This window comes from Schistocerca nitens, chromosome 1, assembly GCF_023898315.1.
Source record: "Schistocerca nitens isolate TAMUIC-IGC-003100 chromosome 1, iqSchNite1.1, whole genome shotgun sequence".
Lineage (NCBI taxonomy): Eukaryota > Metazoa > Arthropoda > Insecta > Orthoptera > Acrididae > Schistocerca > Schistocerca nitens.
In genome coordinates, this window is record NC_064614.1 from 1,131,861,851 (window position 1) to 1,131,996,053 (window position 134,203).

The 134,203-nt window shown below is 42.7% G+C and overlaps 1 protein-coding gene and 1 pseudogene across 1 annotated transcript; one reads left to right on the forward strand and one right to left on the reverse strand.

Annotated features, from left to right (window-relative positions):
* Nucleotides 1-8,228: 8,228 nt before the first annotated feature.
* Nucleotides 8,229-118,348, reverse strand: LOC126232198 (ensconsin). Its single transcript, XM_049942528.1, has 8 exons — nt 118,292-118,348; nt 103,137-103,298; nt 93,699-93,902; nt 93,420-93,518; nt 54,374-54,808; nt 38,075-38,267; nt 8,759-8,892; nt 8,229-8,661 (listed from the first exon to the last, which is right to left on the reverse strand). The coding sequence occupies exons 1-8, from the start codon at nt 118,346-118,348 to the stop codon at nt 8,359-8,361; spliced, it is 1,587 nt and encodes a 528-aa protein (XP_049798485.1). The 3' UTR covers nt 8,229-8,358.
* On the forward strand, nt 51,451-51,568 carry LOC126205799 (5S ribosomal RNA; annotated as a pseudogene).
* Nucleotides 118,349-134,203: the final 15,855 nt, after the last annotated feature.

Consider the following 134,203-nt stretch of genomic DNA (forward strand, 5'->3'; position numbering starts at 1 on the left):
CCATTCCTGTCAATTGTTCCCTTATGCTCTCCCTGAAACTCTCTACAACCTCTGGTTCTTTCAGTTTATCCAGGTCCCATCTCCTTAAATTCCTACCTTTTTGCAGTTTCTTCAGTTTCAATCTGCAGTTCATAACCAATAGATTGTGGTCAGAATCCCCATCTGCCCCTGGAAATGTCTTACAAGTACATCCTGGTTCCTAAATCTCTGTCTTACCATTATATAATCTATCTGATACCTTTTAGTATCTCCAGGATTCTTCCAGGTATACAACCTTCTTTTATGATTCTTGAACCAAGTGTTAGCTATGATTGAGTTATGCTCTGTGCAAAATTCTACAAGGCGGCTTCCTCTTTCATTTCTTCCCCCCAATCCATATTCACCTACTATGTTTCCTTCTCTCCCTTTTCCTACTGACGAATTCCAGTCACCCATGACTATTAAATTTTCGTCTCCCTTCACTACCTGAATAATTTCTTTTATCTTGTCATACATTTCATCAATTTCTTCATCATCTGCACAGCTAGTTGGCATATAAACCTGTACTACTGTAGTAGGCATGGCCTTTGTGTCTAGCTTGGCCACAATAATGCGTTCACTATGCTGTTTGTAGTAGCTAACCCGCACTCCTATTTTTTTATTCATTATTAAACCTACTCCTGCATTACCCCTATTTGATTTTGTATTTATAACCCTGTAACCACCTGACCAAAAGTCTTGTTCCTCCTGCCACCGAACTTCACTAATTCCCACTATATCTAACTTTAACCTATCCATTTCCCTTTTTAAATTTTCTAACCTACCTGCCCGATTAAGGGATCTGACATTCCACGCTCCGATCCGTAGAACGCCAGTTTTCTTTCTCCTGATAACGACGTCCTCTAGAGTAGTCCCCACCCGGAGATTCGAATGGGGGACTATTTTACCTCCAGAATATTTTACCCAAGAGGACGCCATCATCATTTAATCATACAGTAAAGCTGCATGTCCTCGGGAAAAATTACGGCTGTAGTTTCCCCTTGCTTTCAGCCGTTCGCAGTACCAGCACAGCAAGGCCGTTTTGGTTAATGTTACAAGGCCAGATCAGTCAATCATCCAGACTGTTGCCCCTGCAACTACTGAAAAGGCTGCTGCCCCTCTTCAGGAACCACATGTTTGTCTGGCCTCTCAACAGATACCCCTCCGTTGTGGTTGCACCTACGGTACGGCCTTCTGTATCGCTGGGCACGCAAGCCTCCCCACCAACGGCAAGGTCCATGGTTCATGGGGGAAGTTCACAATGTGCACCATCATAAATGAAGGTGACCGTACTGTAATTATCGTCTTTGAATAAAAGAGTCATTTCTGTTCATCTCATTCTGTATTTCCTTCTGTTATCTTCTGCGAGACATGGACACTGAACTCATTTACAAAAGAGAAACTTAGGATAGCACAGAGATCTATGGAGAAATCAATGCTGGGCTGTACAAGAAAGGATAGGCAAAGGGCAGATGACATCCGGTCTGTGACGAGGGTTAATGACATCTTAGAGACAGTAGGTTCCTTGAAATAGCAGTGGGCTGGCCATGTCGCAAGAAGAAAAGACAACAGATGGACGAGGCTAGTACTGGAGTGGAGTCCGAGAGAGCACTGGAGGCCTAGAGGAAGACCACCAGACAGATGGGACAAAGACATGAAGAAGATCGCTATTAGCACCTGGCAGAGAACTGCCCAAGACTGTCCCACTTGGAGAAGACAGTTGAAAGCCTACCTGAATCTACGACTCGAAGAGGCCACATCATTTAATGATTGAATTGGCTGATGGTGATGATGATGATCTTCTGTACTCTGCTGCAACAACTCATTCTACATATGATTCAAGTTTCGCCAAGCTGTGGTAGTGACACATAAAGCAAAGGTTTCTTTTGTGCTTAAATTTTGGACACCAGTGTATAAGTAGCTTAACGTAGATATCAGTTAAATGTCACTGTAATTTTATAACATCATTTTATGTCGAGAGACTTAGGTACTGAGTATTGACTCCAAACGTATTAAAAATTGTCGAAAATTTTGCACCTACTTATAATAAAACACAAAGTGTACAATGATAATACCTTTATTTATGAACAATTTGTTTAATGTGTATTAGTGTTTTACATGAAACTAGCTTAGCACCTGCTGCTTCACTTGTTTCATTATCTGCTTCAGTAAATTTACACAGTTTAAACTTGCAAGTACTGTTTTAAATGTATTTATTTCAGTTTACTAGTAAAAAAATGTCTCTTTAATGTAATGAAACGATTGGCTTTCTGAAGTGATTTCATAAATATTGAAGTCTCCACTATTTACATAACCATCAGTTGGAATCATTCTTTATACTCAAACTTATATTTGAAAGTATATGAACTTCCTCATCACCTGTTATAAAGGTAAACTGAACACTTTGCTTATTATATCTGAGTACTGCTTTCCCAAAAGCTGGCTATTGAGTTATATGGAGTGTCAAAACTTCTTTGGCTAAATGATCTGAGGAAACTCTCTAAACCTCTTAAACAGAATAACAATCGATAAATTTTGTCACTAGATCTGTCTATTTTACATGAGATTCTTCTAGTTTTATTTGTTGATATCAGTTATCACCTTCACCCACATAATCAATCACGCTAAAACCTTACAATAAATTATTTTGTGAAATATCGTTAGTAGTGAGAAATGATAACAGAATCCAATATATGAAAGCTGTTTTAGTTAATCTCCAATGTAACATTCAGCAGTTTTTGCATAACTGAGAAGGAAAGGTATTACTGCAAGTGTTTTTGGATAATATGAGCACTCAATTAAATGAAAAATTATTTGTAACGACATTCATAGGACTCTCGTATTTTAATTAATTCATAAAAATTTTAATTCAGTTGATTATATGTTTGATAAAATGACGAGTATTTCCAGAAATCTAGAGTTTTGTTCATATTATTCGTGAACCAAAACATCCTTCATTTGTAGCAATACATGATTAACTCCAATATTCAATATTTAGTAATAGCAGTAACTGATCATAAAAATTAGCTTATCAATCTTAGTAAAATTGGTGTAAAACTCAGAAATAATATAGAATTTACAAAGTAAGAAAACTCAGTTAAGTAAATAACTTAAACAGATTGGAGAGTAAAGCTGAGGTTGACAGAAAAAAAACCACAAATATAGAAAGTTATTGAGTAGGTCCAAGTGGATGTGAAGCAGCCTCTAATTATTGGTAATGATAGTTTACCTCCAGAATGACTGAAGTAGGAGAAACTCAATCAATCATATGTCTATTCCAAACAATACTAAACATCAAGAGTTTATAAAGAAAAGTAATAAAACTGAAGATAAACAGGATATTACATTAATTATTTTTACTAAATATTATAAAAATTCTGTAACATTAAATGAATATGAAAATGAGTTGGTTGATATATTTCATGTTAATTATAAACATTAAAAGATAATCACATCGTTAATCATAGTTTTTTGTAATAGAAATATGGTGTACAGAGATTGTTAAAAAAAGAGAAAGAGTATTAGAAACATGGAGGTTTTAAAGAAGCTTTTCTCACTTATAAGATAGGGCTTAGAATGGATTATGAGAAATGTGAACACATATATCACTGTTTAATTGATACAGTTAAAAATATCAAAGAAGAAAATAAATGGGGTAAACATATGTTAAAATTATATACACATGCTTGTATTACTAGTTAATCAGTTATAATGATTATACACTAAGTGGACCAGAGATACAGATGTAGAGAGTAATTTTGAAGACATTAGACACAGGAATAAAAGAGATTATGTATCAATATACTGATTAATTGCTCAAAGTCTTGACTCAGAAACATACTACTACAAGGACTGATTATAAAATTTGAGACTTTTGATTTATTAAGTTACATTTATGAGAATGTTAGAGCATTCAGATGGAGTATCATCTTGTAAGAAACAAAGTATATGTTGTAATGGTGATAAACACAATTACTTGATAAAGATGTTGTAAGACATGACTTCCCAAAGCAGACAGATTAAAGTCAGTATCTGATAATTCATTAACTACACCTCAGGAAGCTACAAGGCTATAAAACCCTTTGCTGGAAACTAACTAGATGTTGGGTCAGTGATTTTACAAATTTTGTTGATAGACTTATCATTATTCATGGAGAAGAAATAGCTTGAAATAAATATGATAATGATAAAATGGGATATAGTGAAAGGTAAAGTAAATTATAAATAATTTTATAGGTGCTCAATATAAAGAATTGCTTTAATTCAAAGGATATGACAACCCTTACTTCATAAATTTAGTTTTTGAAACTGAGAGCATTTTGGAAAACAAGGAAAACTGAGAAAAAACTTCACTATTTGACCATGTTAAGTGCCAGACTATGTATCGAAAGAATGAATGGAAAGAAGCATTTCGTTAAGAAATGTGGAATTTCCATCTGTCAAATAACTTCTTGAAAGTGTGTGACACATTTCATGTTTCTAAACATGGTACAAAACAAGGAGATGCAACATGTAACTTACTAATGTCCGTATATTTGATTTCATTAGGAAACATCGTATTTATGTTATAAATATGACACAGAAAATAACTATGAAACTGTGTGCTGTTTTCAGTGATTAGATACCTGTTAATACACAGGGTTATATAATGAGTATGGGACACAAATCTTTACTTATAAGTAACAGCAGGAATGATTTCTAAAAACTGCAGAGAGAAAAACAGAGTTTCCATCTAGTGTTTCCTTCAGATGGTGCCTAAGATACTGCAGTTTTGAACAGCTATTTTACTTTTTTCCCTGTATATACAGAATTAAAATGAATAAGCAAGTCCTCAAAAAATTAAATAACTGATGTAGTAAAGGTAGACAACATGAACATGAGCTGAATAAAAAGTTTATTTTTGCAGATATCAATTACAGTAGGAAAGTTAATCCATTTTGGATTATAAGTTTCCATTACCTGACAGACTCATAAAGTGTTTTAATAGAAGTACTTTGAAGGTGGTTATGTTCAACAAGACGTCTACTGAGCATACAGAATTTTGTCAGAAATAAAATGTGGGTATTCAAAACCTGACATTTTATTACCTAATGAATGACTCATCTAATTAATACGTTTAGGAACTTATAAGTTAGTGGATTTTGGTTTGATATCATTCATTAATTCCTGAGAAAATAGGTGGTTTGTACATGTTTCAGTTCTTTATATTCAGAATTGTTGCTGAAAAAGTGTATGCAGTGTAGCATGTTTCATCTTTTACCAGTTTTAGATATTTCATTTCTGCTAATTTTGGAAATTCTAGAAATATACTGAATTCATTTACTTTTGTATATATTTTGATGTCTTTTTCCCAATTATTTCAATAAGTTTCACTTTTGAAAATCAGTCAGCATTTTGAGGTATTTGTTGAAAGCAGATTGAAAATGGTGCCATGAGCATTTTGTGAAAGAAATGAATGGAAATTCAGAAGTGCACCAGAAATTCCATATCATATCTGCAGATGTTGTTGAATGTCTATCCCACCTTTCTTTCCTTCACCCACAGTAAAAATTTAGTTTGCGTAACATAAAGTGCATAATCATTGAATTGAGTTCAAGAAATTTATTCCTTTACAGTTCTTTGCATGTGCATTTATTTACAATTGATACAAAAAATATGTCTGACAATACATTTCAAGTTCTTTTGGGTCATAGACGATGTAGTGTTGAATGTATTGCATTCAAGTTCTGAGGTCTTCAATTTTTTTTCTCAGGACTGAGGACATCTGGAAACATGTGGTCACCTTAAATTTGTGGGCACCATGGCAGCACCATGGTTGGCACACAGAACCCTATTGGTTGCAGTAAGACTGAGGAGTGGTTTTGATATCAGAATTAACGACATTGTAGTTGAAAGAACAGGGAGCAGTCATATATTTTTCCTCATTTTCTTCGTGTGACACCTACTGAAATACATCTAAGTTGAGTGCAATACACAACGACCATATCATGAATGTTACGAATGTGTGTTTCTGGGTGCAACAGTTCCAATAGGCCACAAGTCTGACAACAAACCAAAATACTTTCGGCCTCGTATCAGCTGTTCTGACTGCACTGTCATGCGAGTGGACAAATTTATTTCAGATTACTGCAGATTTAGTGTGACAGCTATTGCCTGGTTAGGTGGCATTTCTGAGGGATCTATGCTCAGAATCGTACATGATGAATTGAGATTTGGAAAAAGTCCTTGAGGTAGACACCAGGAATTCTGACAGATAACCTCAAGGACGTGCACATTGTGATTTACCATATGATGTTAATACTCGATGACAGCACGAATACGACTTTATTTTCGGCAGCTGAGGCAACAAATGTACTATGATGTTGATTTCAAGCCGGCCTCTGGTGGCCAAGCCGTTCTGGCGCTACAGTCTGGAACTGCGCGACTGCTACGGTCGCAGGTTCGAATCCTGCCTCGGCCTTGGATGTGTGTGTTGTCCTTAGGTTGGTTAGGTTTAAGTAGTTCTAAGTTCTAGGGGACTTATGACCTCAGCAGTTGAGTCCCATAGTGCTCAGAGCCATTTGAACCATTTTTTTGTTGATTTCAATACGAAATAATTTGCTCAGCTTAGTGGAAGCACACAGACTAGTTGGAAAAAAAGACTCAGAAGTGATAATGCTGAAAACATGATGACTGCTATGTTTTGTAACGCTTATTTATATGTTCCAGGACTATGGTGAAAGGTGTGAGCCACAAACAAGGTTTGAAGAACAGATTTCGTTCATCAATACGTGAAAAACAACCATAAAATGGTTGCTTGTGCTCTTGCACTAGATAGTGTACCAGTGCATTAGGTCTGCATGGCACAGCAACTTTGAATTGCTTTCCATGCTCCTTATTCACCTAATCTGGTTCCTAGGACTTTTTTTTACAACAATAAAAGATTCTCTCAGTAGTTTCATGATCTCCAGGCATGCTGCTGTTACATCAGGGATTTCCAGTCTCAAAACAGAATCCTAAGGAAATGCCTCTTGTGGCCATGGAAACATGGATTCGATTTGTGTGAAAATTTTGTAAAAAAGAAAATCAGAGATATTAGAACTTCAACATAACCCACATAAACTTGAACATAAATTTCAGTCACCACTGAAGGGTATGCTGTACTACGATAATGCATACATATAATTGCATTACCTTATTAGTGTCACATGCCCTGATGATGGCTTGTTGCTATAACAGCTGAAACACTGGTTCCACATTTTACAATATCATGCAGTCTATGACCCAAAGAACCTTATGCGATTTTACTTCAGCCACAAAAGCCCATAAATGTACATTTGCACAATGTTGATTGCATATCACTGACTGACCGAGCGACGTGGCGCAGTAGTTAGCACACTGGACTCGTATTTGGGAGAACAATGGTTCAAACCTGCATCTGGCCATCCTGATTTAAGTTTTCCACGATTTCCCTAAATCGCTTCAGGCAAATTCTGGGATGGTTCCTCTGAAAGAGCACGCCCAACTTCCTTCCTCATCCTTCCCTAATCCAATGGGACCAATGATGTCACTGTTTGGTTCTCTCCCCCAAATCAACTGGCTAACCAACCAGATTACTGACAGATTACTCAGTCCCTTACACTATACCTGACCAAGGACCATATCCTAGCAGTGTACTGTTGACAAAATATTGAATGGGATATAATGATTTATTGAACACAGACCTCTTGAAAGACCTATTGACATATCAATTCTGGTAACTTGACATGGAAGTGGGCCCTGTTCCTCCCAAATATGACTTCAACATCAACTTCATTCAGTGTTGTTCAGTGGATCTAACATTTCAAAAACAGTATTTAAGGAAACAATATGGAGGTGACAAAAGCTAACAATGGGTTTTAGTAAAGTCAGTTTATTTCATACCTTTAAGACAACGAGGGATATTCTTAGCGTTTTGATACTAACTAAACTGGTTTTTATCAAACACTTCGACTTGAAGAGTTGTTTAGGATCAGTATGATGTTGAGGAATGGAAGGCCATCAAAGTCAGTAATTCTTATTTACATGTTATGATTCAAGTATGTTAAGATAAATTAAATCAGATTTTGTATGAGAAAGCAAAAATAATTTAATGTTCATAAAATTCTATTGGTTAATGTGTCAGCATCTGTAAATAACACATCTTCATTTTAAATCTTTCTATGTTATAAATGTAGGAAAATTCAGTACATATTTAACTTTATTTCTTACAATTATAAAGACTGCTACTGATACAGAGAATGTAGTTGAAGATTTCACCTAGTCTACCCAATTCTAATGTTACAGGTAAAACAAGTGACAACTATTTTGTCATTTATTACATTACATTTCACGAATGCCATTTAAAATAGTGAGCAGTCGTGGATCTGGGGCGAGACCTTGCAGTTTGCGTGGCAATGTCTCAAAGTCAGCTTTTTCCACTTCATGGCAGGGATCATCTTCCTTAGAAGCCACCTGCGATGAAAACTGTGGACCCAGCAGACGTTCACAAGCAGCGCATATACCACACCACGTGCGGAAATCCAGCTTGTCAGAATCTTGCCAGCCGACAAGCGACCTGAAATTTTCAATCTGTGCATCTGACAGAGGAGCGCCCATTACTTCTTCAAGACCAATAACGACATTCTGAAGAAAAATATGACACGATATGAATATATTTTTACTATGTTTGCAATCATCGATTACCACAAATCAGCGGTTCTTTGAGTTAATGCAGCCTCACCTCTCCCTTCATTCTTCTGTCAGTATCTTCATCATCTAACTCTTCTCTGTGTCTATTGAAAACCATATTGTACAGAAGTTTCCTTCCACTTGAAACGTCTACATGAGACTGAAGGTACTGTAGAGGAGACATTTCTGCAACAGTGACACATATGTTAACTGAAACTATCGAATTACACAAATATAACGACGACTGCATACAATGAACTTAAGGATACAACTAACATGCTCAAAGAGAATGTGACAGGCATCAAGACAACACTGAAAATCGTAGGAGAGATATCTGACATATTCACTATTAGGACAAATATCAAGCTAGCAAGTTTTCTTTAATTCTGTCCTGAAGAATGGAATAGTATCTGGAAAAAAAACTCCAATAAAGAGGACTATATGATGAGGTCACCTCATGGGAATTTTAACTGACAGACTTCTGCTGGCCTTTGCTGATCATATTGCTATATTTCCTGAAAATTTAATGACAGTATTAGAATAAGTATACCTCCTGAAAAAAGTCTGTGTGAAAATTGGACTACAAAAACTTTGAGGCAATCAAATAAAATGTGGCAAACTCTCTTAAACAGTTACAAACAGACTATGAAGAAACAGACATCGTTGGTAATACAAATAGAAAGTTGGTAATACAAACAGTCAGGCAACACAAGAAAGGCGAATTTGGGGATCGCACACCAACTGATTAAAGACACACACACACAAAAAAAGAATTCATCACTCAGCATTAAATCTGACATTACAGTACCAAGGAGACTTTATGCTATAGAATGTACATTCTCGATGACACATGAAGAAAATAGAAGACAAAGAAGAAAGAAAGTAATAAGAATTTTAAGAAACGTGGCCATCAAGAACAAAGTAACGCGAATAATGATACAAAAGTGATGAAGACCTCTGCTAGAATAGAGAAACTGAATAAATGTCTAATCCGATTAGAGAAACGTGATTTAGGTTCTTTGGTTGTACAGTGTGGCTTGACTGCAGTAGATCCACTGAATGATTTCTGAACTGTGCTCACACGAATAAAGGGTGACCAGAGAATCCAAGAAATAAAGAAAGATGTGACAGAAACTGCTATAACAGAACCCATGATGATAACATACTTTTATAAATTTAGTGCATAACATTTCAGGAGGAAGAAATGGATGTAAAGCGGCAGCTCATGTCCCAACAGCACCACAGGCGAAAATAGCGTTCGTCTGTGAATTATTTTTATAGACTTTAAACAGAAAGTACTTATTTTCATGTACCTGTGTGCTGAGTTATTTAATTCGTAAATTTCTGCCATATTTGTGTGCTTATTAGAGAATCTCATGTGGAGTTCCCTCACTTTTACTATGGATATGGACTGTGATTGTTGTGCTTGGATGCAACCTAAGTTGATGACCGTTCACTCATGGCTCCAGGTAATGCTGTCTTTGGTCATGTAGTTAGATGCTGCTGCCAGTGGGCATCACCGTTGGATGTGGGGATTGGTGTGACATGCAGCACACCACACATGTACCCCAATCAGTCCACTAGTATGGCTGCCCTAATCAATGGCCACACTGAGGTTGACCCCTCAACCCCTAAACGAGTGGGAAGTCTTTTCAAGGTGTGATAAGCAGGGAAACAATTTCCGGGTTACCAATCGAAAGGCCTCCCCAATTAGTTTGAGAAACTGGTTTCAGGTGCCGTCTTCAGCTCCAGATGCAGTCGCTTGTCCCCAATTAGTTTGAGAAACTGGTTTCAGGTGCCATCTTCAGCTCCAGATGCAGTCGCTTGCCCTGTTTCAGAGGAAGGCTCTGCAAAATCTGGGCAGTCACAGAGGGTGGTATTACTGGTAGCTGGGAACTGCAATGCTAAGCACGTAATGGTTTCCCACAGACATATGGCTTCCAAGGAGGGCAAGAAGTCCAGTATATTACCTGCTGTGTGCATACTGGGAGGAGTCATTTCTGACGTGGAACAAATCCTTCTCGATTCCATGAAGAGCACAGGGGGCAGCCAATTGCAGGTAGTCGCTCATGCCAGTACAAATAATGAGTGTTGTTTCGGATCAGAAGAGATTCTGTCTAGTTTTGGGTGACTATTTGAAGTGATGAAGACTGACAGTCTTGCTTGCAAGATGAAGGCAGAGTTCACAATCTGTACCACCCTCGAAGGGCTCATTGTGGATCTTTGGTACAGAGTTCAGTAGTGGGCCTGAATCAGAGGCTTAGAAAGTTCTGCAACTGCCTATTCATTGAAATGCACCATAGGCTCCCGCCTAGTAGGTCAAGGGCCCATTACATGCAAGATGTAGCTACCTGTGTAGCGGGGCCTGCGTGGAGTGGAATGGGGGGATTTTTAGGTTAGAGAACCTCGGGAAAGACCGAAAAGGTCGTCTGTCTGGGTCAAACACAGGATGAGGGTAGGCCTAGGAACCACTGGTATTACAGTAGTAAAATGTTGGAGCTGTGTTAGAAAGAACCAAAGTACCAGGCGCTCAAATCATTATAAGCACCAAAAGCTACCTAAAGCCAAAGAATAGAACAGCCAAAGTTTTTACAGAGGACCTAACCATGTTCAGAAAGGATGGATTAAACATGGTTGGTGGTGCCATGTTTGTCGATGTTAGAAGTAATTTATCTTGTGGCGAAATTGACATAGATTGCTCTTATGAGGGCATTCAATAAGTAACACAACACGGTGTTTTTGATCATTGCCTGGTCTCCATAGACATTTTGCAAGTGCCTATGAATATCTTAGATGCTCCGGTTTTCCTCCAAAAGAAACTTTATGACAGCTCTTTGCCTGGATCGCATCTCTGATACAGAAGTCATTTTGTAGGCTACATATAGTGCTGCCACCTATTGGAACCTCATGAAACTATAGGGGCTGAAGTGGAAATATTCACGTTGCCCCATGACAAATTCCGCATTTTTTAAACTAAACAGTCCGAAAAAATGTTCTGCATTTCTTATTCAATACCGCTCATAGTGTGGGTGGTAGTTACACTTGACAATCGGATTAATTAACAATTAGATCCTTTTACCTCCCTCGCTCTCAAATGATACAGCTGCTGAGAGGTTCAAACAGGTTACCCTGCTCAGTCAGGTTTAGTCGGTGTGACTCCAATCTACCCTCGATATGTTGGCGAAAATACATTTTCAAAGCTTGTGCAAGGTATAAAAATCGTCCTAAATTGTACTGAATACCTTCCCTGAAAATTTTTTGAGCATTTAGTTCAGGAGTCCGCTCAAAGTGTAAATGGTTGCGAAAACATATTTAACCTATTAGTAACAAATAATCTAGAAGAAATACGGGCATCATGACGAATACAGGGATTATTTACCAGAGGATGATTGTAATGACACTGAATACTGTAACACCCAAACCCTCCAAAAATTAATGCAAAATATATCAGTTTATTAAAAAATATCTGATCTCTGTATCAAAAGGCCATGGATGCCCAACGGTACCAACTGCCCGCCGAGTCATCCTCAGCTCATAGGCGTCACTAGATGTGGATATGGAGGGGCATGTGGCCAGCACACCGCTATCCCGGCTGTATGTCAGTTTACGAGACCGGAGTCACTACTTCTCGATCAAGTAGCTCCTCAATTTGCCTCACAAGGGCTGAGTACACTCCTCTTGACAAGTCGCTTGGCAGATGGGATGGTCACCCATCCAAGTGCTAGTCCAGCTCGACAGCGCTTAACTTCCGTGATCTGACGGGAACTGATGTTACCACTGCGGCAAGGCCGTTCGCTTGACGGCATCCTTAGAGATATTGTCCGTTCATTTCAAACTAACTATGTAAGAGTGGACAAGATGTGGCCTAAGTTTAAAGAAATTATATGGACATAAACTGAGAGATTCATTCAAAATAAATTAATATGAGATGGAACGAATTCCCCACTGTACACAAAAAAGGCAGAACACTGTTTCAGAAGCAACAAAAAAGAGAAAACGACCTACCGACACAGTCAGAAAAACGATCTATTGGCAAGTAATAGAAAATCAATATATTGACACATAAACAGAAAAATACTCCATTGACACAAAATCAGCACTGATTCGGAAAGTTCTTGTGTAACACAACTAGCTCTTTATACTCATGAAGTTATGAGAGCTATCGACAAACTGATTACATATTTTTGGATTTCCAGAAGGCTGTCAATACCGTTTCTCAATAGTGGGTTATAATCTAACTATTTTGAAATTGTACTTTGAAGACGCTCATATCTTCAGGAACTATTGATGATGTCTCACATTTTGTTAACTGCAAAATAATTAAAACTTTTGTATATGTAAATGAATAGTTTAATTCACCTGAACTCAGCCAAAATTTTATACAGACGTTTTACAAGGAAAAACGCCAATAATGAAAGGAAATTGTTTGGAGAACAACTGTGAAGCTATGTTGTCCAATTGTTCAACAATGGCTCAAATGGCTCTGAGCACTATGGGACTTAACATCTGTGGTCATCAGTCCCCTATAACTTAGAACTACTTAAACGTAACTAACCTAAGGACATCACACACATCCATGCCCGAGGCAGGATTCGAACCTGCGACTGTAGCGGTCACACGGTTCCAGACTGAAGTGCCTAGAACTGCATGGCCACACCGGCCGGCTGTCCAGTTGTTAAAAGGTATAGTGTGTGACTCAGTTACGTTAAACCATGAGAGAGGATGCCAGGGTAGCATCACAACACAACACAAGCAGAATGCCAAGACGCCAGAGTGATGGATGTAAGAGTGAATAACATTGAAAGATATGGGTGTGCTGTGGAAATATTGAGATAATTTACCATTTTTAGATAATATACTGACAGCATAGGATTGACATGACTACTAAACAAGAAAATTATCGAACAAGTTTTATTTGAACAAATTGGTGAATACACCGAACTTATAGAGCACAGTTAATGGTAATGTTGTATGACAACAGTTGCTGCCATAAAACAAAATTGAAGTAATAGGTGAAAACCCGAAAGGATTGATTATAGACCTATTATTTCATTTAATCATTTATCTTCATTTGAAAATAAATTGAATTACATCATGTACTTAGATTTAAACAACTTACATGGATATGTCAGGCAACAATCTTTACCTGTTGGAGAGTTTTGATGGCTATCAGATATGGAAATCGCCATATTGACAAGATAATGGTCAGCTCCACCTGAGTAAGTTGTCATTTTCTTGAAGTTCATTTGAAGAAAATGACAACTTACTCAGGTGGAGCTGACCATTATCTTGAAGGTAATACAGGAAAGATTATACACATGTACAGCAGAATACTTCTTCAAAGCAGAATATACATCACAACACTGTTTCCAAAGAAATACTTGGGGAAAAATGATGAAGATTAAAGTTTGCATGTTGAAAATTCTGCCACAAACATTTCTGTGTTATCAGTTGTTCTGAAAATATGCCCTACTAATAGACTTCACAGGTAGCTTTTTTGTGGTACATTGCTTGTCGATTATAACCTCAGTATTTAAAAAAAAATTATGTATGCTCATCAACAACACAAATGGAATCACTATGGACAAAATGGCAAAAATACGAACTATTTGGTAATAGAATAAGTAAAACTATTCCAGGGCGTGACATCAGCCTAAGGAATAGGAAATGCAAGATATCCAACATTCACTCTGTATGTCTATGCCTCATGAACTGGGATTGCTTACTTGACTGATTGTAAGACAGCTCTCAAGAACACCTGCTGGTTATGAGACAGTTTATGGACCTCACTTAACTCGGAATACTAGTGACAGCTATTGGATACCGACACATATGAGGCACAGAGAGTATAAAACTCTTGAGAATTCGTTTATAAGCTACCATTCAGACTTAAGTTTTTAATTTCAAATAACTAAAAATGAAATTCTATTATACTTACAGGTTTCTCGCTAGTATCTCTTAGTTTCATCTTTTGCAATTTTAAATTACAGTTTTGTAGCTTTTGGAATGCTCAGTAATGCCATAGAATTGGCTATGGTAAGTGATGGACTCTTGTGATCAAGGAGAAAGTAGTATAGGTAAGTAGATATGAGCACAGGCGTAATTTAAATAGGCAAACCCACACTACAGTTAAAGGGGCAGCTGTAGTGTAGGAGCAAACACCACATATAGAATGGAGGGAAATTAAAACAGTAGAGTAACTGTACCATTCTGGCTGCTCTGATTTTTGACCCTTACATAAACAAATTGGATATTTGACCTAGGACCCTTATGCAAACAAACCATGTTAAGTTTATGTTATATTTATGTAGCTCTAATTTATGATCCTTATGTAATCAAAGTGTTCACTTGTGCTCTTATCCGGTGACTCACTACGATAACATCCTGAGCATTTAGCCTTTTCTTAATTAGCATAAATTATCACCCAAAATGGCCATCTCTATATGTACTTCGCATTTACTTCAATTACTATACAAGTATGATGTGTCTGAAAATGTAGTTATGTTAAAATGAGGAAACAATGGACGCTCAATCACTGAGTAGTTTTAGACCTTCACACTGAAGCCATAACAGACGTAGCCCTCTGAATTCCAAGCAAGAGATTCTGGGAAATCTCTTATTAGAGTCCTGTATTTGGACGTTGAGTTGCCAGTATTTGGCCCAGTACTTGGTGGCGGGGAGGGGAGGGGGGGGGCGACCTCCTATATTCCTCCTTTAGCGGCTACAGATAGAAATTGGGGGGGGGGGGTTTACGAAAGAAATTAGAAGATAAATACACAATGTACCAAGTAGGAGATAACTTTGATGGGTGTCATAACTTAGGAGGAAGGAAGGAAGATTGGGTTTAACATGCCATCAACATCGAGGTATTAGGTATGAAGTGTAAGCTGAGATTGTGTCAAGAATGGGGAAGGAAATCGCCCGTGCCCTTTCAAAGGAAATATTCCGGCGTTTGCCTGAAGCGATTTAGGGAAATCACAGAAAACCTAAATCTGGATGGCTGGGCGCGAGTTTGAACTGTCGACCTCTCAAATGTGAATCCAATGTACTAACCACTGCGCCGCCTCGCTCAGTATTATAACTTTAATGGAATCAATTTACCCAGCAAATCAGATGATGGTGTTGTTACACGTAAAGTTATTGGACCCCTTAGCTTTTCCAAACTCGCTTTTCGGTATGCAATGCATGCAGATTTATTGTTAATCGCCTAGTGTGAGAAACAACTACTGCTGGTCAAGAACATGTCCCACATTCTTTCCGCTCAGTTGTCAAAATATAAAGGTGCACACCGTATAGTCCCAGGTGCTTGAATTCGTTTACTACAAGCGACCAATGAACGCAGCATCTGCTGGATTGCCTCCCCATAGGCCAGTATGTATATAAATGAAAATGAGGTAAATAAGTTCTTAAAATTTAAAAATTTCTACCACCAGGAGTGTGTTCCATTTATTGCATATTACGACTTTGAATGCCTTCTCGTTCCTGTGGTGGGCTGTGGAGGGTCATCTCACTGCCTCACATACTAATTTTGTTGCACAGCGTGAGCCTTTTGCGTAGACTTGTAAAACTGCAGTAGGCTACTGTAGACTGTCATAAGAAAGTGTAGAGTACTGTAGTTTTCCTAATAGACTTGGTCGGGCAAGATCATAACTGTGTCACCTGTATGTTATGTGTGTTGCATACGCATCTGGTAATACCTCCTTTCCATCACTTTGTTTATGTATGTGATCAGTATCTTACTAGAGTCCCCTACAAACAGGAGGCGATGAACCATTTAGAAACTGAATGAGGATATATAAAGGGTTGTATAACCCACGAAACATTTTGTTCCATACAGTTATCCTCCTATCTCTTCGTTAAAAAGAAACAGCATTTAAAGCAAAAACTGAAATTGTCAGTGTATAATTCAGGTTTTATTGGACAATTGCTGTTGTATAACCTGTAACAGAGGACTGCTGTAGCAAAAGTAAAAAAAAAGCTATAAAAATTTATCATATAGCGCTAAAAAACACAATTTCCGAAAAAAAAGAATCAAACGTCCCTTCAATACTTCGTCAACTTGTGTAATAGTTGTGTCTGTCATTCATCAACAACCTTTGCACTTAACGCTAACGACAGGAAATTCTTGTCTTTGATCATGATGAGGAACGTTCCACAGAGTACAAAATAACAACAATAATTACATAGAGTTCTTAATGTCTGTGTAAGTAGTCACTACTTTCATCGAAAGTGACTGCTTTTATTGTAAAAAAGTGCAGACATTTTCATTTCTCATAAAATGCAGTTATATTTTGTAATGGACTAGCACTGAACGATGTGTGGTTCCAAGTATACACAAAACAAACAAACAAAGAGACGTCTTCGGCTCTCATACATTCTTTTTTTGTGGTTCTTTCCCTACCACAGTTACCAATACTAATGGTAACCTTTGCATTTAATACATCAATTATTTACTGTACCAATATTACCAAACCATTGTTTTGGTAGCGTGCACCTCTACTTCTGTGCTGATACATTGGTTTGTATATGCATTCGCTCCCATACTTAATCATTTTGATTCACACATTGGTGATGATCCTACGAAATGGTTGCTCTCTGAGCTTGAAGACCTTGCAAGGAGAGTTGATTTGATTTACTGCAACAAAATTCCTCTGACCAATGATGGAAACGTTGGCAGATAAAATTCTGTCCAAGAATGCAGTTGACTGTCATACTTGTAGGCAGCCACTAGCCATTGCAAATGTGAAATGCTGGTATATTAATAACCGGTGGTAGGCGGCAACATGTTAAATAGAAGCATGCAAATGTGCATGCATTGTCTTGTACAGGTGACGAATGTTAGTTTGTGGGATGGAGTTCCATGCCTATTGCACTTGGTCGGTCAATACAGGGTCAGTTAATGCTGGTCGTGAATGACACTGGAGTTGTCGTCTGATGATGTCCCATTTGTGCTAGATTGGAGACAGATCTGGTGATCGAGCAGGCCATGGCAACACTCTACAGAGCAAGCTGGGTTACAACAGCGTTATCCTGTTGGGAAACCACACGTGGAATTCTGCTCATTAAAGGGCAGCAGAATAGGTCGAAACACCAGACTGACGTACAATTTCGCAGTCAGGGAGCGTGGGATACCCACGAGAGTTCTCCTACTGTCATATGAAACTGTACTCCAGACCACAGCTCCAGGTGTAGGTCCAGCTGAGTCTAGCACGCAGACAGGTTGGTTGGAGGCCCTCCATTGATCTCCTTCTAACCAACACACGGTCGTCACTGGCACCGAGGCAGAACAAGCTTTCATCAGAAAACACAACAGACCTCCACCCTGCCATCTAGTGAGCTCTCGCTTAACTCTACTGAAGTCGCAAATGGCGGTGGCTTGCGGTCGATGGAATGAGCGCTACAGGGCGCCTGTCTCGGAGCTGACCTTCAAGTAACCGATTTCTAACAGTTCATTGTGTCGCTGTGGTGCCAATCGCTGCTCAGATTGCTGCTGCATATGCAGTACAATGTGCCAAAGCCGTACGCCAAACACGATCGTCTTCCACGTCCGTAGGGCCATGTGATTGTCCGGAAACTGGTCTTCTTGCGACTGTATGTTCTCATGACTACTGCTGCGAGCAATAATGTACAGTGGCTACATTCCTGCAAAGTCTTTCTGCAGTATCGCAGCTTCTCGTAGCCCTTATTACACGACCTCGTTTAAACTCAGTGAGAGGTTGATAATGACATCTTCGTTGCCTTAAAGGCATCTTCATTAACATTAACTCACGACGTCCAATCTCAAAGACAACTAACGCTCACGACCGTCGCAGCGGGTATCAAAGCAAGCGCTGATTTGCGTCCTCATAGTGTCGTTACTAACGCCACTCTTAAGCGACTGGCGCAAATTTTGAGAAGACATAACCTTTCAGATGTAGAAATACACCTACCAACTTTCGCTTATGTCGCACAACTCCTTCTCGGTGGTGCAATTTTTTTCCACATTTCACGATGATGCTAAGTTTCAGCTTGTAATGAAGAAACATTTTCCCATACAAATATGTGGATTTGAGGGAGAAACTCAACGATATCTCACTGTCAGATATAAACACGATTTCTGGCAAACTTAGAGGCACTGCCACATCAGTGTATGGGTAAGAGTATAAGGTGAGCGTATGGCAAGAGTTCGACATGTCGAATTCAGGGAATATGCAACACTTTATACACGTACGGATGTATACTTACTCACAGATATTTGCCTGGGCTTTCAAAGAGAGACATACACGAACTAACGCATTCAACATTGAACTCTTAACCGACGCTGACATGCTATTATGCTTGGAGCGCAGGATATGTGGAGGGCTTTGCCGGTATGTTCACAGACACGCTAAGGCAAAGGACCTGTGAATTGGTGGAAAGTTCGACAAAGAGTCCAGCGAATTGAATTACATCATGCACTTAGATGGATATGTCAGGCAACAATCTTTACCTGTTGGAGAGTTTTGATGGCTATCGGGTATTGAAATCGCCATATTGACAAAATTCTCATCTGTGGAGACAGAGTCTGAAATGAGATACATTTCAGAGTTAGATTTAACATATTCTAGTAGTTTGCATGATGTGCACAACAATTTGTCTCTATGTCCAGAACACCAAGTTCTACGAAATGGTTTCTACTCCAAGTTGTTGACAACGATGGAGAGGAAAAAAGATGCATAATACATTATAGTAAAATCCAGCAATGTTTCAAGTTGGGGCTGATACTGCAGAGTCACTGCGCTTTTTCTTTCGAGCAGTGTCTCTCGTGGAAGGAACACATTGATGTAAATACCGAATGGAGGGTTACCACGACGTTTTCATTTGAGAAAGATTGTTACAGACTTAAGAATAATAAAATTTAGGTAAAGCTATGGATGCTGTTAGAGGTCACCACGAAATTCACTTAGTTAACGATTGGTTGGAGTGTTATGGTGCAAGAGATTACATCACCATGCCGAATTTTAAACAGACCAAAATCCTTAATAAAGAATTTGTCATTCTGGAACTCGATAAATTTCGGTATAGTTCACAAAACCTTTTTATGTTGGTGTGTTTACACTGGACCCATCCAAACTCAACTGGTATCAGCTCTATTATGAGTTTGCAAAAACTTGGAGACAGATAGCTTTATGAACTTGGTGAAGGGTAGCAATCCAGGTGGTGCATTCGTCATGCATGGGGAGGCGGTCGATAATCTTTACAGCATAACACCTGAAAACAAGAAGGTTATCGGTCTAATGAGAGGGAAAGCAAATGGGTTGTGAAATATGGAGTTTGTAGATAAAAAATGTGTGCATACAGTGACATGTGCTATCCTTAGATGGCCAAACAGTGTGTGACTTACAGCCTCAATAGTACATGCAATTGATGACTACTTGGAATACCTGTTTTGTGTCGACAGTGCTTCACAGCCTCCTCAACATTTTGCAAGAACACAGTATTCAACCAGGAAAATTTGAGGTGCATACTGTATCACAACTGAGAACTGGAGTGTCATGACACAACAACAAGTTTTCCATTTGTGATGACAGAGTTGGAACTGTAGAATGTACACACTATTCGCTTTATTCATAGAGTGTATGCATGTATGGATGTGTTGTGCATATCATGAAAATGTGTGTGTGTGTGTGGATATCATGAAAATGTGTATGTGTATGAGTATGTGTCTGAGAGCATATTGTGACCACTGTATGTATTTGCACACTGTGTATACAAGTTACTATAATTCCTTTCCTGCTATTCGCCTTACAAAATAAGGCTCGAATTTGGTTTCGTGTTATGCATCACAAGTGAACTGCAAATATCCCATCTCATGTGTGACAACAGTTCCATGCAGCTGGACTTATTTCCAGACTGTAAACTGTGTTTAAAGTGTGGAAACTTATATAGGTATGTCAATGACAGCTATCTGACACAATTGTAAAGGGCTGGAGATACATAAATGAGTCAGTGTCAGCTGTTTGACTCTGTACACTGTAGTTAAACCACAATAACAACTGGTGTGTGAAACAACAACAGTAAATGAAGAGAGTGCAAAACTTGTATAAAAAATTTAATATGATGTGTATTGCAACATCTAATCAATTAACTAAATAAGTTGGTTTACATATATCCTTGTTCTTATTTTACAACTTCAACTATGAATCCCAAACCCTACTACAGTAACTTATAAACTTGTGTATTATTATTACATGTGACAGCTAAATGCACATGCTCCATAAAGTAAGGGAGTGGTTTTCGGCAAGTTAAAACATGTTTGTCGCTTGTCATTATATTGACTCCTGTTACTTCGAGTCATTTTGTTACAGATGTTTGGTTAGCGGAGTGTGATTTGTCGTGCACAGACTAATTCCTTCAAATATGCTTTAAATGGATTCTGTGGTATTATTCCTCAGTAGTAGGGATCAGTGAGTTACATGTGTTTGGAATCATAAAATACCTGGATGTAACCATGTGAAGTGACCTATCATGGAATTACTACATATGTATCACTCTTATGGCAGAGTCTATAGGATAGATATATTGTGCATCAAGAAGATGTCAGTTATTGAAAATCTGAGGAGGTACGTTTCAGGTAATATAATACTTTCTCCCACATAGGTTTTGCAAATGACCACAAAGAGAAATCAAAGCTAATATGAAGGTTTATTGGCAATCAATATTGTGTTGCAAATGAAGCAGGGATGAGGGTTAATGTCATATATCACAAGGTGACTTGCAGGTTTTATGCGTCCTGTTTTTGGTATGGATACTACACTACTGGCCATTAAAATTGCTACACCACGAAGATGACGTGTTACAGGCGCGAAATTTAACCGACAGGAAGAAGATGCTGTTATATGCAAATGATTAGCTTTTCAGAGCATTCACACAAGGTTGGCGCCGGTGGCGACACCTACAACGTGCTGGCATGAGGAAAGTTTCCAACCGATTTCTCATACACAAACAGCAGTTGACCGGCCTTGCCTGGTGAAACGTTGTTGTGATGCCTCGTGTAAGGAGGAGAAATGCGTACCATCACGTTTCCGACTTTGATTAAGGCCGGATTGAAGCTTATCGCGATTGCGGTTTATCGTATCGCGACATAGCTGCTCGCGTTGGTCGAGATCCGATGACTGTTAGCAGAATATGGAATCGGTGGGTTCAGGAGGGTAATACGGAACGCTGTGCTGGATCCCAATGGCCTCGTATCACTAACAGTCTAGATGACAGGCATCTTATCCGTATGACTAACGGACCGTGCAGCCACGTCTCGATCCCTGAGTCAACAGATGAGGACGTTTGCAAGAAAACAACCATCTGCACCAACAGTTCGACGACGTTTGCCGCAGCATGGACTATCAGCTCGGAGACCATGGCTGCGGTTACCCTCGACGCTGCATCACAGACAGGAGCGCCTGCGGTGGTGTGCTCAACGACGAACCTGGGTGCAAGAATGGCAAAACGTCATTTTTTCGGATGAATCCAGGTTCTGTTTACAGCATCATGATGGTCGCATCCGTGTTTGGCGACATCGCGGGGAAAGCACATTGGAAGCGTGTATTCGTCATCGCCATACTGGCGTATCACCTGGCGTGATGGTATGGGGTGCCATAGGTTACACGTCTCGGTCACCTCTTGTTCACATTGACGGTACTTAGAACAATGGACGTTACATTCCAGATGTGTTACGAACTGTGGCTCTACCCTTCATTCGATCCCTGCGAAAACCTACATTTCAGCAGGATAATGCACGACCGCATGTTGCAGGTACTGTACGGGCCTTTCTGGATAGAGAAAATGTTTGACTGCTTCCCTGGCCAGCTCATTCTCCAGATCTCTCACCAATTGCAAACGTCTGGTCAATGGTGGCCGAGCAACTGGCTCGTCACAATACGCTAGTCACTACTCTTGATGAACTGTGGTATAGTGTTGAAGCTGCATGGGCAGCTGTACCTGTACACTCCATCCAAGCTCTGTTTGACTCAATGCCCAGGCGTATCAAGGTCGTTATTACGGCCAGAGGTGGTTGTTCTGGGTACTGATTTCTTAGGATCTATGCACCCAAATTGCATGAAAATGTAATCACGTATCAGTTCTAGTATAATATATTTGTCCAATGAATACCCGTTTATCATCTGCATTTCTTCTTGGTGTAGCAATTGTAATGGCCACTAGTGTAGTATCATCTCAGAAAGCTAGTGTCTCTCTTCCGTGGAATTCCATTTAAGTTCATACAAAATACACATGTACATTTCTTGTCATAATTCATTAATGAGTTTATAAATATAGTGTTAGTGATTTGGAACTTAGATGGAGGTGCGACTAGTGCCATATCAGAGGTGTCTCACCTTGGTGCTGTCGATGGCAAATGAACTTTTATAACAATATATAGAAAATAACAATGAATTAGTATGCTTTTGAATTATTCTACACTGAGGCCTGACAATTAAGGAATGAAAAGTGCTCACAACAATAACCAAATTGCATTTCAAAATCAGGAAGTTGCATGTACTGTTTACCTAGTTGGATGGAGTTTTAATGGAATACTTGCTAATGGCAAGTATATAGGGAAATGGAGTACCACACAGTAATACAGCTGACATTTTTTAATGTAGATTTGCTGCTGATAATATTACGAAACAACTCTTAGCAAATGTCACTGCATTCTTGAATAGCATGTGCGAAATACGAGCTATGCCTCTAACAAACCCCTTAATCTTTACATATGTTGTTGATTTGTGTGTAACATTGTTAAGCGATGCAGACCTCAAAGTATTTTACATCCACTTTACGTGCCGCTACATCCACAGTTCATTGTATATGACAGAGAGTGCTTGGTTCGGATTTTAGCAGTTTTTCTCCCCTGTATGTCTACTGAGCAGCGGAATAGTGAATGGATGCATACACTATAATCTCTCTTATTCCTACGATGTCTATGCGAGATATGAGGTGGCGGAGGTAGATTTATCGAGCAGTGTACCTGAAACGTCCGTTCCCTAAAATCGCATAACTGAGCCCTACTCCTTACATGAGTGGTCAGTGCATCTGAGTACCATACAGTGGGTCCTTGTTCGATTCGTGGCCGGGTCGGAGATTTTCTCCGCTCGAGGACTCGGTATTGAGTTATTTTCATCATCATCTGTACACAAATCGCCTATTGTAGCGCCTACTCAAAAGACTTGCGACCGAAGTGAGGACTTCCGGCCCTCAATGCCATACGATCATTTCATTTTCACCGGACAGAGTTTCATGAGAACTATGTTGTCGTTTGTACATGGAATCCCATTTACTACAGAGATGAGAAACCAGCCCAGGGACCGCATATGTGTGAACAACTCTCAGGATGCCCTATGTAATACATAAATGGGTGCAAATCCCACTCATGTAAGTAATGAGTTTACCATCAGAAATAATTTTCTTTCTTCAAATACAGTGTGCGAATTTACTGGTAATCACGCCCAGTGCTAGCGTCCAATAGTCTGTGGTCAGGTATTGCCAATCAGATAGTGTATGCTGAATTTAGATTTCATGTCACTAAGATGGAAGCATATTCGTGTATGTGCAGTTTTTAATAAGTTATGTAATTAGGTTTGTGGCTGCTGTCTCTGGCCTGGAGAAGAAAGGCATACCTGTTCCCACTGATGCTGGGTGGGGTGAAATGTTTAGACATGTGTCCTGTGGTAACCCTCAGCTGGCCCTCCATCCTTGTCGCACTATCGCACATTTCATCTCCAAAGGGTTAGCTCCTGGCTGCTCAGATGCGAAGCAACACTGTTAGTAACAATCGAACTCGCCCGTGAAACTGTCTCCACACGAAAAGCCGGCTGGTGGTTGTGGCTGTGCCAGAACGGGCCTTTGCAGTGTGTGAGGCAGTGGGCCATGGGATAGGACTTCCCATATACTGTTTGTTTCTAATAAAGACTTTGCTATAGTTGGTGTCCTATCTCAGTGGTTGTGCTAACAGCACAAGTGTGGGAAAATGGTTAAATGTGAGACTTCCGTGCAATTTAGCGATGTCTTGTGTGTTTTTTAAACGTACATGCATGTATTTAGAAATGTTTCCACTTGGATTTTCTTAATTTTCCACTGCTTTTACACGTCCACACTAATGTCATGATGTCAGATCCATCCACTGTAATGTAAAAATATCTGGGCAGCCATGACGTCTTTTCTGGGACGTGAATTATAGTAATTAGATAATTCAGCCAAAAGGATACTGTCTCTCTGAATTCCTCCCCGCTTCCGTTTTCATACATCCACTGTAATGTCAAACTGTCGGAGTAGCCATGACGTCAATTTTAGAGTTCCGTAAAAACAGAATGTTTATAGGGTTACTTGCTGTCCATCTATCTAACTGTTAAAAACTCTTTTTTTAGAGACAGGTACACGTGTCAAGTTGAAATTTATATCACATTCTAAGGTCACATCAATCATTTAGCCCATATTTTGATATTCTACTTGTAAAATCACTCATCAAAACCTCTAGGGTGCTTCTAGCTGACCAAGAATCATGACATTTGACAAGAATAAAGTTTCACATTACAACTAAAAATTCGGAGTAGGTATTAAAATCCATGGAGAAGAAATAAAAACTTTGAGGTTCGCCGATGACATTGTAATTCTGTCAGAGACAGCAAAGGACTTGAAAGAGCATTTGAACGGAATGGATAGTGTCTTGAAAGGAGGATATAAAATGAACAACAACAAAAGCAAAACGAGGATAATGGAATGTAGTCGAATTAAGTCGGGTGATGCTATTTGGGGAGCAAAATAACTGATGATGATCGAAGTAGAGAGGATATAAAATGTAGACTGGCGATGGCAAGGGAAGCGTTTCTGAAGAAGAGAAATTTGTTAACATCGAGTATAGATTTAAGTGTCAGGAAGTCATTTGTAAAAGTATTTGTATGGAGTGTAGCCATGTACGGAAGGAAACATGGACGATAAATAGTTTGGACAAGAAGAGAATAGAAGCTTTTGAAATGTGGTGCTACAGAAGAATGCTGAAGATTAGATGGGTAGACCACATAACTAATGAGGAAGTATTGAATAGGATTAGGGAGAAGAGAAGTTTGTGGCACAACTTGACTAGAAGAAGGGATCGGTTGGTAGGACATGTTCTGAAGCATCAAGGGATCACCAATTTAGTATTTGAGGGCAGCGTGGAGGGTAAAAATCATAGAGGGAGACCAAGAGATGAATACACTAAGCAGATTCAGAGGGATGTAGGTTGCGGTAGGTACTGGGAGATGAAGAGGCTTGTACAGGATAGAGTAGCATGGAGAGCTGCATCAAACCAGTCTCAGGACTGAAGACCACAACAACAACAATCCAACTGTTCGTCTGTCCATCTGTCTGTTCAGACCTCTTTTTCTCAGGAATGGGTACACGTATCAAGTTGAAATTGATGTCACATGCTAAAAGATTTGGCGGTGTAATAAATGTAAGCTTTTAAGTCAATGCAATCAAAAGAAACTGTCATTCATATCAGATATTTTGATTTTCGCCAACTCACTTATCAAAATCTATAGTGTACTTCCCATTGGCATAGAATCATGAAACTCAGTGAGCAGCAAGCTTTCACAGTAAAAGGAACGGAAAAAAACCGACAGTTGTTAATTTATAATTATATCACACGAAAAAAGCATATTTGTCATTCTCGAAAGTCTTGGAATTCCCAGGACCGATATCTTGCCAGTACCGATATCGATAACAGGGGAAAATCGTCACGATTCTCCATTCCCGGAATGGCGGAACTAGCTGTATACATAATTAAGTTTGTATGGAACCCTCGGTGTGCAAGTCGTACTCTCGTGTATCTGAATTTGTTTTGGATCTATGTTACAGTAATTAAGGTTAGGGTGACATACATGCAGGGTAGTCAGAAACAGCCTGAAAAGCTTGTAAGAGTGTTGCAGGGTAGGTTGTATTGGAAAACAGCTGTTAAGTAAAAAATTCGGTAGGTTGCGCCTTTTCCGAGTAAATTACCATTGAAGTTAGCCAATCAGGCCGTTGCCCGCACCGGTTCAAGTGGCCCACCATATACAGTAAGTGTCAGTTGTTATCATAATGTAGATGATAGCGCACGACACTGCTCAGTCTTTGCCTCAGGTTCGAGTGTTACCTCCATACCAAGTCCAACTTCAGTTTTAGTAAACCAGACGAAGATCACGTTTGGCGAAATCGTCACTGGTGGGTGTGGCTTGAATTTGTGTACACAACAGTCTGATTGGGCAACTACAATGCTAATTAACTCGGAAACGGCGCAACATATCGAATTCTTTTCGTAACAGTTACTTCTCAGACCAACCTTATAAGTTTTTCAGCCTGTTTCTGATCACCCCATATAGAGGCAGTCATTTTTACTAACAAATTATAATATAATTAAGATTATGCTAAATACACGGGATGGTGTGATAATGGGTCACCAGATAAGAGCACAAGGGGCACTTTGCTTACCTAAAGAACATGAATTAGACTTACATAAACATAAGAACAGCAGTGCTTGATCTGTTTACATAAGGATCCCAGGCCAAGTGACCGGTTTGCTTACATTACTGTCAAAAATCAGAGTTGACGCGAAGGTACAGTCCCCCTACTGTTTCAATATCCTACCATTGTATACTTACTGGTTGCTCCTAAGTAAAGTTACTCCTTAGCTTACTGTGTGGGCTGCCTAATTACATATCCCCTGTGCACATATCCACTTACCTATGTTGGGGAGAACACTCACATATATTTTTCGTGGTGTAATGGAATGATGGTCTGAAAATGAATAGTTTCTTATCGTTTAAACGTATGCATTCATCGTAAAGAGAACGACTCGAAATTAGGAGAATGTTTATGCAAAGTAAGCAATGAAGTGTGATAGTAATGAAGCGCCTGGCCTTACTGTTTATTGGAAGTATTGTAACTCAAATATTTTTCTTCTTCAGAGAATAGTGAAAAAAATAGTCCAATGTCGTAAAAAGTATCCAGCCACTAACAGAATGGCTCTTACAAGAAGGAACCGAACTTTAATTTCTTCTCTACGCCCCTCACTCCCTCTTACTCTCATCCCTCACTTGCTCATTTACTTCATTCTCGCAAAAATAGTAAAAAATAATGCAGCTTGCGTTTAAATTGTACTTTTTCTTTTCATTTCTCTTTATCACTCCTCTTTTGATTTTCTTCTCTATTATTACGCCCAAAACCTATAAAATAGTCCAATTTTGCATATTTCGTATTTCTTCACCCATTATTTATTCTCTAAACATGTGTGCCTCATAATCTTTTTCTCTCTTCGCTGACAGAAATGGAATTATGACATCCTTCTCTTTTAAGTCCGCTTATCTCATTTTTCAGACTTTTATTTTGCACGTACACTCATCTCCGTCCCTTCCTCCTTCCCTTATCTCTCTTTTTCTCTCACTTTTTCGCATGACTCCATACACCTGTGGCAGGTACTTGTAATTTTTGGCATTAATCTGATTCCCAAAAGGGGAAAATTATAATTTCAGTTTGGAAAACAGGATGGTAAGAAATTTTTGCATTAAACATGCGGTATAATGGAACTGTTTTTAAAGTTATTTCCAGTTAAAAATATAAGCGTCAATCGTAGATTACAAACCCATTCGTAAAAGTTTTATACTCTTTGTGCCTCATATGTGTTGGTATCTAGTTACTGTCAGTGTATTCGAACGTTCAGTGACGCCCATAGTCTGTCTCGAAGCCAGAAGGCAATGTGGAGCGCCCTCTTCTAGCCAGTCAAGTAAGCATCCGTACATATGGGGCATAAGCATACAGAGTGAGCGTCGAATACCTTGCAATTTCTATATAAATGGCTGACTTCCTCTGTCTGGTTACATACAACAGATTATTCTTTGTACAACTGTTACCAAACTGTCCGAATTTCCTGCCGTTTTGTCTGCATTGACCCAATTTATTTATAGTATATAGCAACAAATATGAAAGAAGAAAGTTCTACAATGCATTGTACTCAATAAACGGGCATGGCGATATTTTAACTGAATAAAAAGGAACTTGTAACGTATAAGGCGTATTTCAGAAGCTGTATACACAGAATCATTATCAATAAAGTTTTAACACAGTAGTTATTGACGCCATATACACATAAATAGAGAACTTGTTCTATGTTATTCCGGAACTGTTGGTACATTCAAGAGTGAGATGATTTAATATGCATAACCTGACAAAAGAATAAGGCACCGTAGGCCGGTGTGGCCGTGCGGTTCTAGGCGCTTCAGTCTGGAACCGCGTGACCGCTACGGTAGCAGGTTCGAATCCTGCCTCGAGCATGGATGTGTGTGATGTCCTCAGATTAGTTAGGTTTAAGTAGTTCTAAGTTCCAGGGGACTGATGAGCACAGCTGTTAAGTCCCATAGTGCTCAGAGCCATTTGAACCATTTGAATAAGGCACCCAGAAGAGATGGTCGGTTGTCATTGCAACTTCCTATAGATACACGACATCAGTCGCTATGTAAAGCCGGCCGCTGTGACCGAGCGGTTCTAGGCGCTTCAGTCCGGAACCGCGCTGCTACTACAGTCGCAGGTTCGAATCCTGCCTCGGGCATGGATGTGTGCGATGTCCTTAGGTTAGTTAGGTTTAAGTAGTTCTAAGTCTAGGGGACTGATGACCTCAGATGTTAAGTCCCATATTGCTTATAGCCATTTGGAATGTAAAGCATTAGACCAGCAGTTCTCTGTGACAAGTAGAATGACGACCAGAGTGTGTTAATGTTGTTCATGTTTAGTGTTGTTACCAGACCTGGTGGTGTATATAGGGGGTGTGAAAAGTGTCAGGTGTTGAGTTATCACTGTCAGGAACACGGAGGCGCCGTGTACTCATGTGGGACAGCGTTATCATCTCCTTACAGAGTTTGAGGTCACATATGGGTCTCCATTTGGCCAGCTGGTCGAATAGTGCAGTATCCAGACTTGTGGGGCATTCCAATGAGATGGTGGTCTGATGCTGGACTGCATGGGAACATGGGGATAAACATATCTGTCGTGAAGATATTGGTCGACCACGTCTGACCACCACGAGGGAGGATCGTCATACTGTGCATCAAGCACATCGTACCCCTTTCACTTCCGTGCCGCCATCCTAAAACAGGTAATAGACTCCCTGCAGCATCCTGTGCTATCCCACATCATTGGCCAGAGACTAGCAGCAGTTGCACTAGCGAATTATCATCCCATGTGTAGGCTGCCGTTAACATCACAATGCTAACGAATGTGTGTGGATTGGTGGCATGAAAGGTAAGCATGGATTTCTGATGAACGTCATGTTGTTTGCAGCGATGGATTGCAGTTCTGCATCACTCCAGATGACCATTGTCGGCGAGTACGGCTGCGACATGAGGAGAGGTCCAGTTCTTGAAGTCTTTCCAAATGGTACAGCGGTGTTACTCTCGGCGTCATGGTGTGGCTATGACTTCAGGCCACGGATGGTGGTGAGTGAGGGACCTCTTATAACACAACGATATGAAGCAGACACCCTGAGTCCTTACGGTTTACTTCTTATGCCATGGTATCGTGGTGCCAGTTTTCAACAGGACAACGCTCGTCTAAGCAGACACATTGTCTATGATATATTGAGGTACTTCCGTGGAGAGCAAGATCCACAGATCAGTCCCATCTGTCCCCTGTTAGAACATGTGTGGAACCAGATCGGATGTCACTATATGCCAATACGATACCAATATTTTCGGGCCAGCTTGCCTCAGACGAGATACAACGGCTTTGGGCACCCTTCCCAACCGAGTCAGTCCAGGGGAGTGCAACATCATATTGATAAGGTCCTTATACTGCCAAGTTTCTTGTGAGTTTCACTTAATGTTGCAACCACTCCAATAACATCTTATACACTCTCAACCCCTGAAGTTCCATTTCGTTTGCTCCTCCCCTTCTGGATGCTTCACTTTCTTTGTCAGACAGTGTACCTATGCAGATCGAATCTCTTCACGTATGTCACTGTTACAATGCTGACACAAGTGCATTCATGAAAACATTTTCCATATGACTGATACTATACTGCCTAGAATACATCAGGTGCATTCCTGTCGAGTGCTTTCTTCTCAGCAGCGGACAGCAGGTAAGCTATGAATCGGGAGGAAATGTGTGACAGCGGTAGGATTGTGGTCTATCGATACTGCAGTTCACCGCTCCGTGTTTTGCTGCTCGCGTTGGTCGTGATCCAAGAACCATAATACGAAAATGGAATCGACGGTTTCAGGAAGTCTGTGTTCAACACTATGCAGGATCTAAGAAGTTCTGCGCTACTAAGATCTGAGAGGGCAAACATATTGCAAGTCCAGCCATCCCTGGAGCAAGAGTGGACAGCAAGAGTTTGTAGCAGGAGCAGCCACACATGCATTGCGACTACGTCTGGACCGCTACGAACTCGCAGGTAGGCGACCATTGTTGCGACTTCCGTTGACGCTGCCATGGAAGAGGTGCACCGGTAGTTTATGCGCCCAAGTAGACACATGAGTGCCAAAACGTTCTCCTTTGAGAAGATTCCCAGTTCTGCGTACAGCATCAAGCTGATCTTATCTAGGAGGATAATTTTTCAATACTAAAGAATTTTTGTTCGATTAGGGGAAATTGATACACTCCTGGAAATGGAAAAAAGAACACATTGACACCGGTGTGTCAGACCCACCATACTTGCTCCGGACACTGCGAGAGGGCTGTACAAGCAATGATCACACGCACGGCACAGCGGACACACCAGAAACCGCGGTGTTGGCCGTCGAATGGCGCTAGCTGCGCAGCATTTGTGCACCGCCGCCGTCAGTGTCAGCCAGTTTGCCGTGGCATACGGAGCTCCATCGCAGTCTTTAACACTGGTAGCATGCCGCGACAGCGTGGACGTGAACCGTATGTGCAGTTGACGGACTTTGAGCGAGGGCGTATAGTGGGCATGCGGGAGGCCGGGTGGACGTACCGCCGAATTGCTCAACACGTGGGGCGTGAGGTCTCCACAGTACATCGATGTTGTCGCCAGTGGTCGGCGGAAGGTGCACGTGCCCGTCGACCTGGGACCGGACCGCAGCGACGCACGGATGCACGCCAAGACCGTAGGATCCTACGCAGTGCCGTAGGGGACCGCACCGCCACTTCCCAGCAAATTAGGGACACTGTTGCTCCTGGGGTATCGGCGAGGACCATTCGCAACCGTCTCCATGAAGCTGGGCTACGGTCCCGCACACCGTTAGGCCGTCTTCCGCTCACGCCCCAACATCGTGCAGCCCGCCTCCAGTGGTGTCGCGACAGGCGTGAATGGAGGGACGAATGGAGACGTGTCGTCTTCAGCGATGAGAGTCGCTTCTGCCTTGGTGCCAATGATGGTCGTATGCGTGTTTGGCGCCGTGCAGGTGAGCGCCACAATCAGGACTGCATACGACCAAGGCACACAGGGCCAACACCCGGCATCATGGTGTGGGGAGCGATCTCCTACACTGGCCGTACACCACTGGTGATCGTCGAGGGGACACTGAATAGTGCACGGTATATCCAAACCGTCATCGAACCCATCGTTCTACCATTCCTAGACCGGCAAGGGAACTTGCTGTTCCAACAGGACAATGCACGTCCGCATGTGTCCCGTGCCACCCAACGTGCTCTAGAAGGTGTAAGTCAACTACCCTGGCCAGCAAGATCTCCGGATCTGTCCCCCATTGAGCATGTTTGGGACTGGATGAAGCGTCGTCTCACGCGGTCTGCACGTCCAGCACGAACGCTGGTCCAACTGAGGCGCCAGGTGGAAATGGCATGGCAAGCCGTTCCACAGGACTACATCCAGCATCTCTACGATCGTCTCCATGGGAGAATAGCAGCCTGCATTGCTGCGAAAGGTGGATATACACTGTACTAGTGCCGACATTGTGCATGCTCTGTTGCCTGTGTCTATGTGCCTGTGGTTCTGTCAGTGTGATCATGTGATGTATCTGACCCCAGGAATGTGTCAATAAAGTTTCCCCTTCCTGGGACAATGAATTCACGGTGTTCTTATTTCAATTTCCAGGAGTGTATATTTTGCTTGCTTCAAGGTGGTGGGTATGTAGCACAGCTTAAAGCAAGGTCTATGAATGGAGATGAGGAGGGTAAGGGCACTTGGGGATACTAACATAAATTTGATGTTAGCAGGCCCAGGAACCTATTAATTCCCTTGCCGTCCAATGATTCAGTGCAGTATTTGGGAAGAAAGAGGGAGGGGGTGGGGATACTGGTTCGCGAAATGTGTCGTGTTGGCTACCTGTTGGCTTTTTCACACGAGGCCCAGTTTTATATACAGCTTCACGATTTATGTATTCATGTAAGGAGGCTCCAAAGAGAACAGTAATGTCAGACTGTCTTCAAGATCATCACAAAAGCCCAGCAGCGTATTTCATGTTAAGGGGAGCCATTAGGAACGCGTAAGCGGTAAATTGGACAGCAAGCATTCCGCTTCCGACGTATTATGAACGCTGGTAATGTCCTATCTCCCAAATCTCTGCAACGTTATCTTCCAACAAGATAATAGAAGACTGCTTGTTGCATATGCTGTCCTGACCAATCTCGATGAAGATAGAGTGTTTGACTGTTTGTGTGGTCAGTACGTTTTCCATACCTCTCACCCATTGGAAACATCTGGTCATGGATTGCCAAGAGCATGGCATGCCACCATTTCTCAGCAACTATGACTGACGAACATTGGCACAGATTTTTAGCAGCATACACAACTGTCATCCAAGCGCAGTTCGGTCCTTTGCACAGCTATGTTTGATATGTGGTTGATGTCAATGGTGGCAGCTGTGTGTACTAAATTTAGCATCCTGTCAAATCCCAAACTGTGTTGACGTCGATCATTGATAACGTCTCTCCTGCAATGTCCACGCAGCATCATCGGCGACGTTAATCCGATCGAGGCTTGAGCCTCACTCGTTTTTCATCAGACTACTCTGAAGTAGTGAAAATTTAATTATAACCACCTTGTCTGTAGAAATTAGATTTCTTTCAATTCCCGCTGCCTTTGCATGCCAACTGTAACGTTATACTGTCAGACTTCTCTTAGGTGGTCACATATTGACATCATACGAGAGTGTCGCCCGTGAAGAGTAGATGAATACTACGAGGGGCGTTCGAGATGTAATGCAACAATTTTTTTTCTCGGCCAATTTCGGTTGCAAAATGCAGAAATTGTTGTGGGCATCCTGAAATATACCAGCTTCAGCCCCTTTTGTTTCATGAAGTTTCGATAGGTCGCAGCACTATACATAGGCCCAAAATGCCCTCTGTGACCGAGCAGAGAGTTGTCTTAGAGTTTCTTTTGACGGAAAACCAGAGCGTCGCAGATATTCATAGGTGCTTGCTGAATGTCTGCGGAACCTGACAGTGAACAAAATCACGGTGCGTCTTTGTTGAGGCATCTGTCATCATGGCAACAACTTTGCACAAACCTGTCCAATCTCCCGCATGCTGGCTAGCCTCACACAGCTGCGACTCCTGCTGTGTTGCAACGTGCGGACACTCTTATTCGAGGTGATCGACGCATCAGTCAGACCCCTCGCTCCTCAACTGGACGTCTCCGCTGGGAGTGCTGACACACTCGTCCATCAGTTGGGGTCTCAAATGTTCCCCACCTCCTAACCAAACACCATAAGGAAAGATCAAGGAATTGCTTACAGTTAGGAGGCTGATAGTGACAACCTTTTTGCCGAACATTCTGATAAGCGATGAAACATGGGTTCATCATTTCGAACCGGAGACAGAACGGCAATCATAGGGTGGCGCCGCAACATCTCTTCACTGAAGAAACCTCATGGCAATGCTCTTTTGTGACTCTGAAGTGGTTACTCTGTTTGATGTTCTCCCTCATAGTTCAACTCTTGAAGAAACGACTTCAGCGTGTTCGTCGCCACAAAAATGCAAACGAACGTATCCTTCTCTGTGACAACGCAATGTCTCACACAAGTCTGCGCACCCGAGGGGAGATCACAAAACTTGATTGGACTGTTCTTCTTCGTCCATCCTACAAGCCGGATCTCGCAGCTTGCGACTTTCATCTGTTCAGCCCAATGAAGGATGCACTCCGCGAGAAGCAGTACGTGGATTATTGCGAGGTTACTGAAGCAGCAAGGTGTTGGCTCAGAGGTCGACCAGTAGAGTGGTACCCTGCGGGCATACAGGCTCTCTCAGTAAGACGGCGTGAGGCCGTCACACTCAACGGAGATTGTGTTGAAAAATAAGGCTTTGGAGCAAAAAGAATGGGGAATAATACGAGGGCAGTTCAATAAGTAATGCAACACATTTTTTTTCCTGAAACTAGGGTTGTTTTATTCAGCATTGAAATACACCAGGTTATTCCCCAATCTTTTAGCTACACAACAGTATTTTTCAACGTAATCTCCATTCAATGCTACGGCCTTACACCACCTTGAAATGAGGGCCTGTATGCCTGCACGGTACCATTCCACTGGTCGATGTCAGAGCCAACGTCGTACTGCATCAATAACTTCTTCATCATCCGCGTAGTGCCTCCCACGGATTGCGTCCTTCATTGGGCCAAACATATGGAAATCCGACGGTGCGAGATCGGGGCTGTAGGGTGCATGAGGAAGAACAGTCCACTGAAGTTTTGTGAGCTCCTCTCGGGTGCGAAGACTTGTGTGAGGTCTTGCGTTGTCATGAAGAAGGAGAAGTTCGTTCAGATTTTTGTACCTACGAACACGCTGAAGTCGTTTCTTCAATTTCTGAAGAGTAGCACAATACACTTCAGAGTTGATCGTTTGACCATGGGGAAGGACATCGAACAGAATAACCCCTTCAGCGTCCCAGAAGACTGTAACCATGACTTTACCGGCTGAGAATATGGCTTTAAACTTTTTCTTGGTAGGGGAGTGGGTGTGGTGCCACTCCATTGATTGCCGTTTTGTTTCAGGTTCGAAGTGATGAACCCATGTTTCATCGCCTGTAACAATCTTTGACAAGAAATTGTCACCCTCAGCCACATGACGAGCAAGCAATTCCGCACAGATGGTTCTCCTTTGCTCTTTATGGTGTTCGGTTAGACAACGCGGGACCCAGCGGGAACAAACCTTTGAATATCTCAACTGGTGAACAATTGTGACAGCACTACCAACAGAGATGTCAAGTTGAGCACTGAGTTGTTTGATGGTGATCCGTCGATCATCTCGAACGAGTGTGTTCGCACGCTCCGCTATTGCAGGAGTCACAGCTGTGCACGGCCGGCCCGCACGCGGGAGATCAGACAGTCTTGCTTAACCTTGCGGCGATGATGACACACGCTTTGCCCAACGACTCACCGTGCTTTTGTCCACTGCCAGATCACCATAGACATTCTGCAAGCGCCTATGAATATCTGAGATACCCTGGTTTTCCGCCAAAAGAAACTCGATCACTGCCCGTTGTTTGCAACGCACATCCGTTACAGACGCCATTTTAACAGCTCCGTACAGCGCTGCCACCTGTCGGAAGTCAATGAAACTATACGAGACGAAGCGGGAATGTTTGAAAATATTCCACAAGAAATTTCCGGTTTTTTCAACCAAAATTGGCCGAGAAAAAAAATGTGTTGCATTACTTATTGAACTGCCCTCGTATGTTGTAATACCCCCGAAACGGCTCGATCGATTCTGATGAAATTTTAAATGAATATTCGGTAGGTCTGAGAATCGGTCGTACTCTATTTTTCATACCCCTAAGTGATAAGGGTGGTAAACTCCAAAAATCTTTTTCTTATTTTTTGGACAGAACTTTTTATTTTTATTTTCTCATGATGTGGCATCAAAAAATACACTCAATCCTAAATTTTCACCTTTCTACCACAACCCCTATTTTTCAATAGTGATGTTAGTAATTTAATAATTTTCAACCTCGGCTGATAACTGATCAATTACCATTTGATCAACGGCTTGATCGATTCTTATGAAATTTTGCATGCATATTCGGTACGTCTGAGAATCAGTCGTAATCTATTTTTCATACCCCTAAGTGATAAGGATGGTCCACCCCAAAAAAAAAAATTTCTTGTATTTTGGATAGAACGTTTTATTTTTATTTTTTATGATGTGGCATTACAAAATACACACAACCCTAAATTTTCACCCTTCTACCACCAACCCCTATTTTTTAATAGCAATTTTAGTAATTTAATGCTTTTCAACCCTGGTCGATAACTGATCAATTATCACTTGATCCGTTATCCCCGCCAGATGTCTACCGGTGAGAGTCTTTCACTTATCGATAGATAGGTAATTGAAGAAAACGTACCAAAAGCAACGACTCGAATATCCCTCTTTGAATCGACGTAACTAGACCGAGAAGTTTAACTAGGTAGCACGCGTCATTCGCGAAACCGACATTTAGGCCTAGCGCACACGCATCGATTTTTATCGTACGGAAATATATCGTACGATCAAATTCTTTCAGTGGAACAAAGAAGTTCCTATGCTCTCCGTTGATGCTCTAAAAGAATGTCATCGTACAATATTTTTACGTACGATAAAAATCGATGCGTGTGCGCTTGGCCTTACTCATAATTTTGGCGAACACGTTTCGACACGAAATTTTTGCTATGTTTGTATGCTCATGGACGAGCCGTGTATCGGCTGCAATTGTTAAATCCGCGCGATCTACCGTAGAAACGCTAGAACTTATAATGGCCGATAGTGTCGGACTTCCCCCTAAACCTTTTCTCACTCTCTACACAGTTTTCGGCCATTATTATTGTTTGTGTCACGAGTTCCCGCCAACAACGGCTATTGTGTTACACGTATACACTGTGTTACACGTATACATTATTCTTATAGACTAGAGATAATTTATATGGCAAAACAACGTTTGCCTGGTCAGCTATAACATATAAAGATTTTCAGAAGCGGAACAAAGTTCGCCGGATATACATTGTGTTACATGTATACATTATTCTTATAGACAAGAGATAATTTATATGGGAAAATAACGAATGCCGGGTCAGATATATAACATATAAAGATTTTCAAAGGCGGAACGAAGTTCGCCGCATATAGCTAGTTTAGAAATAAAATGTGTTGCATTACTTATTGGAGGTCCCTCGTAATTCCTAGTGTGCTCCCGTCAGTCACAGCAACGGAAAGCTATAAATATAAGCGTCATTAATTGCTAAATAAAGAGCTGTGTTATTCGATCGTGAGTGTTAACCGACTGGTATCTTTTACCACCTGCATACACAAAAGGATAAGACAACGCAAACCACTTGCAACTTTAATCGTATATTTATGATACCGAACTGTACATGGACAATAATTTTGCTCGTACTTTGTGATTGGCTATACTTGTGGCAGGCAGCGTACTTAGCAAAACAAAAGTGTGAATACTTAACTGTTAAGAGTACGGCTGTCGAGAGGCAGCTCGAACCGAGAGCTCTGGCGAGAGAAAATGCGAGGCAGAGTGAGCCAGAGTTCGGTGTCGCTGGGCGGCAAATGCAGCTCCTTCTTCAGTCTCCTCATTTCTTCTCCGGCGCGACGCTTCTCGTGAGGGCGTGCTTTCAGTGCTTCTTCGAGTGCTTTGTGTTTCTGAAAACAAACGTGAGTAGTCAACAGATAACGTTTTCAAAAACTACAAAATTGCAATGGGTATTTAGCTGATAGTTTAAAGTAAAAGTGAACGTAAAACGACAAATCTGTATAGAATTCAAACAGACTTTTTTTTGCCTGAGTTTCTCCTGACGTATACATCTTTGACATAACTTCCGGGAATTCAGCCAGGCAACACTTTCAGCGCCGCCAATATTTCGGCGGGAGAACACCCCGCCATTTTCAAGGCAAACTGCAACTGCAACTATAATAACAACGAGATATTGGCATGCACGTCCAGCTATTGGGACAGTGTTATTAAGGAGGCAGTTGACATTAAATTAGCGAGCAACCTCGTTAACAGGGATGGAGGTATTTGTTTAAACTCTGTTTGGAATCCGGCTCTCTCCCTTGTCAGAAAACGGAGGGACAGAGTCAATGCTACCTCACCTGCGAGTTCGTAGTCTCACTATCGATATCTCTGACTTTGGTCATCTTTGGTGGCACTAGTGTTCAGTGTGTGTGTTAACTTTCCTGCATCAGTTCGAGAACCGAAGTTTTAAATTTGCATGTACGTCGCCTGTCCGTTGCAGTTTGCCTTGAAAATGGCGGGGTGTTCTCCCATCGAAATATCGGCGGTCACTGAAAGTGTTACCTGGCTAAATTCCCGGAAATTTTTTGAAAGGACTTTTTGATGTTAGGAGGAGGGAAAATGGACACCACAATATTCAGTATTTTCAGTAAATTAGGTGAAGTTAATAAGTATATTCAACGCTTTTCGGCACTTTTACTGACACTCTTAAGCAGGTATGTTATGACTACAATATCAATGAGTTACAATTGAAATCAGTAAACTCATACAAATTCCTGGATGCAATTATTTTGGTGTATATGAAGTGAAGCATGTGAAGCAAACGAAAATTATGGCAACTACACCTACCAATTCGTGAAATATAGCAGGAGAAACCATGGAGGTAGTGACCACATTCAGTTATCTCGGTTCCCAGATCTCTGCTGATGGCGACTGCAGCCATGAAATCCGGAGACGCCTGTTGCTCGGTAGACAGGCGATGTCAAACCTTGACAAGGTTATAAGGTCCAGAGATATAACACTAGCAACAAAGATCCGTATTGTGAGGGCTATGGTCTTTCCTGTTGTGATGTATGGATGTGAGACCTGGACCATTAGAAAGGCTGAACGGCGAAGAATTGACTCCTTCGAATTGTGGTGTTGGAGGAAACTTCTTAGAGTTCCATGGACTGCAAAGAGAACCAACAGATCAATACTGGAGCAAATAAAACCAGATTTCTCCCTGGAAGGTCTAATGTTAAAATAAAAGCTGACCTACTTTGGACACACAATGCGAAGGCATGCCTCACTGGAAAAAACATTAATGCTGGGGAAGATTGAAGGAACTAGAAGAAAAGGACGTCAGAAGATGAGATGGATCGATGGCATCACAGAAGCAATGTGTTCCAACCTGGAAGGTTTACAGGAGAAAGTGCAAGACAGGAAAAAGTGGCGTGATTTGGTTCGTGGGGTCACGAAGAGTCGGAACCGACTAAACGAATAGAGAGAGAGAAAGATATGAAGTGTAATAATCACATAAGCTCAGTCGTACGTAACACGTTGGTTCTTTGTCAGTATAACTGGAAAACGCCGTCCGTCTGCAAAGAAGACTTCTTACAAGACATTCGTGTGACCCATCCTAGAATATCGCTGATTTGCGTGTAACCCATATCAAGGGGGTCAGCTCTAGCGTTCGATTCCACTTCTCGGCGTTGAGAGTACGTCCTGTGTGACGTCATGAGTTTACGATGTGAAGCTTGTAAGCCGCATGGAGGTATAATAAGAGGAGATTTCAGGACATCACAAACTTGAAGCCGGCGTCCGCCTTGTTAGTTGCCCCAAGCATTAGCTTCTGGTTGAAATCTCTTGATCGATAACGTCAGTTTGCGTCAGTTACATTGTGCTAATTATTTCGATTGTAGCCTAAAGTGTAAAGGAATCATATTTCGTACGTACGTGGACTCCTTCATGCGAAATTTTATGTTCATGAATTACGCTTGCGCCGGTTACTGTTGCTTACAACAGATAGTGGCATTATTTCTGTCATTTGACTTTAGATTTCCTGTCAGACTAACTCTAATAGTTCTCTGGATTAACGCTACGAGAAGGAAAGATAGCAAATGTACCAAAAATAGCAAAATGTGTGCTTAGCGTTTTCGGGTAGAGGGCAAAGTCTGAACGTTAGTTTCATCAGTTCGTATTAAGCGCCTCTGTTGTGTATTTGACGGGTTATTTGCCTAGAGGATAGCTAATGAATCCCCACAACGACACTGACGTGCCTTTACCTAACACGGTTCCATTCAAGTAGGCCTCATTCCTTCTGAGGTCTCTGTAGCAATCGGTTCGCATTAGTTTATAGTACATTATGTGCACCTAGCAGCATATTTGTATACCTGATCAGGTTCATACCGTATTACTCCCTAATAGGGCGGAAGCAGGAGACTGGAATTGGAAATCGAGCCTTAATTGTGCCTCTGCATCAGGAAGGCTATACAATAGTAACATACGAGGGGCGTTTGAAAAGTCCGTGCAAAAATAAAAACTACTTACGTGTTTGGGGTAAACATTTTTTATTTTTCGACATAATCTCCTTTTAGACTTACACATTTCATCCAACGCAGTTCTAATTTGTTGATCCCTTCCAAATAGCAGGATTATCCAAGTCTACAAAACAGCTATTATTTGCTGCAATCACCTCCTCGTTTGAATAAAATCTTTGCCCCGCCAGCCATTTCTTCAAATTGGGGAACAAATAGTAGTCCGAGGGAGTCAAGTATGAAGAATAGGGGGGATGTGAAAAGAGTTGGAATCCTATTTCCATTAATTTTGCAACCACAACTGCTGAGGTGTGAGCTGGTGCATTGTCGTGATGGAGAAGGACCTTTTTGCGGTCCAATCGCCGGCGTTTTTCTTGCAGCTCGGTTTTCAAACGGTCCAATAACGATGAATAATATTCACATGTAATAGTTTTACTCTTTTCCAGATAGTCGATGAGGATTATCCCTTGCGAATGCCAAAAGACAGTCGCCACGACCTTTCCGGCCGAAGGAATGGTCTTCGCCGTTTTTGGTGCAGATTCTCCCTTGTTTAGATTGTTTTTTGGTCTCAGAAGTTTAGTAATGTATCCATGTTTCATCCACAGCGACGAAACGGCGCTTTAAGTAATGCGGATTCTTCCTGAACAGCTGCAAGCCATACTTGAAACACTTCACACAATTGCGTTTTTGGTCAAGCGTGAGCAATCGCGGAACCCATCTTATGGATAGCTTTCTCATGTCCAAATGTTTATGCAAAATATTATGTACCCGTTCATTCGAGATGCCCACAGCGCTAGCACACACCTTAACTCTTCTGTCATTCATCACCATATCATGGATTTTATCAATCATTTCTGGAGTCGTAACCTCCACAGGGCGTCCAGAACGTTCAGCACCACTTGTGCCCATATGGCCACTCCGAAAATTTTGAAACCACTTATAAACTGTTCTAATCGAAGGTGCAGAGTCACCGTAATGTTTATCAAGTTTCTCTTTAGTCTCCTGAAGCGTTTTGCATTTCATAAAGTAATTTTTAATCACTACATGAAATTCTTCTTCGTATATTTCTTGATAATCACTCGATTTCCTTGATTTACACGAATGCCAAACGCAAAGAAATAGACCAATATGGCTGAAACTTGGTGTGGTCGTCCTTTCCAAAGATGCTACTAACTAAACATAACCTCGATACGCGCCGGTGGTGCCATACCTCGGACTTTGCACTGACTTTTCAAACGCCCCTCGTAAGTTGGAGTAGCCAAATCTACAGTGGTGTATACGTTGCAGCGGTTCAAGCAGATTGGTGCCCATGCAAGTGTTCCGCTATTAGGAAGACCACGAGAAAAAATCATGCAGGAGAGATCAGTTCATATACCTGCGGTGACAAAAATCACGAGATGCCTCCTAAGATCGTATCGGACTTCCTTCTGCCCAGTGTAGTGCTGCAGCTTGAATTGGCATGGACTCAATAAGTCGTTGGAAGTCCCCTGCGGAAATACTGAGCCTCCATAGCTGTCCATATTGCAAAAATGTTGCCGGTGCAGGATTTTGTGCATGAACTGTTCCATAAATGTTCGATGGGATTAATGTTGGGAGAGCTGCGTCGGTAAATCATTATCTCGAATTGTTCAGAATATCCTTCAAATCAATCGCGAACAACTGAGTTCCAGTGACATGAGCACTGTCATCCATGAAGATTCCATCGTTGTTTGTAAACCAGAAGACGATGAATGGCTGCAAGTGGTCTCCAAGTAGCGGAGTAGCGGAATATAACCGTTTCCAGTCAATGATCGGTTCAGTTGGACCAGAGAGCCCAGTCTATTATATGTAAACACTGCCTTGTTGACTCCATTCGTGGAGTTTGCGCCATATTCTAACCCTACCACCAGCTCTTACCAACTGAAATCGGGACTCATCTGATCAGGTCACGATTTTTGATACGTCTAGGGCCGAACTGATACGGTCACGAACACAAGAGAGGCGCTGGAGGTAATGTCGTGCAGCTAGGAAAGCAACTCGCGTCTGTCGTCTGCTGCCATAGCCTATTAACGCCAAATGTCACCGCACTGTCCTAACGGATACGTTCGTCGTAGGTCCCACCTTGATTTCTGTTGGCGTTTCACGATGTGTTGCTTGTCTGTTAGGACTGACAACTCTACGAAAACGCCGCTGTTCTCGGTCGTTAAGAGAAGGCCGTCGGCCACTGCGTTGTCCGTGGTGAGAGGTAATGCCTGAAATTTGGTATTCTTGGCACATTCTTGAGACTGTGGACCTCGGAACGTCGGATTTCCGAAAGATTTCTCAAATGGAATGTCCCATACGTCTAGCTCCAACTATCATTCCGTGTTCAAGTGTATTAATTCCCGCCATGCGGTCATAATCACCTTTGCACATGAATCACTCGAATACAAATGACATCTCGGCCAGTGCACTGCTCTTTTATGCCTTGAGTACGCTACACTACCGCCTTCTGTATATGTGCATATCACCATATCATGTCTTTTGCCACCTCGATGTATGTACAGGGTAAACAGCAGAGGACTTGAACTGCATCTGTAATTCGCGAGAAAGTAAATAGTATGCGATCAACCCCAGTCTCTGTCTCAACAGTGCAATGCCGACTCTGTGATCAAGGTTTACAGGGGCGCATAGCGGTCAAAAAACATTTATTACCCAAACAAAATAATGTGATACGTTTGCAATGGGCACAGCAACATAAGGTTGGAGCGTGCAGCAATGGCCCAAGGTGTTATTCACGGACGAATCTAAGTCTGAAATATTTGCAATCTATCGACAAGCGTTTGTTCATTGACTTCGTAGAGAATAAATGAAGAATCATTTCGTGATGCAAACGGTGAAGCATGATGGAGTGTCGGTCATGGTGTGGGGATGTTTTGCGGGTGAAAATGTCGGTGATCTAGTGCTAATTAATGGAATATCAAAGAAGTAAGGATATCACAGGATACTGATCAACAATGCAGTTTCGTCTGGCAAGCGACTTATTAATCATGGGTTTGTCCTGCAGCAGGGTAACATGCTTCTTAATTGTGCAGACGAATGTCAGTAGAAAAGAGAAATGTATGGAACTGAAGAATATGATTTGGCCAAGTACGTCACCGACATAAATCCTGCTGAACTCTTATAGGATGAATTTGACAGGGAGGTCAGCAAACTGAGGTTATCTAATGTTGAATACCCGTGGAATAATTTACAGACATGCTGGGCTGCAATTTCTACAAAACCACTACAAAATCTCCAGAATGCCCAAAGTTTGTGCAGCTGTTCTATGGTCAAAGAGTGGATTCTTTCAAGAGGCTAAACTATAACCATATTGTATTGTACTTAATGATAGAAAGAGAAAATATTAATTATTTTGTTGGTCTATTTACTGCGTACGATGTGTTTATACACTGAAATACGGTATACAGCTTTTCTCACGGGCGACCGAAAACTTTAGACCGGTAGTATAGGTCTTCAATTGTTTAGTCACATTCGCTACGCAGAATAAGATCAACGTGTACTCTAGCGCAATACTATACTATCTAAAACGCAATGTCTTGAATAACTCATAATCGCCTAGCGCCTACCGCTACGAGTAGAAACTTGAAATTTGAAGAGGGTATTGATCTTATACTGGAGGCGTCATTTTAGAAGGAATTTTACGAAAGTTCACGCATAAGGGAGTGAAAAAGAGGGTGAAAGGTTTTTTGAAAATATATCGCTATAGAGGCAAATTTGAAGCTAGACCTGCGAAAACTGGTACAGTATTTTGTTTCTGGATCAGAAATAAAGAAATGCATGTTTTTGCATTTTTGGAAATTCATCCCCTGTGAGGTGAAATAGTGGATGAAAGTTTTTAAACAAATTATTATTAAATAACTACCGAAGTATTTTTAAGGCTACATACATGAAAATTGATATTTGATTTTTCGGTCACAAATAAAAAAAAAACGTGTTTCAGCGTTTTTGAAAATTCAATCCCTAAGAGAGTGAAACAGTGGATAAAATGTTTTACGAAAATATTTCATTGTGAAAGCACTTTTAAAGCTAAGTCTACAAAAATTTGTATTTGGCTTCTCTGTTAGAAAAGTAGGTGTTTCATTGTTTCTGGAAGTTCATCCTCTAAGGGGTTGAAATAATGGGTGAAAAGTTTTATGAAAATATGTCATTGTGAAAGCATTTTTAAAGCTAAATGTTTGAAAACTGGTATCTGCCTTCTCGGTTAGAAATGAAAACACATGTGTTCCGCTGTTTTTGGAAATTCAGCCTCTAAGGGGTTCACTGACTCATCATCGGCCGGCGATGCCGCTAAAGGATAGAGACTTGAAATTAGGAAAGGGCGTAGATCTTGTTCTGTGCGCCTCGTTTAACAAGGGATTAGATGAAATTCATTCCTACTGGGTGAAATAGGGGATGAAAGGCTTTTAGAAAATATGCCATTAAGACGATTTTGAAGTTAAAATTACGAAAATTTGTATTTGGCTTCTCTGTTGGAAATAAGAAAAACACGTGTTCCACTTTTCTTGGAAATTCAACCCCAAAGGGGTGAAAAAATGGATGAAAAAGTTTAAGAAAACATTCATTACATTAAAAAATTTAAAATTGAATCTGTTATAATTGGTAAATTCACTTTTCAGTTAGAAACAAAGAATTATGTGTTGGGGGATGAAAGTCTTTATAGAAATACTACCACAAGAACGCAATAGGCGTGATTAAGAGAAACCTTAGGCTCCAGTTAGCAGAATCGCTTTTTGGTCAGAAGTACATTCGGAAATAACCTAAATTAGCGTGAAAAGCTCTGAAGCTGTTTCAGTTTGTGACATGGTATATATATATATATATATATATATATATATATATATATATATATATACCATACAGTCTACGCAAGCGAAGCAGCAGGTTTAAGCTATGAAGTGTAGGAACCGTCATAGGTAAAAAAGGAGGCAAACTTGTGTTCATTGGCAAAATACTGGGAAAAAGAAATGTATGTATACTAAGTAATGAAGTATACAAAGAAAGACTGTACTGATGGTCACAAATTTGTTTGACCTATGGGAGAGAAATCTGAACTGCCTCGCGCTTAAAGATATACGTCAACTCCGCTCACAGGATAGAATATTCGTCGTCCCGTTAAAAGAGCACACTGGTCGCTTTGGAGCGCTCGTACCAGGTGCTCAGATGACCTTCCACTGCTGACGTAAGTGATGGCAGTGATGATGTTTTGTTTAATGATGATGATGTCTGGTTTGTGGGGCGCTCAAATGCGCGGTTATCAGCGCTCGTACAAATTCCCAACCCTTGCTCAGCCCAGTCTCGCCACTTTCATAAATGATGATGAAATGATGAGAGCAACACAAACACCCAGTCATGTCGAGGCAGGTGAAAATCCCTGACCCCGCCGGGAATCGTGCCCGGGACCCCGTGCTCGGGAAGCGAGAACGCGAACATGAAACCACGAGCTGCGGACGATATTTTGTTTGTGGGGGGCGCTCAACTGCGCGGTAATAAGCGCCCGTATAAAGTCCCAATTTTTCCACAGTCAAATTTTTTACACACTTGAATCGAGTCACTGTCAAGAATGATGATGATGAAATGATGAGGACAACACAAACACCCACTCCCTGGGCGGAGAAAATCTCCAACCCGACCGGGAATCGAACCTGAGACCCCATGAACCAGAGGCAACAACTAGACCACGAGTTGCGGACAGTAATGGCAGTGAAGTGGTCTCTATGTGTCAGACACTTGTATGGAATCAACACAGCAGGATGGATCGACGTAAAGACGCGACAGGAAGGTAAAAAGGAACTACTGTGTCTGGATCTACCCACGACCAAACCGTGAATAAAGTCGCTCGATTTATTGGTGTATCAAGGAATGACAAACCACTCGCAGTCATGTAACATGGAGTAAGAACAGTGGTCGTAAAAAGATCCCAACCGACAGGAGACACGATACGAGTATCGCGTCTTGCCAGTGACAGTCATTTGAAACCACAACAGGAACTGGTGCTGTCAGTGATACAGGTTCATCTCAAACAGTTTCTGGGCGAAAAGTGTGCAGGTCTCTCCATGCAATTGGAATCGGGTACTTCGAAAAGAGCCATTGCCCACAGTGGCACATAAAGCCGCGCGTGTTCAGTGGGCCAAACGACGTAGGAGATGAACAGTAGCTGACTTAAGGTGAATAGTGTGGTTCCATGTTATCAAATGACGCCAGCCATATTCGCAGGATTGCACGATATCGTTTCTGATTTTATGAATGAATCCCCTGAGAAATTGCCTGGGATTGTTCAGAAAAGCAGGTGAAACGTAGCAGTCAGTATCCCCACAAAACTGGTAGCTGTATTGGGTGTGATCATCAATGAATCACTTCAGCCGGATATTGTCTACATGAAGAAATTTGTGGATTCTCTTCGTCGTCAAACCGAGGCCATTATCAAGGCTAGAGGCAGTCTTACGTGGTATTAGCGTGTTCACACCTGGGAGTGACTAAGACTACTTACAAAGTTCAAGAAATAGTATTGAGAGACGGCCTAGAACAACACTATTTCATCAAAAGTATCCGGACACCTGTTAGTGGACATTAATATGGTGTATGTACACTCTTCGCTTTTATGGCGGCTTGAATTCTACTGGGGACATTTCCAATGACGTGTCTGAATGTCTCTGGAGAAACGGCAGCCCATTTTTCCTCAAGAAGGAAGAAGTGATGTTGGTTGCTGGGGTCTGGAGCGAAGTGGACGCTATAACTCATGCCATACTATTGGGTTCATGTCATGATTCTGGGCAGGCCACTCCATTTCAGAAACGTTATCATCCACAATCTGTTGCCTCCTGGATGCTGCTTTGCGACAGGGTGCGCTGTTACGCTGATACAATCGTCGTCTCCGATATGTTCCCCTACTGCACACAGTAAATAATGCCCTAAAATGTGTTGATATCTTACCGCATTTAGCGTTTTCTTAGGCGCAATAAGGGGACCACACCATAGCCACGGAGAATACCACCTTACCCGAATTTCAGTGCTGGCACAACATATGGTGGAAGATGACCTTTCGTGGGAATTCGCCAAACCCAAATACTTCCATTGAATTGACACAGTCTGTAGGGTGACTCATCCAATGTCCTGTAGTGAAGCTATCTAAACCATGTCAAGTGCCAGACATGTGTGGCTTATGAGGAGCTGTTCGACTATTGTACTTTATTGTGTTCAATTCCCTTAGCACAGACACTATGCTAACTGAACTCCTGGTAGCACTTTGCAACTTACTAGTGGTCCTTCCACTGATTTCATGCGATATACTCTACTGGCCATTAAAATTGCTACACCAAGAAGAAATGCAGATGATAAACGGGTATTCATTGGACAAATATATTAAACTAGAACTGACAAGTGATTACATTTTCACGCAATTTGGGTGCATAGATCCTGAGAAATCAGTACCCAGAATAACCACCTCTGGCCGTAATAACGGCCTTGATACGCCTGGGCATTGAGTCAAACAGAGCTTGGATGGCGTGTACAGGTACAGTTGCCCATGCAGCTTCACCACGATACCACAGTTCATCAAGAGTAGTGACTGGCGTATTGTGACGAACCAGTTGCTCGGCCACCATTGACCAGACGTTTTCAGTTGGTGAGAGATCTGGAGAATTTGCTGGCCAGGGCAGCAGTCGAACATTTTCTGGATCCAGAAAGACGCGTAGAGGACCTGCAACATTCGGTCGTGCATTATCCTGCTGAAATGTAGGGTTTCGCACGGATCGAATGAAGGGTAGAGCCACGAGTCGTAACACATCTGAAGTGTAACGTCCACTGTTCAAAGTGCCGTCAATGCGAACAAGAGGTGACTGAGACGTGTAACCAATGGCACCCCATACCATCACGCCGGTTGTTACGCCAGTATGGCGATGACGAATACACGCTTCCAATGTCTGTTCACCGCTATGTCGCCAAACGTGGATGCGACCATCATGATACTGTAAACAGACCTGGATTCATCCGAAAAAATGACGTTTTGCCATTCGTGCACCCAGACTCGTCGTTGAGTACACCATCGCAGGTGCTCCTGTCTGTGATATAGCGTCAAGGGAAACCGCAGCCACGGTCTCCGAGCTGATAGTCCATGCTGCTGCAAACGTCGTCGAACTGTTCGTGCAGATGGTTGTTGTGTTGCAAACGTCCCCATCTGTTGACTCAGGGATCGAGACGTGGCTGCACGATCCGTTACAGCCATGCGGATAAGATGCCTGTCATCTCGACTGCTAGTGATACGAGGCCGTTGGGAACCAGCACGGCGTTCCTTATTACCTTCCTGAACCCACCGATTCCATATTCTGTTAACAGTCATTGGATCTCGACCAACGCGAGCAGCAATGTCGCGATACGATAAACCGCGATCGCGATAGTCTACAATACGACCTTTATCAAAGTCGGAAACGTGATGGTACGCATTTCTTCTCCTTACACGAGGCATTACAACAACGTTTGACCAGGCAACGCCGGTCAACTGCTGTATGTGTCTGAGAAATCGGTTGGAAACTCGCCTCATGTCAGCACGTTGTTTGTGTCGCCACCGGCGCCAATCTTGTGTGAGTGCTCTGAAAAGCTAATCATTTGGATATCACAGCATCTTCTTCCTGTCGGTTAAATTTCGCGTCTGTAGCACGTCATCTTCGTGGTGTAGCAATTTTAATGGCCAGTAGTGTATTAAAAACACCCTCTGCAATGTTCGAGGGTCCCTGTCTGTCAACACATGCGGCCTGCCTGGTCTTGCTTTATCTGTGGTTGTTACTACGCGTTTCGACCTGACAACAGTCGAATAGGGAAGCTTTAGAATAGTTTAAATGTCCTTCATGGATTTGTTACTGAGGTGACATCCAGTGGCTAGTGCTCGTTCGAACTCACTGAGCCGGCCGGAGTGGCCGTGCGGTTCTAGGCGCTACAGTCTGGAACCGAGCGACTGCTACGCTCGCAGGTTCAAATCCTGCCTCGAGCATGGATGTGTGTGATGTCCTTAGGTTAGTTAGGTTTAATTAGTTCTAAGTTCTAGGCGACTGATGACCTCAGAAGTTAAGTCGCATAGTGCTCAGAGCCATTTGAACCATTTGAACCGAACTCACTGAGCTCTGCTGATCGATCCACTCAGCTATTACTGCTTATCTGCTGACAACACTGTACTCCCCGCCTTCTTTTATATTGGCGCGTTTGTCTCTCGCGACATTCAGTGGTCAAATCCGCATTACGTAAGGCTGTCCGGATATTTTGATCAGATACCGACCTTTTATGTATCGCTCCTGTGAAAACGTTCTTAGACTAATTGCAGCGAGCACAGAAGCAATGACGCATTCATTTTTTCCGTACTTGTACGCGAACAGAATGCGAAGAAGCTCTAAAGATCGATTCACACTGCACGTCAACGGTACGGAACGGCAGGCGAGGTCACAGTCAAACCATGGTGTGTCCACGTTATGCAGAAAGTCGAAACAACGCCACTTCTCTTGTGAAAGAGAGGTTGTGACATACCATTCGCAGTACAAAAATCGTAATATAGCATCGGAATTAACGAACTAACAATGACAACGTTTTTTAATCAGGGAAGCAAACTTCATTACAGATTTTTGACGAAGTTCGCACGGTATGAAGTGAAACAATGGGTTAATTCCAGAATGAGAGTTTCACTCTGATGCGGAGTGTGCGCTGATATGAAACTTCCTGGCAGATTAAAACTGTGTGCCGGACCGAGACTCGAACTCGGGACCTTTGCCTTTCGCGGGCAGGAGAGCCTCTGTAAAGTTTGGAAGGTAGGAGACGAGGTACAGGCAGAAGTAAAGCTGTGAGGACGGGACGTGACTCGTGCTTGTGTAACTCAGTTGGTAGAGCACTTGCCCGCAAAAGGCAAAGGTCCCGAGTTCGAGTCTCTGTCCGGCACACAGTTTTAATCTGACAAGAAGTTTCAATGGATTAATTGTCGTCCCAACACTTCAAAACTTGATACTTATTTTCTAGAAAAAGAAAAAAAAACACAAACAGTTATGTGTGTGGTGTCTGTTCTTTCGGACGAAATGATATATATACGCCTGACGGCAAATAATATCTTCAGTACCCATGCACAGCACGTCCGAACTCTTGCGGATATCAAGTGAAGGTGCGAGCAGTGAGGATAATGGACAGTGGGCGCCGCATGTGTAGTGTACGACAAGTTCAGAATTGGGGGTGGACGTGAAGAATGATCAGACAGCCGAAGTGCTTAAGGCGACCTCTCGCTCAAGGCGGAAAATCCGGCTTCGAGTCCCAGTCCGGCAAAAATTTTCAATTGTAGCCATTGAATTTATTTCAAAACCCGATTGTGGCTGAGGTCTGCGTTTCTATTAAGTCACATCAGTGTAACGAAGACGATAGACAGAGATTTTTTACGTTGCCCATTGTGTTCTTTTCTTTCTAAATGCCACATAACGTCAAGAATTAACGTACTTTTCACGTTTTTTACTGCTAATAAAAGACTATTTCGCAAATTTTTGTTTTTCTTTACACACAGCCTAAGCTTTTTCTATGTCCAGCTACTGTAAAAGCCGATTGCCATGCCGGAGTGGTAACACCGGTTCCCGTCAGATCACCGAGGTTAAGCGCTGACGGGCTGGGCTAGCACTTGGATGGGAGACCATCCGGTCTACCGAGCGCTGTCGGCAACTGGAATGCACTCAACTCTTGTGAGGCAACTGAGGAGCTACTTGATTGAGAAGTAGCGGCTCCGGTCTCGTAAACTGCCATACGGCTGGGAGAGAAGTGTGCTGACCACAGGCCCCTCCACATCCGCATCCAGTGACGCCTGTGGGCTGAGGATGACATAGCAGCCTGTCGGTACCGTTCGGACAGAGTTTCGTTTTTAGCTGCTGTAAAACCTACATTATTTTTCACTTTCAGATATGTGGAATTGTTTGCTGAAAAACACTCGAGGAAAAGATGTCCAAATTGTCATGGAACATTTTCAATGTGTCACGAAACAAAGCAAATCCGACACAAAAGCATGAATCCACACACTGCAAATGCTCCATGATGACGTGGACATCTTTTCCTCGAGAATAACTTGACTTCCGACGTTAGCGGGTGGGGCCACCATGCCATCACAAACGTCAACGTTAAAAAATTTTTCACGGAGACCTTGACGTCGATGTTCTGTTCCGTCCAGTTCTGTTGACGATCTGTGTGAATACCGCCATTTGAGTTGGGGTTGGGCTGATTTGGGGGGAGGAGGCCAAACCGTGAGGTCATCGGTCTCATCGGATAGGGAAGGATGGGGAAGGAAGTCGGCCGTGCCCTTTCAAAGGAACCATCCCGGCATTTGTCTGAGGCTATTTAGGAAAAACCTAAATCAGGATAGCCAAACGCGGGATTGAACCGCCGTCCTCCCAAATGCGAGTGCAGTGCGCTAACCACTGAGCCACCTCTCTCGGTACCGCCAGTTGAAAGGCAGTGTGGAGTGTTCTGGTGTTCCGTTCCGCTCTGCTCCTTTTTGTCAAGTGTGAGTCAACCTTAAAGTGTGAGTGCTATGGGAAGTATAGGCTGTCGTACCTTCCTCTATAGTTTAAGAAAATCGTAACTTGGAAACTACTAGTCACAAAGAGTCGTGATTTGTTGTAAAACGTGTAGCAGTTCTTCCTTTGTAGCAGGAGTACATCAGAACATAGAAGACTCAATGTGTAATCTGATATACAGAAACCAAATCTGTGACAAATGTACATTGTCGGCGCCGGTATGGGAGAGCACCCAAAAAAATACACTTACAGTGAGGTGGTTCAAAAGTTTTAAAGCGAAAAGTAGTGTCAAACACCTTCCTCGAAGATGACATCTCCCTCTGCCTCAAGCACTTGTTGACAGAGCGGAAGCTTCATTTCAACGCAGCCTCCAGAGATCGAGTCGTCGTGAATCACATGAAACGCAGGAAGCGAGATCAACTGTCCATAAAGTGTTACATAAGCTATTACGCGTTTATGCCTACAAAGTGCAAAATTTGCATTTAATGGTCCAAGCAGTGCAGTGAAACGTTCGTCCTCTGCAGTATGTATTTGCCCACCCCATCTACTCTCCATAGATGCTGACAATGACTACTACAAAAAGTGCCTCTTTTCAGTTTTGAATTTTTAAGATATGAATCGCCACAACATTAGGATTTTGGGCTCGGAAAATCAAGACAACGCACCTGAACGCATCCGTGATAGCCCGAAGCTTAATGTTTGGTCTGGACTAATGCACGACAGAGTGGCAGCCCCATTTTTCTTCGCAGAGAATACCATAACGGCAAATGGTTACCTGGACACGCTCGAACAGTTCTTGCTGCCATAGATCAAAGAGCTGCATCCATCAATCATCTTCTAGCATGCTGGGGCACCTCGACATTGGGATTTGAATGTGCGCGTTGTGCTGAGAGGTGGATGGGTCGTGATGGTCCCTTGACCTCTAGACTTATTTTTATGCGGTTACGTGAAAGATTACGTGTACACAACACCAGTCAGTGACATTGCTACCCTTCGTGCACGAATCAATGAAGCTGTCAGAACCACTGATGCTGCATTGGTGACCCGTACCTGGGCAGAAGTTGAATATCGCCTTAATGTTCTACGTGCCGAGTGGCATACACTCTGAAATTCGGGCACAGCAGACAAACTTTAAAGGGTCCTACAGTTTTACAACAAACAATGACGTTCTCTGCCATAACTAAAGTTTTGATTTCTTGAAATGATAGTGGAACTTTATCGACACTGTCTACCATTTACCACGGACTTGTATGACTATATGATAGCGGAACAAACACTGGTAGCAGTTACTTCTGTAAAATATCTGGGATTATGCGTGCGGAACGATTTGAAGTGGAATGATCATATAAAATTTATTGTTGGTAAGGCGGGTACCAGGTTGAGATTCATTGGGAGAGTCCTTAGAAAATGTAGTCGATCAACAAAAGAGGTAGCTTACAAAACACTCGTTCGACCTATACTTGAGTATTGCTCATCAGTGTGGGATCCGTACCAGGACTGGTTGACAGAGGAGATAGAGAAGATCCAAAGAAGAGCGGCGTGTTTCGTCACAGGGTTATATGGTCAGCGTGATAGCGTTACGGAAATGTTTAGCAAACTCAAGTGGTAGACTCTGCAAGAGAGGCGCTCAGCATCGCGGTGTAGCTTGCTGTCCAGGTTTCGAGAGGGTGCGTTTATGGATGAGGTATCGAATATATTGCTTCCCCCTACCTGTACCTCCCGAGGAGATCACGAATGTAAAATTAGAGAGATTCGAGCGCGCACGGAGGCTTTCCGGCAGTCGTTCTTCCCGCGAACCATACGCGACTGGAACAGGAAAGGGAGGTAATGACAGTGGCACGTAAAGTGCCCTCCTCAACACACCGTTGGGTGGCTTGCGGAGTATAGATGTAGAACAGTGGTTTATAGAGTACAGCAGTTCAAGTGCAGTGCTGAGTATTGGCATGCAGTTGCGTTCACCTTTGGCTGAAACTCGCTGTCGACGACCTCGTGGTCCAGCTCCCTCTGGAGGTGACGGAGGACGGCGGCGTCCAGGAAGGACACGTGCGCCGGCGGCGGAGGCGTCGCGGGCGTCGCAGAGGGAGGCGGCGCCGAGGCCACGGAGTTGGCGGGGGTGGGGGCGGGCGCCGGCGTGGGGGCGGCGCTGAACGAGGGCCGGGCGCTGGCGGCCCGCGAGTCCAGCGGCAGCGCCGACACCTGCGTCTCGCCGGGCTCGGGCATCCCCTGGAACTCCTTCTCGGGCTCCCGCGAGCCGTCGCGGCCCTTCTTTCCGCGCTTGCGCCGTTTCCCCCTGCGCCGCGGGAGGTCCTCGTCGCCGCTGCCGCCTGTCGTGTCCGTCAGCACCGTCGACGTCTCCGGACTCGGCTGAATCTTGTGGATGGGAGGTAACTGCAACTAGCGAACGAAAGCAAACACCCCACTTTAATACACCCGCCACAGAGCGACTTGGAAAGCGCGGGTCGCTCGCTGTGGTTTGGAGGTACTGTCGTTCGCTATTAACCCTTACGCTGTTGCCAGCATGCCTCTCGCATTCCGGCGTTTGTTACGGCTCTTCGACTGCTGACGCTTGTAGAGAGACGGCTTTCCGGCCAATTTCAAATACCGGGTGATCAAAAAGTCAGTATTAATTAGAAAACTTAATAAACCACGGAATAATGTAGATAGAGAGGTAAAAATTGACGCACATGCTTGGAATTACATGGGGTTTTATTAGGATGGCGCTCCACCCTCTAACAACCCTACCACAACAAAGGTCAAAATTTAATGATTGTGGTGTTGCTCACGCTGATAAATACTGCATTTTTGGGCAACAACAGTCACATTATGTGGCAGGTGTCATTAGACCACAGTTAATAAAGGCATTTCATGTAATAATCAAAAAACTAGGCACTCATCTTTTTGTGTTTCCCACGCTGGTCTCGTCGTAAAATCATGGCTCAATCGTTGAAAATCTAGGTGGTTATGATTCCAAGCTCGGATGCAAAGAGGCCTAGGTTTTATCCTGCTATATTCAAAAGTTTTGTAGATGCACTTCTCAAACCATTCTTGAAGATTACACTTTTGCAGGACAATGGTAATGTAAAAAAAGCAATCAGCACTCCAAATTTAAGTTCACTTCCTTTTAATTGCCTTTATTGCAATATCACCTAACACACAAAACATCACTTCACAATACAAAACATACTTGAAAACATCTTCCTCACATTTTATAAGCCAACTATAATATGCGTCTTTCCAACATGACGTTCCAAGACTTGACCTTCTCAAGGTCCGAGTCTCTAACAAGTCAACAACCAACTAACTACCGCTTACGCGCCCAAAAATCAGAGTTACAAGTACGTCAAAGATCATAGTGACAATAGAAAGAATACACATAAGAATAATATCATTGCAAAATAAACATATCGATTTATCAAAAGTGAAATCAAATCTGAATGTTGTCTCAGAAATATGTTAAGTAGTTAACAGAAATACAGTAGAATATTACTGGTATCGAGAGGTTCAGGTGAGGTACCATAATGGTTACGTAATTCAAGTACCACTACAACCCCATATTGCTAGACGCGTGAGAGACCTCTTGCACGCGTCGTCTGGTGATGATCGTGTGCTCAGCCGCCACTTTCGTCATGCTTGGTCCCCAGACCTTAGCCCGCGCGATTATTGGTTTTAGGGTTACCTGAAGTCACAAGTGTATCGCTATCTCTAGGGATGCTGAAAGACCACATCCGACGCAAATGCCTCACCATAACTCCGGACATGCTTTACAATGCTGTTCACAACATTATTCCTCGACTACAGCTATTGCTGAGGAATGATGGTGGACACATTGAGCATTTCTTGTAAAGAACATCATCTTTGCTTTGTCTTACTTTGTTATGCTAATTATTGCTATTCTGATCAGATGGCCGGCCGCAGTGCGCGTGCGGTTCTAGGCGCTACAGTCTGGAGCCGAGCGACCGCTACGGTCGTAGGTTCGAACCCTGCCTCGGGCATGGATGTGTGTGATGTCCTTAGGTTAGTTAGGTTTAATTAGTTCTAAGTTCTAGGCGACTGATGACCTCAGAAGTTAAGTCGCATAGTGCTCAGAGCCATTTGAACCATATTTGATCAGATGAAGCGCCATCTGTCGGACGTTTCTTGAACTTTTCTATTTTTTGGGTTCTAATAAAACCCCATGTCATTTCAAGCATGTGTGTCAATTTGTACCTCTCTATTTACATTATTCCGTGATTTATTCAGTTTTCAAATTTATACTGACATTTTGATCGCCCGGTATTATCATCCAATTTTTCGAGAACGATTAGACGAGAAAATTTGATTTTCTCACATCTTACAGTATGATATCTTCACTCGATAGAGATTTGAAATCATTTTCATTATATGTCGTAGTTATGGCGCTCCCTCAAATTAAGCAAAACACTGCACGAAATTTTAAAGAGGTCGGAGAAGTAATAATGCATTGCGTAAATTTTACGTATGATTAATTTCAGCTCATACAGTGCAGTGAATGAGACGTAAATGACATATCAGAATTTTATTTAAAATTGAGAGCAGAGCGATATCTCATTTCGTTCACGAGTTACTAGATTTTATATCCGAAGAACGGCTGCGCTCAACGCGCCCATTCACTTCCTTGCGCATCGCTATTCACGATATTGCAACGACATTTTGATTTCATTTTTTTTTTTTGGAAGTGATTGCACGCAATAAGGCATATATGTTGCAAGATAAATACTCTAAACATAAAATACTCGAAACATTTTGATTCTCCTAGATATGGAGGTAACTCGACCGCAGCAGCGAGAGGTCGCCAGCTAAGGATACACTAAGACGTCCGTAGCACTGTAGGAAAATCCAAGCAGCGCTCGTACTCATTTCGACAACAGCTGGGGAACGGCGAAACAGCACGTGTGTACATGCCCACAGCAGCGAAACGGGTAATAAAACACCAGGGGTTCTGGCTTCGATCTCAGCACTACTTAGGGTCTGAGTATGATCAATCAGCAACGGCAGCACGAAGATATACGGTGTTAGAAGTCATCCTCGTTCCGCCATCGAGTCACGATTCCCACCCCACGCCCCCGCGCCGAGAAGACATTTCAGCAAAGCTATTTACATCTTAACACATTTTTATTAGATCTCTTACTTATCTACGTAGTTGTTCGGTACAAATATTGCAGTTCACTTTAAACCAACTTCCCGAAGACCTATAGGCTTGAAACTTTTAATGGAGTTCAGAAGTGGATGACAATGCAATGTTAACTCTCTTTCTTGGCTGGTGTATGGCGGAGGGTACTTTATTTCACATTATCGTTTCTAGACGAGTTAGAGACTTGAAAGTTTCAACATAGCTCAGAACTCACTGACAATGCAATATAAACTCATTTTCTCTTCTGGTGTGAGGCGGAGGGACTTTGTTTACTACTATCATTTCCCAGTGACCTTGACACTTACTTTCAACTTAGCTCAGAACTCACTGACAATGCAATATAAACTCATTTTCTCTTCTGGTGTGAGGCGGAGGGACTTTGTTTACTACTATCATTTCCCAGTGACCTTGACACTTACTTTCAACTTAGCTCAGAACTCAATGACAATGCAATATTAGCAGGCTTTCGTGTGTAGTTTGTGGCGGAGATACTTTGTGTACCAGCGTTATTTCCCCCTTTTTCTGTCCCACTTGCTAATATTTCATGGTGAAAACGGGAAAAAGGGTTACAGGTTAAGTACCTGTGTGAGCTCGATTCCCTATAATTTTTATCTTCGAGTTCTTTTCGTGAGATAATCGTGGGAGGAATCAATGTAGCGGTTGACTCAAACGAAGAGAAACTGAAATAATCCTGAAATTTACTACTTGTCGAAGTGAGTACGAGTGCTGCTTGGATTTTCCTACAGCGCTAGAGACGCCCAAGTGTATCCTTAACTGGCGACTTCTCATTAAAATGTTTGAAGTCGAATGAAAAATTTGAAACACTCGATACTAAACAGCATAAAATGATCAATTGAATAAAAATCTTTTATAATATAACACGTTTTCTAAAAACGAACTTAAATGTATAAAATAATTTCTCCTAGCTTCATACAGATTCCTAACCCCATACAGATATCCTCAAAATTTGTGCTTGTGAATTTTTTAATCGCTATTACAATACTTAAAGAATTTAAAAGGAGAAACATGGGGTGCAAGCAATACATAATTGATGCACGAATAGTTCATCTCCTCATTATTACTGCACGCGCCCCACGTTTTTTGTTTAAATTCTACAACTAATTTCATAGCTATTAAAAATTCGCAAGCAAAAATAATCAGTAATATCTGCATGGAGTTAGGAATCTGTATGGGCCTAGGAGAAATTATTTTATACTTTTTTCGTTCGCTTTAAAAACGTGTTATGTTAAAAAATAGTAAGTCATTATTTATAAATACGTTTTTAATTTTTTAGATAAGTCTCGGAGAAAAAAGTGGAATGAAAATGCTAAGGAATTCTATAAATTACGTGCTATGTTTGGCATGGGATACGTATCTATTAATAGCACGAGGGCCCGCCCCTAGCTTACGGTCTAACCACCAGCGCAAAGCACATCATCGTGGCAAAGGCACAACTTCACAGGCCGACTGTACCTGCTGTCAACAACAAATCCAACAAACATCGTGAGACGATATGCACAACTGGCAAACTATAAGGACTTGAGTAAGGCGAGACAGAAGGGGAAAGCGCTCATCTAGGGAAAAGTAACAGAATGACTGGCTTCGTAAACGTAGGTGAAAGCGTTTCGCGCCGAGCGATTCTAGGCGCTTCAGTCCGGAACCTCGCTGCTGCTATGGTCGCAGGTTCGAATCCTGCCTCTGGCATGCATGTGTGTGATGTCCTTACGTTAGTTAGGATTAAGTACTTCTAGGTCTAGGGGACTGATGACATCAGCTGTTAAGTCCCATAGTGCTCAGAGCCATTTGAACCAAAGCGTTTCGCATCAAATACTCGCCCTCATACCCATGTGCTTCTCTAATTTTAGGACTAATAATTTTCAAATATTATATTTCTCTGAACTGCAGTCTCTTGCAACTTATGATAAAACGATGTGTTACACACTGACATTAACGATTTTCAATTTTTATATTAAAATGTATTTTCTGCTGTTATTATTAAAAGCGGTAGTGAAACCATTTGTTTTTTGGGGCAGGGGGCGAGACAGATAGTAACAAACTGTGACCACCTCCAGAACTGAACCTAGATCCACGTCTGTGCTGAAACTGCCCCGAAAGCCGTAAGAATCGGTGAAGTTCAACGACAAGACGATGCAGAAAGCAGTGGAAACTGCTGCACTAAAGACACACAACGAGTACCCACAGGAAATGTGGCACGTATCTGAAAAAACTGTCGTGATGTTCCCTCCACTGACAAAAAACTACGGATTAATCACACGTTCGGATCTTTGGGAGGCAGAATGAGAACCGCGAAACGGTAAAAATTAGGAGACGCAGTGCGGAGTGTCGGAAGTCTGAATTTGATAAAGAACATACAAAACCTTACAAGTCAAATGCTAAGTGTCACTCTAGATATATTAATACCCAGTCAAGTAAAATGGAAAGAAGATAAGGATTCCTGATCAACTGATCTTCCTAAATTCCTATACCGTGTCTGATAGAGTTACAACGTCACTGGTGAACCTTAAAGGTTTACTTCTTCTCCCTGAACTCTGATTTCTTTTCCTTATCATTCTTTGGTTTGTTTTACTGTTCGCTCAGTGTAAGGATCGAATAATCTAAGGGATAAGCTACAATCCTGTCTGAGTCTCTTCTCAATTAGTCTCTCCTTTTCATGTTAATCGACTCTTATGATATGTATAACTCTTCAGTACTTTCTTTACTTGTTCAGATAAGTTGACAGTGACATTAGGAAGAAATGGAGTAGTTTTAATTTATATTTTTAGGATGTTAAACTCCCTTGAATGCATTATCATCTCCATAACATTCTTGGAGTGTTTCTCCTCTTCATCTTCGAAATTCGGTACTACAGTTAACGCAGCCAGTTCACGAGCGTAGATTTTTTGAAACAAAATCTGTGTGGTTACCACGCCACATGCACCCAATAACTGGCACTGGAAATAAGGGTAGAAGAAGGGTAAAAGAGCGAAACTGGCAGAATTACAGACCAGTATCCCTAACATCAGCATGCTGCAAAATTCTTGATCGTACTCTAAGTTCGAATATAATAAATTTCCGTGAGACGGAAAAGCTTCTGTTCATAATTCCGCATGGAGTTAAAAAGCTTGCCATATTTTCACGCGATATACTGTGAATCATGAAAGAAAGACAACAGTTACAGTCTGCATTCCCAAATCTTCGGCAAGCATTCGACTCGATGCCTCACTGCAGAGTGTTAACGAACTTGCGAGTATATGTAAAAGGTTCCCAGATACATGAGTGGCTCAAAGACTTCTGAAGTAATAGAACCCATGTAAGGTGTCCGGATTTTACGGACATTACATGAGCTCAGTCCATAACGATAGTAAGATACAGTATGAGATCCTCAGAAAACTATACTATGAACAAAAAGTAATGGCAGTAATCTCATGTACCGAAAAGTACAAAACAATATCTACCAATGTAAGGACAGGGGCATACATTAAGAAGTTAAACTGAAACGCATTTTGGAGACGAACTGATCAGGTGGTTAATAGCATTGGAAAACCCCACTTAAGAAGAGAACACCGAGCTTCAGCGCAGAAAGGGATAAGGCCAGAACATTACATTATTCCTTTTAACGTAAATACGGCCAGGACTGAGGGTAAGTGGCTGCACGGCCTTAACAGGGCTAGTGGCGATCCAGCAAGAAAGATAAAAATTCACCTCTAACGAGATGGTGGTTGGCTGAATCCATACTGGGCAATGCAAACGCGACATGGTGGGTAGGTCTTCATTACATAAAAACATTTTGAGAACTAAAAATTTCTAGATCTCTCTCATCTAGTGACGGACCACACAAGTGTGTGGAAAACTTTGAGGGCGGTGAGAGCTTTGCATCTCCGAAGTGTGGACGACATGCTTCACATATCGTGGCGACAGACAGCAAAGAGGTTGTTAATTATTCCAGTGGGAATTTTTGTGGGCAATGAAATTGTGCACGTCGCTCCAAGCTTTAGTGAGTGTGCAATAGCCATTATTTCGACTAGGGAAACATTAACGTTCTATGGAACGCAGGAAAGTTGAGACTGAGTGAATTCAGTAAAGGCCAGAGTAGGGAATTAGCGTTTCAGATCCAGCACGGAAACAACGCCGTTGCAGATCCCGATTGGTAAAGTACCATCGCACATTATGCCACAGTAAATGTCGAGTCGAGATTTTGCTCACTCCAACCTGCATACACTTTGACCATTGAATATCAAAAGCTAGGATACTAACCTACCCTCACATTGAGTAGATGGGAGTTTTTTCATTGGTTTAAAAAGGTAGGTTTATTCTCCACCAACTTAGTGCATTGACTAGCTATGAGATCGTAGAAGTAAATTTAATAGATGAAGATTTTTGATCATTCTTGCCTGTGAGACCATTTTCATTTGTAGAGATAACGATTTAATAATTGCCAATTCAATACATCCAAGAGTTAAATATTTTGTTGTTGAGTGTTGAAAGTAATTGAACATGATCGTTGCGTATCGATTGACCCCTGAAAGCACAGTTGATAAATTGTATGTAGAATGAAAAAAAGAACAGCTGTTTTGTCTTTCTAGAATAGACTCCAAACTTTCACTTTTATTAATTCATGCATTCTAGTTACATGACAGCAGCATTTCTAATTAAATTGTTACATTCTGCACCTAATATTAGCTACCTTACAGGGTCAGATTCGTATCTATATAGAATGTCTGTTTAACAAGACAGTTCAGATGGATTATCCATTTGCACATATGTATCTTACACCCAGTACATCGTCCTCGACAGCGAGTGTTCGTCAGAGACCAGGATAACGACAATGTCAGGGGTGCTCCTGGAAAGTATGATAGGAATGCTCTTATTCTCTGCAATGACGTGACGGACAGGGTGTTTGTGGCTGTTTGCTGATGGCTCTGTAGTGTGAGGGAAGGCGTCGTTGTCTAGTGAATGTAGGTCAACGCAAGATGACTTAAAATTTATGGTTGGTGTGATTAATGGCATCTTGCTCTAAATGTTGAAAACTCTAAGTTAATGGATATGAGTAGGAAAATCAATCTTGTAATGCTTGAATACAGTATTAGTAGTGCATGCTTGACACAAGCACATTGACTAACATCTAGGTATAACACTGCAAAGCTATATGAAATGTTATATGAATGTGTGGTGTCTGTTCTTTCGGACATGTCCAAAAGGACGGACCCCACGCAGTCATATAATTGATACGCCTACCTGGGACCCACCTTCTTCAGTGTGGATGCACAAATACGTCCGATCTCTTGTGGAATCTCTGAGTAGCGAACATGGAGTCAATGGACAGGGACTGCGGATAGGTGGCACCGTGGGGATGTGGATCGGCCTTGAGGCGTGCTGAGATAGTCTGCGCAGTTGGGATAACGCTGTGTCCCTGATGTAGCGGTAGTTAACGCACCTGCCTAGTAAGCAGGAGATCCCGGGTTCGAATCCCGGTCCGATACAAATTTTCACTCGTCGCCACTAATTCCGCTTAATGTCGAGTTGCAGCCGACAGCAGCGATGCCCTTCAATTTATCATATGAAATGGATCGAGCATATAAGTACGGTAGTAGGAAAGGCGCACGGTCGATTTCGGTTTTTTAGGAGAATTTTAAGAAAGTGTGATACATCAGCAAAGGAGAACGCGAATTCCGCAAAACACTGGTGCGACCCATTATTGAGTATTGCTCAGCTGTCTGGAACTCCACCAGGTCGGATTGAAGAAAAAAATGGAAATGTCATGTGACTGGGGCCTCCCGTCGGGTAGACCGCTCGCCGGGTGCTAGTCTTTCGAGTTGACGCCGCTTCGGCGGCTTGCGTGTCGATGGGGATGAAATGATGATGATAAGGACAACACAACACCCAGTCCCTGAGCGGAGAATATCTCCGACACAGCTGCGAATCGAACCCGGGCCGTTAGGTATGACATTCCGTCACGCTGACCACTCGGCTACCAGGGGACAGATTGAAGGAAGACATCGAAGCAGTTCACACGTGGGCCCCTAGATCTGTTACCAGTAGGGTCGATCAGCATGGGAGTGTTATGGAGATGGTTCGTGGACTAAAATGGAAATTCCAAGGGGGACGGCGGCAGTCCTTTCGGTAAGCACTATTGAGAAAATTTAGAAAACGGGCATTCTGCTATCGACAACGTCAATTTTACGTGAGGACCACTAAGACAAGAAAAATTCTGATTTGATCCATTAGAAATGGTTCTGAAATAAGAACTCGTATAGTGGCATATAGGTAGTACTTTTCCTTCGCTCTATTTTCGAGAATAAGAAAGGAAATACTAGTGGTGGCCCAAGGTACCCTCCGCCATACACCTACTGCGCCTTGCGCAGTACATGTGTAGACGTAGGTGTGCAAAGATCAGCGGCCACAGATCAGTTAGCGAGCACATACAATGTAACCGTTTTCTGATCGATCACCAAGGGCGTTCGAGTCGAGTTAGCGTTTACATGTCGTGTGAAGGTCGCAGCCGCGGTAATGCCACACCGAGACGATGTCGTCCGCCGAGTTGTCCACGTCGCTCGTCGACCGGAACTTGCGTCCTCTCAAGCTGCTGCATTTACTGTAAGAACTTCACGAGAATGATCAGTATTTGTGACTAATGTGTTGCCAGCAAGTCGAGAGAAACACAAACCTGGAGATTTAATTTCAGAGCAAGCTATGAATGTTAGCTGAGGACCAGTTTCGTCTCATAGGTTGCGTTAACAAGCGATACTGTAGTTTCATTCATCTATTTGATACAGCGATTGGCAGATGATATTTGAAGTGATCGCTGTATCAAGTAGAAATCTACAGAGAGCAGTCTTTGAATGCTGGCTCCTATTGTGGCTAGAACCGACGTTGGAATCTTCTTATATGTCGGTCAGGGGGCCTGAAGATGTAATATATCGCCGGAAGTGGTAGCCCAATAAAATTACGATTTGGAAAGACGGTTGAAAGATGTTTGATTTGATATTCAATGCTGCTTCTGCTTACCAAGCATCCCGACTCATCCTTGTGTCCTTCATCGCAGTGAATCGGGCACGTTTTGAACTCACCTGGTTCCATTCTGTTGCTTCATACGCATTGGTCACACGCCCCTGTGACACCTGGCTTGGGCACTCACCAATGCCTTTAAATGTTCCCGCAGCCAGAAATCCAGTGGATTCCAGTGATCCGATCGGCCAGGCCATTACGTCGCGCGATCTATGGAAAATATGGTGGTGCTCCATCGTGAATAAATGACAGTACGTTTGTGCCGTACCTGTGCAGGATGTGCGTGGTTATTAACAGTTACTTGTAATGGGTGGCTGGATGCCCTTTCTGTTGCTACCCCATTACCTCCCGGGACGAAATGTGTGTAGCCGAGCTATCTGCATGTAGTGTTATTTATGTGAAAGTGTACGAAAATTTTTAGAACATTTGCGAATCGACTAACTGAGGCAGGACTTCGGTACCACTCCGGTATTCACATAGACGGGTGGGGGAAACCGCCTAAAAACCACGTCAAGCTTGGCAGGCACACCAGCCCTCGTCCTTATTTACTGGGTGGATTCGATCCAGGATCGGCGCTTCAACACGCACGGCTATCCGGGCGTGTATCAATAAACTGTTGCAATAGTTAAATTTCTGCGAATCTTTCTTTTTTTTCCTCAAGAGTGCCCGTTTTCGTTTTATCCTGCATCGCTTATACAGGGTGGTCCATTGACCGTGACCGGGCCAAATATCTCACGAAATAAGCGTCAAACGAAAAAACTAAAAAGAACGAAACTTGTCCAGCTTCAAGGGGGAAACCAGATGGTGCTATGGTTGGCCCGCTAGATGGCGCTGCCATAGGTCAAATGGATATCAACTGCGTTTTTTTTTAAAATCGGAACCCCCATTTTTTACTACATATTCGTGTAGTACACAAAGAAATATGAATGTTTTAGTTGGCCCACTTTTTTCGATTTGTGAGAGATGGCGCTGTAATAGTCACAAACATATGGCTCACAATTTTAGACGAACAGTTGGTAACAGGTAGGTTTTTTAAATTAAAATACAGATCGTAGGTACGTTTGAACATTTTATTTCGGTTGTTCCAATATGTTACATGTACCTTTGTGAACTTATCATTTCTGAGAACGCATGCTGTTACAGAGTGATTACCTGTAAATAGCACATTAATGCAATAAATGCTCAAAATGATGTCCGTCAACCTCAATGCATTTGGCAATACGTGTAACGACATTCCTCTCAACAGCGAGTAGTTCGCCTTCCGTAATGTTCTCACATGCATTGACAATAGGCTGACGCATGTTGTCAGGCGTTGTCGGTGGATCAGCATAGCAAATATCCTTCAACTTTCCCCACAGAAAGAAATCCGGGGACGACAGATCCGGCGAACGTGCGAACCGTGGTTTGGTGCTTCGACGACCAATCCATCTGTCATGAAATGTGCTATTCAATACCGCTTCAACCACACACGACCTATGTGCCGGACATCCATCATGTTGGAAGTACATCGCCATTCTGTCATGCAGTGAAACATCTTGTAGTAACATCGGTAGAACATTACGTAGGAAATCAGCATACATTGCAACATTTAGATTGCCATCGATAAAATGGGGGACAATTATCCTTCCTCCCATAATGCCGCACCATACATTAACCCGCCTAGGTCGCTGACGTTCCACTTGTCGCAGCCATTGTGGGTTTTCCGTTGCCCAGTAGTGCATATTATGTCGGTTTACGTTACCGCCGTTGGTGAACGACGTTTCGTCGCTAAATAGAACGCGTGCAAAAAATCTGTCATCGCCCCGTAATTTCTCTTGTGTCCAGTGGCAGAACTGTACAAGACGTTCAAAGTCGTCGCCATGCAATTCCTGGTGCATATAAATATGGTACGGGTGCAATCGATGTTGATGTAGCATTCTCAACACCGACGTTTTTGAGATTCCGTGCAATTTGTCTGCTACTGATGTGCGCATTAGCCGCGACAGTAGCTAAAACACCTACTTGGGCATCATCATGTGACTGAACATTTCCTGTTTCCCTAAATAACGTAACTATCCGGCGAACGGTCAGGACACTTGGATGATGTCATCCAGAATACCGAGCAGCATAGATAGCACACGCCCGTTGGGCATTTTGATCACAATAGCCATACATCAACGCGATATCGACCTTTTCCGTAATTGGTAAACGGTCCATTTTACACGGGTGGAATGTTACGTGATACCACGTACTTATACGTTTGTGACTATTACAGCGCTATCTATCAGAACGCGAAAAAAGTAGTCCAACTAAAACATTCATACTTCTTTACGTACTACACGAATATGTAATAAAAATGGGGGTTCCTATTAAAAAAAACGCAGTTGATATCCATTTGACCTATGGCAGCGCCATCTAGCGGGCCAACCATAGCGCCATCTGGTTTCCCCCTTCAAGCTAGACAAGTTTCGTTCTTTGTAGTTTTTCGTTTGATGCTTATTTCGTGAGGTATTTGGCCCAGTCACTATCAATGGACCACCCTGTATAAACTCATATTTGTCTTCAGTTCTGATGTCCATCCGCCTATCAGTTTCCGCCGACCGGTACTGTAAAGTAAGGAATGCGCCAAGACCTTCCAGGCTCTTGGGAGGATGCCAAGTAGGCGGCGCGGGTTAATGTGCAGCGTGCGACTGGGTCGAACTGGCTCTATTAGCGGCAGCGGTAGAGTTATGATGTAGCTGCTAGTGGCGGATGCAGCTAGACACAGCTGAACACAATGGGCGACGTCTGACATTAAGACGGCCCGTGCTGCCAGGGATCAATGCGGTTCGGCAGGGGACTCAGTTAAACTGTTCGTTACTGCCTAGCATTCCGGCCGTCGCAATAGTCGGCATGCATTCCAAACTGACGAGTTTCTGTAAGTGTCACATGGCTGTGCTTCCATCCACGTCGAATGAAAGCAGGTTATGCTGAAATATTGTCGTTTTTCACTATTACAATATATCATAGCTCCTATAAGGACTACGTACTAGGAACATTAAATAGCCGAAGCTGAAAAGAAGGAATATTGTTTTACGTCTCATCGTCGACATCATTAGAGACGTAGACCACATTCGAATTGGAGAAATGATGGAGAAAAATCAGTTGAGACCTTGTCAAAGGAAAAAAAAAGGAGAGTCAGAGAGAGAGAGAGAGAGAGAGAGAGAGAGAGAGAGGGAGAGAGAGAGAGAGAGAGCGCCTCGACGCACCGGATGGAATTGTCGGAATGGGACGGAAGTCGCTAGATGTGATGTACATCTATAGACAAACAACCGATTATAATTTCTTCTAAAAACCGGATGATTTACGAGGGTGAGTCAAATGAAAACCTTAAATTTGTAATAACAAATCGAAATTTCGCGCCGTTATCCTGTAAGTTGGTAACCGTGCTACAAACAGCATGCAGAATGGCCTGTAGGTGGCAGCATAGCGCAGTTGCACACATACCGTCGCAATATCAGTATAAAGATGTCCGCCCCACTTGCAACTTGCACCAGGGAAGAACAGCGTTCAGTTATTCGGTTTTTGCGTAGTGTAGGTGTGAAACCTATTGAAATTCAACGACGAATGAAGGTTCAGTACGGTGATGCATGTTTGTCACAGCAGCAAATCTACGAATGGAGTAGGAAGTTCGCAAATGGTGTGACTTCCGTGGAAGATGCTCCTCGACCAGGTCAGGCACGAGTTGTGACTCCACAGAACACAGTTGAAGCCGTAGTGAAGGAAAACCGCCGAGTGACACTGAATGACATTGCAGAATGTTTACAGATTAGTCATGGGTCAGCACACCACATTGTGCATGATGTGCTCCAGTTTCACAAAGTGTCTGCGAGATGGGTGCCACGGCAGCTGACTTCTGAAATGAGAGAACGACGTGTTGATGCTTGTGAAGAACTTCGTCGGCGCTTTGAACGAGAAGGTGATGGTTTCCTTGTAAGAATCGTTACTGGGGACGAAACCTGGATTCACTTCCACCAACCGGAAATGAAGAGAGCGAGCAAGGAATGGCGGCATTCATCATCAGAGACCTTGCCCCAAGTGATTTCCATATGTTTGGACCACTCAGAGACGCAATGGGAGGAAAGAAGTTCCGTTCTGATGATGAGGTACGCCACGCAGTGCATAAGTGGTTGCGCAGACTACCAAAAGAATTTTTTTCTGGGCTGTTTCAGGTGTAAGAGTTGGTCTTGTCGTGTAGTTCTGTGGACTGAGCTAGACAGACGCAGGACACCGACGAACACGTTATGTGATGAAGCTGCGACTGGGACGCGACCAGACATTACTGAAATCGAAGCTATGTTCTGATTCTAATTATTTAATAATGTAGATTCTGTGAACATTAATATTAGTTAGTTTCCGTCGACTGCGTCACTATTAGTTACTTGTCGTCAATTCCTTTACAAACTGTGAAACAAATTACCTATGTATTAACTAGAACTTTTTTACTTTTGGTATTCTCTGCAATAGATTTTATGTGTTGTTTTGTTAGGTTTATTCGTGCCCCGTAAGTGAGCGTGGAAAGAGGCAGTTAACTGCTAGTTGACGTAAAGTGAACGCAATTACAGTTTCAAGAGGGAGAGTAGTGTTTAAAAACTGGCGAAAAGGTTGAATTTTAGATGTTATACTGTGAATATTACTATCATTATTGATATGGCTGGAATATTGTCTTAAATATTTTTCTTAAGAAAGTAATTTCATTTTGAAGTACTTTATGAATGCTCTATTCAAATAGGGAGAATAAACAAAAGGACTGGTCTCTACCGGATAATTGTAAAGAGAATTGTTTTGTATGGTCGTCAGTGACTGAAGTTCTGTGAAATTTGATCCTAATAAATGTTAAAAATGGTTATGTTGCCCACACTCCCTCAGTCACTCCACCCTTTTCCCACTGTGGCCAGTAAACTCTGCCATGATCATTAACGATGGACTCTAGCTCTGATTCGGCTAGGCTGGGGGAGGGAAATCGGTCAAGTCATCTTCAAAGGAATCATCCCAGCGTTTTCCGTATCTTCCTCAGTTCTGAGATTTTATGTATGAATAGTTTATATCGACAGTCAGTTCGTTGTCCTGAGGCAGAATAATATTAAAATACTAGATTAAAAATGCTGTGATTAATCAAAATTTTAGAAAATGTTCAACGTAAATGCTATTTATGTTATAAAATAATTGAAATATGCGCATTACTAAAAAACTCAGCATTAAACATCTAAAAATTATGAAAACAGTGTCACTGGATATGAAAGTATAGGTCGTTGCCGAATATAGTCCCAAAGCTGCATGGAAAATAATTAATCGTCGTATTTTTGTGATGCAATAAACAATCACTTACTGGGTAGTGCACGGTATGTTAGCTTATTACAGCCTGTTACAAACACAGTCAAGCAAAAAAAAAAAAAAAAAAAAAAAAAAAAAAAAAAAAAAAAAAAAAAAAAAAAACCCTTAGATGCTGCCACATACTGGGAACATTTAGAAGTGAAAACAAATGATGGACTGAAATCACATAGTATGAAGTATACGCTACAATCAGGCACAATGAGTTTAGTATACAGTATTCCCTGAACTAGAAAAAGATATAATTTAGACTTAGCTTACACGCTACATGAGAACTGATGACGTTAAGTACAAAAAAGCCTAAATGTCTGCACGGGGACTTGAACCGCCAGCCTAAAGAATGCGAATACGGTGTCATACCGCTCTTGCCGACTAGTTTGGTGCTCCCTTTTGATCTGGAAGTGAAATTCGACACAGAGCAAACACACCTAGACATGCACAGAACTGCAAAGCTCATCACAACTCACGAAGATGTCATCATAACACTTCATGTGAACATTTTAGATTTGTACACGAGTTGGGAGACTAAATCTCGTGTTGCTGCAGTTAAGATTGTTTCTGAGCTCAGAAATGAACTTATTTTGCGACGCAGATCTGTTTTAAATTAAAGTACTATGTTCAACTTTTCTACAGTGGTTAGATTTCGCCTCTGAAGTCCAGTTCGAGCCATGGTGTGGAGAAATTTCCATCGCTAGTATTTGGCAGGCGAAGCGGTAACGTACAGCGGATGCTCACCATGTTCTAAATCAACCCGTCAAGGGAGATGGCGCGATGGTAAGACAGTGGATTCGTATTCAGCAGGATGGCAGTTCGAATGGTCTTCTGGCCATCCAGATTTAGTTTTTCCACAGTTTCCTAATACGCGAAAGGCAAATGCCGTGATGATTTCGCCGAAAAGGACGCGGCCTGTTTCATTCCCCCTCTTTCCCCAAGCCAAATTTGTGCTTTGTCTCTAATCACCTTGTCGTCGGCGGGGCGTTAAATCCGGAACTTCTTGTCTTCCTTCCTATTACGCCAATGTCTTGACATAAGTTCCAAATCTCACTGCAGTGTCTTATCGAGTGAGGGAATGTGACACTGTTAACGGTTATCCGTCCGTTAAGTGCGGACGCACTTTTGATGCTATTCCAGATGAGTTAATTACGTGTAGCCATCAGGTTCATCCTTACCTTTTTCTCAATCTCGGTGACAAAACAAACACGACATTATGCTGTACATTCACTCATTACGGTCACCTACGCCAGGCAGTTACATTTAACCGTAAGAGTTCATCTTCATCTCTGAAGGACGGTTCTGAGAGACCTCTTGAAAAGCATTACAGCTACGATAACCCCTTCGATGGACTCCAAAACATTTTACAGACACACAATTCTACAGACAGGCCGACATTAACTTATAAAAAGTCAGAACTAGTGAAAAGGACGTATTTCCCAACAGTTAGTCTCCGTATTCCTTAGTTCTCCTCTGGGAAAGCACCTTATGGGTAGGTGCACAGTTGTGATGAAAGATAACACATGTCTAGTATGCGATAGTTACTCTTCTGCCTTCAAAGAACCATTTTGCGTCGTGGAAGACACTGACCATACCCACTGGGGCAGCTGAAGTCGACTTCTCCTTTTCTTCTCTCCCACCCTAATGTTCCGTGTCTGACGTGAAGTGGGATATTCTCGTCTCATTCTCGTTAACAAACTGCCAGGCAAACCCAGATGGACTGTTAATAGGCTCAAACGTTATTGATACACGTTTCGTAATTTGCTTTTGGTTGGCACCCAACAATTCCGCGAGTTATTTCAGATAATTCTCATTTATTGTTCCGCCTCAGTTGCACCTTTTTTTTAAATCGATTACATGTTTGTCACTCTGGACCTTCTTCAGATATAAATAACTGCATCAGCAACCAGTCTTGTCTACTCAGAACAACATATCAGAGCAACTAAGACGGGACAATAAATGAGAATTATCTTAAATATCTACTTGTATACAGTTGTTGAATTCTTTCCACACTGTTATGTCGACTGTAATGAAAATCCGCAAGGATTGACATAGTGTAAGTTGAAAGCTACCCCAGCAAATTTGGCTTCAGTAATATTGTTTTTACTTTGCATTGCTATTTGTTATAAAAATGTTCGCATGACCGCTTTCGGTAAGTTATTCTCATTGAAAGTTGTAGCATGAAAGTTCAGAAAAGAGTTCGCAAAAAAAAAAAAAAAGTCCTGACGATAAACACAATTTTAACCAAATATGTACACTTCACAGTACAAAATGATAAACAGAACGTGAACTTTGTTTGCAAAACCTTACGGAATGGTAATGGAAGAGTGGTGAGCAGCGCGGGGGGGGGGGGGGGGGATGTGTGTGTGTGTGTGTGTGTGTGTGTGTGTGTGTGTGTGTGTGTGCAGAAAACCAGTCTACAGACTGAAGATCACAAGAACGACAACAACAATGTGCTGGCATAGTACTGTATTTCTTGTTAAGGTAGGCAAGGACGTAGCCAAGGGGGAGGGGGCAGGGGGGGGGAGCGGGTTCTGGGGTCCTGATGGTCCCTCTCACCGCAATGAAATTACACACCATCTATTTCGCCTGTAGTGAAACTGAAAGACATTTTGATTTTCAATCATACGACGAAAATAGGATACGCACCGTCGATAACCAACAAGCCCATTCTTACTTGCCGTTGAATTTAATGTCAGATGTGCTGGGGTTTATTGTTTTTGTGCTGTGTGCTGTTGTGATAGTTTCTAATTATCAATTATGTTTCTAACAAGAAAGAAGAAAAATGATTTTGATTCGTCCACTAGCGTTATGGTCAGTTAAAAATATGTATGCACTACTGTAATAGCTTAATTAACTATCTGTAGCGGTTCAATTTTAGCACTCCAGCCTTAATTTGAGACTGGTAATGCTTTGGAGATGTGCAACATTGCACTATTTCACAAGGCAGCGGAGCAGAAAATATCGTTATAAATGACATTAAATTTTAATCATTGAATTAAAATAGACTTGCATTTAGCTGTGTTGCCCAAAACTCGTGTCGAATAACAAAATTATCGCACACAAGGTGATTGGTGCTCTTCTTAAAAAAACAAAAAAAGTGTTCAAAATTCTTTCATTAGTACCCCAAATGGCAATATATTACCTAATGAAGTCACGTGTGTGATAATTATGAAAACCAGTTCAGATACAGAACGATGGGGAAGGGATTGTAGAGAGCGATGACTTTCTATAGTTAATTCCTTTCTAAAAGATTTCTTTCAGCAGGCTACTTGAATTCGTCCGAGACGACTGCGCCCCGTCTATCGTATTCCCCTTTCGTCCAAAATCTACACTCCTTGGAAATTGAAATAAGAACACCGTGAATTCATTGTCCCAGGAAGGGGAAACTTTATTGACACATTCCTGGGGTCAGATACATCACATGATCACACTGACAGAACCACAGGCACATAGACACAGGCAACAGAGCATGCACAATGTCGGCACTAGTACAGTGTATATCCACCTTTCGCAGCAATGCAGGCTGCTATTCTCCCATGGAGACGATCGTAGAGATGCTGGATGTAGTCCTGTGGAACGGCTTGCCATGCCATTTCCACCTGGCGCCTCAGTTGGACCAGCGTTCGTGCTGGACGTGCAGACCGCGTGAGACGACGCTTCATCCAGTCCCAAACATGCTCAATGGGGGACAGATCCGGAGATCTTGCTGGCCAGGGTAGTTGACTTACACCTTCTAGAGCACGTTGGGTGGCACGGGATACATGCGGACGTGCATTGTCCTGTTGGAACAGCAAGTTCCCTTGCCGGTCTAGGAATGGTAGAACGATGGGTTCGATGACGGTTTGGATGTACCGTGCACTATTCAGTGTCCCCTCGACGATCACCAGTGGTGTACGGCCAGTGTAGGAGATCGCTCCCCACACCATGATGCCAGGTGTTGGCCCTGTGTGCCTCGGTCGTATGCAGTCCTGATTGTGGCGCTCACCTGCACGGCGCCAAACACGCATACGACCATCATTGGCACCAAGGCAGAAGCGACTCTCATCGCTGAAGACGACACGTCTCCATTCGTCCCTCCATTCACGCCTGTCGCGACACCACTGGAGGCGGGCTGCACGATGTTGGGGCGTGAGCGGAAGACGGCCTAACGGTGTGCGGGACCGTAGCCCAGCTTCATGGAGACGGTTGCGAATGGTCCTCGCCGATACCCCAGGAGCAACAGTTTCCCTAATTTGCTGGGAAGTGGCGGTGCGGTCCCCTACGGCACTGCGTAGGATCCTACGGTCTTGGCGTGCATCCGTGCGTCGCTGCGGTCCGGTCCCAGGTCGACGGGCACGTGCACCTTCCGCCGACCACTGGCGACAACATCGATGTACTGTGGAGACCTCACGCCCCACGTGTTGAGCAATTCGGCGGTACGTCCACCCGGCCTCCCGCATGCCCATTATACGCCCTCGCTCAAAGTCCGTCAACTGCACATACGGTTCACGTCCACGCTGTCGCGGCATGCTACCAGTGTTAAAGACTGCGATGGAGCTCCGTATGCCACGGCAAACTGGCTGACACTGACGGCGGCGGTGCACAAATGCTGCGCAGCTAGCGCCATTCGACGGCCAACACCGCGGTTCCTGGTGTGTCCGCTGTGCCGTGCGTGTGATCATTGCTTGTACAGCCCTCTCGCAGTGTCCGGAGCAAGTATGGTGGGTCTGACACACCGGTGTCAATGTGTTCTTTTTTCCATTTCCAGGAGTGTATTTACGCCCTTATAATACTATAATAACTGAGACTGGAATTCCAAGCTCAATTAAATCTTAAATTATGCATTCATTCATGTAAAATCATGTGACCTAACATGCAGAATTAAAGGAAAAACATGAACTATCAGACTTACATCTCTTGTTGTGATACATTTTATTTCGAAACAATGTACAAAATCGGTTTTTCGAAATTCCCCACCGATTTGGGGTAGCTCTGCGTGCTGAGCCGCTGAACTGAGGTAAATGCGTGGATTCAAGAAGCCAGGTTTCAAGGACAACCTTGAAACCTGTGACAACCTGTGGTCTCTGCAACGTTTTCAATCTAGGCAAATGCTTTCCTTGGGCCACAGCCCATTCTTCCGAATTCCTTTCTTCACAGACAGAATCCAGCTCCCTCAAAGATGCAGCCTCTCTGCTTGGATGGAAATAGCTCCACCAAAGTCAGGCCAAACACCTCTTTGAAGACTCCCTACATTAAAAGCCATACGATACATAAATAATAATCCAAATTCTCCTTGTCTAGGCTCATGCATCTATTTGCCGGAACATACTTTAATGCACAAAATGATCTTTCTACATTGCAAGAAATGACAGATGCATACTTAAATTAGGAAGTCTGGGAAAACGTAAGGCCGAATAATAGCAGATTGTTTGCACTTTCGCCACCAGAAATTGTTCAAGCCTCTCTGTCGACCAGAACAATATCCTATCTGTTTATTTCAACAACCCTGTCGATGATAATGGAGCTGTCCCAAAAACTCCAAGCTCATCCATTTCTGATCACTTCCTCGCTCAAACCTGAATTGCAATTTGGAGATTGGAGCATGGGGGCTTAGTTGTTCGCCAAAATATAGCACTTCTAAGTAATAAGATTATATCTCTGCTTGGTGGAAACTCCGTAATCATTGTGGAATAAAACGGTTTAACCTTCTCTATGGAAATATCATATTTTGTAGATTAACACTCAGAAAATGCACAATAGCGTAATATTATGCACTATAGGCAGAAAAAAGGTGATTAATATGGAGGATTAAGGTGTAAAATATGTCACATAAAGCACAAAGAATAAAAACATGAAAACATGCATGAAAAAACTACGGTTATATTTTATTATTAAGCATGAAATAAATAACACTAGAGTTTGACAAGTATAACCAACACATACAAAAACATCAATTTGCGTGGAGATGTTGCCATTAATAATAACTACAACCAAAGTAGGTTTGGTTGCATGTTACTCTGTGAATATGCTAATTTTTAAAATTTGTTTGCATTCGTCTATCAGTCATAAATTTTAAGTGCTATTTCAGGAATTCAAATAAGTAAACGAGAAAATCATCAGTTGACTCTATAATGAAAAATACAGGAGGAAACATTGTTTCACGAGATATACGAAAAATCATCAACCTTAGCTAAAAAAGTGTTTGAATCTGTTATCAAAGTACCCGGACAAGTGAAGCAAAAAACTGAAAGAGACAACCATGCGCACAACCTCTCCTGGTACTTCTGACTCATTTAAAATCTGGAGAAGAAATTTCATGGAAACAAGGATTTCTTATCCTCAAACGAAATAATGATACCCATTGACTGCCACCAGGAGAATTTCAGTAACCTATCCGAACTGAAAGTTTTCGTTGAGAATAGGGTATCGCAAACCTTACTTGAAGCAGCGAACTCATTACGGCGTGAGAAAAGTGTTATCAAGAAAAGTCTCTCCTCACTACTAACCTTATGTTGGTTTTTTAATGCTTGTGCCAAGAACTATTGACCAACATACGATAGGTACCAGTATCAACGTGTGAACCTGAGTGGTCATTTTCTACAATGAAACGAGTGAAGACTTACTTGCAGAGCACAACAGGCAATGAAAGGTGGACCGGACTGGCCTTAATCTCAGTACACTATCATTTTCCTTTTACAGCAGCAGATGTCTTAGATGTCATTGCTAGAAAAGGGAAACTAAGACTTAAACTATATTTAAGAAATAAAGTTCTATGGTATCTATCAGTGCATAAAAACAAATTTAATGTTATTTAAGAAAATTAGTGACAACTGCAATTACAGCTAAAATATTTATAAATAACTAATTATGTAAGAAATCCATCTTTCATGTAAAACAAATGATTGTTTAGCTGGTAGAGGCATCTAGCCTTCAATGGGTACTCTGATTTTACAGAACGTGTGTAGTATAAAGAAATATCTCCATTTCACGTTAAAACATTAAAATATACTCTAAAAAAAGACGCACAACGAAGGAATTACTCGAATGCTCGAATGGGACGGAAATCGGTAGACGTGATGTACATATATACACAAACAACTTATCACAATATCAGAAAAATTGCATGATTTATCCAAGAGAAACTTCGCAAACAGATCAAGTCAGTAACGGGTTGGTCCAACTCTGGTCCTTATAGAAGCAGTTATTCGGCTTGATATTGATTGAGAGAGTTGTTGCTTGTCCTCCTGAGGGATATCGTGACAAATTCTGTCCAATTGGCGCATTACATCGTAAAAATTACGATCTGGTTGGAAGGCCGTGCCCATAATACTCCAGAAGTTCTCAATCGGCGTCAGAACCGGCGAAGCTACCGGCCAAAGTAGGGTTTAGCAAGTACGAAGACAAGCAATAGGAACCGTCACCGTGGGCGGGCGGGCATTATCTTGCTGAAATGTAAGCCAGAGATGGCTCGTCACGAAGGACAACAAAACGGGACGTAAAATTTGGTCGACGTACCGCTGTGCTGTAAGGGTGCCGCCGGCCGGTGTAGCCGAGCGGTTCTAGGCGCTTCAGTCTGGAACCGCGCGACCGCTACGGTCGCAGGTTCGAATCCTGCCTCGGGCATGGATGTGTGTGATGTCCTTAGTTAGGTTTAAGTAGTTATAAGTCTAGGGGACTCATGACCTCAGAAGTTAAGTCCCATAGTGCTCAGAGCCATTTTTGTAAGGGTGCCGCGGATGACAATCTAAGGGGCCCTGCTGTGGAAAGAAATGGTAACCGAGACCACAAATCCTGGATGACGGGCTGTATGGCCTGAAACAGGTTGGTATCCCACCGCTCTCCGAGGCGTCTCCAGACACGTCTTCGGCCTTGGATCTCATCGACTGGAGTAGAACTGTCTTCAGTGATGAGCCCTGCTTCTAGTTGTGCCTCGAAGACAAGCGAAGAGCCGCACGGTATTAGCCGAGCGGTCTGAGGCTCTGCAGTCATAGACTGTGCGGTTGGTCCCGGCGGAGGTGTGTGTGTTTGTCCTTAGGATAATTTAGGTTAAGTAGTGTGTAAGCTTAAGGACTGATGACCTTAGCAGTTAAGTCCCATAAGATGTCACACATATTTGAACATTTGAACTAGCGAAGACGTGTTGAGAAACGCCAGACAGTGGTGGGATACCAACCTGACTGCTGCTCGCCATAAGACCCGACAGCCAGCAGTGGCGGTCTGGGGTCCCATACCTTTTCATAGCAGGAACCCACCCTTTGGTTATCATCCGCGGATGTACCTCGACAGTATTCTACGCCTCATTTTGTTGCCCTTCTTGATAAGCCATCCTGGACTTACATTTCAGCTAGATAATGCCCGCCCGCACACGAACAGAGTTTCTACCGCTTGTCTTCGTTTTTGCCAAGCCTTACCTCGTCCAGCAAGTTCGCCAGTTCTATCGCTAATCGAGAACTTTTGAAGTAAGTGTGTTGCACATCGCAGAGGAGTTTGTTAGCATCAAAGGCTGTATTTTAATTTGTTTGGCAACAGACTGAAATTATCATATCGACAAATAAGGAGGATTTGGGTATTTCACACACACACACACACACACACACACACTGAGTGTATGTGTGTGTGTGTGCTTTTTAATTCATTCTGAAAACAAATATATATATATATATATATATATATATATATATATATATATATATAACAAATTAAAAAGCTGAGCCTTTTTAAGGTCTTCTTTGACAACTCCTTGAACAGGCCGTAGGCCAAGTTTGATCGCAATTGGATGAGGACATACCGAAAACTTTACGTTTCATAATTTGAAATTTGTAGTAAGGTCTTATGGGACCAAACTGCTGAGGTCGTCGGTCCCTAAGCCTACACACTACCTAATCTAACTTAAACTAACTTACGCTATGGACAACACACACACCCATGCCAGAGGGAGGGCTCGACATTATTTCATACTAAAGTGAGTAGTGGCTCGTAACCACACAGTTACAATCATCTCGTAAACAGCGCTCGTTTGACGACCTGTGTTTACTGGTACGTTTTCTGCTATACTCCTCTAAATCACGAATAGTTACTGGCATTGTCCTGTTGAACGTCTGTGAACACTAACAGTCTGATGTGCTACGGTAGTAATAGCTAGTTCCTCAACTATTGTAACAACCTCCTGTACTTCCTCTCTGTTCTCTGAAATACCCTGCAGTGAATCTGTATTTAATTCTTCAATTACTTTTTGAAGACCTTGTAACACTGTAGAATAGTATGACACCCACTGGTGTATTTGATTAACAGCTTCCTGTCTTTTGTCCCTCCCCCCCCCTTTTTAAACCAACCAACCTCCGGTCTTGAGACAGCAACCAACCACTCTGACAGATCTGCCTTTTCCTTCCCACCCTCATCTTTTAAAACATGTAGGTCCTCTTGCAATCATTTATGTTGTTCACCTATAAGTTCTTTTCATTTACCTTCATTTATCTTGATTCTCTCCTACTGCAACAAGAAGGTAGAGATCCTCTCATATGCTCAGTATAACTTCCTCTCATGTGGGTAGTGAGTACATTAAACCACCCAGATATGTCCTTCCCGATACATTTAGATTTGCTTTCCAAATTATGCATCTGTCTTTTTAATGCGTTAACATTAGCTTGCTGTCCTCTGGAATTAGCATCTATTCGTTTACTTAATCTAGTCTCTATTCACTCTAATGTTTCATTTTTTTCTGCCATGTACTTACCTGTGTCAGTTTTCGCTATTAGTTATGACACAGTGGCGTTATAATTATGTAGATACAGAGCAAGCTATTTTCCAGTGTTAAAAATATGGTTCGGATTGCTGTTATTATGAATAATTATAGCACTGAAACAGAATTTTCGAGCAATATTCTCACAAAATATCTGTTTTTTTAATTAAAACTTAAATATCACTGAAGTTCAAGATTTGGTCAGGTGACTGAAAACGCACTGTTATTGCTGAAGCTCTGGTGACGTCACAGGTAAGGAGCAGGACGTAGCTTAGGTGTGTTATACGAATGTTAGTTGAAGTTACTCGTGTTTTTTCGTACTTTTTCCGCAAACAGTTTAGTTATTTAGTAAAGGGAAACGCATTTACAACTTTTATGTAAAAGCGTAAAGGAATTTTGTGAAGAGTGTCTGTGAAACCTACAGAAAGTTGATGCGTTTCGGTATCTTCGTAACTCAGAAACAACCCAGATTTTTTTTCCGGAAATAAGAAAAGTGAAAACTGCATTTCCTGGCGACTGGGACGGTAGTACTGTGACACAGCAATAAGTCGCAGTATTGTCTTAAAACGGAGGGAATATGGAACTGGATTATTTGCTCGCACCATGCTGAAAAGGTTTTCCAGGGCAACTTGTGAAAGCCTCCACAATACAACAGTAGAAACGTTTTCATTCAGAAGATAGTTGTGATTGTTAACTGCTGTAGTTGTTGCCAGAACTACTACTGTTTTCCAGTACCTCTTTTCTCAAATTCAGCGTAATAATACTCGCGAGGAACTGCACAGCATCATCGTTTTTGCCTTCAACAGTTTTAGACATTGCACTTATTCTATTCCTCCCGGTAATTAATACCACCACCGAAAAATTATGTCTATGAAATACGCAGGTGGCGCAGCAGTACCTTGAAGTACAGTATCTGTTATTCTATTCCATACCTAACTTCTGCTGAAATACTTTGATTTAAATGTACTTGGGCGGGATGAACTTTCACTTTATCGTAATAGCCTCATTTTATTACACAGGGTGGAGGAGGAGATCAGTGTTTAACGTCCCGTCGACAACGAGGTCATTAGAGACGGAGCGCAAGCTCGGGTTAGGAAAGGACGGGGAAGGAAATCGGCAGTGCCCTTTCAAAGGAACCATCCCAGCATTTGCCACACAAGGTGTCCGAGAAGTCTTTCCCTGATTACATAAATTGATAACTCTGGCAAGACGTAAGATACAAATATGAAACTTGTGTCGAATTATTTACAACTATTAAAATTTTTTTTCAGTTTTAGGTTCGCAGTATGTAAGTAGTGGATGAGGTGCAGTGCCCAAGAAGCCATGTTAGCCAATCAGGAGAAGGCACAGTGTGTCCTGTGGTACCATGAGACACAATCACCCACCACAGTGCAGAGTCACTTCCAGACAACATTTGGAAGGAATCCACCTGATGTCAAGAGCATTAAAGCCTGGTATGAGAAGTTCAAGAACACAGGATCGGTTGCTGACCTTCCGAGGTCTGGTCGACCAAGAACCACAGCAGACAGGGTGGAAGCTGTAAGGCAGTCTTTTCTGTGAAGTCCGAAGAAATCGGTGCGCAGGACCTCACGTGAATTACAGATGCCAAAAAGCTCTCTCCATGACATTTTACACAAACGTTTATTGTCTCGTTCATACAAAGTGCAAATCGTTCAGGTCTTGTTGCCTAATGATAGTACACGTCGTTACAACTTTGGGGTCGAAATGCTATCACGTATTGAGGACGATGATGGTTATCTCAGACGAATTGCCTTTTCCGACGAAGCGACCTTTTTTGTCAGTGGAGTAGTGAATCGCCATAATGTGCGCATTTGGGGTTCACAACCCCCTGGCGAGGTCTTGGAGTGCACCAGAGGCAGTCAAAAGGTGAATGTTTGGTGCGCGCTATTGCACGATCGAATTATCGGGCCATTCTTCTTCGCTGAGGCTACCATCACATCTGCAGTGTATCTGGACATGTTGCAACTACACTCCTGGAAATGGAAAAAAGAACACATTGACACCGGTGTGTCAGACCCACCATACTTGCTCCGGACACTGCGAGAGGGCTGTACAAGCAATGATCACACGCACGGCACAGCGGACACACCAGGAACCGCGGTGTTGGCCGTCGAATGGCGCTAGCTGCGCAGCATTTGTGCACCGCCGCCGTCAGTGTCAGCCAGTTTGCCGTGGCATACGGAGCTCCATCGTAGTCTTTAACACTGGTAGCATGCCGAGACAGCGTGGACGTGAACCGTATGTGCAGTTGACGGACATTGAGCGAGGCCGTATATTGGGCATGCGGGAGGCCGGGTGGACGTACCGCCGAATTGCTCAACACGTGGGGCGTGAGGTCTCCACAGTACATCGATGTTGTCGCCAGTGGTCGGCGGAAGGTGCACGTGCCCGTCGACCTGGGACCGGACCGCAGCGACGCACGGATGCACGCCAAGACCGTAGGATCCTACGCAGTGCCGTAGGGGACCGCACCGCCACTTCCCAGCAAATTAGGGACACTGTTGCTCCTGGGGTATCGGCGAGGACCATTCGCAACCGTCTCCATGAAGCTGGGCTACGGTCCCGCACACCATTAGGCCGTCTTCCGCTCACGCCCCAACATCGTGCAGCCCGCCTCCAGTGGTGTCGCGACAGGCGTGAATGGAGGGACGAATGGAGACGTGTCGTCTTCAGCGATGAGAGTCGCTTCTGCCTTGGTGCCAATGATGGTCGTATGCGTGTTTGGCGCCGTGCAGGTGAGCGCCACAATCAGGACTGCATACGACCGAGGCACACAGGGCCAACACCCGGCATCATGGTGTGGGGAGCGATCTCCTACACTGGCCGTACACCACTGGTGATCGTCGAGGGGACACTGAATAGTGCACGGTACATCCAAACCGTCATCGAACCCATCGTTCTACCATTCCTAGACCGGCAAGGGAACTTGCTGTTCCAACAGGACAATGCACGTCCGCATGTATCCCGTGCCACCCAACGTGTTCTAGAAGGTGTAAGTCAACTACCCTGGCCAGCAAGATCTCCGGATCTGTCCCCCATTGAGCATGTTTGGGACTGGATGAAGCGTCGTCTCACGCGGTCTGCACGTCCAGCACGAACGCTGGTCCAACTGAGGCGCCAGGTGGAAATGGCATGGCAAGCCGTTCCACAGGACTACATCCAGCATCTCTACGATCGTCTCCATGGGAGAATAGCAGCCTGCATTGCTGCGAAAGGTGGATATACACTGTACTAGTGCCGACATTGTGCATGCTCTGTTGCCTGTGTCTATGTGCCTGTGGTTCTGTCAGTGTGATGATGTGATGTATCTGACCCCTAGGAATGTGTCAATAAAGTTTCCCCTTCCTGGGACAATGAATTCACGGTGTTCTTATTTCAATTTCCAGGAGTGTATATGCTGTTCCTCAGCTGCTTCAGTATCACCCCGACGTCTTGTTTCAGCAAGACGGTGCACCGCCTCATTGGGGTTCGCACGTCCGTGCCTATCTCGATATGACCTTTCCTGGGCGATGGATTGGTCGTGATGGGCCAACGGTTTGGCCTCCACGCTCTCCTGACATAATCCCATTAGACTTCTTTTTATGGGGTTATGTCAAGGACGAGGTCTACCGAACACGTGTACCAAATCTTGAAACCCTGCGGCAACGGATAACCACAGTCGTTGAATCGATCCCTCCAGTGATGTTGGCTAATGTGTGGACGGAAATTGAATATCGCCTAGATGTGCTACGTGCTACCAAGGGTGCTCATGTGGAAGTTTACTGATGTGTGAAAAAAGCTTTGATAGTTTGTAAACAATTAGACACCAGTTTCATATTTGTATCTTACTTCTAGCATGAGTTATCAATTTATGTAATCAGGGAAAGACTTTTCGGACACCCTGTATTTCTCGTAGGTTCCAAGCAATTTTCAATTTTTCTCTTTGTCAAAATCATATAACCTTACGACAAGCTCAATAGAGACAGTTGAAAGTAGCAAATTATTTGTTTGGGGAGAATGATGTGGTGGTAAATTGTTAAATGGCTTCTTCGATTATTCAGAATAAGAGCTACATCAGGTATGAAAAAGTTTCTTAACACTTTGCTTGTGTTTCATCTCAAATTCACCAGGTGTAAAATGGAGTTAATACATGAAAATAGATAACAGTATTGTTTGCAGGGCGATCCTCCGCAACAAGTCCAGAAATATTTGTTCTGTAAATATAAAATATTGTATTACAATATAACCTACAAATAACACATATCGAAACAATGCTGTATCATTCTAGATCCCACTGAAGATGTCTTAAAGTAAAAAAAAAGTAAAAAAAAAACGAAACGCATCTGAGAGAAATAAAATACAGTGCAGCAAAAAAGCGGTTTTTATTCACAAAACATACATTAAAATACATATTGAAATGTAATATGATATAAAGTTACAAACTCCTAGGACTTGTGGCGGGAAGTGACTACATAACATTCTTGAATAGGAACATATGTCCGGAAACGTACCATTTCCGTTCTGCGAAGGTTTCATTTCAGACGTTTAACTCATCCACTTCTGCCTGAGGAATTGAACTAGGTGTGACAAGTGCAGTTATTAGGTAACAATTCGAAAGGAAAAATAGCGAAACATCCATTTATCACATAGACAGATTTGTTTGTATTAAAACCTAAACATTACGTGTTTACATTATTCCAAAACTAAAAAGAACCCAGCATACTGTACTTACAGAACAGTACTGATGCATTGCATCAGCGGCTCGATGTGGCGACCACCTACGTTGTTACAGACATAGTACCTACGAAGCACGTTCTGGTATACACTCTCCATCCCAGCTGAGGTCTCTTTACTTTCTTGTACAGCGGCCAAAACTCGTGCCAGAATAACTTCATCTGTCTCTACAGGTGTCTCGAAAACTGAACTTTGGATACAATACCACAAGAAGTAGTGGCGAGTGCGGCAGCCACGTGGTTGGATCACCTCGGCCTATCCATCTTTCACTACAGGGTGTTACAAAAAGGTACGGCCAAACTTTCAGGAAACATTCCTCACACACAAATAAAGAAAAGATGTTATGTGGACATGTGTCCGGAAACGCTTAATTTACATATTAGAGCTCATTTTAGTTTCGTCAGTATGTACTGTACTTCCTCGATTCACCGCCAGTTGGCCCAATTGAAGGAAGGTAATGTTGACTTCGGTGCTTGTGTTGACATGCGACTCATTGCTCTACAGTACTAGCATCAAGCACATCAGTACGTAGCATCAACAGGTTAGTGTTCATCACGAACGTGGTTTTGCAGTCAGTGCAATGTTTACAAATGCGGAGTTGGCAGATGCCCATTTGATGTATGGATTAGCACGGGGCAATAGCCGTGGCGCGGTACGTTTGTATCGAGACAGATTTCCAGAACGAAGGAGTCCCGACAGAAGACGTTCGAAGCAATTGATCGTCGTCTTAGGGAGCACGGAACATTCCAGCCTATAACTCGCGACTGGGGAAGACCTAGAACGACGAGGACACCTGCAATGGATAAGGCAGTTGATAACCCTAATGTCAGCGTCAGAGAAGTTGCTGCTGTACAAGGTAACGTTGACCACGTCACTGTATGGAGAGTGCTACGTGAGAATCAGTTGTTTCCGTACCATGTACAATGTGTGTAGGCACTATCAGCAGCTGATTGGCCTCCACCGGTACAGTTATGCGAATGGTTCATCCAACAATGTGTCAATCCTCATTTCAGTGCAAATGTTCTCTTTACGGAGGAGGTTTCATTCCAACGTGATCAAATTGTAAATTTTCACAATCAACAAGTGTGGGCTGACGAGAATACGCACGCAATTGTGCAATCACGTCATCAACAAAGATTTTCTGTGAACGTTTGGGCAGGCATTGCTGGTGATGTCTTGATTGGGCCCCATGTTCTTCCACCTACGCTCAGTGGAGCACGTTATCATGATTTCATACGGGATACTCTACCTGTGCTGCTAGAACATGTGCCTTTACAAGTACGACACAACATGTGGTTCATGCACGGTGGAGCTCCTGCACATTTCAGTCGAAGTGTTCGTACGCTTCTCAACAACAGATTCGGTGACCGATGGATTGGTAGAGGCGGACCAATTCCATGGCCTCCACGCTCTCCTGACCTCAACCCTCTCGACTTTCATTTATGGGGGCATTTGAAAGCTCTTGTCTACGCAATCCCGGTACCAAACGTAGAGACTCTTCGTACTCGTATTGTGGACGGCTGTGATACAATACGCCATTCTCCAGGGCTGCATCAGCGCATCAGGGATTCCATGCGACGGAGGGTGGATGCATGTATCCTCGCTAACGGAGGACATTTTGAACATTTCCTGTAACAAAATGTTTCGAGTCACGCAGGTACGTTCTGTTGCAGTGTGTTTCCATTCCATGATTAATGTGATTTGAAGAGAAGTAATAAAATGAGCTCTAAGATGGAAAGTAAGCGTTTCCGGACACATGTCCACATAACATATTCTCTTTCTTTGTGTGTGAGGAATGTTTCCTGAAAGTTTGGCCGTACCTTTTTGTAACACCCTGTATATCGTCGTCGTCTGTTGAGAAGTCTCCGAACCGAAGTGAGGTGCTGCCCCATCATTCCGAAACTCCATTTCCTGAAGGATATTCATTGGCAAAGCTTCCAAGAGCGGGTCCAATGCGTTTTGTAGGAAGATCAAGTACGCAGGACCAGGAGGTATGGCCCAATCACAGCACCGTCCAGAATACTGCCCACACGTTAATACCAAAGCGATACTGAAATCCCTGACCGTGCGTGGCACGAGTGTTTTCGTCTGCCCAGACATGGTTGTTTCGAGAATTCAGAACGCAGTCCCTGGTGAACTTACATGAATTTGGGAACAGAACTAGACGTGTAAACAGAGGTGTGTCGATAGAGCGGTGTAGGAACAACGTGCTGTATACAACGCGTTGTGGGAAATAGGTTGAACCAACAGCGTCTACCCTCCGCAAGTGGTACGGATACAATTGTTAATCACGCGGGAAGTCCCAGACGATACTGTGATTAACAATCATTTCACGCGCAATTATTCCAGTATTCGTTGGCGAGCCGGCCGAAGTGGCCGTGCGGTTAAAGGCGCTGCAGTCTGGAACCGCAAGACCGCTACGGTCGCAGGTCCGAATCCTGCCTCGGGCATAGATGTTTGTGATGTCCTTAGGTTAGTTAGGTTTAACTAGTTCTAAGTTCTAGGGGACTAATGACCTCAGCAGTTGAGTCCCATGGTGCTCAGAGCCATTTTTCGTTGGCGAGTTCTCTTCAACGCGTTGCAGTACATGTTCTTCAAATTCTGGCATAAGACGTTGCCGTGGAGCGCCATAGTCCTGCCTCCTCACCGTGAAGGTACTTACTTGGTTCTCGGAGCCGCCGCGTAACTGCGGCAGAAAGTTTGTGCGATGGTGTGCTACGTTGCGGAAAACGTTCATGATACAGACGACTAATAGCTCTTGCATTGCCTCGAGTTTCGCCGTATGCAAGGAGTATGTTAGCGTATTCGAAACCGTGTATTTAGTCATTTGTACTACACTGAAAAGCCAAAGAAACTGGTACACCTGCCGCAACACGACATCGTATGGACTCGACTAATGTCTGACGTAGTGCTGGAGGGAACTGACACCATGAATCCTGCAGGGCTGTCCATGAATCCGCAAGAGTACGTGGGGATGGAGATCTCTTCTGAACAGCACGTCACAAGGCATCCCAGATACGGTCAACAATGCTCATGTCTGGGGAGTTTGGTGGCCAGCGGAAGTGTTTAAACTCAGAAGAGTGTTCATGGAGCCACTCTGTAGAAATTCTGTACGTGTGGGGTGTCGCATTGTCCTGCTGGAATTCCCTAAGTCCGTCGGAGTGCACAATGGACATGATTGCATGCAGGTGATCAGATAGGATGCTTAGGTACGTGCCACCTGTCAGAGTCGTATCGGGACGTACCAGGGGTCGCATATCACTCGAGCTGAACACGTCCAGCATCATTATAGAGCATGCATCAGCTTGAACAGTCCCCTGCTGACATGCAGGATCCATGGATTCATACGGTTGTCTCCATACCCGCACACGTCCATCCGCTCGATGACGTTTGAAACGAGACTCGTCCGATCAGGCAACATGTTTCCAGTAATCAGCAGTCCAGTGTCGGTGTTGACGGGCCCAGGCGAGGCGTAAAGCTTTGTGTAATGCAACCATCCAGAGTACGCGAGTGGGCCTTCGGCTCCGAAAGCCCATATCCACGGTGTTCCGTTGAGTGGTTCGCACGCTGACACTTGTTGATGGCCCAGCATTGAAATCTCCAGCAATTTCCGGAAGAGTTGCACTACTATCACGTTGAACGATTCTCTTCAGTAGTCATTGGTCCCGTTCTTGCAGGATCTTTTTCCTGCTGCAGCGATGTTGGAGATTTGATATTTACCGGATTCCTGATATTCACGGTACACTCGTGAAATGATCGTACGGGAAAATGCCCACTTCATCGTTACCTCGGACGTGTTGTGCCCCATCGCTCGTGCGACGCCTATAATAGCACGTTCAAACTCACTTGAAGCTTGATAACTTACCACTGTAGCAGCAGTAACTGATCTAACAACTGCGCCAGACAGTTGTCTTGTACTGGATGTATCATGATTAATGGCGTGAAGGCATACAGTTGAAAGTACACGATATTAGAAGCAAAAAAGTCTCAGTAAACATAGGGTCGAAAATGCATACCTTAAGAGCTACGAGCAATTTTTCATCTTCGATACTGTGAAGCAAATCTCTTCTACTGCAAGTTCTTTGCTTTCCACATTTTGGGAAGTAGTAGTATGGCCAAAAACAAGAAAAAATGTCCAGTAAACATCTGTTCTAAAATGCATACCTTAAAAGTTATGAGCAATTGTTCATTAGAAGAGTTGTGTTTCCAAGTAGCGAAGATGAGCACGTGCTCATAGCTCTTAAGATATGCATTTTAGAGCACATGTGTACTGGGCATTTTTTTCTTGTTTTGGTCCATACTACTACTTCCCAAAATGTGGAAAGCAAAGAGCTTGCAGTAGAAGAGATTTGCTTCACAGTATCGAAGTCGTATCTGGACGTATCAGGGGCCCCATATCACTATAGCTGCAAAGGTTTACTGAGACTTTTTTGCGTCTAGTATCGTGTACTTTCAACTGTATGCGTCTACGTCATTAATTATCATATACCCTGTATAGGCGTTGCCGACCGCAGCGCAGTATTCTGCCTGTTGACATATTCTATATTTGAGTACGCATACCTATACCAGTTTCTTTGGCACTTGAGTGTACTTTGGAGGCACAGGCGTTGAATAGGTCTCGCAGCAAGACAGATGTTAAGTGACATCAGGTGACCGATTGAGGTAGTTCAAATCATGCTGTCTATCCTATTGCATAGCAAGATAAGGAACTCTGAGACTTCTCTCTTTCCCTCAGCAGACGTTGGACGGTTACTCATCTAATCTGAAAACGTTGTAGAACGGAAACGGTAACTTTCTGGACATGGGTTCCTACTCAAAATATTATGTACTCACTCCCCTAAAGAAGTTCTAGAAGCTCGTAACGGGAATTTGCGAACACACTTCATTTCAAAGCTGTTACATAACTTTATGAACCCGGAATGTGTGAGGTGAGATGGGGGTGATTGTGGAGAACTAGAAAGTGACGACTTCTGATTGTACTATTCAGGTGAAGATAAAAATGGAATGTATGGGGTTGGAATTTTTATAGGTAAAAGACTGAAGAACAAGGTTATCAAGGTTGAATATGTTAGTGGAAGAATAATGATGATGAGACTGAAAGGGAAACAGAAAGAGTTATCATCCAGATCTATATGCCAACAAGTAATCATTCAGATGAAGAGGTGGAAAATGTTATGAGACGACAGAAAACTTAGCAGAGAGAGAGAAAAGAAATGCATGTATTGTTATAATGGGTGATTGCAATGCTGTAGTTGGCGAAGGACCAGAAGGAAAAGATCTGGGAAAATTTGGACTGGGAGTAAGAAATGAGAGAGAACAAAGATTTTTGGAATACTGCAATGAAAATTTCATGGTAGTTGGAAATGCCCTATTTGATAACCACAAACGACGACGGTATACTTGGATATCTCGATCTGACAACAAAAGATATCAAATTGATTACATGTCAAAAGCTATCCAGGGGCAGATGTTAATTCAGATCCTGTATTAGTAATCGCCGAGGTTCTAGTTCAATTGAAAAGAACCTGGAAAGGACAGAAGAGAGAGCACATTAACTTTGAGAAACTGAAAGACAAAAGAATTGTGAAAAATTTAAGAATGCCTATTGTGAAATCATGATGAAAGTACAGGAGATAGAATGCACAGAAGGAAGATACGATCGTTTTAAAAATGGGATCAAAAAGGCAGCTAAGGAAACGCTTGTGAATTAAGAAGGGAGACAGAAAAAGCAAAGGAGAAATGGCTGACAGAAAAGTGTGGCAAGATAGAGAAATTACAGAAAGAAGGAAAATATAACTTGATGTACAAAGAAGCAATGGATTTTACATTCACGGAAAAGAGAAACAACAATGGACTAAAGGAAGTAGAGGCAGCAGACGGTAAAGTGGTGAGTGAACCCCAAGAAATAATGAGAAGATGGGAAGAATATGTAGGATGACTATATGCTGCAGACAGAAGACCAAGTGAAGAAGACCTTGGGATAGAAGAAGAAGACAAAGTTGCAGATGATGACAAAGGAAATGCAATACTAACTAGTGAGATGGAAGAATCTATTAAGGAGATGAAAAATAAAGGCAATGGGAATTGATGAGATTCCTGCGGAACTGTTAAAGTCATTGGAGAAAGAAGGGAAAAGGGAGTTGATTTAATTGTGTAATCAAATATACATGACAGGAAAATGGCCAAAGGACTTTACAGAAAGTATCTTAATACATATAGAAAAGAAAAAGAACAGCAAAATGTGTGAGGAACATAGAGCAGTGAGCCTGATATCGCATGCAGCCAAAGTCTTGCTGAGGACACTCAACAGAAGGCTATATGGAAAACTGTATTGCGTAATAGGAGATGAACAATGTGGTTTCAGGCGAGGAGTGGGAACTAGAGATGCCATTGGGCTACTGAGAGTGAGAGGGGAGAGGTATATGAAGAAGAAAAGGAAGGTGTATGTTGTCTCCATTGATCTTGAGAAGGCTTTTGACTGTGTCAGATGGGACAAACTGATGGAAATCCTAAGGAAACATGGAGTTGATTGGAGGGACAGACGACTAATTAGAAATTTATATTTGAACCAGAGAGCATGAGTAAGAATAGGAGGTGTGATGAGTGAAGATATTGAAGTGGGAAGAGGTGTAAGACAAGGTTGTTGTTTATCACCAACACTATTCAATATATATCTGGAGGAAATTATCAGTGGAAGTTTTGATAGAAGGAGAGGAGTTTGTACAGGGGGTCGGAGAGTGGAGTGTATAAGATTTGCAGACGGCATGGTTGTGATGGCAGATAGTGCAAGGGAGATGGAACAAATGTTAGATGATCGAAACACAAAATTAGAAGAATATGGAATGAAGATTAACAAGAAGAAAACGAAAAGCATGGTAACTGGAGGAAACGGGAGAAAATGCCATATGAAAATAAAGCACTCCGTCTTCAGGCCACGAGTGGCCTACCGGGACGATCCGACAGCCGTGTCAGCCTCATGGGAGGATGCGGATAGGAGGGGCGTGGGGTCAGCACACTGCTCGCCCAGATATAAAAATAGGGGGAGTGGAAATAGAGCAAGTGAATAACTTCAATTACTTGGGAAGTGTAATAATGGATGATAAGTATTGCTCAACAGAAACTAGGAAAAGAATTGCAATGGCAAAAGAAGGATTCAAGAGGAAACAGAAATTACTTTGTGGATCACTAAACAAAGATCTGAGGAAAAGACTTGCCAAATGTTAGATCTGGAGCGTTGCACTATATGGTGCGGAGACCTGGACATTGAGGAAGGAAGATGAAAGAAGATTGAAGGCACTAGATGGTTCAAATGGCTCTGAGCACTATGGGACTTAACATCTATGGTCATCAGTCCCCTAGAACTACTTAAACCTAACTAACCTAAGGACAGCACACAACACCCAGCCATCACGAGGCAGAGAAAATCTCTGACCCCGCCGGGAATCGAACCCGGGAACTCGGGCGTGGGAAGCGAGAACGCTACCTCACGACCACGAGATGCGGGCGGAGGCACTAGAGATGTGGATATGGAGAAGAATGGAAAAAGTGAAATGGGAAGACCGAGTAAGGAATTAAGAAGTATTAAGAAGAATTCGAGAAGAAAGAAACATGCTGAAAGCCATCAGAAAGAGAAAACGGAACTGGATTGGACATTGTTTGAGGAGGGACTGTTTATTGAAGAAGGAACAGAAGGAACGGTGGAGGCAAAAAGGGGAAGAGGAAGAAGAAGATATCAAATGCTGGACAATATCAACGGAGGCAAATATTCAGAAATGAAAAGACTGGCCATGGACAGACAAAAGTGGAAACGGTTTAACCCATGACAAGACCTGCCGTAAGACAGAATACCGTACGTACATACATAACTTTATAACAAATTAAGTAAACTTGAGAAGGCAGCAGTATTAATATAAAAAAAAGCTTTCTTCCAATTGAGAATCGATCTCATGAAGACTGCACAAGGCGTTCAGCACGCTACGTTTCGCGCTACAAGCGACAAAGTTTTCAGATTGAGTGTTTACTTACATCGAATTGAGGCTTCAAATGGCTCTGAGCATTGTGGGACTTAACATCTAAGGTCGTCAGCCCCCTAGAACTTAGAACTACTTAAACCTAGCATATAAGGTCATCAGTCCCCTAGAACTTACAACTATTTAAACCTAACTAACCTAAGGACATCACACACATCCATGCTCGAGGCAGGATTCTAACCTGCGACCGTAGCGGTCGCGCGGTTCCAGACTGAAGTGCCTAGAACCGCTCGGTCACACAGGCCGGCGAATTGAGCCTCACAGAAATAAACGTGTGTGTTTATTTCTGTCACGCTCAATTCGATGTAAGTAGAAACTCAATCGGAACACTTCGTCGCTTGTTGCGTGAAATAGTGAACACTATCTCGTTTGGATCTCTACGAGGGAGTTGCACCCATATTTTACGCATCATCTCATTTTTTACAAAACGCAGAAACAAGTTTTCAGGACTTTTTATAGACTTATTTGTACAAGGTGGTACTACACACCATTTGTAACTCATTTTCTTCAGTCCGGAACCGCGCTGCTGCTACGGTCGTAGGTTCGAATCCTGCCTCGGGCATGGATGTGTGTGATGTCCTTAGGTTAGTTACTTTTAAGTAGTTCTAAGTCTAGGGGACTGATTACCTCAGATGTTAAGTCCCATAGTGCTTAGAGCCATTTGAACCATTTTGAACTCTTTTTCCGAAGCGTAAATTCCGAAACAAGATACCACTATGAATGTGCTTTACGACAGTAGGACTAGCGTACTCGGCAGTGACGTCACAGGTGTCAAATGATCCAAGTGGAATGTTTTAGGGGCCTTTCAAATTATTTGAATTTTATTTCCGTTATGTTTTTCTTTAAATACTGAAAATCATGAGGAAGAAAGCATGTTGCCAGCATAAAATGACGTAATTAATGATTTAAGATGATTATTTGAAAACCGGCAAATACTTTACTCTGAAGCAGTGCAGGTGCAAGCCGGACGGCCACACCAGCGTGCCGAATGCTAGGTAATGGAGAGAGAAGGTGTACGGCACAAACCTTGTGGAGCGGCGCCGGCTCGCTGGCAGGGGGCGGCGCCGTGGCGGAGCCTCGGCCCGCCGCTGAGGGGGCGGGCCCGCGGCGCTTGCGGGAGCTGGCCTTGGAGCAGCGCGAGGCGGGCGCCGACGCGGAGGACAGCGAGCCGGGCGCCGGCGGCAGGTGCGGGGGCGGCGTGGGCGGCGAGGGCGGCGGCAGCGGCAGCGCGCCCTGGCTGCGCGACCGGCGCAGGTCGAGCACGAGCAGCGTGCGGCCGCCGCCGCAGCGGGAGCGCCCGCGGGCCGCCGCCGAGCCCGCCGACGCCGTGGCCGACGTGGCGGCGTCGGGCGTGACGCAGCGCCGGCCCGAGCCGCGCGCCCCCGCGCTCGCCAGCGTGGGCGCCGGCGTGGGCGGCCGCGAGTCGGTGTCCGTGTAGCGCCGGAACAGCTCCTCCGGCACCGCCGCCTCTCCGTCGCCGTACGCCAGCGCCGCGCGGCCCTCGCTCGCCTGCCACACACCGACCCAGAGAAAATAGAGCGTAAGGAGAGCAAGGAGAGGAACGTTCAGTGACTTTGAAAGTAATATTTCGTCAGTTGTTCTCCGTAAAAGCCCTAAGAAGTTCTTACATAAAATCATGAACCTCTTCGAAATGCTCTATTCATTCACTCACGAGAACACGGCAAGTGCCACAACCCGATTTCCCAGATACGTCGCTTAGTCAAAGAGGGTTCAGAATAAGTGAACATGTGCCACCGCTTATCCGCAAATGGTCTACCGTTTCTGAAGAAACGAGGGTCAATGTTTTCGAGGTACTCTGTAACGCTTTTAGGGTGTCGAAACCCGGCTGTTGTTCTTTGTTTCTCCTTTATCTATTCGTGTCCGTACGGCCTTGTCGCAGTGGATACACCAGTTCCCGTGACATCATCGAAACTAAGCGCTGTTTGGCGTGGCCGGCGCTTAGATGGGTGACCAGCCAGCCGTCATGCGATGTTGCCATTTTTCGGGATGCACTCAGCCTCGTAATGCCAATTGAGGAGCTACTCGACCGATTAGTGACGGCTTCGGTCAAGAATACCATCATAACGACCGGGAGAGCGGTGTGCTGACCGCACGTCCCTCCTATCCTCATCCGCCTCTGAGGATGACACGGCGGTCGGATGGTCCCGATAGGCCACTCGTGGTCTGAAGACGGAGTGCTATTCGTGTCCGCAGAATATTATTTCACGACTGTTTTCCAACCAATGTTGAAATAACGTTGTCCTCACTCGTCTACAAACAGTCTGATGAAGGAATTAAAAATGAACAATAAACAATGAGAAAATTATCTGAAATTGTTTTCTGTAAAATACCTCTAGTGTATCTTGCTTTATAATCAATTTAAAGTGCCAGTTTTCGGAAAAATGGTCCATTTTGCGTGGTTTGTCGCGACATTATAGCCAATACGTGAAATCTTCAAGAGTGTTAACGAAGTTTCTTTCCCAAGTGAAATTTGTACGCAGAAATGTCACTGTGGTAAATTTCTCTTCGTGCGATGTTTGTGCGGACTTTCTATATTTCCAATCTTTCTACCATCGGTGTCATCAAAGGGAGCCGAATCTTGCTGCAGAATAAACATATGAGTAAAATGTAAGAACTAATATAAGAATTGATTTAAGAATGGAATATATGAGTATGAGAATTTAAAAAGACTGTAACCCCTGAAAACACCAGCCACACCTATATTACATAAAAAGGTATGACACTCATTATAAAACCCAGTTGCAGTTTTACAATTAACATAATGCCCTTGTATCTCTTAATTTGATAAGAAACATTTTTGTAGTAAAGTTCTACGAACATCTGCAGATAAATTAAATTAAATAAAACAAAAATTAAAAATTTCGAAGACGGGGCGCGAAAGTGTGAGACCGTACCAGCGGTTCAGCTCAACAGCTTGCCTGCTAAAAGGCATACAGATTACGGCGACAACTTTGACCGTCGTTTTCTCAGAAACGAGTATCTACAGATAAGCCGAGACACGTCTTGGCTTATCTTGTCACCTTTTCGATTGATTGAAGTCAGTCCCATACTGCCAACGAAACGGATGACAACACAGAGAATTCCGAAATACTGAATTCGGTCTTCCGAAATTGTTTTACGGCAAAAGATCGTAACAAGATCTCTCCTTTCAGTCATCGTAGGAACGTCGAAATGGCGGGTACTGAGATAACCGATCGCGGAATAGAAAAGCAACCACAATCGCGTAGTACTGGAAAGGCGTCAGGACCAAATATGATACCTAGAAGATTTTACAAAGTTTATCGTAGTTCGATGGAGCAACGAGGGGTATCTAACGCCACGTTTTCAAGAAGGGTCGCAGGACAGATGCTCATAAATATAGGCCTATGTCGTTGACGTCAATCTGTTGTAGAACTATGGAAAATGTTTTATGCTCAAGAATTACGACGTTCTCGGACAACGAAAATCTCCTCTATAAAAAAACAACATGGATTCCACAAACAGAGGTGTTGCGAAACTCAGCTCGCTCTGTTCCTCTATGAGTTTCATAGAGCTGAAGACAACGGCACTCATGTTAATGCCTCATTCTCGCCCCTATTGGGGTGGGGATGATGGACAGAGAATGATGGGGGAAGGAGGAGATGAAGAGACAGAGCGGGGGAAAAGGATATGGACACAGATAAGGGGAGGACGAGATGACAGAGCGATGGGAAGGAGGAAATGGACAGAGAAGTGGAAAGGGAGATGGACACAGAGAGACGGAGGAGGAGATAGAGGGGCAGGAGGAGATAGAGAAGGTTGAGGAGATGGACAGATGGGGCAAGAGCTGATGAAAAGTGGGGGGAGGAGCAGATAGAGGGGTGAAGAGCAGATGGGCAGAGAGAGGGGCAGGAGACGGACAGAGAATAGGGTTGGAGGAGGTGGACAGAGAGAAGAGGCAGAAGGGGATAGACTGAGATGGAGTGGAGGAGAGGGAAAAGGACGAGATGAACGAATAGAAATGGAATATATCCATACTCGGACAATGCTCGGTACTTTACTAGTAAAATAATAAAGCTTTAAGACTTCCCCTATTTACTTTCTTGTCTGCACCACGCGAGTCAGAAGCGGGTGGTTGTGTCATGAAATTTTTTAGAGTTTTACTGTGTATGTCAATGAATGAAAGGATAAGCAATTTATTTATTTCTTTTCGACCCTTCAGTATCAGAAATTACTTGTTCAGTACACGTTCTTTCTTCCCGATACTTCCTTAGTCGCTCGCTTCTCCCTATTCTCTCTGCTTCCATATCTTGATTTTGATCTTGGCATCAGTTCACCTATGATCTTCCACCGTTCTCCTCTGGCGGGAGCTATTCTTCACTGCTCTCTGTGGATTTTTTGAACATATTTCAGCCTTCCCTGCAACCAGTCGTTCACTGTTAATCATATGCCCCATATTTGCCTGTCAATATGTTTTCGTTCATCCTCGTGATTCATTTCCAGGTAAAACTCAGTTATCTCTTCCATATCATGCTTGAAACTGGTTCTCTACACAGGCGCTGTCATATAATCGTTATTGCCCACATATCCCTTAATATCGTTTGTTGCCCGCCCGGTTAGCCGTGAGGTCTGACGCACGGCTTTCCGGAAGGAGCGCCTAGTCCCCGGCACGAATCCGCCTGGGCGACTTGTGTTGAGGTCCAGTGAGCCGGCCAGTCTGTGGATGGGTTTTAGGCGCTTTTCCATCTGCCTCGGCGAATGCGGGCTGGTTCCCCTTATTCCGCCTCAGCTACACTATGTCGGCGAGTGCTGCGCACACCACCAATACTCTACCACGTAAACATAGGGGTTACACTCGTCTGGTGTGAGACATTCCATGGGGGGCTCCACCGGGGGCCAAACCGCACAATAACCCTGAAGGAGCGGTTCGGTGTAGGGCGGCGAAGAGGTGAAGTGGACTGCAGTAGTCGTCGTGGGGTTGTGGACCACTGCGGCTGCGGCGGGGACGGAGCCTCTCCGTCGTTTCTAGGTCCCCGGTTAACATACAACACAATACAAGATCGTTTGTTCCTGCTTCTCCAGTGGGATACAAGCTCTTTTTCCCAAGACGTTCGTATTCGTTGCATGTAGCGCAGTATTTATGATTATAGACATATATAATGTATAGCTTGGCGATCCTCGATAGGTCCTTCTCTCCTCTAGTTGCCTTTGTAGAATGTCGTAGTCGCTGAAGATCTGAGATCTGTCTATGATACTCCTGTTCGTCAGTAACAACTTGTCTATTATATTCGCATCTAAGAATCGGAAGCTTCGCTCTACAATCAGTAGCTAACGTAAGTCTTATTCCGAACTGAGTCTGGCTTTTCTCCCTTTTCGGCACGCTTTTTCAGTGCCATCATTGTCTTCTCTTTCGTCCTCATGTAGCAACGTCACAACATCCTCAAAGGCTAAGTAATCTTCTACTGCATTACTCTTTATTTTGTACTCTACTTTCACGCCTTAGTAAATGCTATCAAAAGAGTGAGTCTGGGGAACTTAAAGTCTAAATTACAATGAAGTGACAGCAGTCATGGGATACCACCTAATATCGCTTCGGACCTCCTTTTGCCAGGCACAGTGCAACAACTCGATGTGGCATGGACTCATCAAGCTGCCGGAAGTCCCCTACAGAAATATTGAGCCGTTCTGCGTCTATAGCCGCCCATTAATTGCGAAAGTGTTTCCAGTGCTGGATTCTGTGCATGAACCCTTCTCTCGATTCTGTCCCATAAATCTTTGACGGGTGGCCAAATCATTCACATGAATGGTCCACAATGTTCTTCCAACTAATCGCGAACAGTTGTGGCCAGGTGATATGGCGCATTGTCATCCATAAAAATTCCATCATTGTTTGGGAACATGAAGTCCATGAATGGCAGCAGATGGTCTCCATGTAGCCGTGCATAACCGCGTTTTCAGTCAATGATCGGTTCAGTTGGACCAGGGAACCCAGCCCATTCCATATAAACACAGCCCACATATTTGTGGAGCCATCGCCAACTTGCATAGACTCTTATTGCCAACTGGAGTCCATGGTTGAGTGGAGTCTCCGCCACACTCGAACCATTCCCTGAGCTCTTACCAGCTGAAATCGGAACTCATCTGACCAGGCCTCGGTTTTCCAGTCGTTTAGGGTCCAATCGATATGGTCACGAGCCCAGGAGAGACGCTGCTGGCGACGCCGGCCTGAGTGGCCGAGCGGTTCTAGGCGCTACAGTCTGGAACCGCGCGACCGCTACGGTCGCAGGTTCGAATCCTGCCTCGGGCATGGACGTGTGTGATGTCCTTAGGTTAGTTAGGTTTAAGTAGTTCTAAGTTCTAGGGGACTGATGACCTCCGAAGTTAAGTCCCATAGTACTCAGAGCCATTTGAACGCTGCAGGCAATGTCGTGCTGTTAATAAATTCACCCGCGTCGTTCGTCAGCTATCATAGCCCATTAACGCCAAATTTAGCTGCAATATCCTAAAGCTATGTTCGTCATACGTCCCACATTGATTCCTGCGGTTATTTAAAAAAGGGTTGCTTGTGTGTTAAGCCTAGTTTACACGACGCCATAGGGTCGCTCCACTCGTTGCGTGGAATGAGTTGCACGCAAATGGTTTCAGATTTGACAGTAGACATGGCGAAACCAGTACACACTTCAGTTTCGTCGTTTTGTGGGTTCCTAATTCGTGTCTGAAGTGAAAGTTGTGACAGACGCACGTCGCACCAGTTGTGCTGGAGTTAAAGCTTGTTGCGTGGAATCGCTGCATAAGAAAAATAAAATAAGATACGTGACTGGATGAAGAAAAGTCAGCTCGGTTGCTCAGCATCCTTGCTGAAATAATTTATATGACGTAAACCCATCTGTCATCAAGACTCGGTTCGATCCGATGCCTATCCGACTTATAACCACTTTTGTTGTCAGAGAGGTGGCAGCTCTGCGTCCAAAATTTTGTATCCTGTAAATTTATCATATATTCTTTCTAGTACATCGTATACGTACAAGAACTAAAATTTCATTATTTTCTATCCTTCCTACTGATAAACCTTTTATGGTCAGCAGTGTAATAATTTTTCTGTACTTTTAGTTTCATTCCGATCTATCGTTCACAGATGTAATGTAATGTCTACTTAACGTTTTTTTTATTGGTACGGCCCACTAAGGATCACATGAAATAACTTACCTATTCTTTCTTTTCTCCTTTCTTTCCAGTAATTTTTGATTCTTTCCCTACGTTTTGCTCTTCTTTCATCTGTCCATATTACACCTATTTTTTTATTTTATTTTATTTTATTTTTTTTTTTTCCTCCTGGAAGCCCTTGAAACTTTTTACTTTCGCTCTAAACTTTTCTCGTTCTGCTATTTCTTCCTGCTTTATTTCCATTTTCCTCAGGTCTGCTTTAACTTCTTCGATCCACGTCGTTGATGTTTTTGGATTTCTGTCAAAAATGTTTAAAATTTTTTGTTACTCTTTCATCATCTAGCCTTTTTAGATGTCCATATAATACAACTCTTCTCTCCCACATCGTGTCTATTATTCGTTACATTTTTTCATAACCTTCTTTATTACTTCACAATTTCCATATATCATTGTCATATTCTGGTCCCAAAAGTTTCCTGATTATCTTCCTTTCGTTCTTTTCAGTTTCACCTAATTACTGTATATTATGGCTGTATGTAACGGAAGGCATTCTGAAACGTAAAGGTATTCTTGTCTAATGACACTGGTGTAGTGCTGGAGTTTTGCATTCATGGGAGTAAATTTATTGTTACACAGGTTTCTTGTTAACTGAGAAGCCACCTCCATTTTCCTTGCTCTTGCTACGTTGGTTTCTTTGTCCAAAGCATTTGGCTGCTTTATTTCACCCAGACATTTTGTAATATTTTTTTTATTCTTTCCATGTATTTCGGCGCCTCCTTCGCACCTGTCATATACTTTGCTTTTCTCAAAAGATGTTCTTAGACCTGCTTTTCAAGCTATCTCTTCTAAAAGATTTATGTCCAGTGTTGCATTTTCCACAGATTTTGCTAAGACATCAAATGCCAAAAAATCAGTACTCGGATTATATCCTTTTCTCCCAATGATTGTGAGTTATTAAATTCTTTCTTCTTCTGTTCTTTTCTTCCACTTTCTGATTACCTTCTCTAATACACAACTAAATAGCAACGGAGACAGTCCTTATCCTTATCCTACATCAGTTTTGATTTCAAAAGCCTTGGAGGTTTCATCCAAGAAATTAATTTAGCATTTTGTATTTGTTGGTGTGCTTTTCATTATTGCCACTGATTTGCTGTCAGCTCCAAACTCTTTTAAGGTGTTGAATGATGTTTCTCTGTCAATCGAATCATATGATTTTTTTGACGTCTACAAATGTTATATCAGTGCTTTTGATTCTCATTGTTCTGTACCTGATTATAAATTCCAGATTTAAATTTGGTTCCACACGGGTTCGCCCTTTTCTAAACCATCGTTGGTACTCTCCTAATTACTGATCCTGTAGGCGTTCTAGCCCGTTTTGTAATACTTTCGAAAGAATTTTGTAAGTCACTGGAAGGAGGGCATTCGTCTACAGTTGCTGGAGTCAGTTTTATCTTCTTTTTGTGGGTTGGATGAATTAATTTTATTTTTCGATCTTCTGGTATAGCTTCTGTTTCCCGGACTTTTCGAAAGACTCCGTGTAGCTTCTTGACTGTTCCAGCGCCTGCAATTTTCCACATTTCAGTAGTTACTGACTCTTCCACGGGGGCCTTAGTCTTCAAATCTTTAATGATGTTATGGATTTCATCCGTGCTGGAGAGGGGGAAGGGTTGAGTTTGTATTACTACATACTGGATTTCGTTTTAGAGATTTTGCTCTTGGTCCCTCACGTTTTAAGACTTTTTTAAATAGCTTGCTAATATTTCACTGTTTTATTGGTTGGTTGGTTCAAATGGCTCTGAGCACTATGGGACTTAACAGCTATGGTCATCAGTCCCCTAGAACTTAGAACTACTTAAACCTAACTAACCTAAGGACGTCACACAACACACAGTCATCACGAGGCAGAGAAAATGCCTGACCCGCCGGGAATCGAAGTTTTATTGGTTGTGTAGGACTATTTTTCCATATTCAGTTTTGAAGCACAAGTTACATGGTGGTAAATTTGGAGGCTTTGTTTAAAAGTTTTATAGAACTTCTTGGTGTTGTTTAATATAATTTCATGTTTTTTTCGTCATATTCCTATTAATTTCAGTTGTTTCTGCAAGCTATTAAGCTCTAAATTCCCTGGTCGTAATCATTCATTTTTTCATCTAATCTCGTATAAAGGCTTCCCCCATCTTCAGCTTTTCACGTGTCCTGGTTTACCCAACCAATTCCTGATCTAATCTGCCTTCTACAATCATGTAGTATAATTTCATTAGTTCACCTTCTTTTAATTTTTCTCTCAGTTTCATAGTAATAACTAAGAGATTCTAAAGCAATATCTACACTTCTTCAATTTCTTTTGCGTCCTGCTTCTTCTCGTTAGTAGTATAATTAATATAATATGGCCTCCTAGATAGCGTAAAACTACCACATCTGCTACTGAGTCTTCGGTTCTGCTGCATAGCAAGTCGTTATTATCCTTGCTGCTATACTTCTACACTTTTGTCATTTTTTCATGTATCCTCAGTCCAAATTCTGTGCCGTTTAGCGCGTCCATTTCATTTAACAGTTGTTTTAAATCTGTCTTAATTTTTGCCAGAAGGCAACCGTCTCTTAAAAATCTTAAATGTAGTATTTGTCCGCACTGAATAAAATCTTCTCGGTTTTCAAGTCGCGCCAATTCGAATAAAATCCTCGAGCTTTCGGTGGCTATCTCAAAATCTCGAGAATTTTATTCGAATTGACGCGGCTTGAAAACCGAGAAGATTTTATTCAAACATGCCGCCGCGAAAGACTCCGAGGATGCATTTGTCCGCACTGTACTTTTATGTCTGTCCTAAAAGTTTTGTTAACAACTTGAATACTTCTTCCACAAATAAATAAGACAACAGTTTTTTGATCTCCTTTAACATGACTTCGTTGGTTACTCGACGAACAACTGTTGGATCTCCGTTGGGGTTTACAGCGTTGAAATACCGCGTTTGGACAAGTCATACTCACCATGTGTCGAAGCATGGTAGTAGCCTTCCCCTTCACTCCTCCTGTGTCCGTCTACATCATGACTCATTAATTATTTCTACCGACTGTGCCTATAGCGATAGTTGAAATTAATTATTAAATGACGGTCACCAGATTAATGCTATTCGATAGAATATATCACTGGGACCTGAAGTTTTAGTGGGCACTTCGCAGATTTAAAAAACTTCGGGGGTGGTTGGTACTCCGCGAGAAAATGTAACATTAATACTGTCCTCCAGGCACCAACAAAGCCTAAAGACATTCTTGTATCTGTAAGGCACTCACTGAGACGTCAGCTTCAAGGCATATACAGTACTTCAGGGTTATTCATCAGTGGTATACGCCGGGAAAAATCTACATTCTTGGGGTCTTCTTTATCAAGATACAGTAGATTAATCAACCATCTCTGAACCTCATCATTGAGTTCAAGTTTTTGAACATATTTTTCGATCTACACACTCAGACGTTTTCCGTAGTCTACAGAAGACACAAGTGTATCCTGATTTTCTGAATGCGTCCTATGGTAAAAGCGGGAGAAGTTTAATTTCTTCAGGAAATTATTGGAGCAGGAGAATGACACGGCGCAGTTGTACTTACCCAGGTGTCCTTCGCCCTGCGGACCACATCCTTGGCCTCGAAGTCGGCTGGATGGTTGCAGAGAATGGAGCAGCCATACGGGAAGGGATTGTACACTCCAGCGAAGGGTCTCAGCGCGTAGGGGGCAGGCCCAGCCACCACGGGGAAGTGTACCGTCTCTGCCTGAAACAGTATTGGAATGGCACTTGGAACGAAAAATTATACCTTACAAGAAATGAATCCCGAATATGACGGTAAACCGTGAGGTAACGAAGCGTTGGAGTTACATGAATTCAAGAAATATTTGAGAAACTGTCATTCAGGAAATCAAGACATAATGAATATAAACGATGATTCAGTTCTGCAAGAATGGTACATTATCAATACCCAAGAACTAACTTAATCGACAATAGCCGCAAAAGCGGGCGCTCTCATGAGATACGCAAAATTACCAAGGCATTGGTACTCATTGATTTTCTACCTAGTCGCCATGGTTGTCTAAGCTTTTGTTCCATGGGTAAACCAGTCTGTCGACACCGACATAAAAGAATTGAAATACAATTCCATTTCCCACCATGGCTGTTATAGATGGGACGATCAAAAAGTTTCCGTTTGAGGTCGTGGCTGCAACGTACGAGTATATGCAACGCCGCGCGACTCCGATGCGGGCATATAAGCACCGACTAGAAGGCGAGGGATTCGTGTGGCATTCGTGTCTTTTGAAGTGAATGCAGTAAATGAGAAAACGTGAACTATGGCGACGTTATTACCATATGCGTCTAAACAGGACCAACATGCTGTTACGTTTTTCTTGGCTGCCGATTGACAAACACCGGTAGACATCCATCAGAGAATGAAGAATATGTATTGGGTAGCATGTCCATCGGAAACCACCGTTGTGGAATGGTGCGCCAAGTTCCGTGCTGGTCACGATTCGACACAAGCTCCTGGTCGATATCGGGTTACTGACAAGGGAACCTCCCCATCGCACCCCCCTCAGATTTAGTTATACGTTGGCACAGTGGATAGGCCTTGAAAAACTGAACACAGATCAATCGAGAAAACAGGAAGAAGTTGTGTGGAACTATGAACAAATAAGCAAAATATACAAACTGAGTAGTCCATGTGCAAGATAGGGAACATCAAGGACAATATTATTCCACGTGCGCAGTGGTCCCGTGATAGCGTGAGCAGCTGTGGAACGAGATGGCCTTGGTTCAAGTCTTCCCTCAAGTGAAAACTTTAAATTTTTATTTTCAGTTTATGTGACAAACTTTTTTGGGAGTGATTATCACATCCACAAGAAAACCTAAATCGGCCAAGGTAGAAGAATCTTTATACCCATTCGCCAAGTGTACAAGTTAGGTGGGTCAACAACATATTCCTGTCATGTGACGCACATGCCATCACCAGTGTCGTATAGAATATATCAGACGTGTTTTCCCGTGGAGGAATCGGTTGACCTATGACCTTGCGATCAAATGTTTTAGGTTCCCATTGGAGAGGCACGTCCTTTCGTCTACTAATCGCACGGTTTTGCGGTGCGGCCGCAAAACACAGACACTAAACTTATTGCAGTGGACAGAGACGTCAGTGAACGAACGGACAGATCATAACTTTGCGAAACTAAAGAAAGTAAAATTTTCAGTTGAGTGAAGACTTGAACCAAGGACCTCTCGTTCTGTAGCTAATCACGCTAACCACGGGACCACGGCGCTCCTGAGCTCACACTTGCCTTGATGTTACCCATCTTGCACATGGACTACTCAGTTTGTATATTTTACTAATTTTTTTCACGGTTCCACACAACTTCTTCCTGTTTTCTTGATTGATCTGTGTTCAGTTTTTCAAGGCCTATCCACTGAGCCAACTTATAACTAAATCTGAGGGGGGTGCGATGGGGAGGTTCCCTTGTGAGGCACATTGATTACTGATTTCAAGGAACATGGTGTCTGCATCACTGGGGAACGGTACTACGCAACACTGGGGAAATTACAGCTGCAATTCAAGTGAAACTTCCAAGAAAACTGAGACAATAGGTGCTGCTGCTTCATGATGACACATGCCTCCACATCGTAAATGTTGCATGCAGAAGTTACGTTGAGTAAAGTTCTACCGATGTTACTACAAGATGTTTCACTGCATGACAGAATGGCGATGTACTTCCTACATGATGGATGTCTGGGACGTATCTCGCGTGCGGTTGAAGCTGTATTGAATAGCATATTTCATGACAGATTAATTGGTCGTCGAAGCACCATACCATGGCCCGCACGTTCCCCGGATCTGACGTCCCCGGATTTCTTTCTGTGGGGAAAGTTGAAGGATATTTGCTATCATGATCCACCGACAATGCCTGACAACATGCGTTAGCGCATCGTCAATGCATGTGCGAACATTACGGAAGGCAAACTACTCGCTGTTGAGAGGAATGTCGTAACACGTATTGCCAAATGCATTGAGGTTGAATGACATCATTTTGAACATTTATTGCATTAATATGGTATTTACGGTAATCACGCTTTAACAGCGTGCGTTCTCAGAAATGATGACAAAGGTACATGATCACATTGGAACAACCGAAATAAAATGTTCAAACGTGCCTACGTTCTGTATTTTAATTTAAAAACCTACCTGTTACCAACTGTTCGTCTAAAATTGTGAGCCATATGTTTGTGACTATTACAGCGTCATCTATCACAAAGCGAAAAAAGCGGTCCAACTAAAACAATCATACTTCTTTACGTACTACACGAATATGTAATAAAAATGGAGGTTCCTATTTTTAAAAAAACGCAGTTGATATCCGTTTGACCTATGGCAGCGCCATCTAGCGGGCCAGCCATAGCGCCATCTGGTTTCCCCCTTCAAGCTAGACAACTTTCGTTCTTTGTAGTTTTTTCGTTCTTTGTAGTTTTTTCATTTGACGCTTATTTCGTGAGATATTTGGCCCGGTCACGATGAGTGGACCACCCTGTACAGTGTTCAGTCACATTAAGGGACTCCGGAACGCCCTATACTTGCAATGTTAAAATAACGCTTATAAATTACATCTTTCCTCACAAAGTATTTGAGGTAGGAAGTTGAACTTTTTACAGATTATTTATTGAAATATGGGCTACAACTTAACACAGAGATTTTACAAAATTTTAGTTCAGTAATTAAAGATGATTTTTTTTTTCAATTGTAATGAAAATTCACAACATTTTTTTGCAATTTTTTATTTATATATTCAAAAATATACAGTTTTTTGGAAAAAGGCTGTGTTAAATTATGCAGAAGGTACTGTGTAACATTTACTGAAAGTTTGAAACAAATATGTTTGGAAGATCCTTAGAAAACATGTAATTAGTATGAGAAAATAAAAGTTTTGGGAATCGAGCGACAAAGATTGGATTAACTTTTTAGTGCATTCCAGGTCCATAGGATGGATTATCTTCATCCTCTGCAAACTCCTCCTCCAGCTTCCTCTTGTTCCTCCTCCTGTTTACTCTTGCTTGTATTTCTAGACTCTTTACAGCCCTGTCTGCAGCCCGAAGGCGTTCCTTGTCTAAAGCAAGCATGTTAGAACCTATCTTCATTCCCATATTTCTAAATACCTTGCACCTTACAATGTTGCCATCATTGAAAGTCGCAACAGCATCATACACACCAAAGTGAAGTGTTTCTATTCCAACAAATACAGTCTTGGGGATTCTCGACCATATAACACTATTTACACTTTCATTGGGGTTTTGAGTTTTTCCGTGAATACACTTTTTCAACAGTTCAGGTGCTGCTAAGTCTCTGAAAATAGGTTTTATACTTTATCTCACATCACTCAAATGTACCTGATGAACACGGACGTTAATAATAACACCATTTGACAGCAGTTTAACAGCGCCACAGTGGGTCACGCCCATGTAGAACACATTTCAAAATAAATTTAAAAATAGTTGTAATCTTCGGAATTGAATAAATTATATATCTATTAAAAGGTAATAGTCTGCAGATTCAGAAAACGCAAAAAGTAAAAATTGAACTTTTCATGATTTTGAGCCTTTCCGGAGCCCCTTAAGGTAACCACCTGTCAGAAGCCTGACTAACCACCTTTAGCAGCGCGAACTGCTGTGAGAAAAGCAGGAAGAGAGTCAGTCAGGTTATGGAAGGTACCGACTGCCATGGACAGATGCACTAGGCTACGCTTGGCTACATAGTGCGATCACATCTCGTTCACATATTCGGCAATGTGGACAGCAGCCATTACATTTCTTACGTGTTAAGGCCGGTATCTTCTCCTGTTTTTGCAAAGTCCCCGTGGCGTTGCCTTTCAACAGGATAACGTCAGACCTGGCCTACTTCTACGGATGGTATTCGACTGTTGCCTTGGTCAGTATCTTCCCCAGTTCTCACACTCACCTAAAACATCTGGTCATGGGTTGCGGAGAGACCGTAAGGCACCACTAGCCAGCCACTACAATTGGTGAACTCTGGCGTAGGGTTGAGGCATCACCAAATGACATTCCCATATACACTCCTGGAAATTGAAATAAGAACACCGTGAATTCATTGTCCCAGGAAGGGGAAACTTTATTGACACATTCCTGGGGTCAGATACATCACATGATCACACTGACAGAACCACAGGCACATAGACACAGGCAACAGAGCATGCACAATGTCGGCACTAGTACAGTGTATATCCACCTTTCGCAGCAATGCAGGCTGCTATTCTCCCATGGAGACGATCGTAGAGATGCTGGATGTAGTCCTGTGGAACGGCTTGCCATGCCATTTCCACCTGGCGCCTCAGTTGGACCAGCGTTCGTGCTGGACGTGCAGACCGCGTGAGACGACGCTTCATCCAGTCCCTAAACATGCTCAATGGGGGACAGATCCGGAGATCTTGCTGGCCAGGGTAGTTGACTTACACCTTCTAGAGCACGTTGGGTGGCACGGGATACATGCGGACGTGCATTGTCCTGTTGGAACAGCAAGTTCCCTTGCCGGTCTAGGAATGGTAGAACGATGGGTTCGATGACGGTTTGGATGTACCGTGCACTATTCAGTGTCCCCTCGACGATCACCAGTGGTGTACGGCCAGTGTAGGAGATCGCTCCCCACACCATGATGCCGGGTGTTGGCCCTGTGTGCCTCGGTCGTATGCAGTCCTGATTGTGGCGCTCACCTGCACGGCGCCAAACACGCATACGACCATCATTGGCACCAAGGCAGAAGCGACTCTCATCGCTGAAGACGACACGTCTCCATTCGTCCCTCCATTCACGCCTGTCGCGACACCACTGGAGGCGGGCTGCACGATATTGGGGCGTGAGCGGAAGACGGCCTAACGGTGTGCGGGACCGTAGCCCAGCTTCATGGAGACGGTTGCGAATGGTTCTCGCCGATACCCCAGGAGCAACAGTGTCCCTAATTTGCTGGGAAGTGGCGGTGCGGTCCCCTACGGCACTGCGTAGGATCCTACGGTCTTGGCGTGCATCCGTGCGTCGCTGCGGTCCGGTCCCAGGTCGACGGGCACGTGCACCTTCCGCCGACCACTGGCGACAACATCGATGTACTGTGGAGACCTCACGCCCCACGTGTTGAGCAATTCGGCGGTACGTCCACCCGGCCTCCCGCATGCCCACTATACGCTCAAAGTCCGTCAACTGCACATACGGTACACGTCCACGCTGTCGCGGCATGCTACCAGTGTTAAAGACTGCGATGGAGCTCCGTATGCCACGGCAAACTGGCTGACACTGACGGCGGCGGTGCACAAATGCTGCGCAGCTAGCGCCATTCGACGGCCAACACCGCGGTTCCTGGTATGTCCGCTGTGCCGTGCGTGTGATCATTGCTTGTACAGCCCTCTCGCAGTGTCCGGAGCAAGTATGGTGGGTCTGACACACCGGTGTCAATGTGTTCTTTTTTCCATTTCCAGGAGTGTATGCCGTTCAAGAGCAGTTGTATTGATGTCCATCCGTGCCAGAGTCATTGTTACTGTCAAAGACGGCAGCGCTGTGTACTAGAAGTCACACCTTGTATACCTCCAAATCACCTTCAAATTAAACCATGTGTTCTTTCTGCTGTACTACATACGCACAAAAAGTGAAAATTCGTTATTTTCGTTCTTGATGTAGTAATCTTAATGGACAGGAATGGATATTGCGTTACATTTTTCGAGGCCATTCCTAGGTTCCTCTGGGTGTCTACCAAAGTGCACTCAGCTAGAAAAAATCCGGTTAAGTGAGGGTAAGACTCGCGTACCAGGGTTCCGTAGAAACTTAATGACATCTATAGACAGCTCATCCATCCCGGAAATCGAGAATTTCAACGATATTTGCCTGTTATCGACATCAGAATTGGCAAGATAACAAAATATGTGACGTAAATAGCCGCATCTTTTGATTGCATCTATGTGGAAGGTTAACTTTTTTACACTGCCAAGGGACCGTAGACTTGAGTAGATGACATAAGTTTCAACTTTTATAAGTGACGAAAAAATATTTTTTCGTGTGATATAATTACAAATCGACAATTTTCGGATATTTTTACCCTTACTTGTACAGTGAAACCTCTCTTCTCGAAAAAATTTCGTGATTCCACGGCAATGGGAAGTATCCTACAGGTTCTTATGAGTGAGGTTTAGAGTATCAGGATATGTGACATGAATGGCCGTATCATCTGATTGCATTGACCTATAACCTTTCATGATTGTAGGCCAATGAGAAGTACCCATATAGATTTGGATGATTGAGTTTGCTAATTCGAAAATATGTAACACAAATGGCTGTTTCTTTTGACTGCACCAACGTAGAAGCTTAACATTCTTACAATGCCAACGGACCCTTGACGTTAGCTTGTGACATAAACTTCAACTTGATATGTCAACCCAATCCTGAGAAGAAAAGACTCTTAACAGTCGGACAGACACAGACGGAAAATAATGTGGTCCTATAAAGGTTCCGTTTATACCAATTGAAGTATGGAACGTTAAAAGGATGATTTCACCAAACAGATTCTATATAAGCAAAACTATTTTAATACCAGCGGTGCAGTTTTACACTGGGTCGTCAGAAACCTTCGATTAATCTTTTCCACAGCCACTTCCGTTACTGAAGCGTTTGTCGTATTTTGCTCACGAGCGTTAGCACTCCGTGTCGCAGTCGGCCACGTTTAGGTGGTTCCTTGCAGTCTTCACTTTGGCATCACTTCCAGGACGCTGCCCGCCGAGGAACTCTTTTCAGTTTCGTGAAATTGAAAATCGTCCTGGGTAACGTCCAGACTGTAGGTTGAGTATATCAGATTTTCTGTCGAAATGAACTCAGCGAGCCTCTGACGTGAAGAAGCACAATGGTGCGAGATATCGTTCCACGCATACGATTTCGGGTTGCTCGCTGTAGTTTCCCTACGGAGAAACAGGTTCGATCTACACTGAGCGTAAGACCGCGTGGCATGAAATGCAGTGAAAGAACTCCTTTACTATCCTAGAAAATTGTTGTGAGCAGTTTGAAATTATTCTTCTTTCTTTCTTTATGTGATATAATGCCACTCAAGACTTCGTGCTTCGTCTCTGGGTTGAGGAGACACACCCGTCTTATCACCACTAGAAATCTGATCAAGAACAGCATTTCCGTCTGCCTGATACCATGTCAAAAACGTTAGTGCTGCAGCCATTCTCTGTGTTTTGTTTTGGTGTCTCATTTGCCAGGTAACGAACGGCGTACAGATTTTGCTACAGCCATCACGTCCTGACACACGGAACGAAAGAATGAGACTTATGAACCTAAAAATAAATTTACTGTGAAATAAAAACTAAATAATAATCAAAATAAGGGCAGTTTGTTGCAAGTGCACTTACATGAAATAATATCTAAATGGTTCAAATGGCTCTGAGCACTATGGGTCTTAACATCTGAGGTCATCAGTCCCCTAGAACTTAGAACTATTTAAACCTAACTAACCTAAGGACATCACACACATCTATGCCCGAGGCAGGATTCGAACCTGCGACCGTAGCAGTCGCGCAGTTCCGAACGGGAGCGCCTAGAACCGCTCGGCCACCGCGGCCGGCAAATAATATCACTTCTGGGCAAAAGCCGCGCTGAGTGGCCGAGCGGTTTGAGGCGCCATGTCACGGATTGCGCGGCCCCTCCCACCGGGCATGGATGTGTGTTAGTTTGAGTTAGTTTAAGTACCGTGTAAGCCTAGAGATCGATGACTTTAGCAGTTTGGTTCCTTAGGAATTCACACACGTTTGAACATTTCTAGGCAAAATTCAGGTCGTGTTGCTTCACCCCGTACATTGTAACATGCTCGTATATTCCTTGGCATGCTGTTCATAGCCCGATCGAATCATTACTTCTGAAGACCGCCCCACTCTTCGATGACGGGCTTCCATGGATTATCCAGTAGAGCCAGCCAACACATTCCAAGTTTCGACTGATCACAAATATGTCCAACTGGGTTCATACTACTCAGTTCGGTTGCTAACTACAGCCTGGAGAAAGGTCTTTACGAGTCGGGTACAGTGTGCTCGGCTAGCGTGTGCTCGTGCATCACCATCTCGAAGAACTCATCACCGAAACGTTGATTTGCACGGCTGTAGAATAGGTCCGATGACCCTACACAGCCTTCAAACTACCTTCGAAAGGGAGTCGTCCGTCATCCGTACATCAAACCGGCCTCAAACAATACTGATGATCCAGAATGAGATTTTCACTCTGCAGCGGAGTGTGCTCTGATATGAAACTTCCTGGCAGATTAAAACTGTGTGCTGAGCCGGGACTCGAACTCGGGACCTTTACCTTTCGCGGGCAAGTGCTCTACCGAGTTCGAGTCTCGGCCCAGCACACAGTTTTAATCTGCCAGGAAGTTTCAATACTGACTATCTCTCCGCTGAACCCTCGGAATTGTATACCTAAGACGTACTTTGGTACCTGGTGATCTTCCTTCCCTTGCACGACGGTCATAGGGCGTCAGAGAAATCCTGCACTCGTCACTCAAAAGAAAACGCCGCCAATGAAGTATGTCCCAGTCTGCGTGTACCCTGATCAACCTGCTCGCGCGCAATGGTACTAGGGGTTTATAAAGTTTTTTCATGATGGACACCTAGAAGCCGAATTGATTTTGTGGATAAGGTTGTGCACTCTCTGCGATGTCACGCCCCTTCCAGTTGCCTTCAATAAAGCACCATGAAATTCTGTGTCATTTCTTTCGGAGCACCTACGAGCTATAATTTGTAAGTATCGGTCATCAGAACGTATCGTTGACTGCAAGCGACCACTGTTTTGTTCTTGTTCCTGTGAGCTGCACCTCGGGGACTTCTGCCACGAATTATACACAAAAGGTACTTTCACACCAATTTTCCATTCAATTGTGTTTGTTGTTTATTTGCAGTCGGTTTCGAAGCTTAAACACCAAGTACGGAGATACAGTTATCGAAACGGCGTGCACCAGCAAGTATATCCTGTAGCTGTATCAGATCATCCTCTAATATGGTAAGTATTTACCATATTACAAGATGCAGTAACATTAGGCAAAGTTACAGAAATGGTGGGTCTGTATCTAAGTGCTGGAAAATAAAGCCGTAAAAGGCTTCGATATGGATTTCAAACAAAGGAAACAACAAAAAAACAAAAAAATGGTTCAAATGGCTCTGAACACTATGGGACTCAACTGCTGTGGTCATAAGTCCCCTAGAACTTAGAACTACTTAAACCTAACTAACCTAAGGACATCAAACACTTCCATGCCCGAGGCAGGATTCGAACCTGCGACCGTAGCGGTCGTGCGGTTCCAGACTGTAGCGGCGCCTTTAACCGCTCGGCCACTCCGGCCGGCAAAAAAAAAAAAAAAAAAAAAAAAAAAAAAAAAAAAAACCACCTGAGCGATATTTTATCTAATTATACTTGCTCGTAGGTGATTCGATGGTAAAGCGCCGGACTATGGTGCAAGGGACTTGGGTCCGATCTCCGTCAGGTCACAGTATTCTTAGCTGTTAGATTAGTTCTTGTTCCATAGATCATGAATACGACACTTCGTAATGATGTGGAACGTGTCAGGTTAATAAAAGGTGTCTATACAAGATATTACATTACACAAAATATTACATGACACTTAATATTATTTTTATCAAAAACCCCCAAATTGCATCGTTGTTTGTGAAACTTGTTTAACGTGAGTCCCCTGCAACTTTCTAAGTAAAAGCTATACTCATCAAATACACTTGGCATCAAACATAATAATGTGGCAGGAAGAGAACCCTCTGCCACCACAAGTAGTTGCTGTATTGAGGTGGCTCGCTTGCACGCAGCAGCTATAGAGCCTCGTCGCGATGCCAAATAAAGGGTGGAACAGGTACGGCAAAATGAGGGCAACACAGTTCAGCAGCAATTTATTAACAGAAACTTTACAAACACTTCACTGTTGCACCAAGACGGCGGCAACAGTTCAAGGTGCACTTGCACTGATGTATCTTCGACTTTGGTCTAGTCTTGGATCCAGTGATCCATAAGTACGATCACTTGTAGAATGTTCAGTTATGCTTATCCTGGTGGCGAGTGTAGACAATGGTGCCGATGCTGTCTTCATCTACTATCGCTGGTACTATGCGGATAATGAGTGGAGCATGAGTCTATTTGTATTCTTGTTTGGTGGATGGATGTCACTTCAGACTATTTGTGTGGCATCAGGGGGATGCATAAAATAGGCATTACCGATAGTGCCCTCTAAGAAGGTTGACCTTAACTGTGGTGTGCCTGAGTTGTAGGTAACTCGGCGCCCTTCTGTGTATGCCTAAGTTCCGTATTTTCCGGAGGAAACAGCAGTAAATCAGGTCAACGTTATGAAGAAGGCAAGGACATATCACCTCTAACGGTACCATGCCTAATGAAGCACTGTGGTGTTCAAACATTTCTTCGGGTTGATTCCACCTTTAATGTGCATCCGTTTGCGGATGGTATCGTTATTATTCAGACAAACAGTATGTCAGCTGAACGAAATTAAAATTTCTAGTAATAAAACGAAAAGGATAGTTTCCAAGGAAAATGTCCACTCACATCAAAAATTATTTTGGATAATTCAGTTTTAGAGCAAGTCTCTCAAATCTCTTATTTAGGCAGTTGTACAAGTTCTGATTTTGACTCTCATATTGAAAATAAAATACACAAATTCTGAGCAGTCTGTGGTACTATTAGCAGAACACTGGGCCATAAAGTACAAAAAGAAACCACCATGAAATTCTACAAAGTGATGGTGGTTCCTGTATTATTCTATGGAAGCGAAAGCTGGGTTACCACAAAAAAGACAAGAAAATAAAATTCGAACAGCAGAGATGAGGTTCGTAAGGAAGACGAAAGGCTGCGTAAGAAGAGACATGATTATAAATGAAGATATTAGAACAGAATTAAGTATTTTCAACATGAATGAAGAAATCCCAAAATATCGTGAATATTGAAGACAACACCTCGTGAGAATAACAGGTCACAGAATTCCCCAGAAGATCCTGACTAGAAGCCGAATGGGGAAAGGGATATTGGAAGGCCTCGAAAAAGATGGGAATGATCTTGTTTGTGGGTTCAGAACGAGCAACAGCCTAATCCTTTACAGGATGATATGATGATGACTAATTTAAATAACAAGTTAACCTAAAAGTATTGCTATGAATCGGTAGAGCTATGTAACTACGCTGACGGAAAAAATCTCAAAACCGAAATATAATTAAAGTAGAGTAATCAGATCTGGGAATATATTTTCCTAGGTAACGTATGTAAGTGATTAACACTGTAAGATCACAGGTTTATGTAAGGGCGAGATACGCCATTGCTAATCTGAAGTGCTCGTATACTAATAACTGTTGTAACCGCCAGAATGTGGAATGTAAGCATGCAGACCTGCATGCATTGTGTTGTACTAGTGCCGGATGCCTGTTTGTCGGACAGAGTTCCATGCCTGTTGCACTTGGTCGGTCAATACAGGGACGGTTAATGCCGTTTGTCACTGACGCTAGAGTTGTCCGATGATGTCCCACATGTGCTCGATTGGAGACAGATCTGGTGATCGAGCAGGTCAAGCCAGCTTGTCGACACTCCGTAGAACAGGTTGAGTTATAATAGTGGTATGTGGACGAGCGTTATGCTGTTGGAATGCTCACTGAGTCATTAATAATAGTGTCTTTATCGCCTTAAAAACATCCTTGACTAACATAAACTCACCACGTTCAGTCTCAAACGCAATCACCCCACATGACCGTTACAGCGTGTATTTAAAGCAAACCTGATCTGCATTCTCATAGAGGCGCTATTAGCGCCACTCTTATGCGAATGGCGTGAAATTTGAACAGACATCAACTTTCAGATGTGGGAAAACACCTATCAACTTTCGTTTATGTCGCATAATTCCTTCTTAGTTCTACGTTTTTTTCCCTTCCGTGTACTTCCAAACGACTCCAAACATAGCATTTATATGCTAGCAAGTAGGTGTTAGAATAATCATTGCCCTTGATCATAGATGACACCTTAAAACAAGTATATAAGGTAAGTTTGACTAAAAATAAAACTCTGACTACGCTTCTGGTATGATCAAACTTGCGTAAATAGACGTTTACAGACTATTTATGCAGATTAATTATTTGCTTTTGCTCAGATCCCTACGGCGAAAGTTTGCTGCTAAGCTGCTCCCCGCCACCCCTCTACCTACGCTGATATTCACCGAGGGATACGACAGACTCGAGATGCTTGTTACAACTCTCTTGAGAACAATACAAGTCTGAGCTTATAAACCTCTGCACACTGTTGTCAAGAAGTTAATCAGGCATTGAAAAATGCAAATTTTATGGGTAAGCCAGGTTTGTTCTCTAATGTCACAACGACCGTTCGAAAGTCATTTTGGAACCAGGCACCAGGCGGAGGAAACGTGCAACACGACGCCACGTGCGAATGTGGCCACCGTAATGTGTCTGTATCGGGCGGGAGAACACAGTAAGAAGAAAGGCACAGCCTGGAGAAATGACTCCAATTACTCAACACGGCATAAGACGTAATGGACATATGTAGGGTAAATCCAACAGTTTTTACTAGTTATTTATGAACAGTATATTTCTTGTTTTGTAACAGATTCAAATTTTTTCTTCTGTAACGGTAATAATGTTGTTATTAGTGTATGTGTATCACTGTTGCTGACATCATTCACAACTGGCAACTGATCATATACACACGCTAAGACAAAAGAAACGACGCACCACGAAGGAATTATCCGAATGGCACGGAAATCAGTAGATGTGATGTAGATGTACAGACAAACAAATGACTACATTTCAAAAAGATTGGATGGTGATTCAAGAGAAAGAGCTTCACAAATTGAGCAAGTCAATAGCGCACTTGTTCGTGTCTGGCCCTTAGGCTAGCAGTTATTCGGCTTGGCATTGAATCCAAAAGCCAATAAAAACATGAAAAAAAATATTTATTATCTACATGACAACACCTGTCCAGCTACTATGGGTGGCACATAGTAAATTCTGCGCTCCTGTGATAAGTTTTGTCGCATCCACAACTGAGTCGAAATTTCGCACTACGTGCTCGTCATTTGTTTACAAAGTTAACACAATATCTGTGTAAAAGATTTCGGATACGATGATGAAGTTCAAGATGTTAAGGGGAGCTTTACTATCTTTTGGTTCAAAAAATCGATTTTTTAAAAATTGCATTTTTGGATCCATAAAAGTGTTTAGAATGCACCAATGAAACGGTTTTTCCGAATACGGAACGGAAATGTTTATTATTCGCTGTTGAAGAAAAAAATGCACCTGCCTGAAGGCGGCCTTTTCCACGCACCAGTTTTTTTCTTCCGGAGGACGACTTATTGTACCGGTGTTTGGGAGGAAACACACAAAATTCAAATGAAAGTTTGAACGCGTGTGTTTGGAAGTTAGCCCCCAAGCATTTGCAATCTGGTGCGAGGACTGTGGAGATTGCGACTTCCCTGGCAGTGAGCAGCTTCAACGAAGGGTATCCAGCAATTCTGAAGACCATGACAACGATGGACGTCACCCTGGGACTCTATTCGACGAAGTTCGCCAAGCATACGGACGACCACCGGATTCAAGTGGCCGAAAACCGCTTGTCACCGGCCGTACGAGCGGCTTTGGAGCAGCGCAGGATGGCCCATATCGATCGGAACGCCCTCTATGAGGAAGAGGAAGGACTAGTTTATGGACGCGGAATAGCAGATTGAACGTACGTTGCATAATATTGCATTTATATGTAGTCAAAACTTCAAACGCGTTTTTCTCGAAACGTTTTTTCATCGCGCGGTATGGTAACTTCAGATCTACTGAACCGATTGGCATGATTCTTTGTTTCCGACAAAGCTAACTACATCGTCTAGGAGTTGTACCACTTTTATTCCGATCCATCAACGATAAATATTTTTAATTGGCCGACGACGTCGAAGAATCGATGAAAAAACCCCATGTTTTTCAAATGGCCGCCATTTTGTTTCCTATGGTCCAAATAACTAAAGCGAGGTACAACTCCTAAAGAATCTTATATACTTCGCTAACGTCAACTCAATTTTAATTTCAGACGAGCCGGCTGACCTGTGATATACCGCACGTGGAGGTCTACATCGAAATTTTGTTTCGTTCCGACGGCACTTCCGCCTTTGCTCTTCGACATTTCAGGTCGAAAAAATTCCTGTTTGTAGAGGATATATCAATAAACATTTTGACCAAATTTGACATTGATATCTATAACATATCCCGAGAAAAAAATTCTCGAAGAACATGCTTTTTTTCGAACCAAGGTTAGTAAACCTCCCCTTAATAGAGCTTTCTGCAAACCTCTCCGGTGTTAAAAAAGAGGTAGGGGTGTTGGCGTTGATTGATTGGAAAGACAACTAAATGTTTATGAACTTTCAGCATGCTGGAGTGGCTGTGAGTCAGCAACTACTGTTAATCAGTACAACGAAAAAATAGTCCAAAGTTGTCAATTTTACTTTTTTATTCACTCGATGGCTAGTTTCGGGCCGAGACCCATTTTCAAATCATCGTAACATAGTATAAAATGGTATTTCCGAAGATGTGAAAGCCATGCCAAAATAGTTACAGCACATGCACATAACAGTTCAGCAAGACAGTACCCGCCCGCACTCGGCAAGGGTTTTTACTGCTTGTCTTGGTACTTGTCAAGACCTACCTTGGCAAGCAATGCTGTGTACGCTGTAACTAACTGTTCGTTGCACATTTTTGGCATGGTTCTCACATATCCGGAAATACCATTTTTGACAACGTTACGATGATTTGAAAATGTGTCTCCGCCCGAAACTAGTCATCGAGTGAACAAAATAAAAAGTAAAATTTGCGTCTTTGGACTGGTTTTTCGTTGTAGAGAACTAAAGGTTTGTTTTTAAACATACCAATTTATTATGAAAATATACCTTTTGCTTTGTATTACTACGTCCCTGACAACGCTTGTATATCGCAACAATAATTCCTACTATCTTCTGTTGCCTGATGAATGCCTGTCGCGTGATTTCCGGAGCAGCCTGAGCGAGCGAATTCGTAGGCGGCTGTCCGAACCATGACAAATGTGTTTAGTCAATACGAGGGTGTGACTCAACCGCGTGCCTCATCGTTAGAGGTGCGATCGCCGTACAGGATCTCGTCCAGAAGCCGGTTTTCTCTTAAAAGACCTGTTTGTTAGGCTGCGTACTAACAGCTCTTTGGTTAAGCACCAGCCAGACACCTGTACTTTTGTGTCTGTATTCAACTGGAAATCGATTGTTCATATGGGAGGTTATGTCATTTTCTGATATTTTGATCTGTTCACTTTTTGTTCACTAGCAAACATGGAGGACACAGCAGTAGGGCCATCTGATTCCAGAGAGGCCTAATTTAGGATACATGCTTAGTCGTTGCACATGATGTAAAACGACGGTTAACTCAGAAGCTGTGTATACATTGACAAAAATCGTTAACTTAGACCTAGGAGCCTCTTGGATTGTAAACTAAAACTACACAAACTAAAACAGTAACAACGGGTCTAAAGTGTTTAAGCATGAAATTATGTACTGTGCATGGTTCCATTAACGGCCTCTACATCTTAGTTCAAATAAATACTACGAAATGCACTTCTGTCACTGTCAATATATTTGCCACTCATCGCTTTACTATATACTTAGTCGTCATATTCAATACTTGTCTGAAATCGTCATCTCTGCTACAGGAATGGTGTATCTCCGAATATAACAGCAGAAGTCGTCTATAGTATTCGTCCTACACGTGCAAACGATTCTTGGCAGAACCTCCTCATTTCTTACCTTATCAGTCCACCTAATTTTCAACATTCTTCTGTAGCAATACATCTCAAATGCTTCTATTCTCTTCTGTTCCGGTTTCCCCACAGCCCATCTCTCATTGCCACACAGTGTTATGCTCCGAAATTCTCAGAAATGTTTTTCTCAAATAAGACCTATGTTTGATATCAGTAGACTTCTCTTGGCCAGGAATGCCCTTTTTGCCAGTGCTAGTCTGCTTTTGATATCCTCCCTGCTTCGCCCGTCATTCGTTTTTGCTGGCTAGGTAGCAGAACTCCTTAACTTCATCCACTTCCTAATCACAAATCCTGAAGTTAAGCATCTTGCTGTTCTCATTTTTGCTATTTCTCATTATTTCGTCCTTTTTCGATTTATCCTCAATGCATATTATGTACTCATTAGAATTTTCATTCCATTAAACAGGTCCTGTAGTTCATCTCCACTTTCACAGAGGATAGCGATGTCAGCAGTGAATCTTAACGCTGACATCCTTGTACCCTGTATTACAGTTCCACTCCCGAATCTTTCTTTTGTTTCCGTTGTGCTTCTTCGACTTATAGATAAAAAAAAACAGAAACTAAGATATGGAGGTGCTTTTCCGCCGAAACTGACTGGAATGAAGTGGTGCTGTGGAGCGAGCTCATTAAGAACTTCGCCGGCCGCGGTAGCTGAGCGGTTCTAGGCGCTTCAGTCCGGAACCGCGCCAGTGCTACGGTCGCAGGTTCGAATCCTGCCTCGGGCATGGATGTACGTGATGTACTTCGGTTAGCTAGGTCTAAGTAGTTCTAAGTTCTAGGGGACTGATGACCTCAGATGTTAAGTCCCATAGTGCTCAGAGCCATTTGAACCATTGAGGACTTCAGCGCTAGCCTTTATGTATAGTGTGGCTGAATACTGTTCACCAGTCTAGATGAGAGGTGCACACGTAGCTAAAGTGGACCCTCTGACTGAAGGAGACAATGCAGAGTATCTTTGTAACACTCGGAGCCACCCCATGTGCCTGACTCGCCGTCGTTGTAAACATAGAGCCCTATGAAATTAGCTGATTACAGTTAACTACAAGAGAATTAAAAAAAATCCCAGACAACCCACAACTCTCAATAGGCCAAGACATAAAGACAGATTTGTCTCATGGAAAATGGCGGGAGAAGTGTAAGGCTTTGACTCAAGGACAGCTTGGAAAGAACGGTGAGCTGTAAGTGGACGTAACAACATTGGAAGCGTGTATTCGTCATCGCCATACTGGCGTATCACCCGGCGTGATGTTATGGGGTGCCATTGGTTACACGTCTCGGTCACCTCTTGTTCACATTGACGGCACTTTGAACAATGAACGTTACATTTCACATGTGTTACGACCCGTGGCTCTACCCTTCACTCGATCCCTGCAAAACCCTACATTTCAGCAGGATAATGCACGACCGCATGTTGCAGGTCCTGTACGGGCCTTTCTGGATCCAGAAAGTATTCGACTGCTGCCCTGGCCAGCACATTCTCCAGATCTCTCACCAATTGAAAACGTCTGATCAATGGTGGCCGAGCAACTGACTCGTCACAATACGCCAGTCACTACTCTTGATGAACTGTGGTATCGTGTTGAAGTTGCATGGGCAGCTGTACCTGTACACGCCATCCAAGCTCTGGTTGACTCAATGCCCAGGCGTATCAGGGCCGATATTATGGCGAGATGTGGTTGTTCTGGGTACTGATTTCTCAGGATCTATGCACCCAAATTGTGTGAAAATGTAATCACATGTCAGTTCTAGTATAATATATTTGTCCAATGAATACCCGTTCATCATCTGCATTTCTTCTTGGTGTAGCAATTTTAATGGCCAGTAGTGTAATATAGTACCGAATTATAATAACATTTGTAAAGAATATTGTAATTCATGACAGACCTCCAAGAATACTGTAGTTAATACTCGTACATTGCGTTAAACGTTTAATGCGATGATTGCCTTTGTAAGTGCGGAATGAGTAAATAATAAATACAATTGTGAGAGCTGTAACTAATCTAAGCGGGTTTCAATACACTCCTAGAGCTCTCAAAGCTGGTTCTTAAAACTTTGTATGTCAGATTTCACAGGATAGTTTACTTCTATACTCAAGCGCCGGACAGTTCAACTTTTCCAGATTCACTGTGAAGCTGTCATCGGTTGAACAAATCTGTGACTATTCGCGCGCCTTCTTTTCATGCGTTGAATATCACATATTAGTCCTATTTGGCAAGGGTCCCACACACTTGGCCAATATTCCAGGATGAAATGCACGAGTGATCTGTAAGCTACAGTCGCAATCGTCCACACGTAATGCCAACTCTGTCAAATTGTAAGACAAAGTGGTTAATCTACCTTGCCATTTATCCAATGTCTGAGACGTTTCCAAGCCCAGTCAAATCGGCTCTGTGCTTTTATTGGTATTGTTGAACTGCGAATAATGACAATAATAACAATAATAATAATAATAAGGTAAATGTTTCCATCTATTTATCATTTTTTATTTACAGTATTTTATTACATTTTGGGTTCCAGTCTAGGGCCATTGCTTAACAGCCCCTGATTCTGTTTATTTAATTACACCTTTCATCTAGGTCGATAAGAAGTAGAAAACGCAATAGCTAGAAAAATCTATTAAATCAAATAGAATAAAACTTCACTAAGAATAGTACCGTGAATTTTCACAATAAGGTTAAAGAAAATCTCACAGAACATTCGCTACCAGTCTATACTTCAAAAGGCAAAATGGCTCGCTAGAAATAAAGCTGAAAAATAAGTGCCAAATCCTTGCGGACTATTTCGACAAACTTCTCATCTGTGAATCTCCTAAGGAAAAAATTAAATCACAAAAACAACAGAGAACCAGAAGCAGAATTGTTGCAGAGCTCTAGAAGCTAAGTAACGAAAATTTACTGAAGGGAATCTACACGACCATGGCAGAAATCTGGGAAATTGATCGAATTCTCTCTGCATAGAAACGTATACTTATCCACCTACTTCACGAAAATTACAAAATAGTGTATCTCCTGGCGTCACCTACAAATCTCTTTCGAAACCTCTCTCACACAGATTCCAAAATCAAGCGTATCCACAAACAGGCAAGTATGAGTCAAGTTGTCGTGAGGCACGCTCCTCCACAGAACATATGTGGCATCTTAAAAACGATTCTTGGCACGAGAAACATATAAAATACAGAGGTCACCTTTGTGGCTTCAACAAGCATGTGTAAGACTCCACAGATATACAGGGGCTCTTCAGCACACTAGAGAAATCTGGCGTAGACAGCCACACAAGAGCAATCATTTGGGAAGCACTCTGACACAAACTCCAATGAGCAGTACACAAGTGAAATGTCCGATCCTTCTGAGATCACAACCAGAGTGTGGTAGGGTGACGGCGTCTCACCATTATTCTTTGACATTATTCTTAATAAAAGAAATGAATGAAATCCGAATTGCACTAAAAAGAAAGCTGAAAGTGGAACGTCTAGAATGTGAGGACGATGTCATAGCCCTCAGTAGCAACATAGAAGAAGCCAACGGTTCCATAGAAAACAACAATAAATCAGTCGAAACTCTGGATTGCAACTTTCATACAAAAATGCTCAGTACATTGAGAGACTGACGGACAATACCTCATCGAAACCACATACGGGAAAATTGCACACATCCCTTACTCCAAATACTTATGAGAAACAATTCATCCAACAGGTATTAACTTATTTTAAGGGTCAGTCAAGCAGGAAATAGAAATCTCAAAAAAGCATAAATGCTCACGGGAAATCACTTACACCAAGAGGTCCACATCCTTCAAAGTAAAATTAAGGCAGCTTAACACTAATATTTTTTTAGAAGTACAAAGTGCATTCAAGTTCTTAGGCCTCCGATTTTTTTTCTAATTAACTACTCACCCGAAATCGATGAAACTGGCGTTACTTCTCGACGTAATCGCCCTCCAGACGTACACATTCTCCACAACGCTGACGCCATGATTCTATGGCAGCGGCGAAGGCTGTTTTGACCACTGGAAAATCGCTGAGGCAATAGCAGCACGGCTGGTGAATGTGCGGCCACGGAGAGTGTCTTTCATTGTTGGAAAAAGCCAAAAGTCACTAGAAGCCAGGTCAGGTGAGTAGGGAGCATGAGGAATCACTTCAAAGTTATCACGCAGAAACTGTTGCGTAACGTTAGCTCGACGTGCGGGTGCGTTGTCTTGGTGAAACAGCACACGCGCAGCCCTTCCCGGACGTTTTTGTTGCAGTGCAGGAAGGAATTTGTTCTTCAAAACATTTTCGTTGGATGCACCTGTTACCGTAGTGCCCTTTGGAACGCAATGGGTAAGGATTACGCCCTCGCTGTCCCAGAACATGGACACCATCATTTTCTCAGCACTGGCGGTTACCCGAAATTTTTTTGGTGGCGGTGAATCTGTGTGCTTCCATTGAGCTGACTGGCGCTTTGTTTCTGGATTGAAAAATGGCATCCACGTCTCATCCATTGTCACAACCGACGAAAAGAAAGTCCCATTCATGCTGTCGTTGCGCGTCAACATTGCTTGGCAACATGCCACATGGGCAGCCATGTGGTCATCCGTCAGCATTCGTGGCACCCACCTGGATGACACTTTTCGCATTTTCAGGTGGTCATGCCGGATTGTGTGCACAGAACCCACAGAAATGCCAACTCTGGAGGTGATCTGTTCAACAGTCATTCGGCAATCCCCCAAAACAATTCTCTCCACTTTCTCGATCACGTCGTCAGACCGGCTTGTGTGAGCCCTAGGTTGTTTCGGTTTGTTGTCACACGATGTTCTGCCTTCATTAAACTGTCGCACCCACGAACGCACTTTTGACACATCCATAACTCCATCACCACATGTCTCCTTCAATTGTCGATGAATTTCAGTTGGTTTCACACCACGCAAATTCAGGAAACGAATGATTGCACGCTCTTCAAGTAAGGAAAACGTCGCCATTTTAAGTATTTAAAACAGTTCTCATCCTCGCCGCTGGCGTTAAAATTCCATCTGTTGTACGGGGCTGCCATCTCTGGGACGTATTGACAATGAACGCGGCCTCATTTTAAATCAATGCGCATGTTTCTATCTCTTTCCAGTCCGGAGAAAAAAAATCGGTAGCCTTAGAACTTGAATGCACTTCGTACCATACATGGTAGAAACGATACAATTAGAAGGTCAAACAAAAATGAAAGAAATGGAGAAACAGAATCAGAAAATCCTTAGAAAAATTTTCGGACCAATAAATAGAGGAGCTATTTGGTTGCGTAGACTAACATCAAAATACAAAAATACAGACGGAAAAATGGTCACGTTCAGGCAAAGAAGACTAAAATTTGACGGGTTATTCACAGGATTCAAATACTAGAACAAAAAAAGTTGATAAAAGAAGCTGAGTTGACCTCAGACAAAGTTATGTGTGTCAACAGATGAAATGAAATATCGTGAAGAGTTCAGGAGTACCATCAAAAATCAGTAATTTGCAACAACCAGAGAATGCAAGAAGATGGGATGTAACAACCAACAGGAATTTGGAATCACTGGAGGAAAAAGGAAGACAGAATGTGAATGGACAGAAACAACACAGCGAACATATGAAGATAATTTGGGAAGAGATAAAACACACAAAGAAATTACTATAAAGAAATTCAAGCTCAAACGCTTTAACAGGCAGTCACCGTAAATGATATAACAACAATAATAATTATTATTATTATAGATAATAGTGCGCGTGTTTCTAATTATCAACATAGATTTTTTGGAAAAACACTAAGATTTTTCTGGTTTAAGAAAAAAAATGAAAAATAAATTATTATTCTGTTCCGAGCAGGAACGAGTCAGCTTCTTATTTACACTCTTTTTCGTGGATACGTAGGTGTGGCAAGTACTGAAACGTATTGGGCTGCCTACATCTGAAGAAGTGCAGTACCTGTTGATTAGAACACGTGCTGTGGAACGAATTTAATTGAATCGTGTTATCTTGGGCTAACGATCATAGAAAACAAATAAGACAAATAAAGAAAAATTCATATTTTCAGATTTTTTAAATCGATAAATCAGGAAGGATTATCTATTTAACAAGGCCGAAGTTTATGTATCCAGTAGTATTTGAAATGCTTTGACAGTTCTGATTATGCTTATATGCGCCATGAATACCCTAACTACTTTATCGGACACAAAAACTCTAGTTATTAGCGTAAGAAAAACGTACTGCTTACCCGCACATGTCTTCTGACGGGGTTCTTGACACCCTCAAGTAAACCTGTTTTGCTTATAAGCACCATCGGAACTGCATGGAGCACGTGCAGTATTTACATGATACGACTACACTCTACTTTTTCCGATTTAACTTCTCTTTTTTCCTCTTGTTCTTCGCATTAGTAAACGAACTGTGACGTACGTGCTGGAAGAGCCTGCATGGCGCGAAATGCCGCGCAGCTGATGGGCATTTCGGTGCCTCCCGCGTCCAGACCCAGCGCTCTGTCCCCGTGGCAACTAGTATTAAATCGATAATGCGAGTATCAGATGTCCCGCCTCAGGACGTTGACCGCGATTCTTTGCAATCTTCCAAACAAATAAACAGTAACGTTGCGTCTCTGGTACAAGAACGAGAGGCACTGACTTTCACAGATGGGGATGATTATGGATTATTCATAAGTAGGGTTGTAAAACTACCGTAGACCATCGTAAGTAAGCATTGACTGCGGTAGTTCTCCTAGCAGCTTTGGTTAATTAAGAGCGTGAAAGCGTTACCTGTATGTCAGGTGTGTTACATACCTATCGGGCGTTATCTCATTTCGATCGCTTTGCGTATGGGATCAGTGTCTTACTAGATTTTCCCTAAAAAGCGGAAGCGGTGAATCGTCTGGAGGGTGAGTGTGGATTAAATGGCCTCGTAACCTACAGAACATTTTTGTTCTACGTAGTTATCCTCTTGTCTGTTACTTAAAAATAAACGGTATTTACAGTAAAATTGGAACTGTCGTTGCTTAATTCAGATTTTATTCGAAAATCATTGACTCATTATGTGAAACATAAGGATGTTGTAGTAATAATAAAAAAATGCAGATTTATCTTATAGTGCTAGAAATAGCAATTTCCTCGAAAGAAAAGGCAAATGCAAAACAAAAATATTCAAACAACGCTTCAATACTTCACTGAGACTATGGAAAACATTTTTCTGTTATTGCTAAACAACATGAGCAGTTATCAGTTACAAAAGGAATCTCTTGCCTTTCATCATGACGAAGAACGATATATAGAGAGCAAAATAACAATAATCATACAGATATTTTTGTAATAAACATTTTTGGAAGGTCAAGTAATGTATAAAATGTATGTTTAACCATCAGTTGTTTTTTTTTTTAATTTAAAACCCAAATATCGAACGGTTTCAGTCACAGACAATCTTCACGGATTAGGGTTAAAACAGTTGAAGCCACAACATCACATCTGTCATTACAGAGACGTGGCCAGTATTAAAGTAATGACAGACGTGATATTGTGGCTTAAACTGTTTTGGCCCTAATCTGTGAAAATGGTCTGTTACTGAATCTGTTCGCTACTTGGGTTTTAAATAAAAAGGCAACTGATGGTCAAGCATGCATTTTATATCGATATTTTTGTGTATATGCATGTGAATTGTACTTCCATCAAAAGGAATTATTTTGATTACATAAAAGTGCAGAAGTTACACGAGCAGCAATTTTTTTTTCCTTATAAAATGCAATTTCTATTTTGTCAGGATAAAAATACACAATGGGCTAATACTGAACGGTGTAAGGCTATAATATGAACAAAACAAACAAACAGTCTAAAAACAGTTCCTCTCTCACACATTCATTTATGCTTCTTTCCCGACCAATGCTACCAATACTACAAGTAACATAATTTACTACGGTATTTATGTAGTGCACCGAAACAAGCGAACCTTACTTTTGGTAGAGCACAAATCTATTCATAAACAAAAATAGTGATACATTACAGCGAGTTTGAAGAACAGCAACAATGCGTATATTACAACGATGACGTAAAAACCGCAGTCAGTCACAATTGATAAGAATTAGTCAGTTCTTCGTCGGAACCTTTACGGGGTGTCCCCTCTAAGAGTCACCAGGAGAATTTACTCTGGTTTTTCAGCAGATATTTTCAATTTCGTTAGTGCCATGTGTAGCTGAACTCAGACCATCGTCAATGTAAAGCATTGGTTTGTTTCCCGAAACAAACAAAATGATATACTACTAGCCATTAAAATTGCTACACCAAGAAGAAATGCAGATGATAAACGGGTATTCATTGGACAAATATATTGTACTAGAAGTGACATGTGTTGTATTTTCACGCAATTTGGGTGCATAGATCCTGAGCAATCAGTATCCAGAACAAACACCTCTCGTCGTAATATCGGCCTTGATACGCCTGGGCATTGAGTCAAACAGAGCTTGGATGGCGTGTACAGGTACAGCTGCCCATGTAGCTTCAACACGATACCACAGTTCGTCAAGAGTAGTGACTGGCGTATTGTGACGAGCCAGTTGCTCTGCCACCATTGACCACACGTTTTCAATTGGTGAAAGATCTGGAGAATGTGCTGGCCAGGGCAGCAGTCTAATACTTTCTGTATCCAGAAAGGCCCGTAGAGGACCTGCAACATACGGTCGTGCATTATCCTGCTGAAATGTAGGGTTTTGCAGGGATCGAATGAAGGGTAGAGCCACGGGTCGTAACACATCTGAAATGTAACGTTCATAGTTCAAAGTGCCGTCAATGTGAACAAGAGGTGACAGAGACGTGTAACCAATGGCACCCCATAACATCACGCCGGGTGATACGCCAGTATAGGGATGACGAATAGACGCTTCCAATGTGCGTTCACCGCGATGTCGCCAAACACGGATGCGACCATCATGATGCTGTAAACAGAACCTGGATTCATCCGAAAAAATGACGTTTTGCCATTCGTGCACCCAGGTTCGTCATTGAGTACACCATCGCAGGCGCTCCTGTCTGTGATACAGCGTCAAGGGTAACAGCAGCCATGGTCTCCGAGCTGATAGTCCATGCTGCAGCAAACGTCGTCGAACTGTTCGTACAGATGGTTGTTGTGTTGCAAACGTCCCCATCTGTTGCCTCAGGGATCGAGACGTGGCTGCACGATCCGTTACAGCCATGCGGATAGGATGTCTGTCATCTCGACTGCTAGTGATACGAGGCCGTTGGGATCCAGCACGGCGCTCCGTATTACCCTCCTGAACCCACCGATTCCATATTCTGCTAACAGTCGTTGGATCTCAACCAACGCGAGCAGCAATGTCGCGATACGATAAACCGCAATCGCAATAGGCTACAATCCGACCTTTATCAAAGTCTGAAACATGATGGTACGCACTTCTCCTCCTTACACGAGGCATCACCACAACGTTTCACCAGGCAACGCCGGTCTACTGCTGTTTGTGTACGAGAAATCGGTTGGAAACTTTCCTCATGTCAGCACGTTGTAGGTGTCGCCACCGGTGCCAACCTTGTGTGGATGCTCTGAAAAGCTAATCATTTGCATATCACAGCATCTTCTTCCTGTCGGTTAAATTTCGCGTCTGTAGCACGTCAATTTCGTGGTGTAGCAATTTTAATGGCCAGTAGTGTATTTAAAGAGGAATTGTCAGTGACCATTCTCCATACAGCGGTTCAGGTAAGTCTAATGCCATATGCGTTTTATCGACATGTATTAACACGGAAAGTAAAACACGTACAGTAACTAGCATTTCGGCAGCGACTCTCATGCCGCCCTGGTCGGTGCCGGCTGCTACCGCCATGTAACAGCGCTACTCGGTCGCTGCTGGGCCATTGGCTACTCTTCTCGTTTTACTGTCCCTGTTGTATATCGATAAACTAACATCTCACTCCATCGAATGAGCACGTAAAATCCACTTTAAGAATCATTTCGTTTGCAACGTTAATCAAACCGACACTTTCCGTCGACGCTGAGAGTCGCATGATAAGCAATATTTGTTTGAGCTGACTACAGCTACAATCTGTAGGAACGAAATTCCGGATATCTGCCGAGACACGATAGAAATACGCCTGATGACTCTCAGGAGGTACATAATTTGCAGTTCTGACTCAACTTAAAACTTTGTGTTCTCCTTACGGCAGTTCTTGTCATGGGGGAAGCCTCGTCAGACACATCCACCGCATGAGCGTCTAGGGAAGTGATTCCAGTGGTGGTTTCCCGTTGCCTTCCATTGCTGACGATGAAATGATAATGAGGACAACACTACACCCAGTCCCTGAGCGGAGAAAATCTCCGACCCAGCCGAGAATCGAAACCGGGCCCCTTCGCGTGACAAACCGCCGCGCTGGCCACTCAGCTAACGGGGCGGACAGTTCTGACTCAAGCCCATTCTTAGACATTTCCTGCGCGAATTACATATGGTGCCATCTGCAGAGGAGCATATTTCCGAAAAGAGTTATGTATAAATGAAATAGTCATTTCATCAAATTTACACTCGTTGCTTCATTTCTCTCAACTTTATAATTCCAAGCAGTCGCGGAATTCTTCAGCGATTACGCCTGAAATAGTACAAATACTTTTCTGCCAGTGCCTGTATTTTGGTTCTACAACAATGAGGAATCTCATATGCTGGAGTAGAAACACCTAATTTTTTTTTCTGGGCTGCGCAATAACATTACTCAAGTTTCAGTATATAGCAAATATAATATGAATATATCAACTTTCTGGGGTAATTTTTGCTGCAAGCTCCTGTCTAACATAAAAGAAGAAAGAGAGATTCCTTACAAATTCGAAATGAATGTAATAACATACCTCACTAGCCACTTTTGTTACAAATTATCTGAATATCTAGATTCATGGATTGTAAAGTTCTGTTAGCAACAAGGCAACTAGCAATGCTAATTATAAAGCCGTATGACAAGTAATAATTCATATATATTACAAAAATGAATGTATGTACGTTCCACAACCCCTCCTAAAGCGCCCAATCGATTTCAACCAAACTTGATTCACATACCACACACCGTCTGGAAATAATCGCTTTCGGAGTAAAAGGAGTGGGGATGGCGAAAGAAATGTAGCTCACGGTCCAGGAAAACAGGCTTTATTCATCCAAAATTTGGGGATAAAAGCGCATTTTGACTTGCAACAAACTTTACACAACATTTCAAACCTTTGCAAAACTTTTACTCGATGACAGTCCCCACAAAATGATGGATGGAAAAAAAATTATCGCTTACTACATTTTCGCTTTTCATGCAGCGAAATTGCCGTATCAGGCATAACGTTTTAATGTATCACTCCTTTACTACTAGCCATATTGGTGGCACATTTTGCAGACAGCATTGACATATACCGATGGGTGTACTTGATAAATTTTATCACAGGAGATGTGACGTCATAAACACTGTGATGCGTGAAATACAGGCGCATCACACACTACGTTTTAATTTATCACTTCTGTACTACCAACTCTATTCGAAACACATTTCGTAGGCAGTACCCACATATACCACTGGATGTATCTGCAAAATTATATCATTGTACGACACATACCTCAGGAGATATGAGGACATAAACAACTGCATGAAAACGAAACTGCAGGGTGAAATTCGCTGTAGATGCAGGAGAAATATGTGTACAACGATGCGTGAAATATGTTAAATATATTTGACAAGTTCTTACGCCGTCAAAGCTGCGTGTAAAAAACGCCTCCTACAACCCTGGATCGATTTCAGCCAAATAATACTTATTATCTGCGATGGAATACTGAGAGGGTAAGAACCAGCACTCTCCCATTGGCGTGGGGTTGATAACGTGGAGAGAAAAGGTGTCGAAGTGATGGACAGACAAAGAGGAGAGTAGGAGGCTGACACAGATGGGTGGAGATAGACAGAGATGGGTGGGAGGGGGGGGGGGGGAGAAAGGGAGAGTGAAGAGACGGAGATGGACAGAGGGAGGGGTAAGGAGAAGATGGACAGAGGGAGGGAACGGAGAACACGGACGGAGAGAGGGGTAGAAGAGACAGGAAGAGAGGAGGGAATGGAGGACATAAACAAATAGAAGAGTGAAATAAATACATACCTGACAGTGCTGGATACGCAGCTAGAGTACTAGAAACAGAACTCAGTATTTGTAGAAGTAAAAATGGTTTCCTTGAAAAATGCGATTATCATCAAGTAAATATTAAAATAGTGACGGCAGTTAAATAACGACTGTATAGTAAAACAGAGGTGACAACAAGTTTTTCCAAAAGTTTTGATAGCATAATAAGCACTGATAGTTTATTGTTTCATGTTAATGTCTACCTAGACTCATTTCGCATCGCCAGATGTTCTCCTTCTTGATGTGATCTACAGAACATCATGAGTGAATGAATTTTAAAGATTTCGCATTCTGAATTACCTCAATGAAAATGGTCTACTGAAACATAGTCATCACAGATTCAGAAAATATCACTCACGTGCTACACAACTAGCACTTTATTCATGTCAAATAATGAATGCTATCGACTAGGAATCTCTAATTACTTCCATATTTCTAGATTCCAGAAGACCTTTGACATTGTTCCTCACAAGCATCTTCCAATCTAATCGCATTCCAGTGGATCACCTCAGTTGTGCAAATTAGCTCGTGACTTCCTGTCAGGAGGGTCACAGTTCATAGTAATTGGTCGTCAAGTAGACAGAAATGATGTCTTGCATTCCCCAAGGAAGTGTTATAAGCTTGTTGTTCCTAATCTACAGAAATGACTTAGAAAACGAACTGAGGCGCCCTCTTATATCATTTACAGATGATGCTCTCATTTACCACCTAGTAAAGTCATCAGAAGATCAAAACCAATTACAGAGTGACACAATATCTGAATGGAGCAATAAGTGGCAATTGTCTCTGAGTAAGAAGAACTGTGAGGTCACCCATATGAGTACTAAAAGACATCCATTAAATTTCAGTATATAAGATACTGCATAAATCTAAAAACTGTCAATTGAACTAAATATCTAAGGATTGCAATTATAAAAAACTTAAATTGGAATGATCACATATAATGATGTGGGTAAGGTGAAACAAAGACTCTTATTCTCTCTATATGTATCTGTCATATGTATAAAACAGAGTGTATGTGTATATGTACGTATGCCCAGGATCTCCTCCCAAACCCCTGGATTGATTTTAACCAAATCTGGCAGAGAAACAGCAGGGCTTACAAGTTCCAGCACTGTGGCATTTTTTACCTCTTAGCTCCGTATGTTTTTCCAGCCCCTGGTGAGTAGGCTGTGTGCATGACAGTCATGTTTGTAGGAACAGTATAGGCCTACCAAATCAAACTGCTTTGCAGGGCAGCCAATATGTTAGGTGCAAGAAACAGTTTTCCAGTCTCCGACATGTACACTGCCCTGTGTGACAGGCATGTTGTGGGAGTAGTCTCAGCCTCTGTATTACAGGGGTTATACAAACTGATGAGCGTGGCTGGAGAGAGGTTGAGATACGTCGAGAAGGAGAAGGACAGAGAGAAGAGAGCAGGGGAAGATGCATGACGCATGGTGGAAGGTTTAGAGGGGTAATGGGCAGATGGAAAAGGAAGAGGGGGAGGTGGTAATGGAAAGAGAGAAGGTAAGAGGGATGTGGCGAGACGGAGGGTTGAGGAAGATCAGAGAGAGGGGGTGGAGGGAGGGGGAGAAGGAGATGAAAGACAGAGAGAGTTGGGAGGAGGAGATAGATCGATAGAGGGGGGAGGATGAGGTGGACAGACTATATTTAAGTCCCCAACTATTTCCGAAATGGAATGTCCAAGCGTCTAGTTTCAACCACCATTCCATATTCATCATCATCATCATAATCATCAGTGTTCTGCCAAAAGGCAGGTTTTCACATGGCAGTTTTCCAGGCTGCCCAGTCTTCTGCCATGCTCTTCAGGTCTGAAAGTTTGTTAATTCCCGTCGTGCAGGCGTAAGCCGTTTAACACGAATCACCAGGGTACAAATGATAGCTCCGTCAATGCACTCTCCTTTTATATCTTGTGTACGTTATACTACCATCATCTGTACGTGTGTATATCGCTATCCCATGATTCTCGTCACCTCACTAAAGGAAGGAAGGTTGGGTTTAACGTCCGGTCGCCATCGAGGTCATTAGAGGCGGATTTTGTCACCTCAATGTATGTATACTGATAGCGTGATAAGGAGCATTAGGCAATAAGCACTATGTTGTTCTACAAATAGAACCAACTGATTAAGTGGACAAATCATCAAAATGGCAATATATTTATAGATCCAGCTCGTTGGATACAATTACTTTCTTCCTTTTTTATTTAAAAAGAAATTGTATATCTTGCAAGAGATTAGTTCTGCTGTGCCCCGAAACGACTTATGACCTAGAATACGTACTCTGCACAGCAATATCAATAGGCCATGTTTAACCTCTGATTGCTATGATAATTATTGTTATTTTAATCGCTATTTTATATACATTGCTGTTCCTATCGAATGAAAATATAAAATGAACATCATTTCTTTGAAAGAGAAATAGAAACCCTATTTGTTACTTCCTATGCAGCAAACATTTTACATTCTACGTATTTACAAACTACACTACTGGACATTAAAATTGCTACACCACGAAGATTACGTGCTACAGACCAGAAATTTAACCGACAGAGAGAAGATGGTGTGATATGCAAATGATTAGCTTTTCAGAGAATTCACACAAGGTTCGCGCCGGTGGCGACACCTACAACGTGCTGACATGAGGAAAGTTTCCAACCGATT

Bases quoted from the DNA above. Each gene is read 5' to 3' on its own strand.
- LOC126232198 (XM_049942528.1), bottom strand. From the start codon at position 118,348: ATGCCAAAAATGTGCAACGAACAGTTAGTTACAGCGTACACAGCATTG. The intron at 93,903-103,136 runs GTAAGTACAACT...GGTGTGTGGCAG, and splicing joins GCAGGGCGAAGGACACCTGG to GCGAGCGAGGGCCGCGCGGC. The intron at 54,809-93,419 runs GTTTGTGCCGTA...TTCGTTCGCTAG, and splicing joins AGCCGGCGCCGCTCCACAAG to TTGCAGTTACCTCCCATCCA.